The sequence below is a fragment of the Paroedura picta genome, chromosome 5 (genome assembly GCF_049243985.1).
Source record: "Paroedura picta isolate Pp20150507F chromosome 5, Ppicta_v3.0, whole genome shotgun sequence".
NCBI classification, from domain to species: domain Eukaryota; kingdom Metazoa; phylum Chordata; class Lepidosauria; order Squamata; family Gekkonidae; genus Paroedura; species Paroedura picta.
This window is the reverse complement of record NC_135373.1, coordinates 28,511,418-28,638,318: the sequence shown is the minus strand read 5'-3', so window position 1 is coordinate 28,638,318 and position 126,901 is coordinate 28,511,418. Positions and strand designations below refer to the sequence as shown.

Sequence of the window (126,901 nt, the reverse complement as noted above, 5' to 3'; positions counted from 1 at the left end):
TCTGCATTTCCATCAAGAGAGTGGGCGATCCCACTCCCCGTCATGCTTCCCTCCCCCTTTTTGGGGATCTGAGCATGCACAATAATGCACTCACGTCATAATGCAACCAAAATTTAAAAAATGCACCATTTCTCAATTCCCATGACACTTGACTCATCCAAGCCAAGGGTCTTGTGTTGATTGTGCTCAATCATTACACAATAGTTTATTTGCACAAAAGTTATGAAGCGCTCCATTGCACTTTATTTCATGAAAGTAAAGTGCATTTAGATGCTGGAAGGGGAGAGGGGGATGTGGAGTCCTCGTTTTTGACTTAAGATTAACTTTCTGAAACATTCCCAGAACCCGGGTGCTATTGTTATTGCAAATTCACGTTGTAACACAATCATGTTCAGTTTTTTTTTAAAATATGGAAGACAGAGAGAAGCAGGCAGGAGGAGAGAAGAAGAAGAAGAGTTGGTTCTTATATGCCACTTTTCTCTACTCAAAGGAGGCTCAAAGCGGCGTACAGTCGCCTTCCCTTACCTCTCCCCACAACAGACACCCTGTGAGGGAGGTGAGGCTGAGAGAGCCCTGATATTACTGAAAAAGAAGAAGAGTTGGTTCTTATATAACACTTTTCTCTACCTGAAGGAGGCTCAAAGTGGCTTACAGTTGCCTTCCCATTCCTCTCCCCACAACAGACACCCTGTGAGGTGGGTGAGGCTGAAAGAGCCCTGACATCACTGCTTAGTCAGAACAATTTTATCAGTGCCGTGGCAAGTCCAAGGTCACCCAGCTGGATGAATGTGGGGGAGTGCAAAATCGAACTCGGCATGCCAGATTAGAAGTCCGTGTTCCTAACCGCTACACCAACGAGGCAGGTAGTAGAGGGAGTTTGGTACATATCTGTGACATCACTGGAGGCAGCAATGGAGGAGGGAGCAGCCTTGAATCCTGAGCTTTCTCACTGGATTACCACAAATTGTCTTCCAAGGGGAGGGGGAGAAACCACATTTTCTGAGGACTGACAAACTGCGGAGCAAATGGGATTGCATTCAAATCTGCATCTTAAGAACCAGGTTTTGTAAAATATTTGCCATTCTGTGGAGCTTTATGAGTGCTGCAGGGGCATTTTTCATGACTATGGAACCAGTGCTGGACTGGATGGGCCATTAGCCTGATTCCACATGGCTTCTTAAGCTCAGGAAGTAATGCTTATTGCACCCTGGAACAAAACAGGATCAGTTCCTAATTGGGATTAATGAAATCTTTGTGAGTACTCTTGCCATCCTCCTTGTGTGATCTGGAGATCTCCCAGAATGACAACTCATCTCCATTTCTCTTGGAGGAAATGTCAGGTTCTGAGAGCAGACCCTGTGGCATAATACCTCTGCCAAGTTCACCCTTCCCTCTCCAAATCCCACCCTCACCAAGCTCCGTCCTCAAATTCCTGAGATGGAGTTGGCAGCTCCATGTTCCAGGGGCAGTTCCAGGGGTTGGTTCAACACGAGGGCCAGAGTCTTTGCCTGCCATTGCAAAGAGACACGCCAAGGGTGATATCAGCCTTTGTACTGTCATCTATATCTGTTCTTTGCACCATTAGATCAATTTCTGCAACAGCGGAAGAGATTTCAAGGCTTGCATCCAGCTTGCTAATCTCCAGGTGGGACCTGGAGTGCTCCCAGAATCTCAAATGACCTTCAGACTGTAGACACAAGTTTTCCTGGAAGAAATGGTACCTTTAGCTGGAATACTGTATGTCACCTAGGGTTGTCAACCACCAGGTTGCACCTGGAGATCTCCCACAATTGGACGGTGAACTCTATGGCATTATCCCCTGCTTAGGTCCCTCCATCCCAAACCCTGATCTTCCCAGATGCCACCCCCCCTCAAATTAGTCTGGCAACCCTAATGCCATCACATCTCTGCTGAGGTCCCTCCATAAGCACTGCCCTCAAATCTCCAGGAACTACCCAAACAAGGGTTTTGAACCATAAGATGTATTCATATCAACTAGGGTTGCCAGCTCCAGATTGGGAAAAACATGAAGACTTTGGGGGTGGAACCTTCAGAAAGTGGGGTTTGGGGGGAAAAGGGACTTCAGTGGGATAAAATTCCAGACAGTCCTCTATCTAAGTGGCCATTTTCTCCAGGGGAACTAATCTTTGTTGCCTGGAAATGAGCTGGAATTCCAGGAGACCCCCAGGGACCACCTGGAGGCTGGCATCCCTACTATCAGCATTCTGTTCAAGAGACAGCTGGTGTGAGCCAATAGGAAACCTTGTTTTTTCATCTGGCACCTGAAAGAGCTTCAAGAAGAAAGTGGACGATCCCAAAAAACACAACAAGAGGAGGAAAAAAAGAATCTGTCCAATGGCTTAATCAAATAATATTCAAATTATAAGAGTCTCTGTTATCTCTTTATTATAATTTCCACCTGGACTCAGCCAAAATGGACAGATCCTTTTTTTCTTTCTTTTCTCTTGGTACCTGAAAGAGGCCAGGACAGGTTGTGGTTCAGATATCAGTTTGCCAGCATTTTCTGTGTTGATTTCAGTTTGATTTTTCCGTTTCCTTGAGAAATCCCCGCTCCACGGCTATTCCTTTCCAAACTGGGCAGTGTTTCCTTGTAGACTCAGCTCCTATGCCACCCATAAGACAAACAGTCTTCTCCATAGAACCTTCTGCAGTGCAGCCGAATTTGGAAAGTTAGGAGGGGAGATTGCCCTTGGATTGACAATAAACATTTGGCTTCACATCAGACTGCTGTGAACAACAGAGGAACTGAGCCAACAAAAGAAAGTTGACAACTCAAGGGAGGCTCAGTGGCTCTTGCCTCCATTGAGTTTCTCACGGTTGTTGAAAACAAATGTTTAAAAAAGGGGATTCGAACCCGGGAGACCAGGATTTTCTTTTAAAATTAGGATATATATTTTTTTGCTTTTTCCGTCAAATGGCTTGCATTGGATTTGATGGTTTTATCCTTCTACACTTTGTTAAACGAAACCATCTTATGTAAGATACAAGAATATTCTCATTTGAATTCAGGGTTTCCAATCTTGTTGAGCCTGGAAGCATCCCCCCCTCCAACTGCCATTGTGGTTGGGGGTCGGGACTGCCAGCCCTACAGCTGCAAACCCTGGAAGCTTTGCAGGGTGGGAGGGATAGACCATGACCATGGGGGGGGGTCTATCCCTCCCATAGAGCCATCTTGGTGTCGTGGTTAAGAGTGGCAGCTTTTAATCTGGTGAGCCGGGTTTGATTCCCCGCTCCTCCACATGCAGCCGGCTGGGTGATCTTGGACCCGTGCTGTCCTGAGTGAGCAGTCCTGTCAGGGCTTTCTCAGCCGCACCTACTTCACAGGGTGTCTGTTGTGGGGAGAGGAAGGGAAGATTCCTTCCTGGAGTGAAAAGTGAGTCATAAAACCCAAGTCTTCTTTTTCTAATCACAGATCACCCAGAAGTGAGTCCACTGCTCCCTGCAATGCTCTAGGAACTCTCTGAGTCTCTAGGGTACAGACCAAAGAAATCAAAGGTAAATGCCTAGAATGTCATAAATGGTGTGACATCACTTCTGGGTAAGTCAGGGTGGGAGTCAAATAGTATTTTATTATTTATTTTATTTATTGTATTTATATACCACCCTCCCCGAAGGCTCAGGGTGGTTTACATGAAACAACAAAATGGTACAGGTAACATAATTCTGGTAACAGTAAGGTGGTAACAACAATAACAACAATATCAATTAAAGGATGGTGAAACTGCAAAGAGCTTTAGCTCAACTCGTACTGAGACCCAGGGGTTAGGTGGATTTGTTAACAGTCATGGTAGGAGGGGAGGTCTTGGGGGGCCATTTGGAAGTGATGGATAGGTCGACCTCAACCAAATGCCTGGTGGAGGAGCTCCCTTTTGCAGGCCCTGTGAAACTGCTTTAGTTCTGTCAGGGCTCTGATCTCCTCTGGGAGCTCGTTCCACCAGGTGGGGGCCAGAATGGAAAAGGCCCTGGTTGAGGTCAAGCGGGCTTCCTTGGGGCCAGGGACCAACAGGAGGTTGGAGGAGGTAGAGCGTAAGGCTCTTTGAGGGGTGTAGGCAGAGAGGCGATCCCTCAGGTATACTGGGCCCAGACCGCATATGGCCTTAGTAACCCTAAGTGGTGCTAATCACAAAAACGTTGGAAGTCAAGCATCCTCTTACAATGAAGATGGGTGTTTATGAATGGGGATACTCTGCAGACCTGTGTTTTTTTTTTCCTGAAGTGTTCCCCGCTCCACTGAGGGAGATGAAAGCCATGAAGGTCTTATGCTTTGGGAACAAAATAAATGGGTTCCAGGAAACACACATGTGGGTGTCACTCAGGGGATAATTATTTTTAAGAAATATGTAATCTTACCCTTTGAAAGAAAATGATTCCCAACTGAAAAGCCATCTTTATTAATGTAAGTTGTCCTTCTTCCTCACGTTCCAGGAAAGGGGAAGGCAAATATTATAACGTTTCAACACTTTTTTTTTTCACTTAAAAAAAAAAAAAGGAAGAGAAAAGCTTCCTGGAATTTATTGCTCAACTGTCGTTCCCTACTAGGCATGTGTAAAGGTTAAGGAACTTGGAAAAGTTGATAATTGACTGTCATCGACATCGATAAACATTGATGAGTCAGTCTTTCTGAAATGGAAACCTTGGTCAGGTAAAATAAAATTCTTCCACAATCCACTTCTATCTTTCCTTGACGGCATTTTCACGCCAGATTATGAAATGAGAGGCCAAGGCTAGCCCAGTTTTGTCAGATCTTGGAAGCCAAGCAGGATTGGCTCTGGCTAATATTTGGCTGAAAGACCTTCAAGGAACAGCAGGGTTGTGGCACAGAGGCAGGCAATGGCAAGCCACCTCTGTTTGTTTGTCTGTTGTCCTGAATATCCTATGGCAGGTGTTGCCCAGGGGTCCATGGGCTACAATTACATGCTGGCATACTGGCAGGGGCTCATGGGAATTGAAGTCCAATAACATCTGGAGATCCACTCTTAGGCCATCTGTGCCCTAGGGGGTCACCATAAGTCAGCTGTGACTCTAGGATACTTTCCACTACCACCATGGAAATACAGGAGCCAAAATGAATCCTAGGACCCTCACAGAAGTCCCCGGCCTCAACCCCTCACCTTTCCCATTAAATAACCTCACTCACTAGTGAGTTTGGGCATCACACAGTGTGGTCACATTCTCAGGATTATGATCCTGCCTCGGACCTCAAGTTTGGTCCTGGGCAGGACTGCAGACACAACGCAGGCTATAGCGTGTCTTCAGTGACAATCTATTTCATATCAGAAAGTTTTTCTGGCTTGCCTGTCTTCCCCTCCCTCTGAGTGGAAATGTTTGTTTAAATGGAAATTTAAATTGTTGGGCAAGGCTTTTGCGTGGCCCTTGGCCGGATAGATCTTCTTTCTTTCCAGTTTATTAGATTTTAATTTCCATACTGCCCCTCTCAGCCTCTCAGGGTGACGAACGACAAAGTCAGCTTACAGTTCATATTGACAAACAAAACAATTAAACAGTATAAAACTTAAAAACATGGCTAAAAAAATGGTTGCCAGCACTATTAGTATGTAATTACTGGCTTACAGACATCATAGGATGAGGAGGTGGTAGGAGTTGTGGGGGAGGGGACAGGGTGGGAGGGAGGCCTGGTTAGTTGTTATAGGATTGTTCCTGTCCTTTGCTGCAATTCTCATTTTCTTGTTCAAGGCTTTTACAGCCCTAATTTGAAATGATGGCAAGAAAATATATTCTAAAGAAGCAACAGCACAGCAACAACAAAGCGAGGGTAACGTGCTAGATGTTTGTTACCTGTGAGGTAAGTATCGGGTGACAATTATAGCTCCTTCTGGCATGTCCTGATATGTAATCCTTTGTAACTAAGTATTAAATCTTCTTTATACTAAGGAAGCTGTCAGGTTTAAACAAAAACTGAACTACAGTTATTTCCTTGTTGGGGATCCAAAAGGTTTCATTATTCAGGAACAAACTGTAAACAATTGGAGTTGTGGGGGAGACTTGGAGAAATAGTTTCAGTCTAAGTCACTGTCCTGAAGCTGCCAGTTGACCATGTGAAGGTCAAACAGACAAGGTACTCTGGGCTTTTTAACCACACAGACCTCAGAGACCGATTCTGCACAGAGGCGTAAAACTTGCATAGCCTCCTGCTTGCAAATGGTTGGAAGCCACACATTTGCATGCTTCCTGACGGCAGACTCCTCCCGTGTTTTCCCACCGCCTTGTATTCAACAAAGATATTGCTTTAAATCACAAACCCAGCCCATGTATACAACCATAGGGGTACTTCCAGCTTGCCTGAAGAGAATGACAGTTAAAAGCTACCTTTCTTGGGGGTAGATTCAAATGACCAGCAGGAATACACAGAGTTTAATAATATAACATGATTAACTTTTGCTTATATATTCCTACTGATATGATGGTCAGTTCATAGTCTGAGGAAGAGTGCTTGCACCCGAAAGCTCACGCCTTGAATCAATCTTTGTTGGTCTTAAAGGTGCTACTGGACTCTGATTTTATTGTGCTTTCTTGGGGGGTAAATAAAGAAGCCAAAGAAGATGATACTAACAATAATAAGTTCTAAATGGCCCTGTTTGTAATAGGAGACTTTGGCCTACCAAGACACAGTAGAGGCAAGAGAGAGATCCTTCCCTTCCCCAACTTACTGAGCCGTTCCTTGGTCAGATGTGCCAGTAAGAGGCTATTGCCTGGGGCTTGGTGGGCAGATTATTAGGGCTGGTGATAGAAAAATCAGGCTGCTGGAGAATACTAACAGCTGGTTCCTAGAGGCAAGGGCAGGGAAGTGGCTAAAGTGAAGTCATCCATTTGCCGAGAACTTGCACATGTCTTCCAGGATGAAGAACAGGCATCCAGCCAGAGAACAGAGTATGTCCTATCAATGCACGTGCTGGGAGACATCAGTCAGATTCCTGCATGGTGCCAGAGGCTGGAATGGAAACCAGAAAGCTTCTTAACTCCTCGATTCCTCTGATCCAGCCACTCCGCCTCTTTCTCCTTTCGGAAAGCAGCATCAATCTCTCCAGGAAACCCGTTTGAAGCTCCACGTAGGCCTTTTCTCGTGATGAGCGTCCACAGCTCTGGCCAGCGAGACACCTTGTCTCCTTCTGAGAGAGACACCAAAGCTAAATAACCCAGGGCTATCTTGGTCTTTGTTTCCTTTTTCCCAGACTCCACCTCTGGGTCTGGGTCTGTCCTTTGTGGGGTTAAGAGGAAGGGCCCGAAGAGAGGATACAGCTGGGAAGGAAATTGCCAAGGGTTATTCTTAGCATGGAGCCAAGGAGGGGAATATCAGAAAGTGCCATGCCTGGGCAGATGTTTCCAAGAGGAGAGAGGGATGAAGACAGGGTTATTGGAAGGATAAAAGGGGAGGGGAAAACTGCATACCATGCTTTGAACTCCTTGAAGGAAGGAAGAAAGGAAGGTGTCATAAATCATTGTGCTGGGGGAAGCCTGAAGAATGCCTGAGACCCAGACTATACATTTGGGATTCTGGAATGGCATTCTGCAGGCTTCCCCCAGCTCAATGATTTATGACACCTTTCTTTCTTCCTTCATAACCTCTTCTGAGTATATGAGTCCATCTCCTCCTGTGCTAATAGTGCTGACCATCAGCTCTGAGAGGGTGGCTGTGTTGGAGCTCCATTTGAATCCAGGAGCACCTTAGGGACTGACAAGGTTATCAGGGCATAAGGTTTTGAGAGTCAAAGCTCTAAAGCTGTTCTGACGGAGCAGTGATATCAGGGCTCTCTCAGCCTCACCTACCTTATAGGGTGTCTGTTGTTGGGAGAGGAAAGGGAAGCCGCTTTGAGATTCCTTCTGGTAGAGAAAAGAACCAACTCTTCTTCTTCTTCAAAGTCCCTAAGGTGCTCTTGAAACTAGCTTTAATGTTGAAGTTGACACTCTTTGTCTGCTTTTTCACAGAAATGCCTCTTCAAAGAAGGTGTAGAATGCTGGATCCAACCTGACCTTACAGCATCACAACATTTTTTTGTTTAAAATACTGAGGATTACTTTTAATCTGCTCCCCTATATACCTTGAATTCAATTCATCCAAGTCACGTGTTTCTTAGGTGTTATAATTCCAAATGCTGAATAACCTAATAAATGGCTCATGGGGAAAAAAGCATTTCTTGTCTCTCATATTTCTTCCTCAAAGGGAAATAAAATGCCCTCTGATCTGAATTTCCTGACTGGCTCAAAGGTGGATTTGCTATACTCCTAGCGGCAAAATGCAAGAAGATTGTGCCACTCAACTGAGAAACATGTTTAAGGGAACAGAAATGAACTGTCTGTTTATTATTATTATTCAGTTAAGTTCATGTTGGGCTGGATGCATGTTGAACGAATATTTGAGTTCACTGGTGCCTTTAGGGCCGACAAAGTCTTATTCAAGGTATAATCTTTTGTGTGTATGAAAACTTGACCAGAAACTTACTCAACTCTTTGTATATTCTGGTTTCTTGTTAATGGAAACTTGATTCTCCCCATCAGATGAATCAGCCACACCAAGAGAACGAACTAAGACATTTTTCAAGGTTTGATGAATGTGAAGTCTATATTATAGTAACAATCTATGCTTAAAAAAAACATATTAGGAATGTCAGAAGTTTAAAAAGTTAAAACTACTCTTTGTTGAATAAAGGAGCGAGTGATGTAAAATCCATCTGAATTTTTGGGATCTGTAATAAAAAACTCAAGTCGGTTTTACATTACAGATGGTCTTACAGATGGTCCTGTGTAAGGGGAAAGCATGTACTGACAGTTTATTGTCACATCAAGAGAATTCCATGTCCGTGTTTTGGTTTTCGGTATTCCGTAAATTGTTTTCTATTTTTACTACAAGGGAAGTTTACTACTTTTTACTACTTCCCTTGTAAAGACTGAGTGCAGTTTATTGATACTCTTGGCCATAAACCCCAATTTTTGGGACAGTTTCTGAAATGGGAGGACTGCTCCAACAGTGATCCATTACGAGGCTGGCATCTCATCATATCCCTCCTAGGTAAGGGAGGGCCTTTTCTGAGGCTAGCACACAGGGACAGGTTGGAAAGTCCATTATCTGCATCTTTGCCCTTATGAACAAAGGACAAGAGGGATAAATAAAGCTCCCTTGGTACAATGGACTTTGTTGCGAGACAGAAACATCCTGTCTTCGTCCTTCTTCAGGAATCCCAGGTTATTGTCCCCACTCCCTGAAACCCCACCCAAACTTGATGCCACAGAGTTCTCCATGACGCAAGGAAACACACCCTCCTGGTAAATAAACTTGGCAGCGGATGATCAGGTGCAGAAGCCAAAGCTCTCCTCTGTCAGGCCCCAAACTGGACCCCTTTGGGAGGAATGGGAAGGCAACTGTAAGCCGCTTTGAGCCTCCTTCGGGTAGGGAAAAGCGGCATATAAGAACCAACTCTTCTTCTTCTTCTTCTTCTTCTTCTTCTTCTTCTTCTTCTTCTTCTTCTTCTTCTTCTTCTTCTTCTTCTTCTTCTTCCACAACCGAGAACCAAATCCTAAATTAGTTTTGGGGTCACAGTTCTGACGGAGTTCTGTGCATTCCAGACGCTAATTTCCATGACAGCTTTTGAGCACACAAAGTTGCTAAACACAGTGTCAGAGCACCAGTCTGTCCGGGCCAGTAGCCCAATTTAATGAGGACAGTGAGCATATGTAAGATTGCCAACATCCAGGGGGCACCTGGAGAGCTTCTGCTATTACAATTGCTCTCCAGAGAACAACAGTAGTGGTTAGGAGTGGCAACCTCTAATCTGGAGGTTTGATTCTTCATTTATCCAAATGAAGCCTATTGGGTGGGTGACCTTGGGCCAGTCAGTGTTCTCTTAGGACTGCTCCTGCAGAGCAATTCTGTTAGAACTCTCAGCCCTACTTGCCTCACAGGGTGTTTGTTGTAGGGAAAGGTGTTCATAAGTTGCTTTGGGACTCCTGGTACAGAAAAGTGGGGTATAAAAATTAACCTTCTTGTTCTTGTTCGCCTTGTTCGCCTTGTTCGCCTTGTTGGTGTTGGTGTTGTTCTTGTTCTTGTTTTTGTTCTTGTTCTTGTTCTTCTTGTTCTTGTTCTTGTTCCAGTTCTTGTTCCTGTTCTTGTTCTTGTTCTTGTTCTTGTTCTTGTTCTTCTTCTTGTTCTTCTTCTTGTTCTTCTTCTTGTTCTTCTTCTTGTTCTTCTTGTTCTTCTTCTTCTTCTTCTTGGGAGGCAACAGTGGGAGGGCTTTTGGAGTTCTGGCCCTACTGGTGGATCTCCCGATGGCATCTTGGTTTGTCCACTGCGTAACAAAGATTGGATGAGCCATTGGCCTGATCTAACATGGCTTCTCTTATGTTCTTATTCAACCTGACCTGGACAGCCCAAGCTAGGCGATCTCATAAGATCTCAGAAGTTAAACTGGATTGGCCTTTGTTAGTATTTGGATGGGGGGACCTCCAAGAAAGTTCAGTGTTGCTATGCAGAGGCAGGCAATGGCAAACCACCCCTGAATGTCTCTTGTTTTAAAAACTCATGATGGGTTGCCATAAGTTGACTCCTACTTGATGGCACTTTGTACATACTCGGAGCTCTCATTCACTTGAATCAGTTTGGGTTCACATTAATGGAATGTCTCCTTGCATGGATAATCCATATGCTGCTCAGTCCCCATGTTATGGGAATGTGTATATTATGCTCTCAAAACACGTAGCTAACAGGCTCCTGTAATGTGTGAATGGAATGCCACCACAACATTTGCAAAGGGCTTGTTTTACTCAAGCTTCTATGAGGGAAGCAGTGTGTGTGTGTTTGTGTGTGTGTACATTTTCTGGAATTTGAACGCAAGTAAAAAATATTTCTGCAAATAAACATTTTCTCCATTCCTGGAGGGGGTTTCTTTTCATGGATGATAAAATAAGGACATGTATACAAATCTATTTTTGAAATCTGTCAGCAGCTGATTCAGAAAAGAACTTCACCCATCCCAGATAGTGGAACATGCAAATCCAGTCAGTTTTCAATCACCTATGCAGATATTAAGCTCCTGGAAGAGCGAAGGGCCCTGTCGGACTTGTCAATTTTCCGCAGGGCCTGAAAGACAGAGCTCTTCCGCCAGGCATATGGTTGAGGCCAGGGCAGGGCCAGCTATTCAATCTGAGATCTCCCATGTCCTTCTCTCTATCTGTCAATAAATAGATCTGTCTCCCCATTCTCACCAGTAAGACAGTCAGAAGGCTGGCCCTGGTTGGTTGAGAGGGTGACTTTAGTTAGTTTTTTTCGCTTGCTGTCTTGTCACCTTTAGAAATTGTAATTACGGGTTTTTATGTGTTTTATTGTGTTGTTATTCTTTTGTTATGTGAACCGCCGTGAGCCCAATTGGGAACGGCAGTATATAAATTTAAATAATAAATAATAAAAATAAATAATATGGCTAATCAGCTGACTAGGGACTTTTTCTCATTCTCTAGCCCTATTGGTTCTGGCCTCACACTGCTTTGGGTCATCCCCTGATTTCCACACATATTTTTGTGCGTTTCGCTTTCCCTTCATTTTTTTTTTTCTTCCTTCCTGGGGTTTTTCTGGCTCTTTTGAAATAACTTTTGGTGACTGGCTCGCTATCAGTACATGTCAACATAAGTAAGGCAGTATCACAGACTTGAGAGTATATATGTTTGATCAGGGAGAATGTAAAGTTCTTTCCGTGGTGGGGGAAAAGCCCAAGGTCAGCAATCTCTCTTTTTCTCTCTCTCTTCTGAATGTCAGAAAAGCAATGGGATGTGACAGGATGTAATATATATATATATATATATATATATATATATATATATATATATATATATATATATATATATATATATATATATATACATACATACATACATACATACATACATACATACATACATACATACATACATACATACATACATACATACATACATACATACATATATATATAAAACAAAACTCCATGGATCTCTCTTCTGCTTCCTGTTGACTCATATCACATTGGAAAAGAGGAAGGGTCTGGTAGAACCTTAAAGGGGGCAAAGTTTGCAGCTGTGGATTATCTCTTTTGAATCACTGCTCACCTCTTCATATGCATCAGATAAATGCTGGACTCATGCGCTTTTCTACTGCTACTGACAGACAAACACACTAACACAACCGCCTGTCTTGAACATATCATGTTGTTGAAAGTCTGTCAGAGTATCACAGAAATATCTCTCTCTCTGTCTCTCTCTCTCTCTCTCTCTCTCTCTCTCTCTGTCTGTCTCTCTCTGGTCTGTCAGCAATTTGTCACAGAATAAAACTTCCTGCTCTTGGGGTCTCCATCTCTCCTGTCTTGTAGGGTAAGCCAGACTCAGGCTGCCCCTCCGTGGGTCCCACAATACACAGAGAGCCAATAAAACACACTAGAGCCAAATGTTTTTTGGGAAAAGTGTATTAAAAGATATTCTAAAGCTATAGCAAGCTGGAGTAATGATACAAGTATATTGCATGACAAAATTAAAGGAAAACGAACCCTAACTTTTCTCATCTCCCCCTACAGCTGAGAGATGAGTGAGGTCCAGGCTGGTTTAATTGTTCTTAGAAAATATCTTACCCATCTCCATCAGTCATTCTCAACCAGGGTTACTAGAAACCCAGGGTTACTCCACAGACCTGGATGGGTTACTTCAGTAGTGGGGGATTAAATTTAAATATATATATATACATTGAAATTTGTTTTAACGAACGTCAGGAGGAGTCAGGAGGACAGAGTGACTTTCTGCTCATCTGTTCGGTCTGCGGTGGCTTTGTTGAATTCAGATACAATGCAAAAGGAATAGAAGGGAAGAACTGAATATGCTGCACTACCCCCATTGGCTCCTCTCGGAATTTTTTGTCAGAGCCCCACCAGCTGAAAATAGCTGGAGGAAGGCTATTGCAAGCAAAGGGATTCAGATATTCAAGCACGAGAGGAGTGTGCCCAATGTCATAGAGTCTACCCTCCAAGGCAGCCATTTTATCATAGGAAATTGATTTCTGTAGTCTGCAATTCCAGGAGATTGCCAGGTCCCACTTGGAGTCTGGCATCCCTAGCTGAGAACTACTACACTTGGATCCAGTGCAAGGACTGTGCACAACCTGCTCAAGGATTCCTTTCTTCCCAGGTTTCCCCTTTCCTTGACAGCCATTTCCGACTCTGGGAAAATATTTTCTCAGGTCTTGCTAGGATCGCCAAACTACTGGCAGTGTCCAAAGATGAAGACCAGTCATACCTACAAGGATGAAGATAAAGAAAAGGCATGACATGGAAGCTGCACAATAAAGTCCTTTTAATCAAAAGTCTCAATCCCTTATTCATAGAATCATAGAATCATAAAGTTGGAATGGGCTATGCAGGCCATCTTGTTCAACCCCCTGCTCAACGCAGGATCAGCCCTAAGCATCCTAAAGCATCCAAGAAAAGTGTGTATCCAACCTTTGCTCGAAGACTGCCACTGATATGAATCCTGGAGCCAGCAAGATTGAGGTCTCCATTCTCATTTTCACCAAGCTTTTTTCAGTAGCTTCCTCCTACACATATAACTTGTCAATATTACAATAAATTCATTTTTGCACAAAAATTATAAATTATAGCTCAATCAAATATAACCACTTACATACCTTAACGCTTTAGTGAATATTCCAAATTTTTAATCTTAGAAGAGTAATCATGCAATATAAAAGTATCAGTTAGATACCAACTATATATTAAATATGTGCAAAACAGAACAAGTTATAAACACATGCCTCAAAATATCAATTAGGCCACTGCTAAAAAAATAAAAGGGAGGATCCTATTCATATAATCAATTCTCAGAGCAGGATCTCAAAAAAGTGACAATATATGCCAGTATAAAACTATATCACCCTGAGTAACAGGGGCATCCCCAAGTAACAAGTGCATCCCCAGTGACCATTGGGAATGATGGTAAATTAAAAGTGTCCTTGCATTGAAAACCAACTGATGGAAATACAGTGTTGCATTTTCAATCTTTTCACCCCAAACATCTGAAGTTAAATCTCCCAGTGGGACAGTTTCTTAGATTTAAACACAACAATGCTTCCCTTGAGGATTTTGAAAGAGCCTCAGCATTAATTGAGAGGGGTAATCCTGAGTTTGCTGTAATAGAGGCACAAACCAGGTCAGCTTCCACCTGTCGTGAAAGTCTTGCATTATAGATAGGATCACATGTTCCTCTGAATTTTCACAATATGCCAACCAGCTAAAAACTATGTCATTGGCACCTAGGATCTAACATTCTGGGGTGTGAGAAGAAACCAATTTTAGCCTGGCAAGGAAACCATAACATTGAGGGAATTGTTCACCCCTAGACCGTTTATGCACTGGGAACTTTGCTGCCCCAGCTCCCATGCAGGAGCACAAATCGGGGGCGGATCAGATGCACCGGGCCAAATGCTCCCCCGTGTAAGTGTAAGAAGAGATGGGGCAATTTGCCCTGACTAAAACTCCAGCCTGCAGCCTGGCATAAAACCTCCAGTGCGTAAACGGTCCTATAAACACCAGTGGCAATATAACTTTAAGAACTCTGCCTCATGGCAATTTTTGCTGTGTGGCAATTGTAAGGATCAATGAATTGCATCACACAGAGAACAATTTTCAGATTTTTATTTCAGCATTTATCATTTGTTTATCTAAGAACATTGTATACTGTATAAAATGTCCCTTCTAACCTTTTGTATATCAGCATAGCCACCAGACGTCTAATTGTTTGCATAGCAGAACACTTATCATGGATTAAAAATAACATTATGGAGGCTCTGCTACAGGAGCGCTGGAATGGATTCAAACACTCACTTGCAATTTTTTGGTATTGAATCAATTACATCTTGGCCACATTCAAACAATAGACATAATTCAGAGACTATTACAGAGAAAACACTTTTACATATTTCCCTTGTACACTGTAGTACCAAAGGGGCTGAATACTACATGTGAACTTTCCTGTTTCTTGTAATAAGATTAATTTTATTGTTCTTTAAGCGCCACTTGATTACTTGCACCTGGGATGCCCCTGTTACTCAGGGCAATTTATTTTTATACTGGCATACATTGTCACTTTTTTGAGACCTGCATTGAGGATTGATTATATTGATACTTTCTGACAGCTGAGACGAATGTTTCCTTGTTTGCTGCACACACAACAATGAAACCTTCTTATTTAACAGACATTTATGAGTGATGCCATGCCCACTGTAAACATGTGACTTCCAGGAGTGTGTGTGTGTGTGTGTGTGTGTGTGTGTGTGTGTGTGTGTGTGTGTAGGATGGCCAGCTGGCATCACTTCCAGGGTTACTTGAAGCCTGAAGAATATTTGAGGGGCTACTCCATGGTCAAAAGGCTGAAACAAGCTGCTGTAGATTAACTTCAGAAATTGAAACTTCCTTAGCAGTTTTACGGCTAAGCTGACAGATAAAAATTACACAGTTCAGACCTTCCCTAACCCCATGTCAGATGATCTTACATGATTTGTTGTTTCTTCTCAAGTAGTGCACATGTGCCCATTTCCTCCACAACAGGAGGGAAATGAAGATTTGGGCCACCAAACTGGGGTGGGGCAAGGATTTTAATCCTTTCTTATTATATTGTTCCCCCAATTTCAATGTCTCTCTCCCGCTACCAATGTCTCACTCCCGCTACCATTGACATACAGGCAACCATCTGACTGCTCAGTGTTTTTGCACTTAGGAGAAAAAGGAGCTGAGGATGGGGAAGGGGTTGACACTGAAGAAAAAAAAACACCCTAACTTTAAATTTAACTGTAAAGTGGTAAGATTGGGAGGGCTCTGAGGTTGCAGAGGAGAACTATTCCCTAAGTTCTTTATACTGGACATGCCAAGGGCCATTCAGCACGACTTAAATGTAGCAGAAGTCTTACCTTTGGTAAACGCTACAAATTCAACGTTCGGCATGATGTCGCACATAATCTGCAACACTCCTGCAACACTCCCGCAAAAAGCGCTTTGTTGTAGCGCTTTTCAGGGAATCAGGAAAAGTGGATTCCCCCTGAAAAAAACACTACACTTCTGTGCACAAGCTGCAACAAACCAGCGAAAGACATGTGCATTCTCAATGTAGCGGTAGAAAGAAAGTCCCTCCCCCATTCTTGCCTCGAACTTCTGGAGAAGCGATTGCCATTGTTTTCCCCTTAGACCTGCGAAAGCAACGAACGAGTGAGGCTTCTCTGGCTAAAGTCCCTCCACAAAAGTGATTTAAAGTAAAACAAAGCTCCCTAAGTCCCCAAGCACAACACGGCCCCTGTTTGGCACTGCCCATAATTTCGGCCACAAATCGCGCCTACTTGAGGAGTGTGTAAATGATTAATCGCCAGCTCCTACACCAGCAAAAAAGTCTTTCCGATGCAACGATTGAACGCATATTCGTTGCAACAGGTGTGTTTGGTTTTTAAAAAAACAGTTCTTAAAGGGAAAGGGGCTTTTCGCGAGCATGAACACAACAGCCCATTAGCTGTTCCATTTGATTGATGGCCAGGGGCGGGAAGAAGCGCAGGAAAAAATCGCTTCCTTTGTTGCAATTCCAGCGAGACCGGAAACCGGAATGAATGAAACGCTACTGGGATTTCTATATTCCACTAAAAAAAAAGGTATGCAGAATGACAAAATTCCACTTTTTAATATAGTGTTTCTACATTCTGTGAACATTTGGCAACATTGGTCCTTGTGCGGAAAGCCCCTAGTATTGAGCTTGTGAATTTCTGCATGCAGAGCAAGTGTGACCGCAGCCATGAAACTGCCTTATCCTGAGTCAGACCATTTATCCATCAAGGTCTGTGTCACCTGCTCTGATTCACAGCTGGTCTCCAGGATCTCAGATGGAGATTTGAGTGCTTGAGCCTTTTAGCAGGAGATGCTAAAGACTGAACTGTGGACCTTCTGCATACCAAGCAAATGTCTCACCATTGAGCTATGCCCCTTCTCCTTAACAAGACCACATGAAGCTGCTTAATCTTGCGTCAGATCATTCATCTATCAAGGGTTATGTTGCTTGCTGTGGGCTTTTGGTGTTATATCCGTAGGTTTGTGGAAGAAACACCAGGATTACTGGGCAAACAAACAGCTCTTAATTTTGACCTCAGCATGAGTACTAGCTGTAGCAGGCAACAACAAGACTGAGACCCCCCCCCCCAGAAAAAAAACCCAACCTATATACATATAATGTAGGGTCACCATGAATCAATCATGCATGTTGCAGAGGGAAAATTTAAAGAGCCCAAAATAAAAATGGAAATTGAATTCAATGTAGATGGGAGGGATTTATTCGAACTGGAAGTGGGTAAAAAGCCCCGTGCAGACTACACCTGGGTGTTACCTCTTTGAATGAGATGCATCGTTTTGTCTTAACCTGGGACCTGATCTTTTGACCCCCCCTTTCTTTCTTTGTCCTCTTCCTCCTTCCACATGGCCTTCCCTGGAGACACATGTCTCTCCAGGACTCCTGTAGAGACAAAGCCCTCTCACTCCCACACCTCTGATGCCAGACAAGCTGGCCATTTGTAAGAGGAAAAGTACTCGTTAGATCAGACTTTTCTTTCTCTTCTTTCAACAGCAACCTGCATGTAAACTGGATCCGCTCAAATAAATGGAAGTTTATGCATTTGGGAATATACGCCTTCGGTGATTTCTTTAGTGTACTCGGCATCATACTTCTGCGATTGGGCAAACTCTGCTATACGAACCAAATATTTGGACGACTAGTTCAATTTTGTATAAGGCCGCTTAATGTGTTCTTGTGGATGCAATTTATGAGCTTCGGCACTGGATGTTCCTCCACACTTCCACTCTTCAAATATATACAGACTGCAGTGTTTTCCCATCTCTTGATAAATTGAGGAAGGGCAGGGGGACCATCTCTTCCCTTGTCTCCGCTCCCAGTCTGGCTCCTGGTGCTAGTTCCCTTCTCTGCCCCACCCTGGTGCCACATGGGTGCAGCAATGAAAAGAGGCAGGAAAAAACAGAATGGAGAGGAGCGGAGTATAACATTATAAATAGGCCAGGGCTCCAGAGCCCCTATTCCAAAGTGCTGGCACTCAAACAGGAGGAGGTCCATTCTGATCCTCACCTATCATCCAGAAGATGGGACCAGGCAGACTTTTGAGCATCTTATTTGCAGTTGGTAAGAAGAATGACTCAAAGGGGCCTCTTGGGGTTCTGGGAGGGAAGTACCCAAATCACTGCATTTGCCCTTAAGCAAATTTCTTTCTTCTAGACTGAGTGCCAACTTGGTGTAGTGGTTAGGAGTGTGAACTTCTAATCTGGTGAGCTGGGTTTGATTCCCTGCTCCTCCTCCACATGCAACCAGCTGGATGACCTTTGTCTTGTCACAGCACTGATAAAGCTGTTCTGACTGAGCAGTAATATTAGGGCTCTCTCAGCTTCACCTACCTCACAGGGTGTCTGTTGTGGGGAGAGGGAAAGGGGAGGTGACTGTAAGATGCTTTAAGACTCCTTTGGGTAGAGAAAAGTGGCATATAAGAACCAACTCTTTTTCTTCAGTAATATCAGGGCTCTCTCAGCCTCACCTCCCTCACAGGGCGTCTGTTGTGGGGAGAGGAAAGGGAAGGTGAATGTAAGCTGCTTTGAGGTAGAGAACAGTGGGATATAAGAACCAACTCTTCTTCTTCTTCTCCTCCTCCTCCTCTTCCTCCTCCTCCTCCTCCAGCAGCATTTTAGGAGTTGAACAAAAATTGTATAATTGGTGCTGATATTTTTGTGTGGTTGTGTGGGATCTGGATAATTCTTTTCATTCAAATTTGCTTACATTAAAAAACCTCATTTATAAGTTTCTGTCTGGAACTTCTTGTCAACTTGGTAAGTAGAAGGTTGACAAAAAAGTCTTATAAATACTAATGTGTTACATTTATTAAATCAAGAAAGCTTGTATGCATTACAAATAATGAATGATGAACAATTCCTTTAAAACTCAATTTGTTTTGTCCGCAAGGCCTTCCTCAGTGGTACAAATTACTAAAATACACACCATAAAATAAAATTATTCAGAATACACACTGCAACATTTCTGTCCTAAGCTTTAAAACACGCACAAAAGTAGGGCCAATTCGTTAACTGGATAAATCCCATGTCGTAATTGGAATAAATCAGGACTATCAAAAATCATTTTCCAGATTGTGGTTGTTCATGATCCAAAAATCTCTGTAAAGGTCAGAATGAATTGTAGCTCTTTGTTGTATATATCTGCATTTAAGAAAGCAACTTTCCTGCTTATGGGTGGAACTGAATTTTTCTTTTAATGTAGAAAATTATTTGATTTAACAAAAGGATGCCCAATTGGATTAAAATTCAAGGACAGAGACTTGTGTTTTTGTTTTAACGTACCCTTCCAACTGAACTTTCAAAACTGAAATTTGATCACCTTTAGAATTCAACATGTCAAACTGACATTTTTGAAATGTTGTAGGGAAGGCGATCTGGAAGTCAAGTTGCAGATGACTTAAGGTTGCCAACTCTGGGTTAAGAATTTCCTGGAGATTCTGTGGGTGGATCCTGGAGATGGCAGAGATTGCAGAAGAGGGGGTACAATGCCATAGAGTCTGTCCTTCAAAACAGCTGTTTTCTCTAGGGCAACTGATCTGTATAATCCAGAGGTCAGTTGTAATTCCTGGAGATCTCTAAGCCCACTTAGAATTTAAGCCCCTATGGTGACCCCAGTAGTTTTTCAAGGCAAGAGACGAACAGAGGTGGTTGGTCTTTGCATAGCAACCATGGGCTTCCCTTGGTGGTTTCCCATCCAAATACTGAGCAGGGCTGACCATATATGGCTTCCAAGATCATAGAATCATAGAGTTGGGAAGGGATCTCCAGGGTCATTTAGTCCAACTCCCTGCAAAATGTAGGACACTCAGAAATACCTGCCCACCCACAGTGACCCCAATTCCATGTCCTGATGGTGCCTCCCCCACAACCAGAATCTTTGGCCAGTCTAGCTTGGAAGAAAGTGGTGGTGGTCATATCTCTGGGCATGCAAGAAAGGGCTACAAGAGTCAAGCACTGACACAATCCCTTCTGCCCACCCACTCACAGTCTGATGAGATCAGGAATAAACCCAGGACCTTTTAACACCAAGCTATGACTACATTACATCCTACTACCTGATGCATTTCTTCTTTCCTAGGGACTGTCTACGGCACCAAAGAATCTCTGGAGATTATTCCTAGCAACGGGGAGGTGCAATTGGGCGAGAAGGCCATTTTTTTGTGCAAAGGTGAAATCAGACCATCTATCCCCACAACCTTGTGTCTGCCCAACCCAAAATATTTCTTTCTCTGTCTCTCTATTCCATCCCTTCAAGAGCCAGTTTGGAGTAGTGGTTAAAAGTGGTGGCCTCTAATCTGGAGAGCCAGGTTTGATTCCCCACTCCTCCTCAACATGGAGTTAGCTGAGGAACCTTGGACCAGTCCCAGTTCTCTCAGAGTTCTCTCAGACCCCCCTACCTCACAGGGTGTCTGTTGTGGGGAGAGGAAGGGCAAGTGATCACAAGTCAGTTTGAGACAACTTCAGGGAGCAAAAAGTAGGCTACGAAAACCCTCAGCTCTTCTTCTCCTCTAGCTAAGATTCTTATCCATTTTGTTTTAAAACCTCATCTTGCCTTGTCTTTTCCAGCCAGATGTTCTGCTGTAATAATTGTTTATATTTACTCTGGCACTTTGCAGTGAGAGGAAGTGGGGAAGCTGATTTAATCTGGATTGACCCTGAGGGGGAAGAAATCTCAGCGGAGTCAGACAAACCATACAAAGAGAAACACATTGATGAGGTATCCAAGGAGCTGGAGATGACTCTAACAGACCCGGGAAGTGGAGGGATCTTCCAGTGCAAAGGAGAGTTTGACAATGGAGAGCTGGTCATTGTCCCAATCAAAATCCGTGTGGTTCGTAAGTGACATTGATTGGAAATATCCAGTGAGCCCTCTATCCTTCAACGAAGCTTGTGTACCAAGTAATCAAATGTGGATTTGAACTGATGTTCACGTTGGATCATGTGGGAAGGAGAATAAAAGAATTGGGTAAATCTGTAGGGCAACTGATCTGTATGATCTGGAGGTCAGGCAAATCAGGCTTAATCTGTCATGGCTTCCACCCAAAGGAACTTGGGAGTAGAATCATTTATTTGTTTTATTTATTATATTTATATACCCCCCTCCCCGAGGGCTCAGGGCGGTTTACAGAAAACAGGAAAAGATACAATTAACATATGGTAACAGGTAACAGTAACAGTAATAATATTATAACAATAATAACAAGATCATAACAATAACATTATAAAATAGAAATTGTGAGAGCCTCAGCTCAACTCTTACTGGGACCCAGTGGGTAAAACCGATTACTGTTGGTCGTAGGGGGGAGCTTGGGGGCCAACTAGAAGTGGTGGTTTGGGTTGACCTCAACCAAATGCCTGGCAGAGGAGCTCCCTTTCGCAGGCCTTTTGGAACTGTTTAGGTTCTGTCAGGACCCTGATCATAGAGTGGAAAGGGACTCCCAGGAACATCTAGTCCAACCCCCTGCAGAATGCATTGTAGTCTGCTGAGAATTCTGTTGGAGAGTCTTTCTGCCTCCTCACAGGACTGCAGTTCCATGTTTTTCTGGGAGAGGAGAATGACTGTTAAATCCCTTTAAGTCTGCATGTACAGTGGTGTCTTTGGGGAGAGGGCTTGGAACTCGCTAGTTTTCTGTATACTCACCCAAGTGAGCTTCAGTGTGGTATTGTGGTTAGTGTGTTGGAAAGGGACTAGAAAGAGCCTTGTTCAATTATTATTATAGTTATAATAGTTATAATAATATATAATATTATATATATATAATATAGTTATAATAATAATATGTAAATTATGCTGGATTATCCCCTCATTTCCACCTTTTTCCTTTCTGGTCCTGGTCCAGAGAGACCCACATTCGTCACTAGGATGGACTCTGAGAAGGAGGTGATAGAAGGCTCAACAGTAGATTTCAACTGCCTGGCCACGGGCATCCCACCGCCATCTATCAGGTGGCTTTTTAGAAACCAGGACCTCAGTCTTCTTGAGGCTGGTGAGTAAACATGTTGGGTTGAAGACCACTGAGAATGTCCAACAACACCACAGCTGTCAGCACCTTTCTTCTGGTTGGCACAGGTCGTATCATTGTGAACAATGGCCTACTGGTGATAGAGAACACCCAACCTTCAGATGCTGGGGTCTACAGCTGTGAAGCCAGCACTGAAGAGCGGAAGGAAGTGATTTTCACAAACATCACTCTCCACGTTAAATGTAAGAGATGTCCTGTGTCTTAACTCTCTGCAGAGGTGTGGGACGTTGGCCTGTTAAAGGAAGAAAGGATTTCAGATTGAGATTGGGGACAATGAATTGTAACTCATCTAGGGTAAAGCTGGTGATGTGGGGGACGCATGAGTCTATGAATCTGTAAAGGAAAGATGTAAATACGTAAATACGGAGAAGGTAACAGTAGTCTGCCTGTCCCCTATTAGTAGGGTGTAGGAGAATCAGGGCTCAAACAGACCTCAATAGAATTCAACTATAGGCTTGTGGAATCTTAGCTTGCCTTGGGGCCATGCAAGGAAAGGAGAAACAATTTGACACTTCAGTCTCTACTATGTGTTATTCTTCGAAACTGGACTTCTTTTTTGTTATTAGAATTTTAGGTAAAGGTAAAGGGATCCCCTGTGCAAGCACCGAGTCATGTCTGACCCTTGGGGTGACGCCCTCCAGCGTTTTCAGACTCAATACGGGGTGGTTTGCCAGTGCCTTCCCCAGTCATTACCGTTTACCCCCCCAGCAAGCTGGGTACTCATTTTAGCAACCTTGGAAGGATGGAAGGCTGAGTCAACCTTGAGCCGGCTGCTGGGATTGAACTCCCAGCCTCATGGGCAAAGTTTTCAGACGGCTGCCTTACCACTCTGCGCCACAAGAGGCTCGTAATTTTTTTTTAATTTAAAAAAAATTAAGAAAAAAAAAGAATTTTAAAGAAACAAAATTGTGTTTTTTGCCACTTGAAATGCTGGCAGCAGAATGGGGGAGCAGATTAAAAACAACAAAATCAAGGAGAGGTTAAGCATGCTCTTCCTTCTTTGCAAGGCCCTGAAGTAAAATGAGGCTGCACTAGGCTGTAATTTGTGTTGTATGGACGGAAGGAGGGATATTCTGGATTTTGTGGGGATTTTTTTCAAAGGGTGGCTTGCTTGGAACAGATGCAAACTGACCTCCATTCTATCCCAGTAAAATTTTAAAAAGGTCATGCCACGAAGTCTATGCAGCAGTGGGAGGGGTTTGAAAGAGGTCATCCAATCAGCTTGAACTGTATCATTTCAAGTTTTTTTTGGGGGGGGGGACAAATACTTTGCAGAGAAAATTAGCAGGTCAGAGAGGTCACCTGAGACTATTGTTCCATTTCCCCTGACCCCCCCAGAGACGGGAGTGGACTGGGAAGTAAAAACAACCCCGGAACAAGCTAAACTGAGTGACCCCTGAGATATGAACTCAGCCAATGAATGCTCTGAATCATGAGGCACTGACCTAGCTTGATTCTGGTGGCTTCTAGTGTCCTTCTAGAGTGGCTGCCCACCAGGAAATTTCTATATAAATTCAATGGCTTGTCCATCCCTGATGTTCTGAAACATAACTTTATAACTGAGGCTTGTCCAAACATGTTTCTTCTTACTAACTTCTCAAAAGGGAGCATGGTTGCTGGGAGTGTGACTTGCATGAGCAGTAGGGAGAGCACAACTTGATACTATCTGGTTTGCCTTCCCAGTTACTCCGAGGATAAAGCTCCTACGGGAAGAAATGCTTGGCACCTCCCAGATTGGGAATCCCACCCAAGTCAACTTCACCGTCCTGGCCAACCCTATCCCATCTGTCTTCATCTCTTGGAGGGGCAAAGTTTTTGAAGGCAATGAAATCAAGAAGGTGGCACAGGACCAAAACAATTATGTGTACTCCTTTGAGGTGAGGCATGGCCCATAGCGGGAGGGAGGTCAGTCCTCCAAGGTAGCGATCCCCAACCTGTGGGAGTAGATGACCCTGGAGATCCGTTCCAGCTCTATCATTCACTTCTATGTCAACAAAAACAGCCATTTTGTATGTAGTCTTGTGCTAGTAGCTGAAATACCGCCCATTGTATACAGATCCTAGGGCCAAATTTCTTGCTGACCTACTAGATGGGATAAATGGTAAATCTGACCAGGTAACATTTGTGCTTCTTGCTATCAGATACTAATTCATTTGTCTCTAACAAAATGTCATTATTTGCCATTGCAATTAAGAAAATAAGGGCCAAAGTGGTTCGGCAGAGAGCACATACCAAGAATAACTGTAGGTGGATATCTACACTCTAGAAATGATCTTATTGTTCTTATGGTAATTAGTAATTTGAATCGGTGTTGCTCATTATTTTTGTTACTATTTCACTATTGATTTGAAATGTTTTAAATCTTTTTATACTGTAATAGCCTATGGCTATATGCAATAAAATTCTGACTTGGCTGAACTAATAGTTGAAACATTTTCTTTAGTTTACCCCAGCTTCCCAAGAGGATATTTCAAACTTCTCAATCACAGCTATGAATGAAATGGGCAGCACAGTGAAGGAACTTCCCTTTAAGCAAGGTAAGCGTAAAGCAACCGGCCATCAGCTGTGGGACACATGTGGACTTCAACTAGGTTCATAGTACTTCCTCTCCAGGAGAAGCAGAAATCTCTCTTTCTCTCTCTCTCTCTCTCTCTCTCTCTCTCTCGTTTACATCTTTGTTCAATTGTGGTTCCTAAACATGAGCACAATCCTCCAAGTGGGGTCTTACCAGAGCAGAGTAAAGTAGTACCACCACCTTGCATGATCTGGACACTATACTTCTTTTGATACTGCCTAAAATCCCATTTTCCTTTATAGCCACTGAGTCACAGCGTTGACTCATGAAGAAACCCAGGTCAGAGGGGGAAAAGGCCAGAAAATAATTCCCATGCTGATTAGGGGAAATCCCTAGAGTGGTACCAGGAAGTGAACAGGCACCATCCTCAAAAACTCACTTGTTAAGGCAATGCTGGCAACCATATCAGGTGATACGATTGAGCTTCACAACATGAAAATATTCAGCTGCCCATTTCCTTATTTGAAACCTTATTTAAAGTGACAGGACATTTTGTTTTGGCAGCTTGGAAGCCTTATTTAGGCCAAATTGGGACTTGAACCTGATTTCCCCCATATCCACAACCCACACTGTCTTTCCTACATTTCATACTGAGAACATTTTCGTGCCACCTGTTTCGAAACTATTCAACTTCCAGGCCTTCCCATCATAGAACTGTGTGACGTGTAATTGTACAAAGAGACAGGAGTTCACTCAATGACCTTGGCTCAATGACTTTCTCTCAGCCTATCCTACTTTGCAGTTGTGAAGACAATCTGTAAGAAGGGAAAGATTCAGGTGGGTGGCTGTGTTGGTATTAACTCCCAGAACAAAGATGACCTCCAGTGGCACCCTTAAGGCCAACAAAGTTTTATTCAACTTTGGTGAGCTAGTTTGGTGTAGTGGTTAGGAGTGCGGACTTCTAATCTGGCATGCCAGGTTCGATTCTGCACTCCCCCACATGCAACCAGCTGGGTGACCTTGGGCTCGCCACTGCACTGATATAACTGTTCTGACCAAGCAGTAATATCAGGGCTCTCTCAGTCTCAACTCCCTCACAGGGTGTCTTCTTCTTCTTCTTCTTCTTCTTCTTCTTCTTCTTCTTCTTCTTCTTCTTCTTCTTCGTCTCCTCCTCCTCCTCCTCCTCCTCCTCCTCCTTCTCAAAAGATAAGCTTTTGTGTGCAGTCATACTTCTTCAAGAGCCTCTTGTGGCGCAGAGTGGTAAGGCAGCCGTCTGAAAGCTTTGCCCATAAGGCTGGGAGTTCAATCCCAGCAGCCGGCTCAAGGTTGACTCAGCCTTCCATCCTTCCGAGGTCGGTAAAATGAGTACCCAGCTTGCTAGGGGGTAAACGGTCATGACTGGGGAAGGCACTGGCAAACCACCCCGTATTGAGTCTGCCATGAAAACGCTAGAGGGCGTCACCCCAAGGGTCAGACATGACTCGGTGCTTGCACAGGGGATACCTTTACCTTTTTATACTTCTTCAGATAACAGTGAAACAGAATGCCCTCAACCATTATGTATGAGAGAGGGTGTCAGTTGCCATGTGTGAGATTTCAGCCAATTGCCACAATAAGAAAACTCAATTTGAAGAAGAGCTTGCTTTATTGGAGATTAACATACTGTTCCTACAAGCTGTTTGCCAAGACTAGGAAGAAAATGGCTGTGAGGCGATTTTAACCCCATGCTGTCCCGCTCATGAGTGCCTCCTCCTCCAACCAGCTTGCCTGTCTGTCCAGCAGCCAGCCAACCGCTTTCCGTCCCCCACCCCTGACCACCCCATCCCCCTTCCACTTCCCTCCGAGGCTCGGAGGCTGCAGATCCCTGCCACAAGAGAGCTGCCCCTGCTGGTGAGTTCCCTTCCCGGGAGCCTGCAGCCTGCAGCCTTTCCAGGTCCTGGGGGGAGGGAGAGGCCATCCACAGAGTTCTTCCACCCCAACCCTTGTATTCTTGAATGCAATGGGCTTTGCCCTTAGTTTCCAAATAAGGAGTGAAGGGGAGGTATAGGCACAGGGAGGAGGTATATTTGAAGTGTCTTAGTTTTCTCAATGAACACTAGTTTTTCAGTCCTTTCGGCCCAGGTGAGATGGAAAGATGGCATATCAATTCTGACGTATGTAAAATAAGTGAGATCACTGAGGATTGTTAAAAAAACAAAACCCAAACAGACCATGTAATCTCTAGATCTGTTCATAAGCTACAGTGAATGCACATATGATCCATGTACAGTACACTCAATTGATCTTTGCGTGTGCGTAATTCTCACTTTACCGTTAATGCACATCTGGGACAGTGATACTGTGTATTCTGGGAAATAGGAGGCAACAGTGGGAGGGCTTTTGGAGTTCTTGCCCCATTGATGGACCTCCTGATGGCACCTGGGTTTTGGTCACTGTGTAACAGAATGTTGGACTGGATAGGCCATTGGTCTGGTCCAACGTGGTTTCTCTTAAAGCTGAACATGAAATGCAAACCCCATATTTATGCCCCCAAGTTTCATTTGTAAAGTGAACACATCTTGCCTCTTTCTTACAAACCAGATGTACGGACATCCAGGCAGGGTGTACATGCATTTACCGTAATACGTGAACAAAGCCTCTGTGGAACAAATGCTGTTCTCCTTTTCCAGAGGCTCCCAAAAAGGGACTGGGAATTGGCATCATCTTGGCCATCGTCCTGGCGATCCTTCTGGTGGTCTTCTTGGTGGTGGACACATCCTGCTATTACAAGCGGCGACGAGGCTTGCTGATGTACTGCCGGACCAACGTCCTGCAAAAAGATCCCCCTGGGGCCATGTCAGGAAGTAATCAGTAAGTTAGCAAAGAATTCCCATCCTCCCAGTACAGTCTGGAGTTCTCCCAGATTGACAGCTGATATCCAGACTATCAAAGATCAGTTCCCCTTGATGGCAAGGACAGCTTTGGAGAGCAGCCTCCATGGTATCCTGAGCCCATGGAGTTTCCTCCCCTCCCCAAACTCTGCCCTACATCAAAAACACCCCTAAACCCCCAGGAATTTTCTCAGCTTGTTCTCGGGCCCCTAAGTTAGCATGGCTGGGGAGAAGGTGAGGCACAAGTGGACCTTTTAGATATAGGTAAAGGTAAAGGTATCCCCTGTGCAAGCACCGGGTCATGTCTGACCCTTGGGGTGACACCCTCCAGCGTTTTCATGGCAGACTCAATACGGGATGGTTTGCCAGTGCCTTCCGCAGTCATTACCGTTTACCCCCCAGCAAGCTGGGTACTCATTTTACTGACCTCGGAAGGATGGAAGGCTGAGTCAATCTTGAGCCGGCTGCTGGGATTGAACTCCCAGCCTCATGGGCAGAGGTTTCAGACTGCATGTCTGCTGCCTTACAACTCTGCGCCACTCTGCGCAATCTAGATATAGATTGCCTTTAATCACATTAAAGGTGGACCTTTTAATAGCCTTTAGAAGAAGATGTGCATGTCATTTATGGGAATACCAGTGTGACTTAACCACACCAGTGTCTCATCTGCCACTTCCACTCTACATGTCTGGGTTGGTGTCAGTGGGAGTTGCACAAACTGCAGAGTGGGAGATTGTGATCCTGTTATTGGATCCAAATCAAGTTATGTTGAAGAGCACAGCATGGGAAGGTGGTAGAGCATCTAGGTATGCCAGTTTCCAGGTGGGATTTGGGGATCCTCTGGCATTACAGCTCAATTCCAGATTAGAGAGGTTGGTTTCCCTGGGGAAAAAAATGGCTTCTTTGGACAGTATAATCCAGGGGTAGTCAACCTGTGGTCCTCCAGATGTTCATGGACTACAATTCCCATGAGCCCCTGCCAGCGTTTGCTGGCAGGGGCTCATGGGAATTGTAGTCCATGAACATCTGGAGGACCGCAGGTTGATTATCCCTGGTATAATCTATGGAATTGTACCCATTGAGGTCCCTGTCCTTCCCAGGTTTCATTCCAAATCTCCAGGAATTTCTCAACTTGGATCTAGTGTCCCTACCCTGCATCCCCTGTTGGTGTCCAGGGGGGACATGGCAACACTAAGACCATCTGCTTGATATGTAGAAGGTCTCAGTTTCAATCCCCAGTGTCTTGAGTTAAGAATTAGGTGGTAGGTGGTATGTAAAACCTCCATCTGAAACCTTGGTGAGCCACAGCCCATCAGAGTAGACAGACGGACTTTGATTGAGCAACAGTCTAACTTGATATAAGTCAGCTACGTGTATTCACAGGAAAACTGAACTGTAACCGTACATCCGCTTTCCTGCATAGCTGTTGACTGAGTCAGAAACTTGATACCAGCAGATTTAAAAGATTCTTGAAGGCACATGTCAATTTCCCATTGCTATAAATGGTAATGATAGTTTAACGGTAAACGCACACCTGTTTAAATGAATGGGCAGGTGCAAGTGGACAACATGGTCTTTCTCCCAGTGCTTACTATCAAGTGATAACCTCATGGTGAAGAAGTTAGAGTACTGGACTTGGGTAGGGGATATCTGGGCCGAATCCCCATTCTGCCAAGACAGTTGCTGGGTGACTGGCCCAGTCAGTTCCCCAAAGGTGAACCCTGGAGAAAAGCTGGGATGAAACATGTGCTAGATAGCTGAAGCTGTAAGCAGCTGGAGTTAAAATCTCTGTGTCAACCTAGCTTAGCTACTTTGTCTCTGCTCCCTGGAAATAACTCCTCTGAGCACGTGCAGAATGTCAGCCCTGTCATGACTGAACCAACATATTCATCTCCTCTGGTTGTAGGCAGAGCTAAGTACGGTCAATGAACTTTCCAGAACATTGATTCAGCTAAATATGAAAGGCAAAATGATTATGGGGTTTTCTGCATTCTTATTTTTCTCACTTTGTAAGTTTGTGTTTCTTCACTCCCCTCCCCCCCCTGTTCTGCATGGGGTTAGCTCCCTCTAGTAGTCAATTAGTTATCACAAAAGTTTAATAATTGCAGGGAGATACACCAGGCATGAACTTATGTGATATCAAATTGATCAGTACGGGGAGAAAAACCTTGGTGGAACAGACCCCCTCCTGAAGAAACAGGAACATACAAGAGAGGAGTAGGAGAGTGCAGGAAAACCTTGTGACAGCTACCGTGGTTTTCTTGCTTCAAGAAGCTGCCAGAAACTGAAGAGGAAATTAGTGGTGCTTATTTCCTGTGAACTTGTTTCTACAGAAAAGGGCTCTCAAAGTCAGAAAAGAGCACGGTGGTGAATGTCTCCGGCCTGGAGGCCTGATTCTCTTGTGATGATGAACAGAGCTTGTGGAGAGATGGGACCGCTCGTGAAAGCTTAGATGCACTTTGTGTGGCCAACATCTTCCCTTTCACCATGATCCTCCTGTCACCCTTCGATAGGAGCACTCTGAAACTATAAACCTCCAGAAACAGTCACTGAAAGACTAGCATAACCTCCAGAAACAGTCACTGAAAGACTAGCATATAATCTACACTTACATTTTCCCCCACTGTAAACCTTGCCAAATTCTGGTTGATTTGAACCCATATCTACAGCCTTCCTTTCCCCCGATTTGAAACAGAGATCGCCCTTCTGCATTTGCATTGTCCAAGTTTTCAGTCTCCTTCCCGCCTCATTGGGGGGGGGGATTGGGTGAACCTTCAGCCAGCATTGAAGGAGCACAAGGCTGGAGAGTGCTTTATTTCCTGCCTTTTGACTAGTGCCGAGTCTACAGCCAGAGTAAGCCAGTGGAGCTCAAGCCTACTTGTCTATCTTTCTTTTCCTGCAGGAGTGGGGTGTGGGAAGGGGAGACAGCAGCATCACAGAGAAGGAGGAGGGGAAAGTAAATCCAAGAGACAAATCTTTGCTGAGAGAAGTGTGGGCTTTTGGAGCGCAGTCACTTTAAAACAGATCCCAAAATAAGGGTGAAAAATAAGTCTTGTGAGGGAATGGCAACTGGGAACCGGGCAGACTTTGAACTGACACCCTGACCAATCAGCGACAGACTCCTTTACTATGTCAGTATTGGAGGCGCCGGGGAGCAAAGAAATGTGGCAAAACACAGAACATCTACACTTAATACTGGGGCTCCCAGAGCTGTTTCCTCAAATGTGAGTTATATCCTGTACTGGATATCGCAGGGGAAAGGTAGTGTCATCACGGATCAATCATAGACATTGCAGAGGGGAGATTTAAAAGGCTAAATATAAGAATGGAAATCTAATAACATGTAGATAACTTTCTTTAATTCGGGATCACTGAGGATAAAAAGCCCAGTGCAGAGTCACCCTAGGTTCAGATGTCACCAAAATTGGTTTAATTAAACTCAGCGGTTCTTGTGAATGTCCAAATGATGTCTGCTCATCTATTAATTGTTACTCAGAGTACATCAAAGCAAGATCCAAAATTATGATTTGAGTTGATTTGATGACCTACAAATCATAGCTATCGTCTCATGTGATTAGAATAAGATAATTGCAGGCACGAACTTCAGCATCACGAAGCACAGAGAAACTGGTTGACCTGTCAAATGACAAACATGATGTCCAAATTCAAGTTTATGCCATAATAAACCCCTGGATGTGCTAAGCAGGTGTGTGGTGTGATGTTTTTGTGCCAGGGACAGATTTGAGTTCTCTATATCAGGTCTACTTAGCTGGGGTTACCACCAAATTATATGCAATGTAATTGCAAGGGAAACTCATTGGGTGAAGCTGAACTGCTGTGAACTCTGTATAGAACAAAGACAGGTAAGATGTGAGAGCCAGCCTCCCCCCCCCAGCAGAATTTATAACCTCATTAAGGAGGAGGGGGCTTTCTATTGAAAACATAGCATGGGAGGATAAACTATGCGCCTCTTATCTCTGTCCTAGTCCATATTGGGACCAAATTCAGCAATTGAGATTTCTTCTACCAAACCAAAGGTGGCCTCGTTTTTTCCTTCCCATACTGACTAAGAGGTAGTCTATGCTGGGACATGATCAATTCCACACCTAAAGGTGGTCTTGAATTCGAGTCCCGCAAATTAAAGCTGGCGCTCTTTCCGATGTCTTTTCGGACATGAGTGTGTGTGCAGTGTCAATAAGTCGCAGCTGACATGTAGCAACCCCCCAAGGGGTTTTCAAGGTAGGAGATGAATAGAGGTGGTCGGCCTTTGTCTGCTGCCGTGCAGCAACTTTGACGTTCCTTCATGGTCACCCATCCAAGTTCTAACCTGGGGCAACCTTGCATAGCTTCTGAGATCTGATGAGATCAGGCTAGCCTGGGCCACCCTGATCAGGGTCTCTTCAGATATAGTCTTTAAAAAATAATTGTCACCCCATTGGTATAGAAATGCTCCTTAGCAGAGTCATATTTACCTAGAATTCTTTCTAGGCTCATATTACTATTCCAAGTGAGGATGTGCTGAATATTTTTCTAAAGTCCAAAGCACCATATGGTGGCCCTAGGGTTGCTAGGTCCCTTGTAGCTGCCAGAAGGGATTGGGGTGTGCGTTCCGGGAGTCACTGGAGCAGTGAATATTAATGCAACACACTGGTGTTACTCAGAAGTGACAATGGGGGCAATGTTCTGGCTTTTAGGCAAATCTCTATGGTAGAATTAGCTTCTTACCATAGAGTTTTGTCCCGGAGCCAGAGCGTCCCACCTCACCATTGACTTCCTGTTTCTTCCCTCCTCATGCCTGGGAACTTCCCTTGGTTTCTGGGAGCCCAGAAATGGGGGGAGAAGCTTCAAACCAAGGGATCCCCAGGCCCCAACTGACAATCCTGGTAGGCCCCGAGACCTAAAAAATAAAACAGGGATGGTGAAATCGCCACGTGTGATCAAAAAGTTTTTAACATCATAGAATCATAGGATCATAGAATCATAGAATCATAGAGTTGGAAGGGGCCATACAGGCCATCTAGTCCAACCCCCTGCTCAACGCAGGATCAGTCCTAAGCATCCTAAAGCATCCAAGAAAAGTGTGTATCCAACCTTTGCTTGAAGACTGCCAGTGAGGGGGAGCTCACCACCTCCTTAGGCAGCCTTTTCCACTGCTGAACTACTCTGACTGTGAAATTTTTCCCCCTGATATCTAGTCTATATCGTTTAAACCCATTACTGCGTGTCCTCTCCTCTGCAGCCAACAGAAACAGCCTCCTGCCCTCCTCCAAGTGACAACCTTTCAAATACTTAAAGAGGGCTATCATGTCCCCTCTCAACCTCCTTTTCTCCAGGCTGAACATTCCCAAGTCCCTCAACCTATCTTCATAGAGCTTGGTCCCTTGGCCCCAGATCATCTTCATCGCTCTCCCCTGTACCCTTTCAATTTTATCTACGTCCTTCTTGAAGTGAGGCCTCCAGAACTGCACACAGTACTCCAAGTGTGGTCTGACCAGTGCCGTATACAATGGGACTATGACGTCTTGTGATTTTGATGTGATGCCCCAAAATGGCATTCGCCTTTTTTACTGCTGCATCACACTGACTGCTCATGTTTAGTTTACAATCCACAAGTACCCCAAGGTCTCGTTCACACACAGTGTTACCTAGAAGCGTATCCCCCATCCAGTAGGCATGCTTTTCATTTTTCTGACCCAGATGCAGAACTTTACACTTATCTTTATTAAATTGCATCTTGTTCTCATTTGCCCATTTTTCCATTGTGTTCAGATCTCATTGAACTCTGTCTCTATCTTCCGGAGTATTTGCCAGTCCTCCCAATTTGGTGTCATCTGCAAACTTGATGAATAGTCCCTCTACCCCCTCATCTAGATCATTAATAAATATGTTAAAAAGTACCGGGCCGAGCACTGAGCCCTGAGGTACCCCGCTACTCACCTCTCTCCAGTCTGATGAAACACCATTGACAACAATCACTTGGCCTGTTTCAAAAACGAATGAATGGCCAAAGTTCTCATATTGGACATTGCCAATGTCCTGTACCCCTTGGAGTGGGGAGGCATCTTTCTGATGAAAGGGAATCCCAAAACTGTGATCATTTTGTGGTGAAGAAGTGAGCTGTGACTCCCAGAAGCCAACATCCTGCTACAAATGTTATTAGTTTTTGACATCTTTTTTTTAATTTTAAGAAACAAGCTAATAATATAAAAAGGACACAAAAGAAAAGGAGGGACTACATATCAAATCACATATATCAAAAGTAGTTATACACTATTGGGTATAGAATAATACATATTTCTCCCCACCATCTCCTTCATGGCACTCCTCGAGACAATCTGTACCAAATACAAAGCACAGTGAGACTGCCTCAGTTGCCCCCTGTTCTGTGTGCAGGCGTAACGACGGCACATTCTGCCACTGGAGAGGCGTCTCCTGGGGCATCTGTAAAGGTGTAATGCAGTGGTCCCTAACCTTTTTATCACCGGGGACCGGTCAACACTTGACAATTTTATTGAGGCCCGGGGGGGGGGTGTCGTCTTTTGCTGACGGATGTTGCCGCTGCCTGAGCCCCTGCTCCACTTGCTTTACCGCCGGTGGCCCTGACTTCCCACTGCCCGCTGCGCAGTACCACGCCGAGGGGGAGCCCCAATCATGGTGGCTTCTGGAGAGAACCAAAGGTGAGCTGGCGGCAGAGTGGCAGGGCAGCCCCCAAGGCAGCAGCCAGGGAGGAGGATGAGGAGGAGCCGCAGCCTGGTACCGACTGATCCACGGACCGGGACCGGTCCCTGGACTGGGGGTTGGGGACCACTGGTGTAATGTACTGTGCAGCCCAGCCTCTTGCCCCATGATCGCCGAGCGGACAGTAAAGTTTTTTGTCCATCACAGCTGTGGAGATCTAACCTGGAGATGGAGCCTGTTGGCAGGGAGCCTGGCCTGCGTGTTGGACTCCCTGGGGGTTTGGGGTCTCTTAAGAGGCAACGCATAGCGGGTAACACCAACCTGGCTGGGAAGGCAGGAGTAGGCTCATGTGCCAGGTGATCTAGGGGTAGTCGAGGTTGGCGCACTTTGGCTCTCCTGCTGAAGTCACTTCCCATTAGGATAGAACTCCAGTAGGCAAGGGGATCCACGTTCTTGGCTGAGAATCGGTGCAAGTCCCCAGGGCTCCTATGGAGTCTGGGGTTTAGGCAGTCCATTGACTGCTTAGGTCAGGCTCCCTCTCAGGCCAGACCGACCTTCTTGAGTGGGGGATAAATATAGCTGTGGCCATGTTTCAGTCCAACACTTGTGTCGCATCTCCTTCCAGCCACAAGGTGCCCGCTTGCAAGTCAATAGTCCTTACTTCTATTCAAATGTTTTAAATTTCCAATTCCATAGCTGATGTATTTGACAATGATATGATTAATTTCATCACAACTCCATATTCCATGGTGATAGATTCAGGTGGGTAGAATCATAGAATAATAGAGTTGGAAGGGACCAGTGGCTTCAGTAGACTCAAACTTTCTCCTCCACATTCCATGTTACATATCCCATCAGTCCTACATACTAGCCACAGCTTCCCATATAAAGGTAAAGGTATCCCCTGTGCAAGCACCAAGTCATGTCTGACCCTTGGGGTGACGCCCTCCAGTGTTTTCATGGCAGACTCAATACAGGATGGCCTTGCCAGTGCCTTCCCCAGTCATTACCGTTTACCCCCCAGCAAGCTGGGTACTCATTTTACTGACCTCGGAAGGATGGAAGGCTGAGTCAACCTTGAGCCGGCTGCTGGGATCGAACTCCCAACCTCATGGACAGACAGCTTCAGCCAGCATTTCTGCCGCTTACCACTCTGCGCCACAAGAGGCTCATTAGCTTCCCATATACCCAGGTTCAAAGTCCAAAAGGAAATCCATCCTAGTCTTGTTCCAGATCCACTTCCTTATACCTTTATATTCAAAACTTGCATTGTGATTCATTTATGTGGATTGCCATACGTCTATATACAACTTTAAAACTAGTTAACATGTAATTTAGTGAGCATTTAACTCCTCCTTACTGTTTCTACATTTCCTGGTAAATGTTCACCCGCTTTTCTTGCCTAGAACAAATAAGGAAGTGGTTCCCTTGATCCAGGAACTGACTGATAAAAATGCAGGGGAACTTTTGGGAGGGTGCCTCTTTGAATGCGGTCAGACCTGCACACTCGTAGCAAAAGCTCAGGAAACACTGGCCGGTGGGCTGTTGTGAGTTTCCTTTTCATGCCGTCTATGAAATACAGCTGCATGGAGACAGCACCATCTACTGTGCATGCTGAGTGAGGCCAGTGGCTGAGCAGCAACTGGAATGTGTGGGGCGTTAAGGACCTGTTAAAGTTCCCCAAGGACCTGCAAGCATCTTGGCTATGGAGGGGTTCTGTGAAATGCCCTTTTAATACAGGCACTTAAGAGAGTGAAGGCAGTAGGGCTTGGAAAATATGGTGCTGTTCATGCTGTTCATCTGGAAACCTAGGGGTGGATTTATTTTGCCCCATTAGTAAGGTGACCAGATTTTAACACTGGTAAAGTGGGACACCATTGACCAGGGGGGGGGGTCTTGATTAAAATTTGGTCTATATGGAGCAACAAAAATGTTCATAGAACGCATAGAACGCAAAAATAGTATTGTAATATATATATTCTTAAATTTCAACATAAGTACAATTTGCCAAAAGGCCTCTTGTGGCGCAGAGTGGTAAGGCAGCCATCTGAAATCTTTGCCCATGAGGCTGGGGGTTCAATCCCAGCAGCCAGCTCAAGGTCGACTCAGCCTTCCATCCTTCCGAGGTCGGTAAAATGAGTACCCAGCTTGCTGGGGGGTAAACGGTGATGACTGGGGAAGGCACTGGCAAACCACCCCGTATTGAGTCTGCCATGAAAACGCTGGAGGGCGTCACCCCAAGGGTCAGACATGACTCGGTGCTTGCACAGGGGATACCTTTACCTTTACCTTTACAATTTGCCAGGTGACCCTCCAAAAGTGGGACAATCTGGTCACCTTAGAAGAAGAAGAAGAGTTGGTTCTTATATGCCGCTTTTCCCTACCCGAAGGAGGCTCAAAGTGGCCTTCCCATTCCTCTCCTCACAACAGACGCCCTGTGGGGTGGGTGAGGCTGAGAGAGCCCTGATATCGCTGCTTGGTCAGAACAGTTTTATCAGTGCCGTGGCGAGCCCAAGGTCACCCAGCTGGTTGCTTGTGGGGCAACACAGAATCGAACCTGGCATGCCAGATTAGAAGTCAGCACTCCTAACCACTACACCAAACTGGCCCATGAGTCGTCCTTTCTCACCAGGATGCAAAGTATCTATTGATACAGTCAATAGGAAGAGACATTGAAGAGTTCTAGGTGCAATAGGAGTGGGATTTTGGTTCTCACCTGAGCAACTGCAACACTGGTGCCTGCAACAAACAGCTCTTGCGCTGTTGGAGAAGCTGAGCTTTAATTAGGGCTATCTGGTTTTACTCTGAAGCAGGGCTGCTGGCAGAGCGGGATTGAGGGGACCAAATTTCTAGGGGTGGGAGGGGAGTACGTTGAAGCCAACATCATGCTGCATCCAGAAAAAAAAATCTTTTCATTTGGTTGTTGTAGGCGTTCCCAGGCTGTATGGCTGTAGTCTGGTAGGGAGTAAAAACCATGGGTGTGGAAGTCTGCAAGAATTTGCCTTTCCGTTTATTTTTTAATGTTGTTCTAGCTGCAGCCACTAGGGGTGCAGGGGAGCCTGAGCACAGCAAAAGGCTGTGCTTTATCTACTATCGGCTGGACTGATCTTTTGCCGAGACTGAAGCAAACTTGCCTAATGGATCACAGGAGTCCACCAAGCCAATGCTGGAGCTAAGCTAGTGAACATGACTAGGGTTGCCAACCTCCAGGCAGAGGATGGGGATCTCCTGGGATGATGTCTCCATGCAACAGTGATCAGTTCACCTGGAGAACATGGCTGCTTTGGAAGGTGGACTCTATGGTAGTGTTCCCCACTGAGGTCCCTCCCCTCCTCAGGCTCTAGCCCCCAATCTCCTGATATCTCCTGGACCTGTCCCCACTGAAGAAGTTCCCTTCTTCGGATACAATGCAGAATGGAGATCTCAGAGCCCTTTTACCCCGGCCAGAAGGTCAGAGGATTATTGCAAAGAAGGAACTCAGGATGCAGAGGTATAATGCACATTGCAATAATCTAGAGATGGGCCGAGAAGGAGAAATTCTGCCCCCCCCCATAAAATTAGCATCTGTAGTGAGATAAGGATCCTATGTCCCTATTCAGTCCTGGCTGATGTCCATTGTTCTGAACTTGTGAACTAATTCAAGCTCAGCAATCTCACATTGTAATCTTCCCTTGAAGATCTTTGTTTGTGGACTACCACAATATTCCCCCGTTGTTTTTTGAGTGTTGTAGTTCTTCATGTCAACGATTCAACTGGGAGATCTCCATGCAGCCTCCTATCTGACAAAGGGAACCTTGGTTTTTGAGAGCTTATATCTCAAAACTCCTGTGGGTCTGTAAGGGGCTACTGGGCTTAAATCCAACTCTGTCACTGTCTTTGACAAAGGCCGTTGGGGAGGAGCAGGGTGGCCTGGAGATTAGTCTCAGATGGGAGAAACAAGGGTTCCACACTCCCATGAGTGTTGATGCTCCCATGGTGGGGACAATCACTCTTTCTCAGGTGAATCTAATTCATAGGGTTGCTGTGAGCATCCATGTACACCACTTAAAGCTGGGAGAAAACAAGTGATAAATGTCGTTGAGAAAAGTGGGGTAACTGACCACACCAAGAAACATAAGAAGAGCAAGCATATCAGATTAGACCAGCACTCCATCTAGCCCAGCATCTTCTCTGAGATATGGTAATCTTAGAAGGTCTACAACAGGGCATAGAGGCCAAGATTTTCCTGGATGTCGCCCCCTAGTGATATGCCCCAGGTATGCCCTTTGATGTGCAAGGAGGAAACGCGGCTGCTATCCTCTGACAAGCAAACACAGGTCAAGCCAGGCATGGCTACCCATAAGGCCTTGCATGTGTCAGAAATACATCAAGACGTAGACTCCATGTGAAATCAGGTTCCTTGGAAAAGGTCTTCTAGCAGCCAAAGGAGTAATGCAATCATCTGTGCAAAAGGGCAGGGCAGTATGCTCATCCCCCACCTGAGCATCACCAAGGAGGGGACCCCACCTGGACCAATGGCAGATCTAGTTAACTATCCTGTGTTATTTCTTCTTGGTAAAAATCTAATCTTCTAGCAGCTCCTTCTGTCTTTAATACTGGCACATCAAAATCCCATTAACAGGGAGCTCTCCACACCTGGAGTGCCTGCCCAACCAGAAAGTAAATGAAGTCCACACCCAAGGACTCACCCAAAGTCTTTTACTAGTCCCAGAACTCCATTGTCAAAACCCAGTCCACCCATTAATGAACCTCCACCCTTTTGACATTGTCTCCTAATCACATCAAGGCTTTGTTTTAAGGCTCCCTACCCCTAGCCCCAAGGGGCAAATTTCCTATAAAAAGAGAGCAGAGACAAGCGCTCTTGTCTGTCATATTTGGCTGACCCTCTGTGCGAGATCCAGCTTGTGGGCAGGCCACTTCTTGTTCTGGAATCCTTGCCTCTTGATGCATCAGATAGTAATGTATGCTTTAATTGGCCCATTATTTCCTCTACCAAAACCCGATCACCTGTGTATTTTCTTCTGTGTGTATGCACTAGATTAAGCTCTTTGTATGTTGTTATAGATTTCTTTTTATTAATTTCTAAAGTTTGCCTCTGTCTAAGATTTCTTGCCAGATACTCCCTTTGTAAACACTGGTGAAGATCTTGCTGTTACCACCTTTCATATTGCTTATTATTATCCTAGAACTGCTAATTACTTCCTCATATGTTTGGGAGACAGCTCTGTTTCTAGTAACACCTAACACAGGTTATTCAGGGGGTTTCTGATTCTGGCCACGATAGATGAGAATTTTACTGACAACATAAGCACTGAACGAAGGGGACACTTTGTGTGTGTGTGTGTGTGTAATCTGAACTTCTTCCAGGCCTATTTCCTTCCCCTCCCAACCCTATATCAACCAGGTTTCCTATCAGGGGAGGACCATTGGCACCTGTCATTTAGGGTTTGCCAGCTCTTGAGAAGGCCAGCTTGGTGTACAGCTTAAGAGCAGCGTCTAATCTGGAGAACCGAATTTGATTTTCCACTCCTCCTCCACATGCAGCTATCGGCATGACCTTGGATCAGTTACAGTTCTCTCAGCCTCACCTACCTCGCAGGGTGTCTGTTGTGGGGAGAGGAGGGGAAGTCGATTGGAAGCCGCTTTGAGACTCCTTCGGGTAGTAAAAGTCAGGGTACAAAAAAACAACAGATTTTCTTCTTCTTGAGAAGTTCTAGGAAATTTGTGGGTTGAGCCTGGAGAGGCCAATTTTTAGGGAGGAAAAGTCCTTCAGCAGAGTATAATGCCATAGAGGCCACCCTCCAAAGCTGCCACCCCCCTTCCTCATGGGGAACTGATCTCAGTCACTTGGAGATCTATTGAAATCCTGGGAGATCACCACACTTCCCCCTAAAGATTGGCCTCCTTTCTCTTCGTATTGGATTCCGCAATACACAGCTCCTACCTGCCCCAATCCCTTGACCGGATCTGCCTCGTGCAAGCATCACATCGAAACATTTGCTGGAAATTGGAGGAAGGGAGTTGTGTCTCTTGAAAGCTTCTAGTTATACCCTGGCCATCCTGTTGGTCTTCAGGGCTGCTGGACCAGAACCTTGTTTTTCTTCTGAAAACCTGATTCCTGTGATGGATTGGCCCTCCGCTGAAAGGCAATAAAAAAAAAAGAGAGAATGTTGCTTGCAGACAGATATTTTTGAGTCCAGTAACCACAACTTCCTTCCAAGCAGTAGATAAAAGAACTAAAAAAGGAGAACAGGCTCTACTTCTGCTGACATACAATGATATTTACCCAAAGCGACTGTTTCCCTAGGTTCATTTCCAGATGGTGAGCAGTACTGTCCAAAGGACCGTGGGGACCTCAGCATTCACAGGTAAGGGTAGTCCCTGGCCCTTCTGTTCTACGTTAGAATCAGTGGCAACACAAAATATGACACTAGAATTGCTTTGTTGCCTCTCCATTAGGAAATCCGCTGCATTGTAGATACTTCCTTCTGCATTTGAAATGTTCATTAAAGGAAGTTAGTGTCTAGAAAAGGAACAAGTTAAAACATGTTGAACTGTAGTTTTGTAAGGTCCTGATTAAGAAACAGGGCAGAAACTGGAGTTTCCACAGTTGTAAACAGACTATTGGATGGATTAAAATCCAGCTACAAGAAGAGGAAGAATTGGGTATGTTCCAGCATCTGTTTTGTGCAAAAATACTTGCTTCTTAAGGAAGACCTGTTGCTGTTGATCTCATATTTCATCGTGCCCAGAGATTAGAGTGCATATATTCCTATTAGTACATTGCTGCAGGACTGGTTGCTACATTGTCATTTAACAATGAGCTGGCTTATGCCTTTCCCTATACCCAGGATCCTGTCATTTTTTGAATCGGAGGGTATAGGATACTAGGGGAAACACTAGCAATATACCAAAAGACTTTGCACACCCAGAAAGAATATATAGAACACCCAAATCTGTGTTCTAGTGCTGAGCTATGAGCTGTCCCCCAATGCCAAAAAATTGCACTAGGTCCTCTTGGGTGAGGCTGGGAGAACACGTTCAATGAGAAGCCAACCTCTTGGACCAAAATTCTTCAACTGGAGCTACAGGGATTCTAACAACCTTGAAGGAGCAGAAACAGATGATCCTCGATCTTTTACTCTGCTCTGGTTCAGCCCTATTTGGAGTCCTGTGTTCAGTTTTGGGCACCACACTTGAAGAGGGATGTAGACAAACTGGAGCATGTCCAGAGGATGCAACAAAGATGGTGAGGGGTTTGGAGACCAAGATGTATGAGGAAAGATTGGGGGAGCTTGGTCTGTTTAGCCTGGAGAGGAGGTGACTGAGAGGGGATCTGATAACCATCTTCAAGTATTTAAAAGGGTGCCATGTAGAGCAGTGGTCCCCAAACTTTTATCACTGGGGACCGGTCAACGCTTGACAATTTGACTGAGGCCCAGGGGGGGTAGTCTTTTCCTGAGGGACATCACCGCCGCCTGAGCCCCTGCTCCACTTGCTTTTCTGGCGGCGCCCCTGACTTCCCACCATCTGCTGGGGGGCGCTGCCAGCAGCAGCTGCGGAATGAAACGCCGAGGGGGAGCCCCAGCCATGGCGGCCGCCAGAGAGCACCAAAGGTGAGCCAGTGGCAGAATGGAAGGGTAGCCCCTGAGGCAGCAACCGGGGAGGAGGACGAGGAGGAGCAGCGGTGGCCCAGTACTGACTGATCAACGAACTGGTTCAGGTCCCCGGACCGGGGATTGGGGACCACTGGTGTAAAGGATGGAGCAGAGTTGTTCTCTCTTGCTCCAGAGGGAAGGACCAGATCCAATGCAAAAGAATGCAAAAGTAATTCCATCTAAACTCCTGGAAGAAGATCCTGACAGTTAGAGCAGCTTCTCAGTGGAACAGGCTTCCTCGGGAGGCTGTGGGTTCTCCATCTTTGGAAATCTTTAAATAGAGGCTGGATAGCCATCTGACAGAGAGGCTGATTCTGTGAAGGCTTAAGAGGTACAACAAAATCAAAATAGGATGGTTTCAAAGTGAATACTGTTCAGAAAAAGAAACCTATCCTAAGGCAATACAATCAACTTAATACAATCAAAAACAGGAGTAACCTCTCCTTATGTATCTTTCTTTTCTGTTCTTATTCCTTTATTTGTCAGGACTTCTACCAGAACAGCATCCCGGTAATGTCCGTTTTCAATACAAAACAAACATACAAATCAATCTTACAATATATTGCATAGATCTGCAAAACAAATTGTACATAGTATAATTTTAAAGCACATACCTCCAATAGTAAGTTTCCAAATACTGGTTCTCTAACCAATAGCTTATTTTAAACCTGTCGAAACAACATAAACTCTAAATGAGTTTTTACATATTCTATGTGAACCGAAGCCTAATGATGTTAAATCTTACCAGTTATAATATACAAACGGCCACCAGCTCTACAAGCTCTACAAAGTGTGGGGAGAAACATGTAAATTACTAAGTTCCCAACCTGTTGAGTTAGCAACTCTAATTTATACAATCAAGGTCATACCAGGTATTAAGTTGATTGTATTGCCTTAAGATAGGTTTCCTTTTCTGAACAAGGTTCAAGGGGGTGGCAGGTGTGAGAGTCCTGCATAGTGCAGGAGGTTGGACTAGGTGACCCAGATGGACCCTTCCGACTCTAATATTCAATGATTCTATGATTGTATGATCTTATGCTGCTCACTCAGGGTGGCAAAGGAGAAGTTCGTTTGCTGGTTGTAAGCCCTTGATATGTCGTTTCTGTCTTTTGCATAGTCTGGGACTTTCAGGGAACTCACTGGTGGAGGTTTGCACTCAACAGTGCCAGAGTGTTCTCGACACAGATCCAGAGAAAAAGTTGAGTCCAATGGCACTTTTAAGACTAACAGCTTTTTATTCAAGGTGTGTGCTTTTGTGTGCATGCATACTTCTTCAGGCGATGAAATGGAAATCATCAGACTACATATTAAGGAAGCAGTAAATTAGTAAACAGCATCATGAAACTATCCCACAAATATGCAATATAATGATTCAAGCTGGAATAACAAGCTGAATTTATATTTGGCTGAGACCAGACATAATCAACAGCGACCGAAGGGCCCCTGCTCCCCCCTGCCCCCCCTCCGAATTCCACCAATAAGCCCTGGACCTGTTTGTACTGTTACATTGTTGTATTGTTATATTGTACTGTTATACATTGTTATCTGGTTACAACTATTAGTTATGATTATGAGGTTATTCACATGTTTTTATAGACCGTTTTATGTATTGTTCCTTGTTCTTATGTAAACCGCCCTGAGCCTCCGGGGAGGGCGGTATATAAGTATGATAAATAAATAAATAAATAAATAAATAAATAAATAAATAAATAAATAAATAAATAAATAAATAAATAAATAAAGTTATCAGTCATTTGGGTTCAACTCCAGCTTGAAAAAAACATAGAAGAGGGAATAAAAATCTCCAGAGTAGTGATGAAGGGCAGATGCATTTCCAGTTACAGAACAGAGAAATTAAAAGAGATCTGTTGCTATAGATACAGTTAACGTAATGGAAATCACCGGACTACATATATGAGGAGACAGTAAATTACTAAACCATGACTGTTAATGGACTTGAAGCAGAAGAATGAAGTAAGCAGCTGAGCATTCTAACCAAGGAGAAAAGTGGCAAATCAAGGAGGTAAATAAATACATACATTAGAGAATAAATGATGCAAAGAACAAATAAGCAAATAAACAAAATGTTTGTTATATCCTGAGATGGTCCTTGCAGGTCCATATGCTACCAAAGGATTTATTCCAAACAGGGAATTTTTGTGAAAATTGCTGGTTTCCAGGACTGGTTGTTAGGTGAGATCAGAATTTTTGGGTCTTTGTAATAGGCCAAGGGGCAGGTTATGGGCCCAGTTCCTTGCCCCTCCTACCACTTGGTGAGGATCATGGTAACGATAAAAACAAGGTGAATGAGAGACAAATATAATCCGTTTTTCTTTCTTCAGGGTTGGCGCCATCTGGAAGTAAAAATGAAGAATTTGGTTTGGCTGCTCTTCTTTCCAGGTAATGATTTGTGTCTCTCTTTGGTCTGTGGGAAGAATAAGAAAGAAGGATCCAAGGCAGCATTGGTTGTTTCATGGACCGATTATGCATGGGCAGGAAGAGCTGGTCGACGCCTGCTTGACACGCAATAATGGGTTTAAACTACAAGTACAACGATATAGGCTAGATATCAGGAAAAAAATTTTCACAGAGCAGTTCAGCAGTAGAATAGGCTGCCTAAGGAGGTGGTGAGCTCCCTCTCACTGGCAGTCTTCAAGCAAAGGTTGGATACCAACTTTTCTTGGATGCTTTAGGATGATTTGGGCTGATCCTGCGTTGAGCAGGGGGCTGGACTAGATGGCCTGTATGGCCCCTTCTAACTCTATGATTCTGTGATTCTGTGACAGTGGGGCTAATCCCCGTTTATGCATGGCGTTGGTGTTGGCCCGGCCCCCTCCCAGCCATGGCCCGCTTTAGGGCCTCTGATGGCCCACAGCAAGGGAAGGCTGATTTTCCAGCGTTCCCTTTTTTGCTGTGCTGCCATCAGTAGCCAAGCTGGGTCAGGCCCATGCTACGGTGGCTGGGAGGGGACTGAAAATGCTCCTCTCAGCTCCACGGTGCTTTGCAGTGCTGCAGGGTTGAATGGGGGGTTTTCTTGCTAGTTTGCAAGAAGATGGGATCACATTTTCACACAATCCCCTTTCCTGCAAAACAACTGCCCTCCACTGCCCCATGTGGTGGAAATGTTCCACCATGGTTGCGTTTATCAAGGAGATGCATTTAGGCAGCGGAGCTACTCCATCCGCAAAACATGCAGCCCTAAGGAAGCACGCCTGGCCTCGACCAGGGCCAGGGCCTTTTCGGTCCTGGCCCCGACCTTGTGGAATGAGCTCCCGGGAAAGCTGCATGCCCTGCGGGATCTTTCAACATTCTGCAGGGCCTGCAAAACGGAGCTCTTCCACCAGGTTTATGGTTGAGGCCGTGGCCGATAATATAGATCTATGCCCCCCCCGGGGACTCGGGATTCGGACCCGAAGTAAAACATCACCAGGACCTCCTCTCCACCCGCTAGTAGTGGGAGGGGGGGGGAAAGTTGAGCTGCCGTTCCTGCCATGCTGGTAATATTGGTAACGTTATTATTGTTTTAATGGGATTTTAATGGGGATTTTGGAATGCTGTTACCCGCCACGAGCCACAAGGAAGTGGCGGGAAATAAATCTAATAATCATAATAATCATAATAATCATAATAATCATAATAATCATAATGTCCCCCATGGGGGTGCAGAAAGTGGCAGACCAGCTCCACCATTGAAATGCATCTCCTATGGGGACACAAGAAATGGTCGGGAGCATGGTGCTCCACCACAACCAATTGGCAACAGCCCGACATGACTGCTTCCATATATGGTCATGGTGTAACATGCTGAAATTTCCACTGGCTGTATATAATCAAATGTATATTCCCTAAGGCTATACTTGTAATAGTTCTTGTTCTGTTCTGGGCATCTAGAGGCTGCCTTAGTTAGCCTCAGATAAGGAGGAGGAGGAGGGGGAGGAGGAGGGAGGAGGAGAGGGAATTGGCTAACAACTGTGTTGTCCTCATTCTCGTTATTGAGAGGAGACTTCCCCCATTTTATCTCACATGGACTATCCCACTCCACTCATGGTTTGCGTGATATTTAAATAAGCTGAGCAGAGCTAATGATGACCCCCCCAAAAAAACAAATACACTGACAGAATGAACAGAACAGACAGCAAGGACTCTTTCTCCCCTTTTTATATACAAAGGCGTTTCTCTTTTAAGGAGCTTGGTGGTTTGCTCTCTTTAATATTTATTTTCTGCAAACGGTGAAGGATATACCGGGAAATGAATTATGACCCCACATTGGATTCATCCCCCATAACTGTTTTAATTTCCTACCCACCCCACTTCCCTGGAGTTCTCAGTGGAAAATAAGAACTAAAATTGTAAACTGAGGTTGAAGTGATAGAACCCAAGAGTGACTTAAAAAACAACATCAACAACCCAACCCATTGAAGCTTGGAACATTCAGGCCATTTGAACTGTAGGGTTTTACCCCACACTTGTATCTTTAATGAATCAAGAAAAGTAAACATCTCCCCACATGAATTTGCTTATCTGGGAGCAAATATGAATTACAGTCCCCATTACCACGTGTTTCCCGAATCTTCAGATAAGGAGATATTTAATTTTCTGTGGGAGTTAACTGGGGTTCATTTGGTGGGGAAATCCTGCATTTGCAATTTTCTGTCCATCACACAGCCTGCGCATTTTCCAGTGACATGTCTGTATCCGGATTTCCACCCTTCCCTCCTCCTCGATTTCCATCCTCTGTTGTTTTTTTTTAAAGATTGATCGCATTGCAATGTGGGAACACAGCAAACGTCATCTAGGGATTTAAAACGTTCATTTTTTTTCCTTTTGGATATTTTATTGATAGTCTTTATCTATTTATCTTCACCCATAACTGATGACTGATGAGTGCAACAGGCCGTTTCTAAAACAAGGGATATAATCCCACTCATTCCCTCCTCTGCCGCCTTCCAAACTCACCGTCTGTGCGTGTGTAGTCATTTAGTTCTAGGAGAATACAGGGAGATGACCGGATTCTGCCTTGTGTTCCTTCCATTTCAGGTTTCCTTTGCAATCTGAACCCATTGAGGATAAACCCTGATTCCCTGGTCACCTGGAACGGATCCTGTGTAGTGATTCCCTGCCAGATCAATCAATATATGGGGGCTCTTCTCAGCAACATCTCCCTGCTTTGGTATCATCAGCCTTTTTATGATACAAACCAGTCAGACTACTTGGGCCACTTATTGTACTACATCTTTACCATATCAGGAATGTACGGCACCCAAGTGCAGTCTTCCCCTGCAAGCCGGTTGGAGTTTGTAGGGAATCTCCAGGATAATTTAGAGACAAAAGACTGCAGCTTGAAGATCTCTCAAGTCCGAATGGAGGACAATGGCATCTATGGGGTAAAACTCTTTGCTTCATATAATCGTCCAGTTCAGCTAAATAAGTGGTTTCTCAACGCTACAATCAATGTTGCTGGTAAGAACTGAATTGAGCCTTTTCTGTTTTCTCCTCATCTGTTTCAAAAGTTGACTTGCAGGCGGCCACTTCTTGGTCTGAAAGGAGACACTTGCACCATTAACACGTTGGCAAAAAGAGGCCACAGCTTATATTTATTAATCCAACAATTCCAAAACATTGTGTTGGCCACCAAGGGGAGAAAGAGCCTGAACCCGGGCCCCTAGGCCTTAATAACCCCTATACCCTCCACAGCGCCCTGGAGAATCTGCCCAGTATCCAACTAAAGATAAAGAGTTGGTTCTTATATGCTACTTTTCTCTACCCAAAGGAGTCTCAAAGCAGCTTACATGTGCCTTCCCTTTCCTCTCCCCACAACAGACACCCTGTGAGGGAGGTGAGGCCGAGAGAGCCCTGAGATTACTGCTCGGTCAGAACAGCTTTATCAGTGCTGTGGCTAGCCCAAAAGAAGAAGCTGCACATTTCTACAAGAAGATCTTTTGAGAAGTCCCACTAAGCATAACTTGGGCATTTGACCTTCTTTTCAGCATTGGACTGAATAGTACCAACAATTAAACTAGGTTTGGTTACTTAATAACAGGCATATCCCAATTTATTTTCTGACTGTAGAATCACCTCCAGATCCTAAGATGGACCTCAACCCAAAAGATATCCAAGAAGGGTGGATAAGAGTGACCTGCTTTGTACCGTACCATTGCCCTGCGGAACCACTAAGATTGACTATCAGTGGCTTAGAAAAGACTCGTTTGTCTTCACAAGAAACAACTATCAGTAATGGAATGATCCAAACAGTAGTGAATTTGGAAATGACCTGGGAGGACCATGGAAAGTCTCTCGTCTGCTCTCTGGAAGAACAGAATGGGTTAGAAATATCCAAGAGCACCATGCAGCTCTATGTGAAATGTGAGTTTTTCCCCCTAAGGAGAGACCTGGGTACTGTGGGTGGGGACAGACCATGAAAAGAAGTTGTTGCCTGACCTGAACAAAAGATATACTTCATCTGATCACCCACAACACTAACTGCGAAAGCTGGGTGCGGAAGGGCGACATAGAAGAACAAAGATATTTTAAATTTAATTCAAACGAAAGAGTAACTTTACTGGGATAGCAAATACTGCTATAGATATAAAATAAGAAAGGACATCTTCTTGGATCTTCTTCTGAACATCTTGAGTACCAACACAACTTCAGCATGCATTAAGGAAAAATTGTTAATACAAAGGAGTTTTTTTTTATTGGTAATGATTTCTTTCTGTTTCCAAGGTCTCAGCTGACTCCAAACTTGAGAATTTAAATCAGGGCAAACCAAATCAAAGCCTAAGCCTATATGCAATGGATTTCCCTTTGTTCTATCAGAGCACAATCAAATTTTAATCATGATAGGCTAAAATTATTTCATGAAATTTCATTCAAAAGGGGAAAAAGGGGGTGGGGGAGAGAAGAGAAAACTGAGATAACATTTTAATGCAATATATCCTTGGGTTTGTATATCTGTGTTTATTAAAGCAGTGTCCCAAATATACATGAATGCATCCACTGTAACATTAAAATGCCCTTTACAGCTGCTACATGGCAACAGCAGAACTTTTGTGGTAGGCTGTGCTGGTCACACTGTTTACCTCTTCTAGGTGGATATCAACTCTATCAGTTACATGAATGGCTAACCTATTAGCTCCTTCCCTCTCCCGTTCTGCCACATTTCACTCAGTGTTTTCCTCTGTTGCACCAAAGTTATGAAAAGCATAATGGACATTAAAAACGAAAAGATGTGGCTAAGACAGCTTTCCCCAAGATTTCTAGAAATGAATGGTTGCCATTGTTTCCAGCAATGGCTAGAATACTATCAGCAACAATGAAAATAGACTTTGGCAATTTGGTTACTTAATATCAGAGTGCACATCTCAGTTCCTGTGCCCCCCTGTTTTCATTGATTTCATTGCTGAGGGACAGCCAGGTTCAGAAGCGGTACTTGATCATCAAGTAGTTCTTATGGATCAAATTTTACGCAATGCCGTTTTCTCAGATTCTACCCCCCACCCACTAAAAGAAGCATGTGTCCCCCTCTACATACCCAAAAGGGCACCACATTTCAAATCCAAACACTTGATAGTCACAGCCAGGAAAAGATCAGGCTAGTGTTTCCAATTGTTTAAAAAGGGCAGAATTGCCCTTTTTGAAATTGGGCAGAATTGGCATGCAGTCTCCAAGTAGCATGCAGCTGCTGCATGTGAATATTTGCAAATGAGTGCTGTATATATTGTTATTATTTATTAAATGTATAGCCCACTTTCCTCCTGGAACTCAAGGTGGGTTACATATAAAAATATCTCCATAAAACCCAACCCTAAAACAGCATTAATCCAAAAATTACTAAGATGACAAGATCCCTCATACCTCCTGCATCTGACAAGGGGTATGCTAGATATTATAGTGAAGCCTGAGTGAGGCCTATTGATCTTGCTAACCTGGCCTCAACCATGAAGCTAGCAGAAGACCTCTGTTTTACAGGCCATGCGGACCCTCAGATAGGCTGAGCCCAAGCCACAGATGCCCTTAAAGTTCAAATCCAGAACCTTGAACTTGATCCTGGCCCCAACTGGTAACCAATGCAGCTGCCTCAGCACTGGCTGGATATGGGTTCTCCAACATGAACCAGTGAGGAGGACCCTAGCAGCTACGTTCTGCACCAGCTGAAATTTCTGGGTCAAGGACAAGGGCAGGCAAGCATAGAGCGAGTTACAGAAGTCCAGGCTACAGGTGATTTTTGCATGGATCACTGTGGCCAGACAGTCTGGGGGTAGGTAGGGTGCTAGTAGCCTTACTTGGTGAAGATGATAAAATAATGTATGCGCTATCCCTGTGACCTGTGTCTCCATCATAAGGGAGGCATCCAGAATCACTCCTAAATTCCTTGCAGTGGGCGAGATGTTGCCCCACAAAGGTAGGGAGATGCACTTCCTGTCCTGCCCCTTTCCTGCTCAGCCACAGGACCTCCATCTTGGAGGGGTTGAGTTTCAGGTGACTCTGATCTAACCATATGAGAACTGAGTTGGTGTTATAATCATTCATGAGCATAGAGAGCATTGGTGAATTGTACATTTTTAAAAAAAATTTCTATGACCTCAACCTAGTTTCTTCCAACATATTTCCTACACAGCTTATCTGATTTCTGCTCCTTTCCCCTGATGATTTCTTATTTTAGATGCTCCTAAAGATGTTCGGGTGATAGCTTCGCCTGGAATGACCATACGAGCGGGAGAGACGCTTTCTCTGGAATGTACACGCAGCAGCAGTAATCCGGAGGTTTATCAGTACCTTTGGTATAAGGATGATCAACTGATGTTTGAATGGCTAAAGCTAAAAAAAATTGAATTTGAAACCGAAGGAGACCAGCATTCTGGTGCTTACAGATGTGAGGCTAAGAACAGTGTTGGGTCTGAGAAGTCAGAAGAACTCCGCATAGATGTCCAGTGTGAGTTGATTCACTGCGATGGTGCAATTGATGGAATACTGAATGTGGGAATTGTCAACATAGCAGTAGGGGGTCTTTCTAGTACACCTTAGTCGAATACAGTTGAGCCAGGGAGCTTGCACCGATGCGTTTCCATACCAGAAATAGTCCACACTTGATCTAGTGCCTTGTTAACCTCAAGCAAGAGGATTCTGGCTATCACAGAGTAACATAATTAATTGGGATATTGAATGTGGTACTTCTCAACATAACAACAAGGATCTCTTTTCAAGCTTGTGATGCTAGCCAGCTTCTTCCAGTCTCCAGTTCTTCCCAGATAATTCTTCTGAGAGAAAATCTTCTGATCCATCATGCAAGTGATGGAACTTGTAATGATCATAAACAGAGGTGAGAAAGTATAAGAAAGCAGTGTTATGTTGTGGCCAATGTAGGATATTATTATTGTCATCAGCATCATTATTTGGATTTATTACCCACCGCTATCGCACAGTGTCTCATGGTGGGTTACAATAAAATGATAAAACCCTCCAATTACATACAAAAACGAAACCTGCTCCAGCAACAAGCCAATCCTTAAAAAACCAAGTCCTACCCTGCCCATTCCCCTCCTTCCCCCATCGCTTCAGGGGACCATAACATTCAGAGGTGTCAACAACCCCAATGCTGGTGATGTTCAGTGTGGAATGGGCTCCCAATCTTGCATGCCCTGTCCTTAAATCTTGCATGCCCTGTCTGGTGGAAGAGCTCTGTCTTACAGAACCTGTGGAACTGTGCATGCTCCTGCAGGGTCCTCAGCACTTCTGGGAGCTCATTCCACTAGGTTGGGGCCAAGGCCGAAAAAGCCCTGGCCCTGGCCCTGGTTGAGGACAGGCGAATCTCCTGTGGGCTGGGAACCACCAACAGGTTTGTACCTGCAGAGCTTAAAGCCCTGTGAGGGGCATGAGGTGACGGGCGGTCCCTCAAGTGTGTGGGTCCCAGACCGTGAAGGGCCTTCAAGGTCAACACCAAGAGCTTGAAATTGATCTGCCCCGTAACTGGCAACCAATGCAGCTGCCTCAGCACAGACTGGATATGGACCCTCCAAGGTGTTCCAGTGAGGACCCTAGCAGCTGCATTTTGAACCAGCTGCAATTTCCGGGTAAAGGACAAGGGAAGGCCTGCATAGAGCGAGTTACAGAAATCCAACTTGGAGGTGACAGTCACATAGATCACCACGGCCAGGTGTTCGGGGGACAAGTAGGGTGCTAGTGGGAATTATATAATGTTATATTGCTATTTAAATAATTGATCTGATTTATCTTCCCCCCCTGACATTTGCTTATTTCAGATGCTCCTAGAGATGTTTGGCTGATAGCTTCACCTGGAACGAGCATTCACGAGGGAGAGAGACTTTCTCTGAAGTGTATGCTCAAGAGCAGCACCCCAGAAGTCTCTGAGTACCTTTGGTATAAGGATGACCAAGTGATGGATGAATGGAAGAATTTCAAAAAAATTGAATTTGAAGCTGAAACAGACCAGCATTCTGGTATTTATAGATGTGAGGCTAAGAACAGCTTTGGGACCCAAAAGTCAGAAGAACTCGTCATAGATGTCCAGTGTGAGTTCATTCAGCAGGAGGGTGGGAATCATAAACATATAAAAGTGATCTCAAATCAAGGTTTCTGATGCCTGCCTCTTCCATTCTCTTTCTCAAGTTGTTGAGGCTTATTTTATACCCCAAGCTGTATATCCTCATGCAAGTTATGATTTGTTTAATGATCGTAAACTGATGGTCATGGTGCTTGTCACCATCATAATTGGAATATAGGAAGCCAGTTGTACATGCTGATCAGCACTGGATTTAAATTGACATCACAGAGCATTTAAAGGCTATACACGGCATGGGCCCTGCGTATCTGCGGGAAACCCCTTAGCTCCCCAGTGAGATGCAGAAATGGCTCAGCAGAGTATTTGCAGGGAATATCGTGCCATCAGGAAAGATTGCTTAGTCAAAGGCTTCAAATGCAACAGAATGCCGTTGTCCAACTGAATGGATGCTCAGCCCCACCTACCCACCTGGTTTGTCTTATGTCCTGTTTGCCAGAGGTGGACAGGGAGCAGTTTTTCAGCAGACGGTTCTTCTGATGAGTTCATGACTTTTCAGCATATTGATCCATTACATTCCTTTCTAACAACACAGTTGGTTGAAACTGGCCACCATTCCCCTTCCCTCCTTACCACCCTTGCTACTGGAGGGCTATTAAAGTTTTTAAATAGGTACCAGAAATAGGCAAGGGCCTAGGCATGCAGCCTTGGTTCACTGAAAACCCTTGTTCCCTTGTGTTCTGTGATTTCATCCAAAGCAAAAATGAATCAGTCTGTATATCCTTGAACCAAACTTGATTGAGGCTGCATTCCATGACACCACAATAGTGTGGCCAATATGGGCAGAGGCCTAAATCATAGGTGTTCTCTGGAGCATATAGCTTGTTTTGTCTGTAATTAAAAGGTTCTTAAAGAACAGGGATAGAATGAAAAATGAAATTATTTGAAAGGTTTTTGTCTTTGTCCCTAGCTCACTTGCACTACTCATCATCCCTGCCTACCTCTGGATATCAACGCACAACGGAGAGTGGTAAGTCTATCCATGTTTATGGAACACAATGAGTTTGTGGTGGAATGGGCTTGCTCTGGCCTGTAGGCCTATTCCACCCTGCCCACTCAAAAGGTTTTCCAACACCTGAAGAAGTATTTTGGTCTCTCTCTCTCTCTCTCTCTCTCTCTCTCTCTCTCTCTCCCTCCCTCCCTCCCTCCCTCCCTCCCTCCCTCCCTCTCTCCCTCCCTCCCTCCTTTCCTCCCTCCCCCTTGATTTCTTCTTCAGACTTCAGTTAAGAGTTCTGTCTGTCCTGATGGACTTCTCACAGAAGAGACTTTCTGATCATCATAGTCTAGACATCCTTGAACCAAGCTTGACACATGCTGCATTCCATGACAGCCCAATATTGACAGAGGTCTAAAGTCATCCCCCTTCTGGAGCTCCCTTTTACACTAGCATGTCAATGATGATGGAAGTCTATGTTCTACATACAACCACCCTACCAGCACCCAAAGTTATTAACAAGAAAATTTCAGAAGCATACATTGAGAACAGCACCAGACTGAGCAAGGGATTCCTGTTAGATCTCCAAATATAGCACAGCCTCCTTTAGTTTAGGAAGTTGCAGATCTCTACAGAGTTTCCATTACCTAGAACTTTCCTTCAGCTCTCTAGATGAGCACATGGTCTCTGAATTAGCAACTGCGCTCTTGAAATAGTGGCACATATGTGTTTTATTAGGTTACTTCCTCATTGGGACACCTTTGTGTGACTGTGAGCTAATAAATGTTTCTGTCTTGCTTTGCAGGAGGACCACAATCTTCTCCAGCATCTCCCTCCACCACCAAAAGTGTCTCATCCTGTGATGGCAGAACCCTGTGGGAGGAATTCAGTTTCCTCAGGGAATTGCCGAACCAGGCTGGAAAGCCCCGTAAGTGTTACTTTCTAATGGACACCCACATAGCATCAACACCGATCCCCAAATAATTGCATGGTACTTCAGAAGGTTTGGGTTGCTTCACATCTAGATGTAGAATCTGAATCAGGGACCTTCTGATTAACCCCTGAGGCTCTCAGCAACTATGTTCTCAGAAAATCATGCCTCAGAGCTACGTTGCAAGAATGCAAATAATAGCTGCGACTTCCTTGATTGGCTAGGAGAATGGAAGATGGGAGAGACCCAAAGCTCAGTCAGACAGTTGATTCTGTCATAAGCCAAATGGTTGGCCATTAGCTGATTGTTTATAATAAATCTACGGTGATCTGCCTTACCTTGCCTAAAATGAGGGCCAAGCCTCACTGTATATGATGTGAAAACACACACGATGTATCATTCTGGGAACATATGATCTGACCTACAGATATGTGCCTGGCCTGAAAAAGCATCAAGTGGAAGGATTTGAACTGGGGTCAAAGCCCGGGGATAGAAGTGAGGGAAGGGTAATTCTTTCCTCTGCAATGTTTTCCTGGTTAAAATATCTCACACTTCAGTGCTAATTCATCCCAACCTGTGTGTGTGTGGGGGGGGGGGGGGCAGGGGGCAGGGGAAGGACATGGATTTATATTTGACCATTCTTTCTTGTGAAATAGTCATGAGGCACCCCAAGGCATTGCAACTTGGAAACTTGCAAGAAGGCACCTTGAAGTACAGCTTGATTGTGGTACCTCTGTGTCATTTGGCTCTGCATATCTCCATGTATATGAGCCTCTTGTGGCGCAGAGTGGTAAGGCAGCCGTCTGAAAACTTTGCCCATGAGGTTGGGAGTTCAATCCCAGCAGCCGGCTCAAGGTTGACTCAGCCTTCCATCCTTCCGAGGTCGGTAAAATGAGTACCCAGCTTTCTGGGGGGTAAATGGTAATGACTGGGGAAGGCACTGGCAAACCACCCCGTATTGAGTCTGCCATGAAAACGCTAGAGGGCGTCACCCCAAGGGTCAGACATGACTTGGTGCTTGCACAGGGGATACCTTTACCTTTACCTTTATCTCCATGTATTTTCCTTTTCCTTTTTTCTCTTCAGGAACCCAGTTTATCCATAGCTGCAAGGAGTTAACTTCTGCAGTCATCCACCTCACTGAAAAATTTCGGAAAGCGTTGCTTCAAATAAGGGAGAGGACTCGCCCGGTTCCGAATGAGATCAAGAAGCAGTAGAGGAGAAAACCACATTTCAGCCCATTTCCTCATCTATTTTGATTCTTTGGTATGGCAGCCCAGTCTTGTTTTAAGAGTATCTTCTCATTAACCCAAGTCTTAGGGAAAGATTCATTCCTTACATTTTTTAAAAAATTAAATATTAATTTGTTCCATGAGGCTACCATTTTTTTCATGGGGAGCAATGTTTCAGCAATCAATGATTATTCAAATCACTGGGAAGAAATAATTCCCTGTCCTCTGCAGTCTTTGGTGTGGTTTCCCTGATGCTATGCTGAACAAAGATGAACTTGAGTATCAAGTGCCGTGGCTGGCCCATGTAAGTTTGGTTATTTTCTAGTGGGCTTGAATTGTACTCTTGGAAGGTGCCCCTCCCTTCCTGCCACATCCCGCTTTTCCCAGCCTTCTGTATCTCAGAGACTCTTTGCAGTCCAAATCCCTTATCATATGTACTAGAGTGGTATGTGTAACATATCCGCTAGTTCCTCAACACCTGGGTGTTAGTCAGACAGACATGGGCTTTCCGCACTCCTTCAAAATCGCACAATGGTTGCCAATTGAAAATGCTACTGATTTGCCGTTATGCACAACGTCGTTGACAATCTGCCACACACCTGAAACCGATCCGCAAAAAGCGCTTCGTTGTAGCGCTTTCAGGGAAATCCCCAAAAGTGGATTCACCTTCCGGAAAGCGCTACACTCCTGCAACCAATCTGCAACACTAGCGGGAAAGTTCTGTGCGTTACCATTGTTGCAGGTTCTGCAAAGTCCCTCCCCCTGGCTCTCTCCTCTGATCTTCCGGTGAAGCGATTGCCATTTTTTTTCTCCGAGTGAGCGGAGATCAATGCACCGGCGAGCCTCCGTTTAGCCAGTGAGGCTTCCCCGGCTGCAGTCCCTCCCCAGAACTGTTTTAAGTCACTAAGCACAAACAACAGAGAAGCCCGTTTGCTGATGTATTTTCCCTTTATTTTTCACATTGTTTTCGGCAGAAAATCGTGCCCGTGAGGGGGGGGGATTTTTTTTTTTCACTCAGGGGGAGCGTGGCAACAATGAAACGGCAGCTCAAACACACCTGCCAGCTGGATGGGTCTCTCCGTTGCAACGAATCAACGAATATTCGTTGCAACGGGTGTGTTTTAAAAAAACCTTTCTTAAAGGGAAAGGGGCTGTTTGGGAGCATGCTAATGGCCACCCATTGGCTGCTTGACGGCCAGGGGCGGGATGAGCTTGGCAATAGCGCTTCCTTTCTAGCGATTTTTGCAGAGACCGGAAGCCTGTGGGAAACGATAGAAACTCAACTGGATTCCACTACAAAGGCAGGTATGCATAATGACGAATTCCACTATTTAAAATGGCGATTTTTCGTTCAGCAAACAATTTGCTACAAGGATCCCGGTGCGGAAAGCCCACAGTCTCCTGTTTACACACTGTAACAGTTCATAATAACATAATGTGGAAAAGAAGCTATGTGCCTAAAATCTGGTCGTTGGGGGGCGTGGTGTCCAAAGCTATAACTACTCTAGTCTCGCTTTGTAACATTGTCGTTGACAATGGCTATCTGCCTATGATCTTCCGCTGATTGCTGCCTGCTTTCTTTCAATAAAGACTAACTTCAGTTTTATCCCAGTGCCTGAGATTCCTGAGAATTTGTTCTGAGTTAATTTTTGATTTCACTTCTAGGATGATGGAATAAGGACACATGGGAATAGGCAGCACAGAGACATTCCAAGATATTTACTTAAATCTTTATAAATAGGAGTAAAAGAAATGAAAAATGTCACTCATTTCTGATTGATCATTTCATAATAATAATTATGTCACCAGCAAAGCATTTTATGTCTTTGATTAAAATTACAACAATTCAATTAAAATTGAATAAAAATAAGATGAGGGAGAGAAATAATAATCAAGAATGGAAGAGGGAATGGGAAGGGAGACATAAAACAAGAAAAGAAACAAAAAAGCAGGGAAATTATATTAAGTTTTTTTGAAAATTGTGTTTAAAAAGAGAAATAAAATGAAAAATCATTAAAAGAGAAAAAAGATATATCTATTTTTGTTGGCTCTTAAAACTCTATAATAATCTGTTACATTTCACCCAGGGAAGACCAAGAAATACAAAAGTAAAACGTGTGTGTGTATGTGTGTGCTTGCCCCATAGCTGTGCTTTTGTTTTCCAGCATGCGGATTGCTCCATAATCTGAAAAAATAGTACAAAGTCCAGAGTCCTTTTTTTAATATGCTGGGAATTACCAGAGATAGTTTTTACTAGATAATAAGTAGAATAAGAGAGTAATTCATATTTGTTGAGCAGTCTACTTTTTGAATCTGTCAACCTACTCTTTTCTTGGTGAATTATATCAGAACTGAAGTTTCTATCCATATTGCCAGAAATGTGCCTTTCTGCCATATAACATCTAGTTTTAATACAATTCCGACACGATGGAGAAGCATGTTAGTTTGGTTAGGGAAGTTGCAGAGACTGCAGAAGCCTCACCTGTATGCAAAACTCTCCAAGTAGAAGTTTCACAAGGAGTGACTGGACTTCCTAGAGTATAGGGTATCCCTGGCAGAGATTGGAAATGGACAGTGAGACTGTTTCTGCATTAGCAATATTGTTTAGATTTGCATTTTTAAAGGGCTGACTTTTTCATCTGTTTCTGCATTAAAATCTGCCTGGCAGAGTGTTTCTTTCTGTCCTCTTCCACTGTCAGGAGGCAGATGTGGAGGCTGGCAAAGGAAAGGGAGAGCGGTAAGCTTCTCTGTACCTATGGGCTGCTTCCAAGGCCCCTGCACACTGGAGTCTGTCATGATGGCAGCCTCAGGAGCCCTCTTTCTATTCTGTAATCAATATCACTGCTTCCATGTAAAAGAGGGCTGGTTATATGAGGTTTGTTATGGGGGTTGCATTAGTTTGACCGAATCCCCTTGGGAGTGTGCTGTCATGCCCCCAGCTATGGCCTCCCACCACTTTCCCTACTTCTACTTTTTAAAAAAGCAGTCTTGTGTGTTACAATGCAGCAGCATTGTAACATAATAACTTGGGTTTGTTTTTTTTTTAAAAAAATAACATCCAGTACCTTGGGGGAATAGTGTGGAGGTGATGAAGGGCACAGAATGCTGAAACGAAGTGGTACAATTAAAAGAAAGGTGCAAGGAGGCACCATTTTGCAAAAAAGAAAACTTGGAAAGGGAAAGGGAGCAAAGCATCATGGGAGTCTTCCTCCTTCCAACTCTCAATGGGGAAAACGTATGACTAATTTCAGTCTGGGAAACAAGAGGGGGGATGTAGAAAGCAAATGTCAACTTGCAACATCCAATCGAAATCAAAAGTGAAGCTAAAAGAAGGTATGTCTCCTAATGCAGAAACAGTATAAGTCTGGGGCTTTAAAAAATGTTCCCATTCAGGTTGCCATTTCCCTGGAAGTTTACATATTTGTTTCATAAACATAACAGACACGCATATTTTCGACTAGTAAAGTCAGTTTCCTCACACCTCAGCCACTAGAATAGGTTCGAGTCCCACTGCTTAGGCATGGTCAGTAGACCATGGTCCACTGGCCTACCAATTTAAGCACTCAACAAAGGGGATACATGTTTATTCTGAACTTCCTTCAGGCCTGTTTCCTTCCCACTCACCCCCAGGCCAGATTCAGCCAGGTTTCCTCTTGGGGAGGACAACAGGCACCGGCCAACTCTTGAGAAGTTCCTGGAGATGTGTGAGTGGAGCTTAGAGAGAGCAGGCTTTAGGAAGGAGAGTGGCCTCAGTGGGGTACAATGACAGAGTCTACCCTTGAAAGCCACCAATTCTTTTTCAGGGGAACTGATCACTGCAATCTGAAGATCTGTTGTAATTCTGGGAGATGTCCATTTCCCTTGAAGTTTGGCCACCCTCTCCTCCTCATGGCATTCTGCAATATGCAGCTTCCATCTTCCATAGCCCCTTGACACAATCTCCCTTGTCCAAGCGCCACATGGAAGCGTATGCTGAAAACTGAAGAAGGGGAGATGTGGCGCTTGAAAGCTTACCCTGGGCATTTTGCTGGTCTTCAGGGGCTGTTGGACATAATCTTGTTTTTCTGCTGAAAACCCGTCTCATGTAATGGCTTGGCCAGCCACTGAAAAGCAATCCAAAAAAGAAGAAGTCAGCTATTCTTGATGCCAGTAAGCAAAACGCTCCTCCAAAAAATAGACAGTGAAACTAATAAAGGAGAACAATCTCTACTTCTGCTTGACTTGCCATTATATTTACTTCAAGTGGCATTTTAAATAGTTTCCATTTCAAACTGTGAGCAGTACATAACGAAACGATCATCGGGACCTCGGGATTCACAGGTAAGGTGAGCCCCCTTCTCATTCTGGGTGGGTTGCCTTTTCTGTTCCCAGTTCTCTTCAACATTAGAATCAGAGGTAGCAAAAATATCATCGTTTTGGAACTGCTTTATTGCCTCTCTGTTAGGACATCCTCTGCATTACAGATACTCTCTTCTGGATTCTTAGTTTTCATTAGAGAAAGTCCGTGTTTAGTCTTGACAATCACAGCAAAACAAAGCAACAAACTATCTAACACTTGTGGGGAATGGTAGTAAAGTTTGGTAAAGTTCTGTTCAAGCAACAGAGCAGAGAAGTTGAGTTTCCCGGACTGTAAGCAGATGCTGTACTGTGTGGAGCTTTGTATTCCAAGGAGGAATATGTCCAATGAGTTGACAAATGTTCAGGCAGATCTTATGAGGCTGTAGAACTAGATAAGAATCACCCGCTCTGCCTGTAGCATCCAGGAAGACCAATTCCCCAGTCTTCCCAGATGCTTAGATCAAGGATTCAAAGTCACCATACTGGGAATCAGGATACGCCTAAGCTCCCTTTGGTAGGCTGTCACCACCCCCAGGTCTAGGGCTCCAGGGCTGACCCTCAGGTCTGTCTGGGAACTATGCAAGATGTTACAACCCAGTCCAGGGAAGAGAGACCTTAAAAGCAACTACATTGGTAGCTATTCTTCAAGCAAAGGTTGGATACACACTTTTCTTGGATGCTTTAGGATGCTTAGGGCTGATCCTGCGTTGAGCAGGGAGTTGGACTAGATGGCCTGTATGGCCGCTTCCAACTCTATGATTCTATGATTCTATAACCAAGAAGACATTGGGTGGGCAGTTCAAGAATCAGACAAAAAGTTCAAATGACACATAAGCTATACTAGTTAGTAAAAAACAGTATTTACTATAGCTATAATACTCGTACTCACAAGCAAGTGGATTTTAAAATCAAAACATGAAAGATTACGAACCATTTCCCACATGGGGTTCACACAAATGGTCCAATCACAGAGTCTTCTATTAATTTAGGGATCAGACAATTAAGCACATAATAGCAGAGTGAGGTGCTAACTGTTAAGGCCCCAATCAGGATCCTGTGCTGGGATGCTGACATCACTTGACCTGCCACTGCAAGAGGGTCAGGCTCTCACCCCAGCAAGGCTGATACTACTTAGAAAAATCCAGAGAGAACTCTGATCTTCAGACATCCAGTCTGGGAACAAGTTCTTGATCTCAAAGTTGCAGGTGCTCATCAAGGACATACCAATCCAGCGTTAATGGGAAGACATAGGTCTACAGGGAAATCTGTGTTTAGGCCCATGGGGAGTGGGGGAGAGAATGTGTAGAATAGCCCATGTACCAAGCATGTATTCTAGTGCTTAGCTATGAGCTGTCCCCATAATGCAATTAAAAAAAATGCATCAGGTCCTCTTGGTTGGGCATGGGAGGCTGAGTTCAAAGAGTAGCCAACCTCTTGGACCAGGATTCTTCAGCCTGAACTACGGGGAGCCAACCAACCTTGAAGGAGGAGAAACAGATGGTCCTTGATCTCATGGTGCTCACTCAGGGGGCAAAGGGGAAGTTCCTGTGCTGGATGTAGGGCCTTGATGTGCAGTTTCTCTCTCTTGCAGAGTCTCAGGCTTTCAGGGAGCTCACTGATGGAGGTTTGCACCAGAGTGTTCTTGACACAGATAAAGTTAGGGTGGTCAGCTGCATAGCTATTATGACATAGGATTCACCCTCTAAACAGCCATGGGTATGCTTGGGTTTTCCTTCTCTTTAAATCTATGTGTGTCTATAGTGAGATGGCAAACCCAACTCTGGGTTAGGAAATCCCTTGAGATTTGTGTGGGGAGCCTTGGAGAGAAAAATCCTTAGCTGGATATAACCAAAGCAGCCATTTTCTGTATTCTGTAGACTGGAGACCAGTTGTAAATACAGCTTTCCAAGCCTGTAGCTGGAGGTTGGCAACCCTAGACCCAGAACAGTTTGTGTCCAGTGGCACCTTGAAGACTTACAGACTTATTCAAGGTATTTGTCAGATACCTGAAGAAGTGTGATTGTACAGGAATAAAACTCTGTTGGTCTTAAAGGTACTGTGGGACTTGAACTCTGCCGCTTCAGACAGAGAGATATGATTAAATGGTTGGGGGAGGGTACACTTTTGGTAACAGAGATCTATAAACGATATATTTTCCAAAACAACAAGTCACTCGCTACCTGATTGGCCCTTGGCCAGGAATGGCCCTCCCTTGTAGCCTAGCTCCTATTGGGAGGGAGCCCTCAGCTAGGAAGGGCTGATAAGGAGTCAGCTTTCTGCCTTCAACTTCCCAGTACCCTTGGAACTTGCTGGGTGGAAGGGAAGTCGCCCTCATTGAGTAGCTCAGCCCTGGAGGGGGTGAGAAGAAAAGCAGAGCCAGCCCCAGTGAGTTTCTCTATTATAGGGGAAAAGCCACAGTGCAGGCATGTATTCCTGGGTATAACGGCCTTTGCCTTTATTCGGGATACAATACCATATAGTTCAGCCTCCAAGGAAGCTATTCTCTCAAATACAAAGACTCTCCAAACCTTATATTCTGAGGAAGGCAGGGTAAAAAGAAAAACAAATATTATCTTTTCTGAATGTAGCTTGTGTGCCATTAAAGGAAGGAGAATAGAGGCCAATAGGAAAAGAGGGCAGTCCCTTAATATCAGATTAATAAGCATAATCTTTTATGTCTTTTGAGGATCTGGAAATGCATAGCCATTCTCTCATTAAAAGTGTGGTTCAGACACAATGCAAAACCATGGTTCATGTTAACCATGGTTAGCTTGCCAAATTCAGGTTTTGCTGATGGGGGAAAAAAACCCACACCCTACATTGTCATGACAGATGCTTGTCTCTTTATTTTCTTCCTGCAGCCAGGGAAGCCATGACACCTATGAAGGAAGAAAAAGAAAAGATTTTGGATTCTAATGCTGGGTTACAAGTCTTTTTATATCCCCTGCAAATCACACAAAGACCTCTAATGTCTAGCTTCTAGTCTAAAAAAAAAAAGTCAGATGAACTTTTGATAACCTTGTTCCAAGCCGCAGGCAGGTATGATCTTGGTGATTAGAGATAGTTAATAGTAATGTGGTGGTCTACCACCCTTTATTCAGAAACCCACACACCTCAACCCTACCCTAACCCACCATTTCTAAGGCTCCCCAAGGGAACTGCTGTTTAAACATAACAGAGTCTGTACAGTAAGTCACTCAAATGCACCCAGTGTGGTTTCCGTCCCGTATGCAAATTAAGTCATGATCAGGGAGGGAGGGCAGAGATGGGCTCTGTAAGGTCTGTCAAAAGGCGGGGAGGCCTTCTGCAAATAAAGCCAGTCAGCCTTCTTAGCAGTAGGTACCTTTCCAAAGGAGACCAAGAAAGCCAAGCAGGTGGGACAGATCTTGTCTGGCTGTAGGGTGAAGAAGATCTCTTGAGTGTCCATATTGTGTCCATTTCTGCTGCAGTCCCATTTGACTCAGGAGCAGGAGGGTGCCACTGCAAGCCGGATCCAGGGAGGAAGGAGCTTAAATCACATGACAGGTGAGTGGTGAAGTTCTGTTTTTACTGATCCAAAATGTATATGAGACGTGACACCAGGGTCTTCTGCCTATTTTTAAGTGGGGAAAGCGGCTGCGGCTAAAGATGCTAACTGCAGGTTAGGAAATTTCTGGAAATATGGAAGTGGAGCCTGAAGAGGCAAGGCTTAGGGCAGGAGAAGGCCCTTAGGGCACAAGAAGGACCTCCAACAAGGAGATAGCTCTGAAGAGTGAAGAAATCCCTGGTTTGGTGTTGTTAGGAACTGACTTTAGGGACCTAAAGCAGTGGTCTACAACCTTTCTAAGGCTGCGGACCAGTGTGTGTGTGTGGGGGGGTCCGGCGGCTGCTCATGCCGTGCATGCACGGCAGGTCTACGTATGTGCGTTTGCCCCATGCGTGGCCACAAATGCGCATGAGTGGCACTTCCGCGCATGTGTGCATGCGTGGAACTGCAGCTCATGCGCGTTTGAGCATGCGCGGCCACCGGATCGTCCTCCCCCCACGGGAAGTTTCTCACTGCGGGGGGGGGGGGAGAGGGAGCCACGGCCTGGTGCCGAGGCCTTCGTGGCCCGGCACCGGGTAGCAGCCCGGTGGTTGGGGACCACTGGCCTAAAGAGTCAAGTAAAAACTCAAGATGAGTACTGGTGTTTCAAGGGAAGGGATCTAGGTTCTAAAAAGCCTTCTGGAAATGAAAAGAGAAAGTGATTAATAAAGTGTACTGGAGCATTTGATGATAAAAGTGGAACAAAAGCCTCTCAACATAAAGATCGAAGTCACTGTCCTAAAGTCTTCTAGTTTTACCTCAGAATTTTCAGTCTCTGACTTCACCTGGCCTTTCTTCTCTATGTTAATAAAATATTTGAATTTCTGAATTGCAAGATGTCTCAGGTGCCATTTAAGAAGAAGACTCAGAAGAAGAAGAAGAGTTGGTTCTTACATGCCGCTTTTCCCTACCCGAAGGAGGCTCAAAGCGGCTTACAGTCGCCTTCCCATTCCTCTCCCCACAACAGACACCCTGTGGGGTGGGTGAGGCTGAGAGAACCCTGATATCACTGCTCAGTCAGAACAGTTTTATCAGTGCCGTGGCGAGCCCAAGATCACCCAGCTGGCTGCATGTGGGGGAGTGCAGAATCGAACCTGGCATGCCAGATTAGAAGTCCGCACTCCTAACCACTACACCAAACTGGCTCTCAAGTTAAATGGGGCTCCCAAATGTCCCCTCAGGTTGTTGGGTTGAGCCTACAGTCAAAAGAGCATCTTGTGACAGGGTGGGACAGCCAGAGTTCTTCATCAAAGAAGTAAGTACTTTACTTGGGCCGCACAGACAAACAGGGGAAGAAAAACGGACAGGAAATCTTTCCTCTGAGGGATGGAAGCTGCCGGGGCCTTCATACCTACTTCACAGGGTTGTTGTAAAGGTAAAATGTTTGACAGGAGAATAAAGTAAGCAGCTTAGCATTCCAACTGGGGGGAAAAGAAGCATAAGGAGATACATAAAAACATACACTGGGAAATAAATATTGTAAATGAACGAATAAGCAAATCAACCACATATTTCTTTGATCCTGAGCTGGTCCTGACCGGTCAATATGCTAACAAAGGTTTTGACTAAAAAGGGAAATGTTGTGAAAATGGCTGCTTTCCTGAACTGGTCAATAGGTGAGGTCAGAATCTCTGGGTCTTTCCATCAAGGGCCAATTGGTATTTTGTTGCTCACTTTCATGGGCCTGGAGCCTTGCCCCTCCTACCATTTGGTGAGAATCCTGGTAGCAATAAAGACAAAGTGAATGAGAGACAGATATAATCCACTTTTCTTTCCTCAGAGTTGGCTCCTTCTGGAGTTCACAATGAAGAACTTGGTTTGGCTGCTCTTCCTTCCAGGTAATGATTTGTGTCTCTCTTTGGTCTGTGGGAAGAATAGGAAAGAAGGATCCTAGGCAGCATTGGTCATCTCGTGGTCTAACAAGCTGAACTTTCCCCTAGCAGTATATAATACCAGTTGCACTCATGCAGATATGCAGTCCCTAAGGCTTTTCATATCCATCATTTAGGAAGGGCCTGGACTCAAAATCAAAACCTTTAATAGTTCTTGTTCTGTTCTGGGCATCTTGAGGCTGCCTTAGTGAAGCTCAAATAAAGAGGGGTGGGAATTGGCTAGCAACCAGGTCCTCCTCATTCTTGTTATTGAAAGGAACCTTTTCATATTTTATCTCCCATGGACTCACCCAATCCAACTGAGGTTCCCATGGCATTTCAATAGGTTGAGCAGAGCTAACGATGACCCTCAGCCTGTTCAAACTATGCTGGCATTTTGCTTGACTTGTTTGTTGCTATGACCATGACAAGCTTGGGATGAGGCAGTTGTTTGGTTCCTTCAGGGAAACTGATCTCTGAATTCTGGAAATATTTTAATGCCAGGAGAAGTTCAGGATTCACATGGAGGATGGTAGTCTTATCCCAACTTTTAAAGCGCTGCAGCGGGGCACACAAAAGCTAGTTAAAGAATCTAGGTCTTTTGCCTTGCCTGTTTGTGCTGCTGTTTCCACTACAAGCCTGGGACGTGTGTGTTGACCTGAGAGCAAGTGTTAGTTGTTGCACTGTTGAGGTTTTGTGCTGCAGTGTTTAGAAGTCTACATTTTATCATTTGAAAGGCTGAACATTCCAGGAGAAGAGATAAGGAGCCCATGGATATGCCTAATGATCTAACTTTGGTCCTGCTATGGGACAACCACTTGGAAAAGTTAAATTTTGCAAGCACTTGAGAAGGGAGATTATTCAGATCCAAATTGTAGTGGAGTCAGAGCTAATATTTCATAGTTATTAGCCAGCCTTTGTTTCAAGATTCCAAGCATAGGATGGCATATGGTATACAATTAGGCAGTTGTAAGGTTTTTCATAAGAATTTGAACTGAGTAGTGAAATTCCATACAACAGCTGTGTGCTTATTTTGGCATTCAATACCTCAAAACATTTTGATTTCCTCTGGTGGTGGTTTTGGCCATATTTTCTGCCATCTTGAGATGAAGAGTACAGGTGAATGGTATATGGAAACATATATCTAGGTAGTCACAGGAAGGCGCTTGACCAATTCTAGTTTATTATCATTGATTTCAAAGTTGTGAGATTTCCAGGTTCTTGAGAACAAAAGGATTTTCTCATACCTCTATCCCAACCTATTAGCCACAGAAAATTTGGAAAACTATTTCAGTAGCGATACAGATTCACCTGGGAGTGGGACAATAAATTGGCATAAAGTAGTGGTTCTCAACCTGGGGTCGGGACCTCTTTGGGGATCAAACGACCCTTTCACAAGGGGCGCGGCACGGTGAGCAGCTTGGCTGGGGGGTGCTGCCACTCTTGCTGCTCCTCCTGCAGGTGCCTGCGCTCGGATGCCAGGTGCTCCAGCAGTGCCTCCCGCACAGCTCAGTCTCCTGCCAGGCGCTCCAGGTGACAGCACAGCTCGGCAGGACAAGAGACAGAACTGAACTGAGAAGCCCGAGAAAAAAAAACAATTTATATACAATCATAAATAATGGATCTTTATGCCATTTGTCAGTTTTGGTTTAATTTCTGTGAAAGAGCCCTTGTGTAATTTTATGGTTGGGGGTCACCACAACATGAGGAACTGTATTAAATGGTTGCGGCATTAGGAAGGTTGAGAACCACTGGCATAAAGCAACAAGGGCTCTGGGACAAGCAACGTCTAGAGCTATGGCCATCTACTCCTAACAAGGTTGGAACAAGGTCATTTAGGAACAGGTTGAATAAGAGGTAAATATGACAGTTACAATAAGATGTCTTTTAAAAAGTGAGGAAGAACGACGTTTATTCTGAAAAATACCCCTCAGTGCATCACTTGAGACAAATGTTAGGGCTCTTCTGAAACAAACCCTCAGAACCTAACTCTTAACTTCACCTTCCCTCCTGTCTCCTTTTCAGCTCCTAACTCCCTCAGCACATGGATTTGGAGCATGGCTTTTACTGGTTCCCTTGTCCTCTGTGGCACCTATTTTAGCTCTGCCTATCACAGATGCAGGCTAGGATCCAAAGGGGCAATCCAAGTCTTGTATAAGCTTACTTACTGTTTCAATAACCCCAACTCAAACCAAAGCAATATGCATTTGGGAAACTCCTCCAGCTTGGAAAATAGCTGGGGGTGCTTCATGAAGGGGTGTTAAGTCCTAAGTTCACTTCTCAGTTGAATGGAACAACTGCTTCAGGGCTCTTTGGTTCCAGCCATTTCTGTGTGACATCAGAGTGGAGGCAAAATTTCGGGGACTCATAAGTGTCTGTAATATTTAGTTCTAGGAGAACACAGGAAGCTGACCCAATTCTGCCTTGTATTCCTTCCATTTCAGGTTTCCTTTGCAATCTGAACCCACTGACGATAAACCCTGATTCCCTGGTCACCTGGGAAGGATCCTGTGTAGTGATTCCCTGCCAGATCAATCAATATATGGGGGCTCTTCTCAGAGACATCCGCCTGCTTTGGTACTATCAGCCTTTTTATGATACAAACCAGTCAGACTATTCTGGCCGCCTACTATACAACAGCTCTGTAGCATCAAGAAAACAGTCTTCTTCAAACCGGTTGATGTTTTTAGGGAATTTAAAGAATGAGAAGAAAGACTGCAGCTTGAAGATCTCTCAAGTCCAAATGGAGGACAATGGCACCTATGGGGCAAGGATTTTTGCTTCATACAGTCATCCAGTTCAGCAAAATAAGTGGTTTCTCAATGCTACAATCAATGTTGCTGGTAAGAACTGTTTAGACATTTCTCTTTCCTTCTCATCTGTTACAAAAGGTTTTCAAGGGATCAGGTGGGCTGTGAGATTTGAATGGGGAGTCTTCTCGACTAGTGCTGGGGGATTGATGCTAAGACAGAAACATTTTCCCTGTCTTGGAATTGGAAACTGCCACTACACTTCTGAGTACCCCTGCTGATCAGCAAAAGTTGTGATGGGTAGATATACAACTATCTATAGCACAGCTTTGTGGTTTAAGAACGTGGACCAAGCTGCGTCCTCCTAGCAGATGATCCGCTTACTCACTGGTTGCGGGAGCAGGGTTGAGAGGCCTGGGAGCTGCTGAGCATGGTGTTCAAAACAGCCAGCAAGGGAGTGTTTGTGCGGAAGCAAGGTGTCCATTAACTAGTGACCTTGCAGCCTGTATCGTGATCTGATTCTCATGTTTTGCCCTCAGCCTGTGTTTTAGAACTCTTCTTTTGGAGTTCCCCTAGGATTTGATGCTGTAAGTTTGGACAAACCAGTGTCTGGACTTTGGACTGGCCTCTGGACAGACTCTGATGGCTAGCTGCTCCCTTTGTCTACTCTCTGTGTCTATAGCAGAACAGTTTAGGAAATATTGCCCAAGGGCACATATTCTATCAGCTGGTGCAGCCCAGTCAAGTTTCTCCTCCAAACCACTCTGAAAGCCCCAGTTCCCTCTTGCCCCTTGTCTTCTGCCTCTCCCTGCTAACCTCCACCTTGTCTTCCTTTCCCACCAGCAGTGGAACCCCTCTGGGTTTCCTCCTTGCTCTTCCTCTCCTAGATTGGCTGCTTCATAGTTGCATCACATCACTTGTTACTAGAGCTATATTTCTGAAGGAACTGCCATCACTGCAGGGATCTCCTTAGAGGACAACATTGGAGGGCACCAGAGTGGCATCTTTGACCATGCCTGTGACCCATGTCGATGCTTTATCAAAAAGGGTCAATGCTTTGTTCAACCAGCACTGTTGGCAGCTCTCTCATCCAAAGGGACTGGTGGCCCATCTCCTGGCAGAATATGATCATCCCCAGGACCATAGTAAATTGTCATTCAGCTAAATCTTTGCACTTCAGTAGACCTTGAAGGATCAAACTCAGGTTAGGATGGCAGCACATGTGCTAGGGCAAACCAGTGCAGACACAATGCATGCTGACTATCCAACAGGGACACCGCCTATGTGATCCTCTTGCAGATGAGATACTGTTGCTGGTATCACTTCACATTGCTCCCCATTCAAAAGTGGTTTCTGAAGTACAGGAAGAGAAGTGGCCCTGCCTGGAAACTCATTGGATAGGGTATGGCAGAGTTCTTTATCCTCTCTATGCTGGGCTTTCTCTTGGCTCTCCTCCTAGGATTGCTACTTGTCAAACTGTACTTCCTACATGTGACTTTTCTGGTGTGTGCTGGCAGTGACTTCCTCTTTAACAAGCTGCAAGGTCCTTCTAGAAGTCATGTTCTAGCATGGTTACCAACATACTTGGAGAGAATTATGTCTTTGTATGGTAGGTCACTAGACAGTGGAGAAACCTGTCATCCCCATTTGTTCTCTTGGATTTCCCTAATCTGATGGGAAAAATTAATGAGGACATAAAGTTGACTAGCTGTCTTCCCATGGTCAATTTCATTTCCAGATCACACTTTTGAAAAAGAGACGAAGGAAAGCAGCTTGACATGTGCCACATGGATTGTCATTGGCCATTCATGAAAGCAGAGGGCCAATTTTTCCTTACCCAGTAGAAGGTCACTGTAACTCTTGAAACCCCTACCTGAACAGGTCTCACATGTGAAAGGGTGTAGGTTGGAGTGTCATGCTCTGGGTCTAGCTGCTGATTTTTAGATATGTGCCTGAAGCTTCTGTGTACATGCATGATCCAAAATAAGAAGCTACACATTTCTATAAGGAGACTATTTAAAAAGTATTCCAACCATAACTTGGGCATATTCCAATTTTTATTTTCTGACTGTAGAATCACCTCCATATCCAAAGATAGACCTCAACCCAAAAGATATCCGAGAAGGGTGGATGAGAGTAACCTGCTCTGTAACATACCATTGTCCTGCGGAACCACTAAAACTGACTATCAGTTTCCTAGGAAGCACTCGTTCGCTTGCAGAAAAAACAACTATGAGTAATGGAATGCTCCAAACAGTGGCGGATTTGCAAATGACCTGGGAGGACCATGGAAAGCGTCTTGTCTGCTCCCTGAAAAGACAGAGGACGGAAATATCTAAGAGTACTGTGGAGCTCAATGTGAAATGTAAGTGCTGTGTAAAGAGGATCTGGGCACCGTGAGTGGGGAGAGACCATGAAAAGAAGATATTGCCTGACCTGAACACAATATACATCTAGTCTGCTCAGCCACAACACTAACAGTGAAATCTGGGTGCAGTAGGGTGTTATAGAACATCAAAAGTATTTTTTTATTTATTTCAGATACAAAGTACTTTGCTGGGATAGCTAATCCTGCTATAGATATAAAAAAGAAAGGATATCTTCTTGGATATCTCTTGTTCTCGAAATCTTGATAATAACACAACTTTACATACTGAATGCTTTAAGGAAATGTTAACATGAAGAAGATTTTTTTTCAGTTGTAGTGGTTTCTTTCTGCTTCCAAGATTTCAGTTGACTACAAATTGGGGAATTTAAATCAGGGAAAGCCAAATTATTCCCTAGGTCTTAAAGGATTTCTCTTTGTTTTGTGATAGCACAATCAAATTTTCATAGAATCATAGAATCATAGAGTTGGAAGGGCCATCTAGTCCAACCCCCTGCTCAATGCAGGATCAGCCCTAAGCATCCTAAAGCATCCAAGAAAAGTGTGTATCCAACCTTTGCTTGAAGACTGCCAGTGAGGGGGAGCTCACCACCTCCTTAGGCAGCCTATTCCACTGCTGAACTACTCTGACTATGAAAATTTTTTTCCTAATATCTAGCCTATATCGTTGTACTTGTAGTTTAAACTCATTACTGCGTGTCCTCTCCTCTGCAGCCAATGGGAACAGCATCCTGCCCTCCTCCAAATGACAACCTTTCAAATACTTAAAGTGGGCTATCATGTCCCCTCTCAACCTCCTTTTCTCCAGGCTGAACATTCCCAAGTCCCTCAACCTATCTTCATAGGGCTTGGTCCCTTGGCCCCAGATCATCCTTGTCGCTCTCATCTGTACCCTTTCAATTTTATCTACGTCCTTCTTGAAGTGAGGCATCCAGAACTGCACACAGTACTCCAGGTGTGGTCTGACTAGTGCTGTATACAATGGGACTATGACATCTTGTGATTTTGATGTGATTCCCCTGTTGATACAGCCCAAAATGGCATTCACCTTTTTTACTGCTGCATCACGCTGCCTGCTCATGTTTAGTTTACAGTCCACAAGTACCCCAAGGTCTCATTCACACACAATGTTACCTAGAAGCGTATCCCCCATCCAGTAGGCATGCTTTTCATTTTTCTGACACTTTACATTTACATTTTACATTTACAGAACTTTACATTTATCTTTATTAAATTGCATCTTGTTCTCATTTGCCCATTTTCTCATTGTGTTCAGATCTCGTTGAACTCTGTCTCTATCTTCTGGAGTATTTGCCAGTCCTCCCAATTTGGTGTCGTCTGCAAACTTGATGAGTAGTCCTTCCACCCCCTTCATCTAGATCATTAATAAATATGTTAAAAAGTACCGGACCGAGCACCGAGCCCTGAGGTACCCCGCTACTCACCTCCCTCCAGTCTGATGAAACACCATTGACAACAACTCTTCGAGTGTGGTTCTCTAACCAATTTCCTATCCACCTAACTATCTGAAAATCCAGATTGCAGTCCTTCAATTTATCCATCAGAACATCATGGGGAACCTTATCAAAAGCTTTACTAAAATCCAAGTAAACGACATCAACTGAATTTCCACGATCCAGCAAACCTGTCACTTGGTCAAAAAAGGAAACCAGGTTGGTTTGACAGAACCTGTTGGAGACAAATCCATGCTGACTTCCTTGGATCACCAAATTGTCCTCAAGATGTTTGCAGATCACTCTCTTTAATATCTGCTCCATTATCTTACCCACAACAGAGGTCAGACTTACTGGTCTATAGTTTCCTGGGTCATCCTTCCTCCCTTTTTTGAAGATTGGGATAACGTTTGCTCTCTTCCAGTCCTCCGGGACATCTCCAGTCCTTAAAGAGGTCCCGAAGATGATGGACAAGGGTTCTGCAAGTTCTCCGGAAAGTTCTTTGAGCATTCTCGGGTGCATTTCATCTGGCCCAGGGGATTTGAACTCATCCAGTGCAGCTAAATGTCTCTCCACAACCTCTCTGTCCATGTCAACCTGCCACCCAGACACTATCTCTTGGCTACTGCCATCTCTAGATGTGCCTAAACATTTTGACCTGTGGGAAAAAACAGATGTAAATAGGTGCTGAGCCTTTCTGCTTTCTCTGCATGCTCCATTAGAGTTTGTCCATCTGCACCCAACAGTGGGCCTATTGCCTCCTTTACTTTACGTTTGCTCCTCACATAACTGAAAAAATATTTTTTTGTTACAATGGGCTTCCCTGGCCAATGTTAGCTCACTCTCAGCTTTGGCCTTTCTGATGATTGATCTACAGTGCCTAGTAACCTGTAGGTACTCTTCTTTAGAGCTCTGTCCTTCCCTCCATTTCCATCCATTTTCCTTTTCTTTCTTAGTTCCTCTTGAAGTTCTCTGTTCATCCAAATAGGCTTCTTAGAGCCCCTGCAGTGTTTTCGTCTTTTTGGGATAGTCATTGATTGAGCATGCAATAGCTCTTGTTTGAGTAGCGCCCACCCTTCACATGCTCCCTTCCCTTCCAGCATTCTCGTCCATGGTATGACACTCATCATGTCTCTGAGTTTATTAAAGTTTGCCCTATGAAAATCTAACATCCGCGTCTGGCTACAAGCTTCCTTGGCTCCCCATCTCAAAAGGAATTCTATGAGGGCATGGTCACTTCCCCCTAGGGTCCCCACCTCCTTCACCTCATCCACCAACTCTTGCCCGTTGGTCAAATTTTAATCTAGATAGGCTAAAATGATTTAGGAAAAGGTGCGGAAGGAGAAAGTTGAAAAAGATACCGTACACCTGCACGCAGTATATCCCAGGCATGTGCATATGCAGTGTCCTGGATATATATGAAGGCATCTGCTGTATCATTAGAAGACTGTTACAGCTGAATTTTTGTGACAGACACTATGGTTAATTTTCTTTTGTGTCAACATTGTTTAACTCTTCTGGTTGGATATTATCTCTATCAGTTATATAAGCAGCTAATTTATTTTCTCCTTCTCACTCCTATTCTGCCACTTGTCAGTCTTGATCCATTGTACCCTCACTAAATCTACAAAAAGCAGAATGATCTATTTAAAATAATATGTAATTTTAAAAACCTGTGGTCAAGACAGTTTCCACCAAAATATCTGGAAACTATTGGTTACCAGTGGTTACCATTGTTTTCAGCAATGGTCTGGGTAATACCAAAAATAATTTGGGGTATTTGATTACTTAATATCAGAGTACACATCTCAGGTCCCCAGCCTGCCCCCCCACCTTCATTTATGAGGGACAGGTTCAGAAGTCGAACTTAATCATCAAGTAGTTCTTATGGATCAAATGTTGTGCAATGCAATTTTCTCAGATGCTCCCTCCCCCCAGGAAGAGAAGGCATGTGTGCCCCTCAACATATCCCAAAGGGCATCACATTTCAAATCAAAATGCTTGATAGACATAGCCAGGAGAAGATCCAGCTAGTGCTTCCAATTGTTTGAAAAGGTTAAGGGAAGAAAAGTGGTATGCGGATTTTGCATGTGACTATTTGTAAATGTGTGGCATATATAATATGGAAATTGAGTTGGTACTATAGTAATGCATGACCACAGAGGGCATCAGTGAATTCTATGATAGTTTTATTTCTAGGACCTAAAACCTAGGTTCTTCCTGTACATTTTTATACACCTTACATGATTTATGTTCCTTTTCCCTGATGGTTTCTTATTTCAGATGCTCCTAAAGATGTTCAGTTGATATCTTCACCTGGAACGGCCATTCGAGAGGGAGAGACACTTTCTATGGAGTGTACATGCAGTAGGAGTAACCCAGAGGTTTCTGAGTATTTTTGGTATAAGGATGATCAACTGATGGAAGAATGGGCAAAAAACAAAAATATTGAATTTCAAACTGAAAGAGACCAGCATTCCGGTGCTTATAGATGTGAGGCTAAGAACAGTGTTGGGTCTGAGAAATCAAAAGAAATCCATATAGATGTCCAGTGTAAGTTGATTAAGATGGTGCAATTGATGGCATATTGAATGTTTGAATCATCAACATAGCAGTAGTGGTCTCTATTTCTGGTACACTTTAGCCAAATATGGCTGAGTCAGAGAGCTTATACAGGCATGTCTGCACACTACTTGTTCTAGTGCTATGTTAATCTCAAGCAAAAGGATTCTGGCTATCACAGAGTAATGCAATTAATTGCACAGGGGGCATGATCAAGCAACCTCTTTTTCATCTAGGAATGCCTCAGACTATGGTAGAATGGTCTCTGGCAGTTTGCTAATTTCCATGATATCTTTCAGCTATCTTCCCCACAACTGTGCCCATTTTTTTCCTAATTCCTTCCCTCATTAAATCACCTGCTTGTTGTTTCCTTATCCTTGTGCACCAGATCATCAAATCCATTTTTAGCAAAGTGACTTTGCTACAAGAAAACACCCATTCAAGTAGGAGTGCTCATGTTGCAGCTGCCTGAGAACACTCTTTCTGAATTACCTCACCGTGGAGGTTTCCCTTTAACTCAAACAAGGTTTCTTTGTCACAGACTTTGTAAAGCCATTAGCTGGTCTCCATTCCTTTATTTCACACTGGTCATTAGTTCAAATGCATTGTTTTAGAGACTAACTGTCCAGTCTTGCCCTCAGGATACATTTTTAGCTATTTGAACACCACTGTAGAATTGGTCTTATAATCTACAATATGCACCCAACCTTGCATCCTGGTTCGTCTGGTGCTTTTCTCATCTTTATTAGACTTCTTCATGTTTAAGGAAGATAGATATCAAGCCTTTTCTGACCCAAAATCTTTTCTTTCTTCTCATATGCTTCTTTAGTTTAAATAGCATGAATGTATGTTAGGGACTTCTGTTGTTCAATAAAAACCCCTTTAGGTTAATTTTTAAGTTTGCCTTTGCCTGAGATCCCCCCTCCCCCTTGCCTAGGTGGAAAAATCTTGCGGGTTACCTCTTTTGCTCAGCAAGTCTCTTGGAATCGCTAATTCCCACATTATATATTCAGGAGACCAGTCTATTTTAGGCAACACAAGTTTGTGACACTAGATTACCTTTTATTTATTTAATTATTCATACAATATGTACCCCACCTCTCATTGTGATGTCTCGGGGTAGTGTCATACTCTTCCATTATCCAGTTCTTCCCAGATAAAGCCAATGATTCTGAGGGAAAACCTGCTTTTCCCTCAAGGAAGTGGTGGATCTTGTAATGGTCATAAATGAAGAAGAGTTGGTGATAAGAAAGCCAGTCCAGTGGTGGCCAAAGTAAGATTTGAATTGATACAGCTAACCATTTAAATTCTTCGAGGAGGCTGGTATATAAATATCTATAAGACCGCCCCGCGGTACACTGCGCCACATAATAAATAAAGGAGTAAGGGCTCTGGGGGAGGAGTTAGGGCAGGACCCGTCTGGGATAAAAACTCGGAGAGGGCCAATCAGGGGCCAAGTGGCCAATTGGGAGGCATGCCTCCCTATTGGCCACTTGGCCTGACCCGGACTCCACCCACAAACTCTGCTCCCAACATTGCCGCAACATGGCCGCCCGCCTGCTGAGGAGCCGCCACCGCCACAGACGCCCGACGGTAGGCCACTCCGCGGGGGGGAAGGAGGCTTCTGCGGCCCCAACGATGCCGTTGTGCTTCGGGGATGGTGGGCGGGCGGCAGCCGGCCTTCTCTCGCCGCCGGGATTGGCCTCGCCGCTCCTGGGGGTGAGAGAACACCGTTTTGGGCCTCGGGGAGGAGGGGCGCGGCAGCCAGCCTTCTCTCACCACCGGGAGTGGCCTCGCCGCTCCTGGGGCCACAGAACTCCGTTTTGGGCTTCGGGGAGGGTGGGGGGGGGGCGGCAGCCAGCCTTCTCTTGCCACCGGGAATGGCCTCGCCGCTCCCAGGGCCAGAGAACGCCATTTTGGGCTTCGGAGAGGGTGGGGGGCGGCAGCCGGCCTTCTCTCGGCCCTGGGAATGGCCTCGCCGCGGTGAGGCCGCTCCCGGCGCCGAGAGAAGACAGGCTCCTAGCGCCCATTTTATTCAGACATAAAATGGGCTTTATTTCTAGTAATAAATTAATAATATGTTACATGTGACCAATGGGAAATCTTTTACAGCTTGGTGCAGTCAAGGGGACAACATGTCAAAATTCTTAATACAAAGTTTTATTCTTCTGTACTTCTTAGAGCCCCTGCTCTGTGTTCTCATATGTCATTGATTTTCACCCTCTCTTTCTATGACATTCTATCCCAGTCATTTTATGTATGGCGCCAGATTGTGTGCGCTGCCGCCATGCCATTGCGGCAGGGCACAATGCCCCGCTGTTTCCCATGAATGCACGGAAGCGGGGCATGCTGGGTTGCTCTGGCATAGCTCGCACGCGCATGCTTTAAGCTGGGGCTAAGAGGCCCGGACGAGGTAAGTGCAGCAGAGCAGGCGGGGGAGGTGGGGAGGGCTGGGGGGAGCGGGGATCCGGGGGGCAGGGGGTCACCCCTGCCAGCTCCATGCCACCACGGAGCCCGCAGGGGCGTGCGGTGTCCCTTAAGCGACAACGCAGGTCGAGGCTGGGCGGCCTGACAGGCCCGGTGCTGCCGATTATAGAATCATAGAATCATAGAGTTGGAAGGGCCATCTAGTCCAACCCCCTGCTCAACGCAGAATCAGCCCTAAGCATCCTAAAGCATCCAAGAAAAGTGTGTATCCAACCTTTGCTTGAAGACTGCCAGTGAGGGGGAGCTCACCACCTCCTTAGGCAGCCTATTCCACTGCTGAACTACTCTGACTGTGAAAATTTTTTTCCTGATATCTAGCCTATATCATTTTACTTGAAGTTTAAACCCATTACTGCGTGTCCTTTCCTCTGCAGCCAACAGAAACAGCATCCTGCCCTCCTCCAAGTGACAACCTTTCAAATACTTAAAGAGGGCTATCATGTCCCTTCTCAACCTCCTTTTCTCCAGGCTGAACATTCCCAAGTCCCTCAACCTATCTTCATAGGGCTTGGTCCCTTGGCCCCAGATCATCTTCGTCGCTCTCCTCTGTACCCTTTCAATTTTAACGACGTCCTTCTTGAAGTGAGGCCTCCAGAACTGCACACAGTACTCCAGGTGTGGTCTGACCAGTACCGTATACAATGGGACTATGACATCTTGTGATTTTGATGTGATGCCCCTGTTGATACAGCCCAAAATGGCATTTGCCTTTTTTACTGCTGCATCACACTGCCTGCTCATGTTTAGTTTACAGTCCACAAGTACCCCAAGGTCTCATTCACACACAGTGCTACCTAGAAGCGTATCCCCCATCCAGTAGGCATGCTTTTCATTTTTCTGACCCAGATGCAGAACTTTACATTTATCTTTATTAAATTGCATCTTGTTCTCATTTGCCCATTTTTCCATTGTGTTCAGATCTCGTTGAACTCTGTCTCTATCTTCCGGAGTATTTGCCAGTCCTCCCAATTTGGTGTCATCTGCAAACTTGATGAGTAGTCCCTCCACCCCCTCATCTTGATCATTAATAAATATGTTAAAAAGTACCGGGCCGAGCACCGAGCCCTGAGGTACCCCGCTACTCACCTCTCTCCAGTCTGATGAAACACCATTGATTATGCACAGCGCCAGGCCATCGCAGCCCCAGCTTACCTGGGAAGCTCCAGAAGATCCCGTGTTCGCTTAACTCAGGTCTTCCAAAGCCCTGGGCCAGGAGGCAACCGTACTCACGGTGGCAGCGTGCGTTCTCGTTGATTTTAACCAAAGCCCTGGTGCCACCAGTGGGGGCCTTATGGCCCATGCATAATGGGCCCCAGTGAAGTTCCTTCCTTCCCCAAACCCACATTCCCCAGCTTTACCCTCAGATCTCCAGGAGTTTCCCACCCATAGCTGGCAACCCTTACCAAGCAAGATATAGAAATCACCCGTCTTATTATTTTCCACAATACTCGTAGCATCAGGAAACAGCAATTAATAACACTGTTTCCAAGTGAATGGAATGAACCCCATATATTAGTGACAGAACATTAACCTGAATGTTAAACCCAGTTCTTTGCAAGTCTGTTGTGTGTCATGTTTCACGGCAATAAACCTTTTTATCATCTCTCAAATTCCATAAATGATCTCACAACAGGATGGATTAATCTGGGAAATAAGTACTCTACCTTCTAGAAACAGATCAGAGATTTTGAACCCAGATACAAAAATTCAGATGATTCCCAATCTGTTGTGATACCTTTCATGGTATCTCCAAATCTGTTGCCTCTCTTTTTCAGATGGTTCAGCTTACTCTTCTACTGGATGCGATATTGGTACATTGTTATGTTTCTTTGTCCAGCATTTGTCCTCTCCTGTCTCTCAATGGAAATAGAGCTCTTTGGTCTTGCAAGAACTGTCAACAAATACTTGAAGGAGGATTCCTAATTTCAGCATCTATGTATTCTGCTTAGATCCACCTAAGGAGGTTGAAGTCCAAAGAAAGCCCATGCAGTTTATCAAAGAAGGTGAAAAAGTGGAATTAAAGTGCTCTGCTAAAGGAAATCCATGGATCTTCAGTTACACATGGTATAAACTTACACAGGCAGGTGTATTCCGAAAAAGCTTTCAGTTGCAATTCAATGCAATTCAGGTTGAAGATATTGGCACCTATTATTGTACAGCCGAAAACAAGCTTGGAAAATCAGACTCTCCACCAGTCACTCTGGATGTTCTTTGTAAGTAGCAAGAAATGCAAGAAGTGGAGCATGCATGAATGTGATATGTTTGGTTGTTTGAAGGAAGCAGATCACGTACAAGGGATCAGCAAAGTGGGAATTGTTTTCCTCTCTAGACCTGCCTGGTTACTCACTCCTCCTTACATCACTTGTTATCTGTAGCTGGAAGTGGGCTGGTAATGTATGAGGCATGGTGTCCAATGCAGCATATACAGAAATGGGTTGTCTTCATCATTAGTCAATTGCTTGGGAAAGCAATGTTTGGGGGAAGCAATGATAATAACAGCCTGGGTGTTTAATTTTCCAAGATCAGTTCTCATGAGTTCAGGAGATACTTGAGAAAAAGACTCTTGGTTACTTAGTCATTGGTTACGTGTGTTTCATTACAGTCAATTTCTTTTTCAAAACCAGGCTGAGAAACACCACGTGAATTGTGGACGGTTTGTACAGGGTATAGATCAAATAACTTAGATTTTTGTCATAGCATCTCATTCTAAGAATTGCTTTTCTTTTAATCTCTGCTACTATCCGTACTCTACTGCTGTATGTACATAATGCAGCAAGCATACAGCATGAAACGGTTGGTCCATAGTAGGGTAGATCATAGAATTGTAGAATAACAGAGTTTCAAGGGGCCTCCTGGGTCATCTAGAAGTTGGTAGAAGTTGGTGGGTATGTACTTACCATGAGGGATTGAGGAGATCATGACAGCATGAACATATCACTTCTGGCATGAACTGTTGGAACTGTTGACATCGCATCAGGGTGATGCTCTGGTGAACATCCCAGAACTCCTAAAGGCAAATTCCACAATGCCCATGCTTCTGTGTTGTGCCGGAAATGATGCCATTGTGTCAAGTAGGTATCTGCTGTGGCTGCACCTACCTTTACTAAACAAACATAGTTCTTTCTTTCAAGGTGGTAGTAGGAACCGATGTTCAACATTGACTTTTTGGGATTGAATCTTGACAATGCCTGGCTAATCTTCAAGTATGCACCTTCACTGCATCATCCTCACCCTCTCGCCTTCTCCATAAAGAAACACACTGATCTGATTTTTCCAGATGCTCCCAAAGACGTCCACCTTGCCATTGAAAATGACCACCGTCCCATAAAGGAGAAAGACACCGTCAGACTAAACTGTTCGTTCAGCCACAGTAATCCACGTAATCACATCTGGTACATATGGCATAAGGATAAATCAACTCTATCCAATCAAGAACGCTTGCTGGTCTTCACTGCAGAATTAGAACATGCTGGTAATTTCACATGTCAAGTCTGCAATACCATAAAATGTGTTTCATCTCAGCCAGTCTCTGTGGATATACACTGTGAGTAACTCCACTTAATGTACTTCTTGAAATCCCTGAAACCCCTTTCACTGTTAAATAGAAAACATTCACAGCAGGTGGGAGGGAGAGAACAGGAGGAAAGTGTTTTCAGGCACCGAAGCCTGATCTGGGCAAGTGCATAGCTCAGGAACTCCCCTTCTTATTAATGTTGCAAGTGCAGGGAACCACAGGCAGAGCACATGGCAAAGCCAGTGTGCAAGATAAAACACTGCCATTCGGTGTAACATATGCAATACTACGATCCCCTCCAGGATTGACTTCTGTAACCCACTCTACATGGGCCTACCCTTGTCCTTGACCCTGAAATTGCAGCTGGTGTAAAATGCAGCAGCCAGGATCTTCACTGGAAAACCTTGGAGGACCCATATCCAGCCTGTGCTGAGGCAGCTGCATTGGTTGCCAGTTGCATCCCAGATCAAGTTCAAGGTCTTGTATTTGACCCTTGTGGCCCTTTGCCTGATGCTCCCTGTAGGGCCTTGCTTTCTGCAGGTACTGACCTGTTGGTGATTCTGGGTCCATGAGAAGCTTGCCTGGCCTTGACCAGGGGCAGGGTCTTTTCGGTCCTGGCCCCGACCTGGTGGAATGAACTCCCAGAGCTGCTAAGAGCCCTGCAGGAACTTTCTCGTTTCTGCAGAGCCTCTAAAACGGAGCTCTTCCGACAGGTCTTTGATTGAGACCAGGGCATGGGTGATCACAGGATGTAGGATCTTCTCATCCAAGAACATTTGGCACCCGTGGGGACTGGGACCCTGAGGTGCTGATGGAGAGGGGGACATGGGAAGTGGAGGAGGGGCTTTTATTTTTCTCATTGCCAGAGTAGGTTGTTATTAGATTTTTATGGGATTTATATTTTACTAGTCCAAAAGCCTGTGTTGCATCTAGGAATGCAATGGGTACTAGCAGTGGGCTCCCTGTACAGCGTGTGCACTGCCCTACCTGAGTACGCTACTGGCGGTACATCCAATGTCCCCACTGGCAGCTGGCCTGCAGGGCTAGGTAGCAGCCGGGTCGGGTGGCATGGTGTCCTGGGTACCATAGGAGTATCAATTGCTTTTCTTTTGGTTTAGGTTTGGTACAGTATTGAATAGGCACTCATTGGTTGCTTATCTGTGACTGCATTCTTGTGGCATAAAGTGGGCTATAAGTACCAAAGATTAACAATGTCACAGTGTCAATGTCAGGAACTTTTTTAGGATGCTTGTCTTGATTATGGTCAATCAATAAAGAAAAGAGTGTCTGCTCTAGATGTTAGTAGTGATTTGGACTCCTCCTTTGAATCCAGCTACAATTTCCCTATCACATGGTATAGAAGTCAAATGTTTTATAACATGGAATTTCATAAAGGATTTATGATGTGAATTGTGATCTGTCATCTGGTTCGAATTACACAGGAAGATCATTCAAACCAAATTATTTTGGAGAATTTCATGGTATAGAAACTGATGATAGAGTACTGGGGGGGGGGAGGGTAGACAGGACCAATTATGGGTGTGCAGAGGAGAGGAGTGCTATTGACTCAGCAGGATTCCAAATCTGCACATGACTGCTTGGTTTCTTATTAGTTGTTAGAGGGGTGGGTTAAGAGGGTGGGCATGGGTTGGTATGGGTTGAGTGGATGGGTGCTTAGATTTAATCAGTACAGCTAAGTTTGTTTCAGTGGTTGGGACTCAGTCTCCCTTTTTGTGCTCTGCTGTAGACAGCCTCAGTCTGTTCCACCTGTGGGCACCCCTGGTGGGGTTACCTATGGAAGTTCTGCAGATGGGTAGAAATGGGGGTAATGGGGAAGGGACCCTGCCCAGGGCAAAGATTCCAGTTATTCTGGGCCAAGGGAGATATAGTGATGGGAGGAGATTCAATAATAGGAGGGCAGTGAAGTACATAGGTCCAATAAGTCAGTGGGTTTCCTATGGCTGGTGGCCTGGTCAATATATGCGCTGCCCTTCAAATCTTCATCCCATCCCCAGAATTGGGGGAGAGAGGGCTAGAGTGGAACCATTGTTGATGCTTTGCAATTCCAGGTCAATTAACAAAAAGACCTCAACCTTGAGGGACTATTTCGCGAAGGACGAGGTTGACCTGGCTTACATGACTGAGAGCTGGGTGCGGGAAGGCAAGACAGTCACCTTGAATGATCTGGCTCTACCCAGTTTCTTGGTCCTACATCAGCATCAGCTCTATGGTAGGGGAGGAGAGGGTATGGTGATCCTGGTCTGGGAGACCGTTCCCTTCAGCGCTCTCCCTGCACCATTGATTCTGGAGGTTGAATGCTTCAGTCAAGGATGGGAATCAGTGGCAATCTGGGTGGTGTACCGCTCATCTACTTCACCCTCGGATTCCCTGCCAGGCCTGCTGGAGGGGGCAGCTGTTTGGACATTGCATTACCCCAAATTATTGATTTTGGGGGACTTCAATGTCCATGTGGGCATGCTGTCTCCAGGACTTGGTTCTGGATCTGGTGTCTGCCATGGAGATAGTTGGGTTCTTGTAATTTGTTGCCAGTCCTTCCCATCAGGCTGGCCATACCCTCTATTTAATCCTTTGTTCAGGAGTAGAGGTAGATCTAGTGGTGAATAACATTGTTCCATGATCAGACCACCATGCCCTGAAGGTCTGAATAAGGATACCACCCCCTCCCCGTTTTGGTGACGGACATATTTTAATCTGCCCATGGAGACTTATGGAATCCGAGAGATTCCTGAATGCCCTGTGGGACCCGATGCCCTCCAGCGTCTTGTTAGCAGCCATTGTGGAGGACTGCCAGTCCTGTCTAATGGCTGCCTTTGATGAGATTGCTCCTTAGTGCCCTCTCAGCCTTCACCTCAAACAAGCTCCTCAATGTTCCGAGGAGCTTCAGGAAGAGAGAAGGAGGTGAGACAGCTAGAGCGAGTGTGGAGAAAGACTCATGACGAGGTGGCAAGGACATCGCACGGTTATGAAGACATATGATGTAGTGGTGAAAGTGGTGAAGCATGACTTTTATGCCATGAAAATCTGTCTGCTGGCTCTTGACCGGTGATACATTTTAGGGTAATTAGGCTTCTTACCACCTTTGAGGAAGATACCAAAATATTAGTCAATTGGATTTGCACTGTGAGGCTTTAAGGAACTATTCTATGGACAAAGTCTTGTCACTCTGCAGGGATCTACCTGCCATGTTTGATACAGATTGTGCACTGGAAGCTCTGTGGCCATCATGGGAGTTAGTATTTGATGGCTTCAGATGGCTCTCATTAACTGAAGTGGACAAATTTCTGGGGTCAGTGTGGGCAACCACTTGCTCCTTGTATCCCTGCCTTTCTTGGTTACTCAAATTGGGTCACCAGCAGATGGGTGGTCTGTTAAGGGAGATTGTGAACCTCTCCCTTAAGTGGAGTGGTGCACACTGTCTTGAAAAAAACATTGCTGGACCCGGAATTCTACCAGCTACCATATCTCATACTATGTTTCTGGGAAAGGTAGTTGAGTGGGCTGCAGTTCCTGGCATTTTTTGAAGAAACTTCATCCAGTCTGGCTTTTGTCCTGGCCACAGCGTGGAGACTGCGCTGTCTACCCTGATGGATGATATCTGGTACAAGGTGGGCTGGGGAGGTTCAGCCATCCTCGTGCTTGTAGATCTATCAGACATATTTGATGTGGTCGATCACAAGTTGTTGGCCTACTGCCTCACCGGGGCCGAGATTAGGGGGGACTGTGATGAAATGGCTGGTCTCCCTTCTCCAGAACCAGACTCAGGGTGTTGCAGTGAGGGAAATGTTGTCTAGCCCCTTTTTGCTCCCATGTGGGGTACCACATGGGGCGATACTGTTCCCCACACTTTTTAATATCTGTATGCACCCTCTAGCCCAGCTAGTCCTGGGCTTTGGGCAGGGGCATCACCGATATGTGGATGATACCCAGCTTTACCTCCTAATGGATGGACAGCTAGACTCCCCCCAGAAACATTTGCCAGTTGTTTGGAAGCAGTGGCTGGATGGCTCAGGCAGAGTGAAACTCTACCTCCCCAAGACAGAGGTCCTGTGGCTGGGTAGAATGGGACAGGACCAAGAAGCACATCTCCCCTTCCTGGACTGAGTCCAAATGACATCTGCACCAGTTGCAGGGTTTGGGGGTGATCACTGATGCCTCCCTCTCAATGGAGGCTCAGATCATGAAAATAGCCCAAACTGCGTTTCTCCATGTGTTCCAAGGATGGCTACTTGTGCCAAGGATGGCATGCTTAGGGCAGAGAGCTTGAACAGAATGTTAAGCAATGTGTTAAGCCACAACTATGTTGTATGCCCTGGATTTGCAAATTGGAATAGGCAAGGAGAGGTGTGCACATATTTTTTTTTCTGAATTACCATGCCTGTGTATGTCCAGTGTCCTCATGGAGTATTTTGTTTCTGTTCCCTCTCCTTACAGATGCCCCCAAAGAGGTCAAAGTTGTGCAAGAGACAAAAAATCCAATTCACGAAGGCAACTATGTTATATTGAGGTGTGAAGCAACAAAGGCAAACCCCAAAGTTGACAGCTACAGATGGTACAAAAATGGGGAGCCACATCCAGATTCTGTAGCTGATCAGCTGAGCATCTATCATTTGACTTCTGCAGATTCTGGCACATACTGGTGTGAGGCCACTAACAGTGTGGCGATTTCCCGCTCCCAAAAACTCACACTGGATGTCTATTGTGAGTAAGAGCATGAAAGGAACTTAGAAACAGGCTGACAATAAACCTTGAGAATATTATTCTTTTGCTCTAGGCTCTAGGAATCAGTCCTACCTATTTTACTCTTAAGGGCAATCCACTGATGTTTTGGTGTCTTAGAATGGCTCTGGCCCCCAATGGCACATGTATGGTTCAAATAGGAGCTGGTGCTTTGCCCTAGAATTGAAAACTCCTTGTGAACAAATGAGATTTAGTGGTTTAGTTGCTGGATTAGGAGGATGGGGCTGGGTTCAAATCCCCACTCTGACATGGGCTTATTATTGCCTCCCGGTCACAGGGTTGTTGTAAGAAAAAATGGGGAAGGGGAAATGCACTGAGCTTCCTTATCATGAAGAACACAAGCAATTTGATTCTTGGCCTAGTCATGGACCGTTTATGCACTGGAGGTTTCATGCCGGGCTGCAGGTTGTCCCACCTCTTCTTGCACCCACATAGAGTAGCATTTGGCCTGGTGCACCTCATCCACCCCCGATTTGTGCTCCTGCATGGGAGCTGGGGCAGTGAAGTTCCCAGTGCATAAACGGTCATGGAAAGGCAAACAAGGAGATTTATTTAGAAGAAAGAATCAAGTCTACTTCACATGAATATGGCAATAGTGTTCAAGAACCACCCCATTTCAGATTGTGGGTGGAGTATTCCACAAGTGCTTCTCCATGTGAAAAAAAAAATCCCCATGTGCATGGAAAACCAACAGATCATGGTAAAAATATTCCTTGGCAGTTTTATTGCCTCTGTATGAGAGGCAATTTTGTCTTTTTGTGCGGGGAACTCCACACCTAACTTCCAATCCTGGGGTTATGCATAATCTATTTTCTAGGAGATGAGTCTCCTGGAGTTTGAATGAGTGCTACCCTGGGGGCTTAGTTTCACTGAGGCAGGCTCATGGCTTAACGGTGGAGCGTCTGTCTCGTATATGGAAGGTCACTGTTTTAAGCCCTGGAATCTCCAGTTTAAAATACCAATCAGGAAGCAGGTGATGTGAAAGAAGACAAAATATTTATTTATGTATTGAAACATTTATTCCTCACACTTCCTCAAAGGCTTACGATAGTAGTTAAAACCAAAAGTGAAATGACCAACCCCACATCTGTACCTTAAAGATGCCTGCCATTCAGACTCCCTAGGAAGCCCTGTTAAAGAAGCATGCCTTGCAGAACCTCCAGAAGATCACCCCCCTCACCTCTTCAGGGAATCCATTCCACAGAACCATAGCCATGGTGGAGAAGGCTCAGGCTCTGGTTGATGCCAACCTAATGATGGAAAAGGTCCAGATTTTGGTAAAGAATCAGTAATTTGAGGGAACGGGGAAGTTACAATAAGAGGGAACAGCTACAGGAAGTGACTTGGCAGAGGAAAGAAAGAGAAAGAAAGGGAGAGAGAGGTAAAGAGTTCAGGATTTATTTCATCAAGACTATTCCTTATTATCTCTCTCTCAGTTAAAAACTACCCATTTGACATGGGCCTTTTCTCCACAACCTCAATGAACCAACGATGTGACTCAGTAGAGGGAAGCTTCCTGCATTTATATCCATATCCATATCATGAGGCTGATTTGATTTATGTCTTCCTTTCAATCGGCTTGTCTTGAAATGATGTTCAAAGCCCTAGGCCAAATGGTGGGTTACACTGAATGGCTCCTTCTCTTCTCTTGGACAGACAGACCCTGTAATGTCAGTCTGTCTCTGGAGAGGCAGGCAGTTGTGACAGAGGGAACAGATGTCTCACTGCTGTGTGCTGCTGACGCCAACCCACCTCCTTATAATTTTGAGTTGTACCGAGGCGAAGAAAAGCTGAAGGAGGGAAATGGCCGATTCCTGACTCTCCAAAAAGTTCAGGTCGAAGATTCGGGGGAGTATCATTGCAAAGCATACAACACAATTTCCGTGGGCAAATCGCAGCCCCTGATGCTCTCTGTGTCCCGTGAGTAGATATCAGCATCTGAGTTCCACACTGAGATATTAATATGGGATGTTGGATGAACATCCATCATTAAGCTGGTTGCTAGGTTAAATTGTTGGCTGGAGCTGGCATGAGCTTTTCACGGCCTAGAACGAAAGCTGCTTTCAGATGTAGTCCTTGCAAGCCTGTTTTCTTTCTTATGTTGTGCAGACAGCAAAGCTACCAAACTGAAGCATGGCATGATAGGCGTTGGCACCATTCTAAGTTTCATTTTCATGTTGGGCCTGCTCATCTTTGTTCTGAAGGCATGGTGAGCAATATTCTTTCTATGTGGGTACATAAGGGGGCGAATGTTGATTGAAGGAGATATAAACTACCACCTAATCACAGCTTTCTTATGGGAACCCTCTAGGGTTTTCAAGGCAAGAGATGTACAGAGGTGGTCTTCCATTGGCTGCCTAAATTTCCTAGGTGGGTTAACCCTGCTTAGCTGTTGAGGTTGGGCCATCATGGGCCATCCAAATCAGGGTGACATGTCCAAGGTGACATTTTTCTGTTCTCCTGGCCTCCTTGGCTGTACCACATCACTATGAAAAACTGTTGGGGTAGATAGGTTGTGTTCCCCAGATGCCAGGGCTTTGTCCTGATGCAAAGAAGCCTTCTCTTCTCTTGATGCAATAGACTTCTTGCATCTAGAGAAGACACCTAGTGGCTGAGGAAAGTGACAATGGATCCAGCACATTGTGTCACATGAGGGCCGCTCACTATATCAGTTCACAGTTCACATGAGGGCCGCTCACTATATCAAAGAACCGCCGTGATCTCCCAAATGCAGGCTGAACTTTACTTGGACAGGGGGCCCTTCCCAGCATCACTGTATTGCCAGATCAAGATTCATCTGCTGATTTTCTGCAGCTGTTAAAGGCAATTTATGAAACAGGGCAAGCAGGGGCTGTCATTTCCTCTGGTCCACTCACAGATACAGTTGCAAACTGCCTAATCGGTTTCCTACACCAAAACTGGCAGTTGCAGGTTTCCTTGGCACAGAGCTAAATAATATTGCCTGGTAGTTTCTGCAAACCAAACTTCTGTAGATAGGACAGCTAGTTACACCAGAGAAACAGCATGGAAAAGTGGTTAGACCCTTATTTTAATCTTCACTCTTTTTATTGAGGACTCATCGGAATCAGGTCCAGCAGCAGCCCCTGGGAAATTTGCTACCATACAGCTTGCATGCCACATTCAGGACTGGCTGCTTGCAAGCATTCAACAGCAGCCACCCCATGACAACCAGTTGAGTGGAGGGGGCAGAAGTATGGCAGTAGGATCGGGAAGATTCAGGTTTGAATCTTCACTTTGCCACTGTGAGAAAATTCGATTTCTAAATGAGCAACCTCATAGAATGAAAGTTTATTTAAGAAAAATGAAAGCATCAGCAATGAAGGCATAGTCAGGACTGAGGTACAAAGCTTAACACAGGCAATATAGGGGTTCGCTTCCCCCTCCCCTGGGAATTCAAACCAGGCACAAATCAAAAGGGTCAAAACATAGAGATAACTATTTAGCCATCCAAACAACAGGTCTGGTAACTAGGGGTCCTAACCAAAGGTAGGGGGGGGGGAATGTGAAGGGAGGCTAAGGAGTCATAAAACATTGTAGCAGGAAATGACCTTGGGGTGTCAAACCAAAGCATCTGGGTTGCATCAGGGCAAGACAGCTCAGAGCAACACTTTAGCAAGCAACAGAATCATAATGGAAACAGAATAAAATTATGGGGGATTCTGACAGCTGCAGAAGCTCGCTGTGTGACCTGCCTCACTGGGTTGTCGTGAGAATAAAATGACAGGGAGAGGGGAATGATGGGAACTGCACTGGATCTCCATGAGGAAAAAAGGCAGGGTAGAAATGGAGTAGATCAGTGAATGTTGGCAGCTCTACGCCTAGGTCAGCTTCCACCCCACAGCAAGGCACTCTTGATAGGCTGGATCCTGAGGATGTGCCCCACTTTGCTGGAGGGAAGGGGTCTGTTCAGCAGGGCTAGTAATTTCTCACATGTCTTTCAAAACACACAGGAAGAAAAAGAGGGGATCAGGAGTTTCCAGGACAGAGCACTCTGGCTCGTTTTTTGTGAGGAAGGTGAAGTATTATGTTGGATTGGTTCCATTTACAACTTGGAAGGGGAGCTGCTGTGATGGTTTAAAAGAAGAGAGCATGCACTGGCATCCCAGGTTGAGGAATTCCCAGAAATGTTCAGCCATCGCCCAGAGAGGGTGGAATCTGGGGAGAGAACAAAAGTCAGTGGGGATGTGATGTCATTCTAGGACTTTGGTATCTCCTAGACTCTATGGTATACCATAAAGTCTGCCCTCCAAAGGTGTCATTTTCTCTGAGGGAACTAATCTCTGTCATCTGGAGATCAGTTGTAGGACCAGGAGAACTCCAGGCCCTACCTTGAGTTTGAAAACCGTCATTATCTATGATGTGGCCACTGGTTGTAGCAGAATTGATCTACTGAGGCCCACCAAAATTAGACTGGTGTGTCCCCCTATCAATCACTATGTTAAAGCTGAATTGTAGACACAAAAGCAAGGCCCACTTTACCCTGTACACCAACCTCCTCTTGCTGATAACCTTCCTTCGCTGCAGCCTTCCCGTGAAAGCCTGGCCAATAGGGCCAAACACTTGATCTGCATGCAATAAACAGAGGCCTCCCATGCAAGAGGACAAACAATGTGTCTCATTGTGACTTAGCCCAAGCCGGAACAGCTGTGCAACAACCAAGTCCCAGAAGGAGCTGTCAACTCCCTTGCATCCCTGGACGAGGGTTCAGAAGAAGCCGTCAGCTACGCAATGCTTCGCTTCCCCCCTAGTGTTTCCGAGGAGCAGGTTGTTTATGCCAGGTATGGGAGAGGAGATGCTGAGGCATTCCCAGAGAGGCGGTTGATAGAAGGCTATGAGAAAATGCTTGAACTGCTGGACAGGCGGCAGGATATCAACAGAGAATGGCAGATCTTAGCAAGCAGGGCTTGTTTCAGTTTGCCAAAATTCTGTCTTCTATAGCAGAATTCAAGTCACGGAAGCCAGTTGACTAGCTAGAGCAGGGATTGACTAGCTAGAGCAGGAGTAGTCAAACTGCAGCCCTCCAGATGTCCAGGGACTACAATTCCCATGAGCCCCTGTCAGCAAATGCTGGCAGGGGGTCATGGGAATTATAGTCCATGGACATCTGGAGGGCTGCAGTTTGACTACCCCTGAGCTAGAGTGTCCAACTATGCAAGGTAGGCCAGGTTCCTGTCTTTGCAACGTTCTCCTCATGTCTAACCTACTGCACAGTGGGGCGGTGAGAACTGGATAGGGCCTATGTGTACTGCCATAATGTAATAAATTTGCAAATACATTATGGAGTGAGGCTAGGCCCAATTGTGTAGAGCATCTGAGGTCCCAAATTTAGTCCCTGGCATCTTCAGTTCAATGGTAGATAGTGATATGGAAGAGGTGATCTGGTAAGCAATTTCAAGTTTCAAAGCAATTTCAAAGCAATTTTAAAGGCTGCCATATAGAGGATGGAGTAGAGTTGTTCTTTCTCGCCCTGGAGTGACAGACCAGAACCAATGGAATGAAATTAATGCAAAAGAAATTCCGTCTAAGCATCCAGAAGAAGTTCCTGACAGTTAGTGAGGTTTCTCAGTGGAACAGTCTTCCTTGGGAGGTGGTGGGTTCTCCATCCTAGGAGATTTTTAAACAGAGGCTGGAGAGCCATCTGATGGAGAGGCTGATTCTGTGAAGGCTCACGGGGGTGGCAGGTTACAGTGGATGAGTGATAGGGTTATGAGTGTCCTGCATGGTGCAGGGGGTTGGATTAGATGACCCACGAGATACCATCCAACTCTATGATTCTATGATTCTGTGACTTCAGAGACTGCTGCCAGTCAGAGTTGGCAATACTGACCTTGATAGACCAAGCTCAGCATAAAGCATTATGTTATGTTTGTGTTTGTGCAGATATGGAAGTAAATCTGGGCTTAAATTAATAAGAGCCTTTCTTTTTTTCTTATGGTTTCTTCCTAATCCAAATCTGTGATTCCTTACAGGGTCAAAGCTCCAAAAGTTGCACTGGATCCCACAAGTGAAGAAGTGGTCTACAGTATGGTAAAGAAATCTGGAGTCTCCTCAATGGTACATGTCAGACTTAAACCAGAGTTCTCAAGAGTGCAACACAGAATCCTTACTTCCTTACTCCTCCTCCCTTTGTAGCAGATGGAAAGTAAGAGAGAGGCCAATGCAAGTTAAAGGCTCAGGTGGTTGACTGCGAAAAGGTTCAGTATCGCTGCAGTTCAGACACATATTTCTGGTACTACACCGAATTTGGTTGCCACCCTATATATAATTCATGTCAAGAGTTGTAAAGTTTAGAGTGATGGGTTTTTTTTTGGTATCCACACAATGTCATGACCAGTGTTGACTTCTGGTGATGTCATGGGAGATGGAGAGATAGATCTTAATTTCCTCCAACTCTGGGGTTAGAGCTGGGTGTCAAATGAATACAGCAAGGCAGGAGAAGTCATAGCTGCATCTGCTGTGGGAGTTGTGGCTAAGTAGGGGCTTAGTAGTTATCATGTTAGGCTTGGAAGACCTAGGTTCAAATCCCCACTGTTGCTCTTCATCCAAATCACAGCCAGCTTGGTGTAGTAGTTAGGAGTGCAGACTTCTAATCTGGCATGCCGGGTTCGATTCTACACTCCTCCACATGCAGCCAGCTGGGTGACCTTGGGCTCGCCACGTCTCTGATGAAGCTGTTCTGACCAGGCAGTGATATCAGAGCTCTCTCAGCCTCACCCACCTCACAGGGTGTCTGTTGTGGGGAGAGGAAAGGGAAGGCGACTGTAAGCTGCTTTGAGACTCCTTTGGGTAGAGAAAAGCAGCATAGAAGAACCAACTCTTCTTCTTCAGTGATATCATGGCTCTCTCAGTCCCACCTCCCTCACAGGGTGCCTGCTGTGGGGAGAGGAAAAGGCGAATGTAAGCCATTCTGAGCCTCCTTCGGGTAGAGAAAAGCGGCATATAAGAAGCAACTATTCTTCTAAAATGGATGAAGGGAGATCTGTGTTTGGGAAGAGACTATGGCTCAGTGGTAAAGCTTCTGCATGTTCTGCAGAAGATTTCATGTCTAATCCCCTGAATATCCAGTTGAACGGATCAGATAGGAAGTAATGTGAAAGTCCTCTGTTTGAGCCACTGGTGAACCACTGACAGTTTGAGTAGATCATCCTTATATTCATGCGTCTGATTCAGTAGAAGAAAAATAAATAGTAGAAGAAGAAGAGTTGGTTCTTATATGCTGCTTTTCTCTACCCAAAGGAGTCTCAAAGCGGCTTACAATCACCTTCCCTTTCCTCTCCCCACAACAGACACCCTGTGAGGGAGGTGGGGCTGAGAGAGCCCTGATATTACTGAAGAAGAGAATTGGTTCTTATATGCTGCTTTTCTCTTCTAGGAGTCTTACAATCGCTTTCCCTTTCCTCTCCCCTCTCTGTACACCATTCTGAGTTCCCTTGAAGAACTGTAGGATGACAGTACGGTGGATAGCCATGCTGCTAGAAATGGGAAGTTTCTCGGGGACACATTCTGGCAAGCTTTGCAAGAATATTTTTTTAAAAAATAAATCACTTCTTCATTGGCTGTATCACAGAGCAGATTTGGAAGCCCAGCAAATGACTATAGGGCTACGGGAACACACAAATCAAAAACTGCAGAAGCTTAGCATTGGGAGCTCAGGAACATTAGATGGACGATCTAACAGAAAGATTCAGAGTGACAAGCAAATATTTTGGTGCTGTTTTTTTTTTTTTTGACGTTCAGTTCCAGTCTAAAGCAACCAGGCATACCAAGTTCTTCTGTTGTGACACAATTTCCTCTTTTCGGATGCTCTCTTATTAATTCACATGAAACTTTACCCTTTAAATAAAAACTATTTGTCTAAATAAGATAAAAATATGTTTCCTTTTCACGGCCCAGATAGTATCTCTACAGAGCGTAGCAGGCCCAGGGGACTCAGCTTGTCACCAAGAGCTCTACAGAAGTTTTCACCTCATTTTTTTTTCCAGTTCAGCATCTCTGTGATTTTATCAGCTTTGTGATAAGGGGGAATTTGGCAAATTAGGGGATTTGAGGTGAGGCTCAAAGGGAGTCTTTGGGTCTCTGGCTGTGCAGCTTTGGAAGCTGTTGGAGCAAAGAGAAATTATGGATACCAAAACCACCCATCAGACACCCCTCCAAACCGTACTTATATTAATTATAGAATGATTTTTTGAGCTTAACAGCACCTTTAAGACCCACAAAGCTTTATTCAAGTTGTACGTTTTCATGTGAACAGTGGGAATGTGCAAAAAAGAGAGGGCTTTTAAAATTTTGGATCAATTTCACCTGAATCGATGTGGGTAAACCCAAATCCCCTAATCCCTTTATCAACATAGGACATCAGGCTAAGGCGATTCAGCTCCATTATAGCCTAGGGGGCCATTAAAGTCAATGGAAAAGGAGGCCTTTACGTCTGTTACATCAAAAATCACAGAATCAGGTGTGGTTCAAGTATTCATAGGGCCTGTAGCACTAGAGTTAGTTTAAGGATTTGCAGTCTCTTCCAGGTGCAGATGTCCTTCCTCCTTTGGATTTTCTCTTCCCCCACCATGCCTCCAGCGCAGGCCATGTGCAGAGGTTGCTGATGATTGGTTGTCGTGTGTCAGGAATAGCCCCTTTGACTTCCTGTTCTTCCATCTTAACATCCAAATTAGCTAAAGAAGAACCTGTGGTTGCCTTCAGCTGCCATCCCTTCTCCAAATCTGCTGCAGGAATTGAACAGGGGAGGGAGGAGGGGGGAGAGATGCTTGCAAAAAGGCATTGAATGTTGTGAATAGGCTCCACGGGCAATAAACATTAACATGGCTTAGATAGTTAAGTTAGTAAAGCACTTGCCTCTGTAATTACAACCTTATGAATTCAATGCTGGCTGCAAATCTTTACCCCCCCCCCCCCATGTAGGAGTTTTTTTTTTCTTTTTTCAAAAGTAAAAAAGGCTAAAAAATATAAAAGGCGTATTTTAAAAACACGAGCTGTTCAAGAGCAAACAAAATCATGTGTGGGAGAAAATAAAGATCCACAGCCAGCCTTGAAGTCATAAGGCTGTTATCTGAAGTTAAGTGCTTTACTAACCGAGCCACCTAAGCTGTGTGGAGGTTTACTGCCTATGGAGCCTATTGACAACATTCACTGCCTTTTTGCAAGCATTTCTCCCCCCTCCCCTCTTCCCTATGAAAAGGTGCAGCCAATTGGGAGATGGCAGCTGAAGGCAACCACACTTTCTGATATGAGTGCTTCTCACATGACTTTTGGAGCCTGGAAAAGCAGGAAAAAATACTTCTACAGCCCAAAAGTCTAGACACAATGAAGCCAGTGCTGAATAGGAGGAATAGGAAGTCAAAGGGGCTGCTCCTGCTGTACACCAACCAACCCAAAATAGAAAAATTCAACCAGTTGGCTATTAAAAACATTAATCTGTTTTTGTTTATAATTGTTTCAATTTATTCAAAAATATAACTTCAACAATTAATATTCAATAGATATTGTTATATCTGTGATGTTATATGCATGAAAATATAAATCAAACCAAAAAGAGTTCCGGATCAATACAATTTTTTCTCAATATCCCATTTTCAGTGTTTTCTTCTTCTTCAGTGTTTTTTCTCAAACAAATTATTACAACAAATATTAGTATTTACATGTGTAATATTCCCTTACATAAAGCTAACAAACTTCCTTCTACTTCTAAATGAGTCGTGTCTCACAATCATCAAGTATTTCTGTGAGAAAATATACAAATCCAGAGTAAAACTTTCTGTGCAAATACATAGCAAAACACGTCAACACAGCCATCATTAAGGTGCCTCCTGCTGGTTACAGCCTCGGGGACTGTTTATGTGGTAAGAAATGGTTATGCAACTGGCAGGAGCCAACTTGCTGTCATGTTTGGCTATGTATTTGCACAGAAACGGATTACTTCTTTGATAGCCAACTGGTCGAATTTTTCAATGTTAGATACTTCTAGGTTGTGCGATTCGGCTGCTTCGGTGGCCATTCCATCCGGAGGGAATGGCCGCTGAAGCGTCCGAATCGCACAACCCTAGATACTTCCATTTGACCAGCCCTCTTTTGCGCACACCAACCAATCAGCAGAAACCAGCTCAAAAAAAAAAAAGAGGGGTGTGTGTGAGGGAATATTGCCAATCAGATTTTTCTTATTAGTGTGCAGAATTAAACTGCAATTTGTAAGAGAAAATCCAAAAAAGGAGATAGGTGCAAAGTGCAGGACCAGATGCAAACAGGATGTGGGTGAAAGAATTACTGCTTCAATTCAGTAAAAACTGAAATTAAACTCTGAATGCAGACAATGCCCAGGTAAAAATACTGTCCACTTATCATAACGGAACTGACCCCTCTTTTGTGCCTCTTTGTTTCATTTGTCTGCTTTCCACAGTGCAGTCAGTTGTAGCATGGATTCTTGCTGGAAGTTTTCAATAGACCTTTTATCAGTACTGTATAAATCATTGATACAAATAATATACCCAGAATGTGGGTTTACTGATAGCCTAATACTGTCAAAAAATTCAGTCTACGGAAATGAAAAAGGACATGAAAATAAGGCGTCACAGTTTCCATTTGTGTAGGGGAGAAGTGAACCGTCCTTAGCCGAGCTAGAAAATGAGCATTTTGCATGGGGGAGGAGATCTATTTTAACCAAGCTGAATTTTTTATTATCTTCTTCTGCTCTAGGGAGACACCAAGAATGACTATGAGAATGTGGTGGCCCAGAAAGAAGAGGAAGTGCATTACTCCTCCCTGGTGAACCTGGCCCCGCGGCCCTGCCCCACCTACAGAGATTCAGAGACTGATTCGGAATCAGAGGAGAGCATCCAATACGCATCTCTCAAGCACTGACTCTGGGGGAGCAGTGGAGAGCTGAAGAGCTTCTGAATGGACTCCTGGGTCTATATTGCAGCTACTTTCCAGCAGCCTGGAGACATAGTAGGCGGGTGGAGGGCTGGCAGAGAAAATTTCCCTGGACTGGGAGACTCGGTCCATCAACATCACTATTGCCTACTCAGGTGGGCAGTAGCTCTCCAGGAGCATTTCCGCACTAAAAACTTTGCTGCCCTGACTCCCGTACAGGAGCACAAATATGGGGCGGACAAGGTGTACTGGACCAAGTGCTCCCCCGTGTGGGAACAGGATGAGGCGGGGTAACCTGTCTCATCTCAAACTCCAGCCTGCAGCCTGGTGCAAATCCTCCAGTGAGGAAATGGTCCAGGTCTCAGGCAAAGACTTTCCACCTGGTCTTTTTAGCTGGAGATTCTGGGGACTGAAACCGGTGCCTTCTGCACTTCAATCCAGGCTGAGTCAGTTTTGCATGTGGCAGCCAGGACAAGAGTGGTAGAATGTGTGTGGGGGTAGTGATGCTCTGGGAGGGCTTTGGGAGTTCTGGCCCTGCTGCTGATCCTCCTGTTGGCCCTTGGGTTTTAGCTGCTGTGCTACACAGAGTGCTGGACTAGGATCTAACCTGGTTTCTCTTCTATGCTTGTGTGTGCGCTTGGGCAGTGGTGGCAGCTTTCAACTTCCTACATCTCAGCACAAGATAGTGATGGAGACAGTTCCCATGTTGTATCTGTTCTGTGTGTTCTTGCTGGCAAGCACTACTTATACTTTCCCCAACCTGACAACCTTTGGAGTGGTGCTTCTCTAATGGTGTCCTGGATCAGCTTCAGAAGGGGCTGGAGGAAAAGGAAGCTATTAGACGCTCTGTGTGGACACATGATGCTGCACAGTGCTGAATACCTGGTCCATCAACTTCTCCACTGTCTACTCAGGTGGGCAGTAGCTCTCCAGGCCTCAGGTAGAGACCTGCCTCCTGATCCTTTTAGCTGGAGATGTTGAGGATTGAAACTGGCATCTTCTGCATGCCAAGGAGACGCTCTACCTCTGAGCCACAGTTCCTCCATAAGGTTAGGCACCAACAGGTCTCATCCATCATTGATCCCCTCTTTCTATCTGAGCAGTTATATCATTCCATAGAGGGAGGATACATGAGGCTTCCCTGCATGGCAGCTCTCAGGCATGGGGGAATCCTAGAAGCATCACCATTGCCTGGAAGGCAACAGTCCCACCCATGAGCTGTGGTTGGGTGGGCAAACCGAGAGGGTAAGACTAAAGAAAGCTGTACTCATTACCCGGTCAGGCAGTTGCTTGGAGGATGCTACCAAGCTGGCAACTCTTCACCTCCCTGAGTAGAAAAGGAGAAGATTTGGCTGTCATAAAGATTGCTAATGGCTGAATAGAATCTCGACTCGTGCATGCAGACTTTCAGGTAGAAAGTCCCCATCTATGAAAAATCCAAATGGCAGAATCAAGGAGGGAGTCAGGATCGAATTTGGTGGCTCATGTCTGGATTTGCAGGGTGATCTGGGAAACGAGAAATAAATCTAGGGGTAAGCATCAATAGTAAATTAGCTCTACCAGGCTGGCCTTTACCAGGTTTTCAAGACTAGTTAGGCAATACCGTACAGTTTTACTTGCTGGTTCAGTAAAATATTGGACATCTGGGATCCTGTGGTATTGCATCTTAACTGCCTTTTCCAGCAGACTGCTTTATGGTAGAATGCTTCTTGTCAGAATGATGGATTTCCAACAGCTTTCCAGCAGTTTTGCAGCAGTGTGTTTTGGTCATATGTAGACTGTTTTCAGGTGTGGGCTAGGCAACTTCCCCTGGAAAGGCTGAAGAGGTGCTAGACCTCAACAACAAAAACAAGTTAGAATAAGATCGCTGTGTTGTTATTTGATTGTAGCAGCCTCTGCTTTGCCCTGGAGCTTCCCTGTAGTACTTGAAAATAAACAGTTCGTATTTAAGTGCAGAGGTGTCTCTTGGGCGGTGTCTGCAGTTTCCAAACGCTGCTTGTTCACATCTCTTGTAATGTGCCAGGTATGTAAACAGGGACATGCTGCAAGCAATTCTCCTGCTCCTCCTGCATGAACGGCCAGAAGCCTCATCGATCAAAGTGTTTTATGGGCTATTAGTGAGGGCAGCAGCGGAGCAAATCAACAAACACTGCAACATGGTGGGAGGGGGGGAGGCTCATCTGTGACTCGAAAGGAGCACAAACAACATCTGTAGTCAGAAGGGGCGTGAAAGCCTATCAATGCTCCTGGTTTAAGGGCCACATTTGTGTCACTTAGGCAGGGACACACCTCTCACGTCAACCTTCCCGCACTTTATGGGACGGCTGTAAATGCTACGACCTTTGCACATAAGCCATGCACTTATGCCATAAATGGTGTGCGATCCTCTCAGAATGTTTTGTGGACAGCAAAGTGGAGGCAAGCAACCTGTGGGGGACAAAGTGCTTCAGTTTTTGGGGAGCACTGTTGATGGAGTAAAATCTGGAAACTTCTCGAGGTCAGAAGATCCCCCCCCCAAGAGGATTATTGCTTCTGAGGCTGCAGGGAAGTCTTAGTGAAAAAGTTCTTGTTGGGTCCCTGCCCTAACGAAATTTACCACCTCAGACTCAAAGCTGCAGAAGAATATCAGGGAAATATCACCTTGTGGGCGGGGAATGTAACGGCCTGCCTCTTTCATGATGGTTTTCTTTAGAGGTGAGGGTTTCCATCAGAGCACGCTTCCGCCCTGATGCGCCAAAATCAGTTTCCTCGCCTTGGCGGAAATGAGTAGGTGGATGTGTCATGTAGCATCAATGCAGTGCGATTGTCATAATGGCTTGTAATCCCCAGCTGATGGTGGGAGGGTCAAAGTCCGGTGGACATGGATTAGAGATCGAAGGAATCGAAGAAAGTGATTCATGACGCTGGAGAAAAAGAAGATGAGCTATCAGGCTCTGGATTTCATAGACAAATGCGGGAAGAATGAGGTCCAGGGGTGAAGAGTCGGAGTAGGGAATAGGTGTAGGAAAGAAAGAGGAGTCTTGGATGAAATGGTAGTGAGGAACTTGGGGTTAAAAACTGTCTTTCAGTCTTTCGCTACCACAAGACAAAGCAATCCGCCACTAAAATCACCTTATAAAACAGTAGAAGACTGATTGATTGGAAATGAAGAATGAAATCCTTAAAAAAACCAAAATACTTTACCGGAACTAAGTCCCTTGGCCAAAGTAGGCTTCCGATCAGATCGGCTTGTGACTTGATCTTCATACCTACCAATGACATTAGCCATGATGGATGGCCCAGTGGAATCTCCAGATTCAGAAATAGTCTATCTGTAACTTCACTTGCTATGGTGGGGGGGACCACAAACAATGGCCTTTGCCTTCCTGCCCTGATTTGGCCTTTGCTGAGTCATCTTAGTTAGACAATGCAGGAAATACGTGACTGTAAGGTAATGGCAGTGTAATGGAATTTTGAGTTTAGCTCCCTGGCCTTGGGACAAGATAGTTACCAGCAATTCCCTTGGATCTATCAGATGGATGCAGTTCTAGATGGTGATATAATTGCTCGGTCCAGAACTGTCCCTCTTTTTAAACATTTCAAGAGAATTCACTGCAGATCTTCACATCTGGAGAGTCTGCCATCCTTAACACTCAGGATGGCATTTACTCATTTAAGGTTCCAATCCTTACCCATAGCAGTGCGTAGTGGTCGGTTCTCCCATCTCCCCCTAATATGAATGCACCTGCAAATGTGATAGGGGAGTGATTGAGGACCTCACACACTATGTAATGGACTGCCCCCTCTATGATGAACCAAGAGGCAAGTTTATTAAAAGAATACTCCCTACCACTTCAGGCCTCTCAAAAACTGAGTATTGTCTGATTTTTATTGTCTGATATCAATGCCTACGTTACCAACAGAGTTGCACTGTTTGCTCTCGCAGCCAGGAAAATCAGGTCCAAATTGTGCAATTAGGATTAAAACCCTAATCATTATGGTTCCTTTTATCTGTGTAACTTTTTATTACTTTTATTACTCCCTGTGATTTTATTAGTTTGAGGTCTTAATTTTAATTGACTTTTGTACTGTACAGTCAATTTACTGGAAATGGCCAGTGGCCGACTAATAAACTAAATCTGAATCTGAATTCCCCTGTAAGAATGTTTCACAGTTGTATGGAGACAGATGGGGCAAGCAGCATATGGCGAGGTGAGAGCCTTCGATCACTGACACAGGCAGTTTTCAAAAGGGTAGCCGTGTTGGTCTGAAGTAGCACAATAAAATCAGAGTCCAATAGCATCCTTAAGACCAACAAAGATTTATTCAGGGCGTGAGCTTTCGAGGGCAAGCACTGTATGTCAGAAATCTTTGTTAGTCTTAAAGATGCTACTGGACTCTGATTTTACAGGCAGCTTTGTTTCTCCTTGTGTTTTTGTAAACTACAACTGAATTCCAGGGGATTGATTGGCTATTTTGACAAAGAATGATCTTTCGATGTATTTGGTTGTATGACGCAGTCTACTAATGTAACAGAACTGATTTTTGCTATATATTCCATGTCATGTAAGAAGTTCATAGTGCTTGCACTCTCAGGCCCTGAATAAATCTTTGTTGATCTTAAAGGGGCTACTGGACTCTGGTTTTATTGTACTCCTTCAGACCAACATGGGTATGCATTTGAATCTATGCTATGCGGACATTTCTTCTAATACAGAAGGACTGTTGTTATGTTTCTGCCATAGGTTATTGACACTATTTGTGTTTTAGCCAGGGGCTGACTGAGCACCCAATTTTTTCCCCTTTCAGTGCAGGAGCCTTAGGGTGAGGAGGACCCATTTCTATTTCCTAGCCATTTGCTTCTTCCTCATTTCGGCTCCCAGGTTAATTCAAGTGTATCCAGAAGCCTGCTGGGCCATGAACAACTTCTGCTTTTTGCTTGGCTTTCCTGGCGTTTATGGCTTTATTGCTCTGGCTCACGGTCACCCCCACTGAACAATCTCTCATGGTCCATTTCATGTTCAGCCCTGCTCGCTTTCCTCACCAGCTGCATTTGTCACTCTGACCACTGACACCGACCCAGAGACATGCCCAGCATGAGACAGAGGATGGATAGAGGGGGAAAGGTAAGCGTCTGATCCTGATGTGATGGAAGTCTTGGAGGTCATCTCTTTGGTGGTCTACGGGGCTACCATAGTGCTGGGGCTGCCCTCCAATGCCCTGGCCCTCTACATCTTCTATTCCCAAGCCAAGATTCGCCTGACACCCAACCTCATCTACATGATTAATCTCTGCCTCTCCGACTTGGTCTTTGTTCTCTTCTTGCCGCTGAAGATGCTGGAGGTGGGGAAAGTGGAGCGGCCCATGCCGAGCTTCCTCTGCCCTCTTTACAACCTTATCCACTTCGGCACCATCTACACCAGCGCCTGCTTCCTGACGGCCGTCGGCGTAGGCCGTTACCTGGCTGCCGTCTATCCCATCCACTACCAGGTTTACAAGAAGGCTTGTTACTCGTGCCTGATCTCGCTGGGCATATGGTGCCTGGTGGGATCTCATGGGCTTCTCATCTTTGCCCTTGAGACTGCCAGAGACATCAACTCCACCCTGTTTGCAGGCAACGACACCTCTTGCTTCAGTGGACTGTCTGAAGCCCAGCTGGCCTTGTTGGCCCCTGTGCGGCTGGAGCTGTCCGTGGTACTGTTCTTCCTGCCTTTGGCCATCACTTCTTTCTGCTATGCCGGTTGCATTCGTGTCTTGGTCGGGTCACACCTTCAGAAACGGAAGAAGTGGCGTGCAGTGAGGGTAGCGGTAGCCACTCTCATAGTCTTCGTCCTCTGTTTTGGCCCTTATAATGTATCCCATGTAGTGGGCTTCATCCAAAGGACAGAGGTTTGGTGGCGTGATGTGGCCGTGCTCCTCAGTGCATGTAATGCTTTTCTGGACCCTCTCATCTTCTATTTCCTCTCTTCGGCCATGGATGATGGGATCACTCGAGTTTGGCTTTCCTTGAGACAGAAATACAGCTCCATCAGGCTGAAGATCACCTTAGCCCATGACAAAGCAAGGAGTCAACAGCCACCTTCTGGTGTTGCCTGAGATGTCTTCTTCTTCACTGTGCTCACAGTGGCCACCAAAACCTCAGGAGAGAAGCAGATGATGCTCTCAGGATTATAACAGTTTGGAAAGGTTACCCAGCACCTGAAATGAAAATAGGATGTGCTGAACACGTGCTGGTATACCTCCTGATGACACCTGTTTTTTTGGCACAGTGTGACAGAGTGTTTGGACTGGATGGGCCATTGGCTTGACCCAACAGGACTTCTCTTGTGTTCTTATGACATATCCAAAGGTCATCTCAAGTATTGATTGGTGTGGCGGTGGTCTAGGCCAAAGAAATGAGACCTCTGATTTTTCTTGGTTATGGTGAACTGTCCAGGGCTCTGAGAAAGATTAAACACAGGTGGGATAATTTGGGATGTTCTATGAAAATGAAGAAGCTAGTCATGGATGCTGGTGGATCAGGAGCTGGGGGATGACAATAATCTTGAGTTGCAAAATGAATTGATCAATCAGGGATAAAGTAGCCATGACTAATTTTCCAGTTTTTACTTTAAAGCAGTAGCAGGAGCAATCCAAATCTGCCTGGAGCAGTGCATGGGGAATTTAATCCTTCCCCTATGTCATTTTCCTGATCTAAGTTTTGGAGGGTGGCCATGCTGGTCTGCATCAGAAGAGCTAAATTTTCAAGATATGAACTTTTGAAGGTCAAAGCTCTCTGCATTTATATCTGATGAAGAGTGCTCATATCCCCCACCTAAATTTAATTTGTCTCCAAAGAGTTATTGTATGGAACTCCAGATTATTCATGTTCTTGGTTGTCTGGAGTCCAATTGTAACAGCAGGAGATCTCCAGGTGCTACCTGGAGAATGGCAACACTAATCATGTGTGGGAAGAAGACCTCCCTAGTCATGCTTTAGACCAGGGGTAGTCAAACTGTGGTCCTCCAGATGTCCATGGACTACAATTCCCATGAGCCCCTGCCAGCGAATGTTGGCAGGGGCTCATGGGAATTGTAGTCCATGGACATCTGGAGGGCCGCATTTTGACTACCCCTGTGACTATTCAGGAAACACATGTAAGCAAACAATCCAGGAAGTGTTTGGGTTATAGTATCTATTAGACTGAAAATATTTCCAGAGTAACCTGGGAGTTATTGATTCTAGAGGAAATGAGTAACCCAACTCTATATGGATCTATGGAACAGGCTTAAATGACTCACCTATGGTCATTCTTCAAAGGGAGAAGAAGGCTTAGAAGTCCTGGACCAGGGCCAAGACCTTGCTCCTGATTCTCCAGGTTTAAATCTCAGAGACTTCAGATTAATGCCTCAAAATGTGAATTAAGTTAAAGGGTTGGTGGGAGAAAGGCTTTTCCTTTATGGATCTGGACCACCACCATATGAGTTACTTATGGCACCATCCCACGCAGAATTACACTCTTCTTCATCCCTTTTAGAGGCAGCTAGTAATAGTTAAGAGCGACAGCCTCTAATCTGGAAATCCAGATTTGATCCCCCACTTCTTCTCCTCATGCAGCCAGCTGGGTGACCTTTAGCCAGTTACAGTTCTCTCAGAACTTTCTCATCCCCACCTCCCTCACAGGGTGTCTATTATGGGGAGAGGAAGGGTGGGCTATTGTTAGCCTCTTGGAGACTCCTTCAGGTAGTGAAAAGCAGGGTACAAGAAACCAGCTGTCCTTCTGCCTCTTCTCTATGAGCTGTGAAGCTCCTAGACTGAGAACAGCATACCTCAAAGACAAGACCCCAGAGAACCAGCCAGAATCACCGCCTGACTTTGGAACTGGATTGAAAAAGTCGGATCAATCACCGATCCCGATATAACCCACAAAGCTATAATGCTGCTGCCACCGCTGGCATCTGAGCATTGGATCCCAGACCATCCTGTGAGGTTTCTTCTCTCCAGAAAAGACACTGCCGGGAATAACCTTGCCCCAGGACATAGACAATGTGCAGCTCAGATATCAATCAATCAATATTTATTCACGGTCATTCAGACCAAAACCCAAATACATGCAGTTAAAACCAAGACAATCCAAAAAGCAGGAAAACTGCCAATGCTATAAAAATGTTAAAAGTCTGACATCATAGTCAGTATTTAAAACATACTTTAAGTTACCAGTTTAAAAAAAAAAATGGCTTTGTACTTATAGGGTTGGATCTCAGCTCAGATAGTTTCATCCTAGGCATTAGCATAACCACTGAGACTGGGCATTGTGTAGCCACTGAGCTGTGAATCTGAGAATCCTTGGTTTGAATCTCACCTGTGCCACCTGGTGGCGTTAGATGTGCCTCCCTCTCTTACCTGTAGCATGAATGCAGAGCACTGTGACAAGGGCCTGACCTACAGAGCGGTTGTGATGTTTCTCCAAAGCGTGTGCAGAGCTTTGCACTCTTGGAGCTGCTGGATAAATGCTGATTATTCTGTGATTAACACAGACATTGCAGATAGGCAATGCTTCTTTTATTTTATTTTTGTAGCTGTAACAATATTATCCGGAGGGAAATCCTGCCAGGGGGTGAGGTAGCTGTTTGGATAGACTCCCTGTTTTGTGACGTTGCTGAGAGGAGAAGAGGCTATGGGAGGTGATTGCAAAAGCGCTGCACGATCCCCTTTCCCTTTCCAAAGGTTGTTCTTTCATGCAACGCTCACACAAAAGGATCCAAGCTATGATTAGACATGTGTTACTCGATGCAAAATGCCCACCTCCTGGTTGATCCTAAAAGCAGTGGGCCAGGCCTCTGGGATCAGTTAGCCTCTCAAGTTACAGCTCGGTGTCTGGCCAAGTGGCAGCCAACTGATGTTGACCCCAGAGGGTTATCAAGGCAAGAGAGGAATGGAGGGGGTATGGCATGGCCTGCCTCTGTGGAGCAACCCTGGGGCTGACCCTCTTTAGCAACTGAGCACTGATGAGATTGGCCTAGCCTGTGCCGTCCAGGCCGATATGTTCCTTTTGCAGATGATAATTCCAGAGGAGAAGCTGTTTTGGTCTGTCTCTGCTTTGACTCCCCAAAGTTATCACCCTGAAACTCCTGATGGTGTCTGAGGTGGTGCTAGACTCAGAGACCCAGCTTGGCATAGTGGTTAGGAGTGCGGACTTCTAATATGGCGAGCCAGGTTCGATTCCCCGCTCCCCCACATGCAGCCAGCTGGGTGACCTTGGGCTTGCCACAACACTGATAAAGCTCTGCTGACCGAGCAGTGATATCAGGGCTCTCTCAGTCCCACCTTCCTCACAGGGTGCATGTTGTGGGGAGAGGAAAGGGAAGGCGACTGTAAGCCGCTTTGAGACTCCTGAGAGCCAGTTTGGTGTAGTGGTTAGGAGTGCGGACTTCTAATCTGGCATGCCAGGTTCGATTCTGCGCTCCCCCATATGCAACCAGCTGGGTGACCTTGGGCGCGCCACAGCACTGATAAAACTGTTCTGACCAAGCAGTGATATCAGCGCTCTCTCAGCCTCACCCACCCCACAGGGTGTCTGTTGTGGGGAGAGGAAAGGGAAGGCGACTGTAAGCCGCTTTGAGCCTCCTTCGGGTAGGGAAAAGCGGCATATAAGAACCAACTCTTCTTCTTCTTCTTCTCTCTCAGTCCCACCTTCCTCACAGGGTGTCTGTTGTGGGGAGAGGAAAGGGAAGGCGACTGTAAGCCGCTTTGAGCCTCCTGAGGGTAGAGAAAAGCGGCATATAAGAACCAACTCTTCTTCTTCTTCCAAATATAACCACTGCAGCCAAGCTAGACAGAAATCAAATTGCATCTTAAAGGCTAACAAAATTTATTCCAGCTCAAGCTTTTGTGAGTCAGAGCTTACTTCACTGGATGCATGAAATGTCCATCTAGAGCAGCTACATGAAGCTACACATTTAAAGTATAAATTTAATTGCTGACAAATGTGTTTATTTTGTCTTTGTTGTTCTGTTTGCAGCATAGGTGGCCTGGTTTTGTACATTTGTGTCAATCGTTTAACGCTTGTGTATGGTGGATGTATAGTGTATCCTGGGACTTTTGAGGGATTTTTAAATGTGCAAACAGGGTAATAATACATGCTAAACACACAATATGAAAGGTCTAATACTTGTCTTAACAATTTGGATGCCTGGGGCAGGGAGATGTAATCACATGGCAAACAGAAACAGCTCGGTTTGTTCTCCTGGAATGGTACCTCAAATAGGTAGCTAAAATGTTGGGCCTATAGCTTATTTCAAGGCTACATACCCAAGCACACCTCCTGGGAAACTGCTGGAGATTCATATTGAGGGTTACATAGGAAATTATTGATCTAATTCAGGGAACTTCTAGAGAGAAATTCTTGCTCTTTCCAAGGGTTGTTCTTTCATACAACATGCATACAAAAGGATCCAGGCTACGATTAGCCGTTTGCTATTCAATGCAAGACAAACAGATACTTCACTGAAGGAATCCTCCCAAAGCAATCTGAAATAAAACCAACAACATTGTATTTGAGGAAGTGTGCACACACATGAAAGTCCATACCTTTAATAAAACTTTGTGGGTCTTAAAGGTACTACAGATTTGGTAAAATAAAACCCATCATTCTTATGCCATACCAGACTGAAAACCCCTGACGGTTGTGTTGACAGAACGGTGACTTTAAAGACACAGTAAACAATACTTAGGAGTTCAAGGATCACAACCATAGTTAACAGAGAATGAGGAGACTCAGTTGCTATGCATATATTTGTTGACAGATGGCAGTGTTTCACCAATCGTTCAAAACGAAACTATAAAGCAGGGATTCAGGAGGGAACCATATTGGTCCAAAGCAGCAGAACAACACTTGGGATTCCAGTGAGCACCTTTAAGCTCAACAAAGTTTTATTCAAGGTACTAGAATTAAAGCCCATTGTAGCTGATACCACGGGCACTATCAGGGAGGATAGGGAAAATAGCAAAGAGAGAGGGAGGTAGAAAGGAAGAGAATGATTAAGATAGAGAGAGGCACTCATGATCTTCGAGGTCCTGGAGCTGCTGCAGGTGGACTTACTGTCCACCTGCAGCTTGTGCAGAGGGCCTGGGGGAGGCAGGGTGCCAAGTGGGGGGAGGCAGATCCAGGTGAGGGAACTCTTGGGGATTTGGAGCTTGGAGTCTGGGGAGAAAAAGAAGAAGAGTTGGTTCTTATATGCTGCTTTTCTCTACCCGAAAGAGGCTTAAAGCGGCTTACAACTGCCTTCCCTTTCCTCTCCCCACAACAGACACCCTTAGCTTAGAGAGCCTTGATATTCCTGCTCGGTGAGAACAGCTTTATCAGTGCTGTGGTGAGCCCAAGGTCACCCAGCTGGTTGCATGTGGGGGAGTGCAGAATCAAACCCAGCATGCCAGATTAGAAGTCCACACTCCTAACCACTACACCAAACTGGCTCTCCAGGACAGGTGATTCAGTGGGGGGGTGATTCCATACAGTCTCTCCCCCCTTTGAAGCAGCTGCTTTCTCCAATAGAACAGCTGTCTGTGGCCTGCAAAGGAGCTGTGATTCCAGGGGATCCCCAGGCCTCACCTGGAAGCTGGCATCCTGAGAAAGTAGCCCTTTTCCCCAGGGGAACTGCTCTCTGTTGCCTGGAGAGGACTTACAATTATATGGAGTCACTTTGGGTCATCCGCCTTAAATCCGAGTGAAAAGAGGTGGAATATAAATCATAGAATCATAGAGTTGGAAGGGGCCATACAGGCCATCTAGTCCAACCCCCTGCTCAATGCAGGATCAAATGACCTATGTAAAATAATTTAAAAGGGAAAAGGGAACGATGGCATCTTTTACAGTGGTTCCCAACCTGGGGGTCAGCAGAGCAAGCAGCTTGGCCGAGGGGGGGGGGCGCCATCTACACAACAGTCTTGCAGGGTACATCGAGATCAAGCCGCTTAGAGTGTCTAGAGCAGCGGAAAAGAATGTGATTGGCATGGTGGGACAAGAGGCAGAACTGAACTGAGAAACCCTGGGAAAAAAAACAATTTATATACAATCACGAACAAGCACACCCAGGGCCTCTGCTAGTGTGTTTTCCAGGCCTTTTGGAAGCACTTCCTCCCCCCCCCCCCCCCGTGGCTGGCCCTCTTACCTGGGGCCCTGTAAGTGGAGCAGCGGTTAGTGTGGTTAGTGTCTGACTTGGAGCTGAGTTCAAATCCCTAGTCTGCATTGGATCTTGCCTAATAACTTTTGGGTGGTCATGCTCAGCCTTAGCTACCTCACAGGCTTTGGGGGAGGGGAAATTGGGGAGGGGGGAGGAAGAGCCTGAGCTCCTTGGAGAAAAAGTGGAATAAAAATGGTCCAAATAAATAAATGTACTAAATAAAGTAGCAAGTGCCTCCTTGGTGTCGTAGTTAAGAGCAGCAGCCTCTAATTTGGAGAACCGGGTTTGATTCTCCACTCTTCCACGTGCAGCCAGCTGGGTGGCCTTGGGCCTGTCAACCCCAACCATATAATTTTGGGGCCAGGATGAAGCTTTCCATGGCATGGAGACTATATTTATCTCCTCCTGCAAATCGAGCCGGGGTTGGTTGCTGATTGCAAAGTTTGCATCTAACCTCGGATGTCAACCCACAGCAAGTCAGCAGCATTTTCAGCTGACGCTGTGTCTTGCAGAGTGCTATATTTAGATCCCACCTCCACTCCGTGGCATCTTCTGGAACAGGTCAAGGACAAAACAGAGTTCGAAAGCCACTGCTGTATCAGAAATATCATACATTTTATCCAAAGCATAACAGCCAAAGCCTTATTTTACACCCAAATGCACAATCCACAGTGTGGCTGCCAATAATCCAGTATTAACTGTCCACTGATATAGGCTCCCATGTTTTAGCTAATGCTACAGGGGATTGAACCTGGGACCTTCTGTGTGCTAGGCAGATGCTCTTCCACTGAGCCACAGCCTCTACTGAAGAATCCAGATGGGCAGAGTAGACAGCATCAACCAAATATTGTGGGTTGCTTCTCAGTGGGAGGTCCCACTTTATGATCAAGGCTGTACTTATATAAAAAAGTTATATTTTTTCTGTGTTCCATGCAAAATTGATTTTCAAATCAGCTCACAGGAATAAGGAACATCAAAACCCTAATAGAGAAAACATTAAAATTAAATTCATTTTTTTATAAGGCTTGGAGGGAATATTTATCTAAGTTGGATCCATATTGGCCTATTGGTTTGCTCCAGGCTCACCACTCTCTGACCTATCAATGGATGGTGAAGGGAGAGAGTGAAAGCATACCAGGGTGCTCTGTCTCTTCCTTTCCATGGCCTCAGTGATGGCAACTGGATGCTGGAGGGTTGTCATGGTATGGACTACCTCCTGCAGTAGCCCATTGGTACTTACATGTCCTACAATGTCCTCCCAGAATTAGGAGGAATCAGCACATCTGATGGGACTTTTGGACTAGACTGGGCCTGGAGTTGCAGAGTCTTTCAGAGCATTTGCTGTTATATATAGCCTTTTATGGATCAGACATAGATCCAGACTCACAGAGCTTTGAGGTTTAAAAAGAATAATCTTTACTAGAAAGATTATACATGAATATTCATCTGCTTCAGTCTTCTTACTGAAGCAGTGCATAAAAACTTAGAAAATAGTTACAAATAAATATAGTACAAGCCCCTATGGCTGGTTTACAAGCAAGACTATATGTCCACACATCAGCAGTTGAGAGCCTAATGGAGGATGCTTCCTCCTTACAAGCAGAAGACCTTTCTCTTCCTGAAGAAGGAGAAAGAGGGTGGTGGCCTGGCTTAAACAAAGTGATCCCTTCAGCCATGCATTGGGGTTTTCCCACTCTACATGGATTCCTTGCAATCCCAGCAATGACCTTTCAGTGTCACTAGTGAGCACATAGGTGCAGTTCAGCATCTTAACAACAACTCTCCAGAGGACTTCACCAAATTACTTGCTGATTCCAATAGCATCTCTACTCTAATTGCTGATTCTTACCCTCCAATAAAGCTGAAAGGACTAAGGAGGGAGAGGATTGTCATGTCACTCTTATTTGTTTCTGTAAACTCAAATAAAGATGGATTAGGCAACATCATTGTCCAAAAGAATCAGGAGAAAACTGAAGTGTTTCATCTAAAAGTACATTGTGTATGTGTCAAGTGCCATCAAGTCACAGCTGACTTAGGGCAACCCCAGCAAGGGGGTGATGCACACTGTATTTCTCAGTGGGTTTTCTTGGAGGGCTGACATCCATGTACTAACCAGAGCTGACAGTGCTTAACTTCTGAGATCTGATGAGATTGGGCTGTACAATGCTGCCTTCCCTCCCAAAAGCACATTACAAAACATTAAAAAAGACTGCACCCGCAAGAAAGGAAAGAAGGATGGGAGTTAGGGAGGGAGGAAGGAAGGAAGGAAGGAAGGAAGGAAGGAAGGAAGGAAGGAAGGAAGGAAGGAAGGAAGGAAGAGCAAGTTCCAATCCATGCCAAGCACGTGGAAGGCCCACTCAGTCCAACAGGAAAATTCTGCACATGACCAGACTTTAATTGTTTCCGCATGAGGAATCTGCGCCTGGACAGCCTCTGGTTGCTGGTGGGTCTTACAGCTCCCTCCACATGATGTTGCCTGCATCCTAAGGCTGTCCAGGGTCTGGCTCACGTTTTGCTCAAATCGGGATGAAGTAAATCACAAAAAGTGGATTTGCCACCTTTTATCTCGCATCCCATCGGTGAGCAACCAGTTTGCAACCAGGGGAAAGCCTGTATGGACATGGAAAGGTGTGATAGTCTCTGCAGCATTGTCCCATCCTTGTACCCGCTCTCCCGTTTCCAAGATCTAATGAGCTCTGAAGAGTGGCAGCCTTTGCTGTCTTCTTAGGAAAACCTTAGGGAGGCCTTTCCATAAAGTGGCAGCCACAACATAAAAATGCAGATGTACAAGCGATTTCGCTCAGCCAGCATCATGTTTACTAATTTTGCCATTTGCAAATGGACTTCAGATTGAGTCCCCAGGGAACATGCTTGTGCTAAGCGCCGAGAAATGCTTATCCAGAGGAGTCAATAAAATAAGTAACCCAAACCGGCCGCAAGTTCAGTGATTTGAACAAGAAAAAATTAAATAAGAAAACCCACCATTAAAGACATCTTTAGAGACTATTTAAGCCTATGCCCCTTTGCAGCGCCTGGATGTGAGAGCAAATCTTTAGTTCTCCAGAGGCGAATAATAATAATAACAATCTTATCCATTTGGTGCCTCTTAATAATTGTGAAACAGCCTTGGGGGATGAACAGTCCGGCCTCTCCAGGGCCAATCAAGGTGCAGCCAGCTGCACCCTGATTGACCCTGCCCCTACAGCTCCCACCCTCCCTCACCAAGCCCACACCCCTTGTCTCACAGACGTGCCTGACTGTTAGAGCCACCACGAAAAGAAAGGGACGGTTCAAAATTATTGTGACAGAAAACAGAACCTATCCCGGGCTATATTAAACAATTCCACAATAAATACAAATAAACGTTTCTTATCTCTTCTTGTAAATTTATGTGTATAAGCACAACCAGAACGGCCTCTAGATTAAACCGTTTTCAATTTTGTTTTCCTCAGTGGTTGTCCTTCTTTAAATTATATTATATATATGTGGCCTTTGGCTCTTAGGTTTGGGGAGGTCTGTTCAAAAGACTCATCCAACAGACCTCCCCAAACCTAAGAGCCAAAGGCCACATATATATAAAATAATTTAAAGAAGGACAACAACTGAGGAAAACAAAATTGAAAACGGTTTAATCTAGAGGCCGTTCTGGTTGTGCTTATACACATAAATTTACAAGAAGAGATAAGAAACGTTTATTTGTATTTACTGTGACTGTTAGAGCCAGACATGTCTGTGACTCTGCTGCTCCACTTACAGGGCCCCAGGTAAGAGGGCCAGCCGCGGGGGGGGGGGGAGCACTTCCCATAGGCCTGGCAAGCACACCCAGGGCCTCACACAGGCTCTTGGTGTGCTTGCCAGGCCCCCGGGAAACCGCTACCTCTCCCTCAGTGCTTCTCAGCAGCCTGGAAAGCAGCCGGGAAGCTGACGCGGGGGACCTTTTCAAAGCCCGTTCTTATGAACGAGCTTTGAACCTAGTAGTAATACTAATAATACTAATGTTTTGATTCTGAACTTTTGCACATGAGCAATGTCATGTAACCAAAAATTGAAAGGACTACTCCTGGAAGGGTGTGGTTTTCTTTTTGCAGACTCATTTCTATGGTCCCCATGAGCTTGGCAAATCTTTGAGCTTCTTACCCAGTTGTTGACCTCTCTTGGATCTAGGGCAAAACAAATCTGGTGTATTCGACCACGACCTGAGAAAGCACTGCTCAAATGAGTGAGGCTCCTGTGGCAGAGCATGGAAAAGACAGAAAACCCCTTGAAGGGCTTTGTTTGTTCATCCAATATCTGGAATGGAGTCTGATAACTGATGGGCAGCCAATAGAGTGACTGAGAACAGGAGTAATATGCATGCATCTTCCAGCTCCTGATAAGAATGCAGTTCTGGCCTTGTGTACCAACTGCAGTCTCCAAATTGCCTTGGAGGGGAGACATGTTGTACAGCACTTTATGGTAGTTTTATCTTGAGGCTACCATGGTGTGGTTCCCTCCAAACAGTTACATTTTTAAACTGAAATCTGGAAAAGAACCCTAAAATCCAATCTTCAAATTGTGGATTTTTGCTGAATGTCAAATGTATGCAAAGTTTCATCAGACTGTGTTCAGTTTTGGGCACCATTGCTGAAGAAGGATGTAGACAAACTGGAACATATCCAGAGGAGGACAACAAAAATGGTGAGGGGTTTGGAGATCAAGACGTATGAGGAAAGGTTTGGGGAGCTTGGTCTGTTTAGCCTAGAGAGGAGACAACTGAGAGGGGATTTGATAACCATCTTAAAGTATTTAAAAGGCTGCCATGCAGAGGATGGAGCAGAGTTGTTCTCTCTTGCCCCAGAGGGTCAGATCAGGGCTGAATCTGCACTTATTTTTTAATTCCATTGTGGATCCTGCTGAATTTAGATTGATTTGAACTCAGGTTTTCCTCTACACCCCCCCATTGAAACAGAAAATGTTCTGCACATGATTGGGAAAGCTCAGGGGGGGGGGACCAAGTGCATCAGGGGCCTCTTTCTTTCTTTTCTTGAATGGGGTGTGGGTGGGGGTTGGGGAGAGGATTGGAGACCGCAGAGAAGGGGGAATAAATCCAAGAGGAAAATTTCTGCTGAGAGAAGTTATGGTTTCTGGAGCTTCTGCTGAGAGCAGTTAGGGCTTCCCCTTTAAGGGAAGCTTTGCAACCTGGGAACAAGGAAGCCTTTGACACCCTGACACCCTGGCCAATCAGGGCTTTTCTACAGCATTGTAGGCTAGAGGCAGCAAGTTAGTTAGGGGGAAAGCAGAGAGCTGCACCTTTACTCATGCTGATTTTTCAAATATCAAGTGTTATATTCACTCCAGGATCCAGAAGGTCACTCCAGATTCTGGAGTGTTTCTGACAGTTAGAGCAGTTCCTCAGTGGAACAGGCTTTCTTGGGAGGTGGTGGTTCTCCTTCTTTGGAATTTTTAAAGCAGAGGCTAGATAGCTATCTGACAGAAATGCTGATTATGTGAATTTAGGTGGGTAGGCAGAAGGGCAGGGAATTGGGGTCACTGTGGGTGGGCAGGTAGTTGTGAATTTCCTGAATTATGCATGGGGGGGGGGTGGATGATATGACCCTGGAGGTCCCTTCCAACTTTATGATTCTGTGATTCTATGGGGAAAATGAAGAGCCTCTACAATGTTTGTATGGATGTTCTTGGGAAGAGATCTATTCTTTCACATTTGTATCATGTAAGATTAAATTCAAAAAAGATTTTTGCCTACATTTGAGACTGGAAAACATTTCACCACTGAAAGGGAGAATTTCAGAGCTTTATTATTTTTTTAATTTCACTTTTCAAATTTGACTGTGTGGGAGGATTGTTTCAAACAACTTCAGTCTTAACTCTTTAAATAAAATAAAGATAATCTTTATAGCTAATTCAGTATCTACAATCTTGGGATGTTTGGAACTGGAAATAGTGATGGTGGGGGAACTGAATGACAGGGTCAGAATCTGAATTTGGACTTAAATAACCAGGACAGGAACTTCCCTTGCACCTGCTGAAGCAAGGATCAAACTTTGTCCATCATAAAGAGCTGAATTGCCAACGAAAGCCAAAATAGCTGAGAACCAAAATGGAATGATTGCTAATACTCATGGTTTCTGACACCAAAGATCCAGGAGCACCCTGAATTCACAGTTTTGTCCAGACATGAAACATGAATTAAGTTACATAGGAATGATAACCAGATCACTCAGAACTAGAATTATGGAACATCAAAGCAAAATTAGGAACGAAGGGTTAGAATCCAACCACTGGGTAAAACACCAACCCAGTTTGGAAAAGTTTTCTTTTTTTTGAACTGGAATCACTGAACAGGGAGGCAACCGCAGAAGAATGCCATCAACAAACACTACTCCAGGGGGAATGCTTCTATATCTTAAACAGCAACACCCTGGAACCAAATGGACTCAATTTAGAATGGGACTTGAGTTGTTTCTTATGATTAATTGATTGAATCGCCTATAACTTTATATTTATATGCTTATATTTAGTAGTCTCACAATCACTGAAGAAGACACAGAAAACGGGGAACTGAGTAACCTGGGAACCCGTTCTGATTGTGTTCAAATGAGAGAGAAGAATAAATGAATATTTGATTTGACTTTTTATGCCTGCGGAATTCCATTTTTAATCATACCTTTCATTGAAATAAAACACTTTCTTTTATTTAGCAAATTTCTGTGCCACCTCTCCAGTAACCCTGTCCGAAGCAGTACAAAATGTTTTACGTTTCCTGGATTGTGTCCAGTATCCAATATTTTACAGTTTTGTTTTGTGTTTTGGATGAAGAATTGGGAGCTTGGGTGTACTATGGAGGCTTCGGTCTGATGCAGGTACTAAAAAGAGAAATGGGCCTCCATCCCTGGTGGTGGGAAGTGCCATCAATTGACAGCTGACTTACCTGAAAACCCCAAAGGGTTTTCAAGGCACAAGACATTTAGGAGCAGTTTGTCAAGGTGACCTTGTTTGTAATAGCTTGGATCCCTGTTACTATGCAAGGGCCTATGGCCAGAGTATACTAGGATTTATCACTCAGATATATTTGAGAATCTAAATTGTATGACCAGTAATCACTGATGTGTGAAGACATATATAGAGGGACATTCTCCTGTGGAATAGTAGGGACCATATTATTAAGCAGGTGGCCAAATTTTGCGCTCCTGTGCTTAGCACACAGAAAAGACAACTTAAGCGTCAGTAAAGGTGTTTTAGAGGAATTTTACTATTCATTTTTTATAATGTACCTATCAATCATGCAATTTTAAATAATTTTAAATCTTTTAAATTTTGTATTGGTTCCCTGATTATGTAATTTCTGCTGTGAAATGTTTTTTGCTATCTGTTTTATCCAGCTGCAGTGTTGTATTAGATAAATTGAACTGAAAAATTGAAATATATAGAGGGACAAGCCACTGAAAAAAGGTTGGTGTTTGAAAGCGGGTAGACTATCTGGATACCGTTTTGGCTTGACCCACTTTTGGTGAATTATAATAAAAGACTATACAAGAGACATTGTAAAAATATTTATTTTGTTGGGAACACCATTGGAGTTAGTTTCTTCTTCTTCTTCTTCTTCTTCTTATCATTATCATTATCATTATCATTATCATTATCATTATCATTATCATTATCATTATCATTATCATTATCATTATCATTTGACTTTATTGACCGACTTGCCTTCTTTCGTTTTTCATGGTGGTGGTGGTGGTGGTAATGGTGGTGGTGGCAAAGGCCACACTTAAAATAGAGAAGAGAGACATTTGGTGCTCCTATTATTAAGACTGAAAGTAGTTCAGCACCAAAAAAAGAAATCCACAGTGGTCCCTCTTGAGCATTAAGCCTGGAAGAATTGATGTGGTTTGAGTGACTCATTCGCTAGTGATAATGTATGTGCCTGTATTGTTGGATACTCTGAGTTTTACAATGCTGGCTTTTTTGAGGAATGAGCAATTCCAGTGACAAGTTAGCAATCTTTAAATGGGGAGATTCTGAAAGATAGCTTGCTCATGCAATGCACCTTCCCTTGGGATACAAGCGGAGTATTTTCTAGGTTGCCCTTCATTTGGGGACAACTAGCTGTTGCACAAATCTCACCAGTATCTCTCATGAAAGAGATGCCCTAGAACATTCACCAGCATCCTGTGGAACACCTGTTGGTTTTGTGGCTGATAAGCTATTGGAAACTGTTTGACAAAGATAAGAAGTGTAAAAAACCACCAAAGTATGTCACGTCTAGAGATTTGTTAACTCTTTTGTGCTATGACTATGTTGCTGAATCAAAGACATATGGGAGACAAAACTACCTTCGGTGAACAAAAAAAGACTGAATTCTTCACCTCCGATTTACCTGTAAGGCATAGGAAAGGAATTGCCTGACTTGCTCCCATAACTAATGATCCCCGGTTTCCTGCACAGAAGCTGAAACGATGGCCTCAGAGACTGCCATTTTTGTTGTCTTCATCTTCACCTTCCAGAATGCATGTAAAAGCTACTTGATGTACATACATGAAAATATCATAAGCAGTCAGGCAAAATGACAAAGGAAAACAAAACTCACCAGCATTCTGAGTAGGATGAAGTTACTTCCAGAGAAAGCCCAGAAGAAACAGCAGGAACTGTAGGAATCTGGTGATGTCTAGACCACACCTGATGGCTTCATCTCAACCCTCTTGTCCATTGCCAGATTCAGCTGTCAGACAGATTTGTACCTGTAGTGCCATTTACAAGCTTCACCTCGTTGCTGCATCGTCTACAAACAAATTCAAGGGCAATCTATCACAGCTTCAGAATTTAGAACTATTGTGTTCCAGGGGCAGAGAACTTCTTTGCTCCCCGTCCGCCATACCACGCTTGAGATAGCACAACCAAAGAGGTATGGTTAATGTTCAGAGATCTGATTTAGAATGTTCAAAATAGAAATGGTGGTGGTGGAAAGTTCCTTCTAGTCATGGACAATTTATGGTGATCCCATAGATTTTTCAAAGTAAGAGGCATTCAGAGGTGGTTTGCCATTGCTTGCCTCTGTGGAGCAACCCTGAACTTCCTTTCACATCCAAGTGTCAGAGTTCTAGACTTGCAGGAAAGAAAACTTCTATTTTGGAAAGTTTCTTTATTCTCAAGCAAAGACATCCAGCAGGAACATAGGCAGAACTGAGGGTACAAGCAAGGATTCACAGATATAAAACACAGGGACATCCCCTTCCCTCCCTGTCATGAGAAAGACTCGATTTCAAAGGGAGACCAAACATTCCTATATCTAGGTGCTAAGTGCAAGGAGGCAAAGGGAGGATGGTATCTCAGCACAGCTATGTTGTGGGAAGCTCAAGCTATAAAACACAAGTTAGAGAATTCGGCCTTGAAGTGTGAACTGGAACAGGAACTAGATAACATCACAGGCCAAGCAGCTAAGACAGTCTCAGGCATCAATCACAGAAATCAATTACAAACCACATAGAAACCCTGGATTCAGACACCAAGGGGTAACCGGCCAAGTCTACTTAGCTTCTGAAAGCCGATGAGATCAACAGTTTGATGAATTAATAAAAATATATACAAGTTCTGCTTGAGCTTTTGGGATGAGCTGTGAAACAAAGAGGAGGTGAAGCCATGCAGTCCTCTTTCCCTGCCCTAGGTTCTTCCTAAAAGAAGCTTGCTTTCTTGGTCTTAAAGCAACCTAAAGAAGCAACTTTCTTGGTCTTAATGGTGCCAGTGGACTTATACTTCGTTCTGCTGCTTCGGACCAACATGGCTATCCACCTGAATCTATGTGTATGGAAAACTAGACCAATATGTAAGCCACTATGGCATGATGCAGTGGTGTGGAGTAAAACACTCCATGATCTCCTCAAGGGTTAATATGTATGGTAATAGTGAATGCCACGGACAGCCAAAGTTACCAACAAGATAGTTTTAGAGAGGAGCAAACCAACTATGTCATTAGAAGGGAAGATATTGCGGCTAAACAAAGTAAGTGAGCTTTAGCCGCAATATCTTCCCTTCTAATGACATAGTTGGTTTGCTCGTGTGATCAAACTCACTAGAAAAATCATTAATGCTTGGCATGGTCAGCAGCAAAAGGAAATGTGGTCGCCAAAGGATCTGCTGGCTCGACACGATCAAAGCCGATACAGGGATGACCATGAACCAACTAAAAGAAGCAGTCAGAGACAGGGGTGCATGGCGAAGACTTTCCTATAGAATTGCCAAGGGTCGGACATGACTGAATGGATGACATCATCATCAATAGCTCCATTCCATCTTTCAGGTGTTGCTGAGCCTCTAAGCCTACATGACCTTTATCATCTTCAAGGCCCAAACAAAGCATGAGATAATTGGCTCACTCTGGGAACCTGTGGAGAATCAGGAGAAGTGACGTAATTTTTTAGAGGGCTCAAGCAAGAACTTGTCCTGCTTGGTTGGTCACCATTGCCTGACCTAAAAGTTACAACTGGGTTAAGAAATGGAAAGAGACGTTAGCTTGGATTTTGATTGTCAAAGCCATGATTGCTTTGGCCATGTAACCTGGTTCCTGTCATTTGTGTGCCTATGCCAGTTAGCTATGCTTGTATCTCCTGTGATCTCTTTGATCTTTAGCTTAGTCACCCTGTCTTAGATCTCTGTTCAAAATAAGTGTGACTGTAAAAAGCCCGGGGCCTTGTCCTTCCTGCCTCCCTGCTCTGTTGTGCCTGGGAACTGCTATCTCCCCCAGAGACCTTGAGTCCCAATGAACTGGTCAGGCAGAGACTGTCAGTTTTATCAACAAGGAGTCATTGTGGCCAAACCGTTTGGGCAAAGGGCAGATAAGGGATAGTTAGTTTGGGATCCTTAGTCTTAGCAAAAGACCCTGTGATGACACAATTTCTATTCTGTTAATAAAGAGATTTTCCAAATGAAGTCTGCTTCTTGGGGATAATTGCAATTCCTCGCATGGATGGACTAAAGGTCTATTCCTATGATCTGCTAACATCAACGTAGAAAACAGGGTTTCCAGTCCCCAGCTTGGGGAATGGATCCCCTGGTTTGGGGCTTCTCTCCCTGCTTCAGTGCTCTCAAAAACTCAGGGATTTGGGGAGACTTATATCCCCCCACATACAGAGGTGAGAAATTGGAAGTAAATCAAATTTTAAAAATGTGATGTTGCAGTGTCACCCACATGTGATTTAGGCATGTCAGTGACATGTGTGTGTGTGACATTCTGATTTTTGGCAAAACTCTATGGTAATAAGCTAATTTTACCTCACAGTTTTGCCCAAAAACTAGAGCATTGGCCCCAGCATCACTGACATGCTTAAAATAGGAACATTGCATTTCCTTCTGACTTCTTCTGTCCCCACTCCTGATAAGTTCCCCTCATCCCCCTCATCATCTGACAAACCTGGCTACCCTAAAAACTTGTGAATTAAGACCTGTGATTTCATAAGGTTGTGTCATCTAAAACTCTTTAACATACCCTGAGCCTCTGGAGAAAAGCAGGGTATAAATGTAAAAATAAATAAGGTTTAATTTCTGCTGTGATCAACTATAACTAAATGTTTTAGAAGACACTGATAGTTATTTGTAGCACTTAGGATAATAATTTCTATGAACACAAGTGACTCAAGAAATTGAATTTGGCATTCTCCTTGTGGAATACTGATAATGCCCTTTATAGGTCCCCTCTTGGTACATGTGCTATTGGGTTTCTTCTAATAGGACTTGGATCTCCGGCCCATAACTGAGTTCAGTGTCCATCTGTATGTTACTTAAACCCCAAAGAGCATAAATTATTTTCTATCGAGCCACTACAAATCCGAAAAACATCTCTTTATAGTTCAGTTTTAGAGATAATCAGTTCTAATTATGTGTCCCAAGGTAGCTTCTTCCCGGCTGCCAAGAGTCTCAAATTAATCACAATGCATGCTAATTATGAGCTATCAAGAGGCCTTTCATATAGCTTTTGACTGACAGAGATGCATTTGTCCCTTTATTTTAATAGCTCTAGTTCATGACTGCCTAATTGGTTTTTCTTTTGAAATTTGTATTAAGGACAGTCTATAAAACCTGGCCGTCTTATGGTCATAATAATTTCCAGAAACAGCTCCAATTTTGCTTTTGTTGAAGGGACAGCCAAAGGCTGTCTTTATAAGTGTCACTGGATGTCGTATATATATAAATATATATATATAAATTCAAAAGAATTTTTGGCTAAACATCCGGAAGAAGTTCCTCACAGTTAGAGCGATTCCTCAGTGGAACTGGCTTCCTTGGGAGGTGGTGAGTTCTCCTTCTTCGGAAGTATTTAAGCAGAGGCTAAGATAATTATCTGACAGAATACCCAAGGAATTGCTAATCCCCACTGTGGGATGGTAGGTGAATTTCCTCCAGGCCAGGCTGTATTCTGGAGATTTTTGGTGGGGGGATCACTGGGGCATGGAATTGGGGTCACTGTGGGTGAGCAGGTAGTTGTGAGTGTCCTGCATTGTGCAGGGGGTTGGACTAGATGACCCTGGATTTACCTTCCAACTCTATGATTCTATAACTGAGAGTGGGTTATTTGAATAAGGGGGTTTCCGGACCTGTCAATGTACTTTCAGTATAGGCAGAACATGCCCATATATGACTTTTCTGTGAGCAATCATGATTTTTATTTGGCTCTGCTTATACTAGGGCAGGAGATGAAGATAAGGTATATGAGATAAACATAGTGTTCCATACTCAGTGTTCCTGCCCTGTGAGTTGGTGGTGGTAGACATGCCATCTTTCTCCTAAATTGCTGCAGCAATCAGCAGGTAATCACGGATTTCAGGATGGTCAGAAAGGCTCTGTACTCAGATATCAATTTAGAGTTTTCATACTTAACAGACAATTTTGAATTCACAACAATGCCACATTCAAAATTTGAGTAAGAACACTCTCCTACATTAACAAAAGTCTCTTCCAGGGATAGAGCTAAGTATCCTTTGAACATGGGGCTGTGGCCTTTTCACAGAGGGTTCAGGGCACTGGCATATCTGCTCTTTGTAGAGTGCACAGAGGAGGACACCGCATTATAATATGCTGGAATCTGCCATACCAAATCCCAGCATTGTCTCGTACAGGGTTGGAAGAGAACAAGAAGACAAAGGGATCCAAGCTGACGCTGAAAGAGCTGAAGTCAAAGCTATAACATCTCTACTCGGTACTTTCTAGGATTTCTACCTTGTTACTTGGTTATTGCTCTAGTACTGTGCCAGCATTCAAGTTGGGTGTCTGGCGGGATCTGAGGTCCCCAGAGAGGCAACTTGGGATGCCCAGGTAAAGGGTTTTATACCCTTTTCCTAGCCAGGTACTTGGTGAAAAGTCACATAGTCCGAGGTGGACTTTAGACTTGGCAGTCCTACCTGTGGGACTGCTTACTTCCTTATGCTCCCTGCAGGACAGTTCGCTCTGCAGGTATGCATTTGCTGATGGTCCCGGGGCCCTGGGAAGCATACCTAGCCTCAACCAGGGCCAGGGCCTTTTCAGTTCTGGCCCCTATCTGGTGGAATGAGCTCCCAGAAGAGCTGCAGGCCCTGATGGACCTCTTGGGGTTCTGCAGGCCCTGCAAGACAGAATTCTTCCACCAGGTGTTTGGTTGAGGCCGGGTTAAAGCCCCGGGGTTATGAGAATGGGTACCCCTCCTGGCTCAAAACTGGGTATTAGACCTATCTAGAACCATTTGGTAACTTGCCCCTAGGTTTGTCCTTCGCCAATCGTCTATGTTCCATATTGATGCCAACTTTTTGAAATGTTGGGGAAGGAGTTTATGTAGAATATAGATTATATCGTACCACCGTTTTATTGCTAGTATTAACTGTTAACCATTTTTGAGGGGATTGTTTTATCATATGGGGCTGTTTTATGCCATGTTTGCAATGTTTAATGATATACTATAAACTGCCGTGAGCCAGCAGTATAGAAATATGATCAATCAATCAAGTGTGACCGCCCTCTGATCAGTAGGATAAAAAGATTTCATTGCTCTAGGATGGCGAAGCTCAACGTGAACAAAGAGGGATATATGGGGGGAAATGGGGACCTTCTGGAAGGTTCTGGACCTGGGTTGAAATTCTAATATCTAGTTGATGACAGTAATAAAACTCTTGGCAGGCTGGTGGGAGGGGGCTTCTGTGGTGAACAAAACATTTCTGAGAAGTCTGTCAGTTACCGCTTTAGCAATGCAATGGTGGGATTGGGAGGAATGTCAAGAAGGAGAATGTACTTTGTCTTGATTGAAGTTGTGCATGTCCTTCCTGGCCAGTGCAGGGAGGCAGAGTTCATGAGGAAGGCCACTTGCTCAAAAAATGTCCACTCTTGCTCTCTTTAGTGTGCCTAGGACTTGTGGCCTGGCTCGCCTTTGCCTAGGCCAAGAGTGACTTGATTGTAGGAACACTAGGGGGCCAATTCAAGTCCAGCGGTGAGGTCTATTGCCTTGCACAACAACAGAAGCAAGTAGCTCTGCTTAGGTTCTCACTGTTCATGTATTCTGAAATCTGAAAAAGGCACATTAGATTCAGCAGCAGATCCCAATCTTACTTGTGTTCTTGAGCAACCGTCTCTCCACTTCTTCTTCGAGACAAGAATGACAGATCATGTGGGCTGCCTTCTGCCTTCCAAAAGGCAATTGCACACACTTTAAAAAAAAGTATGTTATTTACATGATGCAAGAAACTGCGTCTGCCTTATCAGGCCTTCTGGAGAAAGCAGGGGTGGTGTTAGGTAACCAATTCCTTCTTAAAATGGAAACGAGACCTAAGACAGCATTCCCTGCAGCACGTAGTCTGTTTGCAAGAATGGAAGGAGTTTGATTTTGATGGCATGGTAAAAGGCCAGTGTTTTGCAAACTCCCAATTGTGTCACACATTTATTAAGTCTCCAGCCTCCTTAGAACAGTCAGAACTGAATCAAAGGCTTCTGGGCACCAAAAGGACCCCCTCCTGCCATTGAGGATGCCTTTCATAGCTCTGCATAGGTCCTTGACCTGGCCTTCCCTTCTCTTGAGAGTGTGAGGTTCTTTGGTTACTCCCAGTAAACAGACCTCATTTGGAGAAAATCTCATTATTGAAGGAGTAATGATGAGGTCATGGTTAAGTAATGATGAAGTCATGGTTAAGACTGAAGATCTAAACCAAACTATTCCTTATCTACCTTTTGCCCACAGTACCTCCCAGTGCCAAACAGTTTGGGCATGAAGACTCCTTGTTGTCAAAATTGATTCTCTTGATTGGCTTGATTGGTTCAAGATAGCCAGCTTGGTGTAGTGGTTAGGAGCACGGACTTCTAATCTGGCTAACTGGGTTTGATTTCATGCTCCTCCCCCACATGCAGCCAGCTGGGTGACTTTGGCTCGCCACAGCACTTAAAAAGCTGTTTTGACCCAGCTGTTCTGATCGAGCTTTTAGACTCCTTCGGGTAGAGAAAAGTGGCATATAAGCACCAACTCTACTTCTTCAGTAACATCAGGACTCTCTCAGCCTCACCTCCCTCACAGGGTGTCTGTTGTGGGGAGAGGAAAGGGAATGGGATTGTAAGCAGCTTTGAGATTCCTGGTAGAGGAAAGCGGCATATAAGAACCAATTCTGCCTCCTCCTCCTCCTCCTCCTCCTCCTCCTTACCCAGTTCTCCCTCTGTTTCCAGTTATTTTTTTTTCATGAGGGCACATACTTCAGCTCTTCCTGCCCTGCGCTTGTGAGGCCATGCTTCCCTCTGTTAAAACCTCCTCAAAGCTCTTTGGAGGACAGATGCAGAGGCGGTGTTACTGCCTTGCATTCTTACAGTGCTCCTGCAGAGGGCACCTTCCAAGAACAGAAGTTTCTTCTGCCGGCTGTCTACGCCCCTGTTGAAGAGAAGCCCAAAAGCAAGCACCTCTCCCCAGCTGTGCTTCTTAACAAGGGCTGCATTTATGTGCTTTCAACACGGGAAGCCTCACTTCCCAGCAGAGTGTCACATCGGACGATCTGCCTGGTTTGCAAAGTGCAAACAGGAAGAAGGCTACTTCTCTACTTCATCTGCCATTAAGCCTCCGAGCAACAACCACCAAAGGCAGCTAAGTGCTAGGACCAGCAGAGCCCCACCTAGCCATTTCCTTGCAATGTGCTCCCAACAGGTCAAGCGCTGAGCTTGTAAACATCCTCCCGTTCCTTTGCCTAATCGAAGTGGGTTGCAAATGTACAACTGTTCCCAGGGCGGCTTCACAAGCTATGAGAAGAGACTGGACAAGGCAGAAGCATTAGAAGATGACGAGGGACCAGGACCAGAGGTCACAAAGGCCTTAAGGGCCACGGGCAGTTGGCATCAGCTATTACAGGGCTCAGCCTGAGCTATTTTGCCTGGGAGGCTGGCTGGAGTTTGGGTCCCAGGATTTGTCTTTGTCATAGACTTAGGCTAGGCACTGGTGACGGTGGAGAAGATGACATGGGCCCCTTATGCATGTAGCATTAAACATCATTTTAATGTACCCCACCCTTTAAGTCAGTGGTCCCCAACCTTTTTATCACCGGGGACCAGGCAACGCTTGACAATTTTACTGAGGCCTGGGGGGGGGGGTAGTCTTTTGCAGAGGGACATTGCTGCCGCTGCCTGAGCCCCTGCTGTGCTTGCTTTCCCGCCAGTGCCCCTGACTTCCCACCGCCAGCTGTGCAGTGCCATGCCAAGGGGGAGCCCCAGATATGGTGCCTGCTGGAGAGCACCAAAGGTGAGCCAAGAGCAGAGTGGCAGGGCAGCCCCCAAGGCAGCAGCTGGGGAGGAGGACGAGGAGGATCCGCGGCCTGGTATGAACTGATCTACGGCCTGGTACCGGTCCTCGGGCCGGGGGTTGGGGACTGCTGCTTTAAGTCATTCCTTTGGAAAACGTTCATGGTTATGCACATTTGACCCCGCTCACAGAAATACTATCATATATGCTTCTACATTTTGAGACGCTGAATCTGTAGTCCCTCCCTCTTGTCATTCAGTCTCAATGGAGCCCATGCAAGTCAATTGGCATTCTTGCATCCCCTGAGGAAGAAGGAACTAATGATGGCAATTAGCACTTCAGTTCAAGCCAGTGTCTTTAAGATAGGGAGCCGAGCTAAGAGAACTGCTTTCTGGGGGAAATCGGGATTACGAGAGCTGTTGACTAGCAGGTGGCGACTATCCCAGTCGCATCATTGCCGGGTGCCACCATGGCTTCAACAGTGGCCGCGCCAAGCCGCGGCTGCTATTTACTGGCAATGCTAGACTGAATCAAATTGCGTAATAAAAACTGAAGCCTATAACAACTTTAAGAAGAACAAAGATTTATTCAAGGTTTGAGATTTTGACTGCATGCACTCTTCCTCATGGACACTGGAGGAAGCAGAGATCAGTAGCAGACACCTTGAGCTTTGAAGCTTGAGGAGCATTCCACTGCCATAAATACCACACGGTAATTTGTACTAATTTACATAGCAATACGGCTTGGTTACCAGAGCAAATGGCATGTTCATGTGATCGCTGACCAAAAAGACAGAGCGCTTGAATGCCCATCAGTAGAAAAAGGACTGCGAGCAGAAAAGGGGAGGAGTCCAAAAACACAACTGACATTTCTACATCACAAAAGGAGTGTCTTCAGTGCCATGACATGGGAAAAGTCTGTGAAAAGCAAGTTTCAGGAGCTTCAGTGGGGTACAGTGCCATAGAGTTCACCCACCAAAGGATCCACGTTGTCTATGGGAAATGTTCTTTATAGTCTGGAGATGAGCTGTAATTTCAGGAGATCCTCTGATCCCACCTGGAGGCCAGCATCTCTACCTTTTACTGAGCCAATCTTTGGGTTCCCAGTGGTTTCCAATTCTGCAAACATTCATCAGAAACTAGCAGTCCCTGGGTCAAAGACATGCTCAGGAGACGTTCATCTCACCCAAGTTGAAAATCCCATAAGGAAATGTTGAGTGTGAAGGAAGAACACCTGGGCATTAGGTTATGGTTGGGGGGGGGGACCTTGGCTCACTCCCAATGCTTGGCCATGCATGAACTTGAAATCAAATTAGGACCTCTAGGATTCAAAACATGATCTCAATAATTGTAGCTGTGTTTAGACTGCATGCAGAACATGAAAAACTTCTTCTAAAGTGCATAGAAACAAATTATCCAATATCTGCAGAATGGATTCAGGACAAAGAGGGTGTTTTTTTTTTTTTTTAGAGAGAGAGCAACAAAGAATTCTGTGGTTGCTGCCGGAACAAGACTTTTTTTCTGTTGCAGTATTAGGAGCCTTTCCTTCCATCCATTTCATCACAGATATTGTCACTTCCTGGTTTCGACTATGATATTTAGACACCATCAACTCACAGCTAAGACTGAAAAAAAAAATACATTTAATGGAACTGAAATTTGGCTTGAAATATGAACAGCGCTGCAGGGAAACATCCCAGGTCCACTCCACACTCATAGCAGACAAAATCAACATGGAGCGTGTTCTCGTGAACCACCAGAGACCAGAAAGCTGATACGATGCAAATCTGCGAGGTGAAGATTTCTGATTCTCATGTTCTTAAAATTTGCACTGCTAGGCTTGGATTCCGTCTGGAATCTGCATTTCATAGTGTGAACAGCTGCATGTGAGGTCAG

The 126,901-nt window shown here is 44.8% G+C and overlaps 4 protein-coding genes across 12 annotated transcripts; all 4 read left to right on the top strand.

Moving 5' to 3' along the window:
* Nucleotides 1-18,050: 18,050 nt before the first annotated feature.
* LOC143837294 (neural cell adhesion molecule 1-like) lies at nucleotides 18,051-31,243 on the top strand. Of its 4 annotated transcripts, XM_077336931.1 has the most exons (9): nucleotides 18,051-18,204; nucleotides 20,221-20,310; nucleotides 20,759-20,977; nucleotides 21,983-22,129; nucleotides 22,213-22,347; nucleotides 23,849-24,042; nucleotides 24,609-24,702; nucleotides 27,350-27,530; nucleotides 29,884-31,243. In XM_077336931.1, exons 1-9 carry the CDS (start codon nucleotides 18,165-18,167, stop codon nucleotides 29,942-29,944), a joined length of 1,161 nt encoding a protein of 386 aa, XP_077193046.1. In that variant the 5' UTR covers nucleotides 18,051-18,164; the 3' UTR covers nucleotides 29,945-31,243. The 4 variants fall into 4 exon arrangements, with proteins under 4 accessions (XP_077193046.1, XP_077193048.1, XP_077193047.1 ...); XM_077336933.1 differs by lacking the exon at nucleotides 27,350-27,530; XM_077336932.1 differs by lacking the exon at nucleotides 20,221-20,310 and having other exon boundaries at nucleotides 18,098-18,204.
* A 9,341-nt stretch (nucleotides 31,244-40,584) lies between these two features.
* On the top strand, nucleotides 40,585-57,473 carry LOC143837293 (B-cell receptor CD22-like). Its single transcript, XM_077336930.1, has 10 exons — nucleotides 40,585-40,596; nucleotides 43,004-43,084; nucleotides 44,229-44,286; nucleotides 46,924-47,346; nucleotides 47,956-48,249; nucleotides 50,549-50,818; nucleotides 52,146-52,415; nucleotides 53,373-53,432; nucleotides 54,202-54,324; nucleotides 55,414-57,473. The coding sequence occupies exons 3-10, from the start codon at nucleotides 44,253-44,255 to the stop codon at nucleotides 55,542-55,544; spliced, it is 1,605 nt and encodes a 534-aa protein (XP_077193045.1). The 5' UTR covers nucleotides 40,585-40,596; nucleotides 43,004-43,084; nucleotides 44,229-44,252; the 3' UTR covers nucleotides 55,545-57,473.
* Nucleotides 57,474-59,758: 2,285 nt separating this feature from the next.
* Nucleotides 59,759-100,467, top strand: LOC143837292 (B-cell receptor CD22-like). Of its 6 annotated transcripts, XM_077336925.1 has the most exons (17): nucleotides 59,792-59,879; nucleotides 61,775-61,888; nucleotides 62,759-62,936; nucleotides 63,347-63,422; nucleotides 65,243-65,300; nucleotides 67,778-68,176; nucleotides 70,158-70,448; nucleotides 74,207-74,476; nucleotides 78,922-79,185; nucleotides 80,250-80,516; nucleotides 84,939-85,205; nucleotides 86,901-87,164; nucleotides 87,354-87,453; nucleotides 89,216-89,279; nucleotides 89,895-90,043; nucleotides 91,235-91,319; nucleotides 95,970-100,467. In XM_077336925.1, the coding sequence occupies exons 5-17, from the start codon at nucleotides 65,267-65,269 to the stop codon at nucleotides 96,132-96,134; spliced, it is 2,619 nt and encodes an 872-aa protein (XP_077193040.1). In that variant the 5' UTR covers nucleotides 59,792-59,879; nucleotides 61,775-61,888; nucleotides 62,759-62,936; nucleotides 63,347-63,422; nucleotides 65,243-65,266; the 3' UTR covers nucleotides 96,135-100,467. The 6 variants fall into 6 exon arrangements, with proteins under 6 accessions (XP_077193044.1, XP_077193040.1, XP_077193043.1 ...); XM_077336928.1 differs by lacking the exon at nucleotides 62,759-62,936; XM_077336923.1 differs by having other exon boundaries at nucleotides 62,759-63,422.
* An 806-nt stretch (nucleotides 100,468-101,273) lies between these two features.
* Nucleotides 101,274-102,221, top strand: LOC143838859 (G-protein coupled receptor 42-like). Its single transcript, XM_077340770.1, has one exon. It carries the CDS (start codon nucleotides 101,274-101,276, stop codon nucleotides 102,219-102,221), a length of 948 nt encoding a protein of 315 aa, XP_077196885.1.
* The last annotated feature ends 24,680 nt before the right edge of the window (nucleotides 102,222-126,901 follow it).

Bases quoted from the DNA above. Each gene is read 5' to 3' on its own strand.
- LOC143837294 (XM_077336931.1), top strand. From the start codon at position 18,165: ATGGGACCAGGCAGACTTTTGAGCATCTTATTTGCAGTTG. The intron at 18,205-20,220 runs GTAAGAAGAATG...CTTCTTTCCTAG, and splicing joins GAGCATCTTATTTGCAGTTG to GGACTGTCTACGGCACCAAA. The intron at 22,348-23,848 runs GTAAGAGATGTC...TTGCCTTCCCAG, and splicing joins CATCACTCTCCACGTTAAAT to TTACTCCGAGGATAAAGCTC.
- LOC143837293 (XM_077336930.1), top strand. From the start codon at position 44,253: ATGAAGAATTTGGTTTGGCTGCTCTTCTTTCCAG. The intron at 44,287-46,923 runs GTAATGATTTGT...CTTCCATTTCAG, and splicing joins TTGGCTGCTCTTCTTTCCAG to GTTTCCTTTGCAATCTGAAC. The intron at 54,325-55,413 runs GTAAGTGTTACT...TTTTCTCTTCAG, and splicing joins GAACCAGGCTGGAAAGCCCC to GAACCCAGTTTATCCATAGC.
- LOC143837292 (XM_077336929.1), top strand. From the start codon at position 65,267: ATGAAGAACTTGGTTTGGCTGCTCTTCCTTCCAG. The intron at 79,186-80,249 runs GTAAGTAGCAAG...TGATTTTTCCAG, and splicing joins AGTCACTCTGGATGTTCTTT to ATGCTCCCAAAGACGTCCAC. The intron at 87,454-89,215 runs GTGAGCAATATT...CAAAACACACAG, and splicing joins ATCTTTGTTCTGAAGGCATG to GAAGAAAAAGAGGGGATCAG.
- LOC143838859 (XM_077340770.1), top strand. From the start codon at position 101,274: ATGGAAGTCTTGGAGGTCATCTCTTTGGTGGTCTACGGGGCTACCATA.